Genomic DNA, 121,896 nt, shown 5'->3' with positions numbered 1-121,896 from the left:
TTTCACATTCAAATAAAAATGTGAAAAACAAACTGTGACCCTGCTACAGGGAATGTTGTATCTAATAAAAGCAACTCCCAAAGGCTTCATTTCCTTGCTCATTTTGGGTGAATTTTTAATCATTTAAGGTCAACTTTAACCAAATCACAGATGCCTATATAAGCCTATCATTTTCTGGCCCAAGCACTAGTGAAGACATTTCCTCCCACACAAATAAAAATTTGAACAAAATTTCAAAGGAAAAAAAAAACAAAACAATGAAAATAAAAGAATGTGAAAAGAAATACAAATCAAAGAAATTTATTGGTGTTGACAAAAATACATAATACAAAAAAACAAAACAAAACTAACACAACAGAAACAAAACCAGAAACTCCCCCCACCCTGGCGGGCCCACACGCCTGAGGTACTGACAGCGAGCAGCCCCAGGAGCCCCTTGGAGCATCGCACTCAATTCATGAGGACCTCCATCTGCACCAGCCTCGCGTTGGTGTCCCCAGATGTCCGGTAGGGTATCATCCCAGCAAAGGTAATCAGGGCTCGGGCTTGGCTGCGGAGTTGCTGAGAGAAAGGGGAAGAAGAGAAGAAATCCAGTTAACTTCCGGGTCAGGGCACTGTCCTGGGAACCACCACCCCGGCCTTCCATTTTCTACCCCTTGGGGTCAGGGCAGATTCCCGGTGGGTGGATGACAGTCTCACCCTCCACCATCATGTTCCTCCAGCATGGTGCAGAGTTAGCAAAGCTCGGTTGCCGGGGCCTCAGTTCCAAAGCCCTTCTGCTTAGCAAAAGATGGATGGGTGTGCCGGGCAAGCTGCCTCGCCTGACACGTCTGACCAGCTGCTGACACGGCCCTGTGCTTCAGACTGCCTGCTCTACTTCTCCGAGCCTCTCTCTCTCTCCTGGCTGGTTTCTGTCCAACTGTTACCATGGGGTCCTGAGTTTCTTTCTAGGACCCTCATGAAGCACCTGCACTACCAGAGGCAACAGTCGTGCCTAAGTGAGGCCCATTCCAGCTCTTTCCTCTCCTGCGTCTTCCCCTTTCCTTCCTTTCACTCCTTACATTCCTTCCTTCCTGACAAAAGTGCTTGGCCCTCTTTTCTTAGGCAACAATATTTATGAGATGCCTGGATTGCTCCAGGAAGGAAAAAGATTTAAACTCAGGTGTTTCCAACAACAAAAATAGGAACCTTCACTCCAATTTCCAACGGATAAATTATTGAATAAAGAATAAAGAAACGTAAGAGAACAGCTTCAGTTGCCCCACATTGAGGTGTGTTGGATGCTTATACCAGCAGGAAAGGAAACCATATCTGGAATAGAAAGGGAGGGTCTACACACATCTTTTGGACCAGTAATGAGATTTTTAAGAAAAATTCAAGGGTCACTTACTAGGCTTCTTAAGGACCATTCAAGAAGAAAACTGAAAGGTAAGTGCCTTTTACCTGATATGTGAAGTAAATTGGCAAGTAAAGGTCCTAATTAATGTCCAAACCAAAAGAAATTTACTTTATGATGAGAGTATCCATCAGATTTTCTTTAAAAGTGCAAAAATGTGCATGGGCTCTCCTGCCTAACTTGCAGCTACTTTACATAAGCTCTAGGGGTATGCAGGCCAAGGGACCCATCCACTCCCTGGCAGCACTGCACCTTAAACCATGAGGCCACTTCTTGGGCAGGCAGCTTTTACACATAAGTCTTTCCTCGACTCCACCCATCCCTTCCTTTCATTACAAAGGACAGCAGTGGGTAAGAGGAAGACAGGAGAATGGCTTTATCCATCATATGTAAAAACTAAGTGCCTAAAAAAGAGAGACTAAAACACACAGCGTGTGAGTCCAGCTGGTCTTCAATCAGTTCCCTTCAGATGTGGAAAATGGACCTGCCGGGCCACCAGCTCTGCTCTCTGTGAGCAAGCCCTGCTCTGACTTGTAAGCAGTACAGAGAGTATCAGAAACGCCCACCACTTCAGTAGTTGTATTCACAACAGCACTGCTGCCAAGGCCCCAGCACAGCGAGCCCACTGCTGGCACATCTCCTATGTAGGCTCTTGCCTGTCCAAGGGCAGATGGCAGACCTGCAGCTGCCTCTCGTGCACACATGGATGGGCCTACCACGTCGGAGGACCACTTCTGAGCACTGCTATGTATGCTGCTAAAGGTGAAAATTCCCACCATCACTCACGAGGCAGAGGTTCTGACAGTGACAATGCCTGTAGGGGTCACAGCGCAGAGAGCCCTCAGATATCCATGGAGGCGGGAGATAGATTTTCACGGCTCTAGTTTCTTCATTGCCAAAATCAGGTATGGCTGTTGTACACCATACTGAGAGACTCACCAAACATTAAGTGGAAATGTTAAGGGAAAGGTAATTCTAAAACACTGCCTGTTTTAATGGTTTAATTGGGTCAAACACCTTTCTTTCCCCTTTTGTCAAATCAACCGTACACCATATGCTGTTGGAATCCCAGGGTTCTATCTACCTGGACTCTACGTGACCCAAGCAATGCCGGAGGCCCCACAGGCAGTGGAAAGGGCACTGGCCCTGGTGTCAGACAGACCCGGCTTCCAGACGTGGCTCCTTCACCTACCACCTGAGGGGCCCACAAAAGCAAGACGCCTCCTGACCTAGGCCTCGGATCCCTCAACTGTAAAGTGGGGATAACGACTGTCCTAGGTACCTCTCTGGAGTCACTGTGAGATGACAGTAGAAACAAGGGTTTGCACCAAATTGTTGACCAAAAGTAAGTATGGTTTTCATGAAAGTACTGAACTGAGACTCATAAAATGACCTTCTATTTAAAAATGGGCAGGAATTCTTGTGGAATCAGTATAAATTAGCATTTTGATTTTTTTAAAGGTGATATTCACTGACTTGGCACATCTTTGTTTTTTAGCTTGAGAAGAGTAGCAACCCCATTAATGTTCGACTTCTTCTGGGAGCCCCCGACACAAACTTTACCCAGCTGCCAGGTAGTAAAGAAACGAGCAATTTAGGGTCATGAGCAGTGGTCTCATGAGGTGCAATGGACAGCAAACCAGAAAGGTGGTTCTCAGCGATGGTTCTGGCCAACCATCTGGCTGGGATCTTACAGAATCACGGTCCTCGATGACTCGCTGGGGCCTGGATGCCGACGATGGACTTGTCCCCTTGAGCCTCTTAAACTGTGTGAACAAGATGTTCATGGTGGCGAGAAGCACTTCTGAGAGGTTGTGCCTGACCTGCACAGAGGGACACACATGAAGTAAGGAGAAAGAACCAAGCCCTGGGGCCGACCACAGGTTGGGGGAGGGGGGAGCAGTGCTCCAGGAAGGCCTGGTCACATCACATCTCCACAGCTGCCAGGTGGAGCGCCACACAGCCACCAAAAAGGAGCCGATGGCATTGCAATGTCAAGCGTGAAAGCAAAGCTCAGGCGATGCTACTCAGAAGGTCAGGCAGGTCACTCTTCTGCTCCCTTCTTTATGCCAGTCCTCCTAGGCAGGGGCAGTGAGCAAAAAGCATGCCGAGTACGTGTGGCCAGCAAGAGTGATTAGCGAAAGCCTGCATTTGAATGTCAGTAGGCAGGGACGCACACGCTGGTTCTCCAGTCCCCACCGCTCCCCACTGTCTCAGATCCACCAGACTGTCTCCATGGGACCAGCACAGCCCGAGCAGAGTCCTTGGGAGTGTCTATGAGGACAGGCCCTGGTACAACACTTCAGTCCATGAAACACTGAATGATGTAACCAGGGGAGGGCAAGAAACAACAGAAGAAGGAGCGGCTAGGGGTAGAACTGCAGCAGGTGTGAAGGGAAGGCTGGCGAGAGGCAAGACCTCCTGAACTGTGTGTACCACAGCAGGCAGCCGCCTCACCACACATGCAGAAGCCGGCCTTCCTTCTTCCTCTAGAACAGAAACATGCTTTCATAAAAGGAATGTGCTTACTAATGGTTTTAAATTGAAACACTGTTAGAAACATCCCGGAACCAGGCAGCTGGCCCTCAGTGCCTGTGGTTCTAGAGAAGAGTCTTACCCTAGCTGCACATGGGAATAACCAGGGAAGTTCTGGGCTACAGCTCAGATCAGGGAAACCAGAATTTCTGGGCCTGGGCACAAAGATTTTTTTAAAGGTCTCCTAGCAATTCCAGTGCGCAGCCCAGTTGAGCACCCTTGGGCCAAGCAGTGGCAACATGCTAGAAACCCTGCAGAGAGACAGTAGCTCTGGGGCTCTTGGGCTGATAACTGAGTCCATGGTCACTGCACCTGCTTCTTGAAACAAAATGGTTCAGAGAAGGGAAAGAAGGACGTGAATCATGATGCATATTTCATGCACCCAATGGAACTACTTAGACAAGATCAGAGTTAAGCACTGACACACCCTCTAGAACAAGTGCATAATAAAGAATCAAACCAGATCCCACAGGATCAACAAGAAACCTATTTCTCCCAAGAACATGTCTCGTCTCTAAAGCGAGCGTATTTTCTGAGTCAGGAACTCAGACAATAATCTGATGGGGATATGTGTACTCACAGAAAAACCAGCCCAGGATACCTGAAATTGGACTCGTCTTAGAAAACTCAGTCTGGATGGTGACTGTAGTAGGACTGTTAAAGTTATTGGCACGTTAAAACAAAAGCTTTCAGTAGAAGTGGGGGAACAAAGAATTTTATAATTCAGGAAGAAAAGGACTCACCTCATCACTGAAATTTCTGAAGGCAGCCACTCTCTCTTCCACACTTTCCTGATTCAGGGGCACCAGCTTCAAGCGATCAATTATCTATTTAAAACAAAACCCATCGGTCCCATATGATACAACCATCACAGTCATTTCATCTCCTCAAACACATAGTCAGCATCTAACACGTTCATAGTGGGCTTCCTAATAGAAAATGCTAATCCCCTCATTCAAAGGCTTTGATTCTAACTTGCTGACTGACTCAAGTCCTGTCCTCGTTTTCTGAGGCAGTTCTACAATTCAGAGATTTCAAATTACTCTGAGAAACCTCCCTGTTTTTAGACTAAAGAAAAAAGGAAGAGAAAAAAGAAAAAGGAAAAAAAGAGCAACATAGAAATCCCTTTTAGATTCACAGGATCATACTTGTCCTTCTTCACTTAACAGGCATACTGGTGACATTTCCTTTCTTTTAAATGAATCTCACGAAGTGTTTTGATTTTTCAAGGGCATACATTAACCTGCACTTCAAACACCCCTCGTGAAACTTACATCAAAGGCTCTGTCAATATGCCCACTGTGATATTCATCAAAAAAGGTGATCAAGTCCAACAGAAGATAGAACGTGGAGTCCACAAATTTATTTGCACTGATTCCCTGAGCCCTATACCTGAAGGACAAAAAAGAAGGAAGGGGGGTATATTAGGAATTTCTGTGCAATCTATGACTTGAGGATAGCATCTAAAAAATGTCAAAACCTCTTAAACTCTCTAGATGAAGTGAACTAAGGAGTGGAAAACAGTGTTTCTTTTGAAATGGCCAAGCATTTGATGGCAGGTTTGACAGAAATCCACCTATAAATGTTCTGTGTGAAGCACAGTTCTCTTGCCTCAGCCCCATCTCAGCAAGCATCTCCAACCCAGTTTTCACTGGGTCACTTTATTAGGCTTATCTGCAGAGGGCACAAAAAGTGACAACTATTGCCCCAGCCTGGGAGTTACACTGGTTAAAGTATGATAACTCCTCGAACTCATGGGGAGGAAGGTAGCTTCTGAAACATTGGCCACTACACCTCTAAGAATTTCCCCATCCATCCATCACTAGCTTTGTTCCAAAATGCCTTTGAGATGGCTGCTAATGACATATAGATGAGTATAATGCCTAGAATTAAACCTCATGTACAGGATTAAAATGTTGAGATACCCTTTCATACCCTTCCTTTTGGCAAGAATGTTTACCAAGTGACAGTGCCAAGTGACAGTTGGTTATGACGTGGGGGAACAGGAACTCTCAAACTGTCAGTGCTGGTGGGAGGGTGAGTCAGTAGAGCCATGCTGGGGAACTCTCTGATGCTACGGTAAAGCTGAAGATGCATCTGGGCGGGCGCTGGGAGCCCCGGCACCCCCCGGAGCCAGCCCCGCCTTACCGCTCCGCGACGGAGAGCGCCATGTTCTTCAGCCTCTCCTTGTTGGACTGCGGGGCGCTGATCTGGGGGACGACGGGGCTCAGCAGTTTGTTCATCAGCTCCAGCACCTTGTCAGCGTTCTGTTCGGTTTTTTAAATTAAGAAAGGAATCAATTAAAAATAATCAGTAAGAGGAAAAAAACTAAATAACCGAAACCAAAGAGGGAACTTTTGTTCTGTATCTTGATCTGGGTGGTGATGACACAGATACATACCTGTGGGAAACCCATCAAGCTGTTCACTGAATATGTGTACATTTTTCTACTTTTTAATTAGACCTCAATCAAAACACTTTTAAATGAAAAGAAAAATGAATTATAACCCTCTTTTTGCCCACGTTGGTCAGTTGATAAAAGGAGAGAATGTACTCTTCTTCAGGCCCTAACAGTCACCGGTATTCCCCGCATGTTCTCACAAAGAGCTACTTCCTCCAGTTCTCTCAGAACCCCTCAGCTGTGGTCTTGTTCCCTGACACACACCGGTCACAGTGTGTGTGCGGCTGCCCGGAGGGTGAGCACCAGGCATCTTCACCAGCAGCTTCACCACCCAAGTGTGATGGGCGCTTCCTCTGCTGCCAAGGGAAACTTTGCTCAGTGCCCGCGGGACAGCCTTTCAATATGTCACTCTTGTTTGGCCAGAAAGATCTTATGGGCAGAAATAATTCTGTAAAATGGTAATTTCACCCTGACTGGACTATTAACTGCCTAAGCACTAGGAGAAAATGCCTCAGCAGGGAGAGGGGTACAACAATGGCACCATCGAAATGTTTGTGCATTTAATGCCAAAAGGCCGACGATAGATCTATTAAGTGCAGAACAAAGAAAAGAGCACATTTTACCTTGGCAAGGTCATAAAGCTTTGCTGCTTCTTCAAACAGTCCTTTATTTTCTGCCACGGAAGCAACTTTGTTGATAATAGGCTTTGTGTCACTAGTAAACTTATCTATGACTCCAGGCTGACAAGACAAATTATGGAGGGGAGGAAGAGAGAAATGGGGGGACAGAGCTGTTATTTTAAACACAGAGAAGCAACTGAGATCCGAAAACTACTTTAACTTAAAATACTTGCCCTGGGCAATGCACATATTTCATCAGCTAGACTCTTGCTTTCTCGAAGATACAAGGTCCTATTAAACATATGAAAAGGACCAAGGAAACTACCCATGAAGAGGCAGACTCAAAGGCAGCACAGAGGAGTCACCAGTAAGACTGTGCTTTCTAATTTTCCAAAATGACCTAGAGAATCGGTGAAATCATCAATGGTTTTAATTTTGCTGATGAGTAGGCACTAGGGGGAAAATACCAGGAGGCTCAGAGAAAGTATCTGAAAGATTCTGAATTTGTTTTCTAAGACAGATGGCAAAAGAAATCCAGTCCTGAAAAAATATATGGCAAGTGGTGTCAGGATACTAAAAAAAAAAAAAAAATCTGCATCATCACTCAACAGCAACCAAATGGTCAAGAAAGTATGAGAGAGGCTTGAGGTACCGCGAAGAGAGAGGGCAGACTGTGTGACGTCTGACTGGCCATCTGATTCTCCATCAGCCCTGGACCAAGTCGGGTGACCTGCTCCGCCACGCTGGCAGCACAGGAGATCAGTGAAGAGCACGGGCTCTGGGGTCAAGAAGGACTGGGCTCAAATCCCAGCTCACTTCCTTACTAGCTGTGTGATCTTGAGGAAGATAACCTCTCTTGTCTCCACTTCCAAGTCCCTTGAAAAACAGATGACGGTTCCCACTATGTTGGGTTCTTGTGATGATTAGGTGAGAAAATACATGTCAAGCATTCAGCACAGGGGCCTGGCAGTTGTCACTGCTCCATAAGCATGGCCACTGTCACCAGCACTGCCACTGGTCTTCTTCTGAATGAAGAATGCCATCGGTCTTCTTCTGGATGGTGTGAGCAGTGGGAGGTCATCTTGAGACTGCTGGCTCTAAACCACCCATTTTTACAAATGAGGAAAGTGAGTCCCTAAGAGAGGCATGTGGAGAGTGCCCGAGTGGGTCAGGAGGGGTCTGACACCAGGGCCTCTGCCCCTTCTACACTGCCCAAGAGCCATGATGGGTCTTAGGGAACTGCTAAGGCTCACAGGAGCAGCTGCATCTCTGGGGTCAGTGTAGAGTTCTGAGCCCTCAAAAACTATCTTTTGAGAGAGGTCAAGTACATTTGTAACTTTCCCCTCTGGGGAGAGTAGGTGCAGTAGGTAACCAATTTCTTTCTTGCATATTTTCTGAGCCAAGAATGGCAGAAATGTAGCCTTCTCAGCTGAAAATATGGCAGGTGTGAACAGAAGAGTATTCTGAACATAATAAAAAAACTATCTAACCACAAATTTACATATTTTAAGGAGAAATGTAAATGTATGTAAAATCAAGGTCATCATTTGGGGCCTGTAATTTTCATTCTTTGTTTTTAAAACTAAGCAACTTCATTCAGATTTGCATCTTCAGTACCTTGAATCCTAAAATCTAACTGTATTCTTTGGACAATTATAAATCCCCAACTGCAAACTAACATACCTCTAGGGGTGCACTTAACCCACCTTTCTACTTCCATCGTTCTCTAGTTTCCCAAGAATCATATCGAACTGCAGAGACAAAAAAAAGTTTACTCAGTTTATTGGACGAGGATATACACAAAATCCACAATTCTTTGAAGACAAGAGAGGAATAGGGGAGGTGGGAGAAGTCTTGCACAAACTAGAGAACAGTGAGACTGAATCAACATTTTCATTGTCAGAAACCAAAGAAAACTCTAACACTCCCCTGCCCCCAGCCACATCCACCAAACTCATATTGAGGTGACCATCCAGTATCACATCAGCATGAGAACTTGTACACTGGAAATCATGGGGGCGTGGAGAAAAGTTAACAGACATACCTCTCGACTTTCTATCACCAGCTCGCTCACACAACGCAGAAACATGTTTTCTCCTTGACTGTCTTTCTCGTCTCTAGAAGGGGACAAAATCAACCTGGTTTCTGGTGTGGCCCCAAGGTCTCTAATTGTCATTCTCACAGTGGCAGAAATCAAAACCAGCTGAAGTAAATGGTCAAAAGCCAGTCTAACCTGAGGAAGTAGAAGTACTGGAGGGCCTCTCTCGGGTCCGTGGATTCAAACTTCCGGGTGTAGAGAATGAGTAGCCGCACGAAGTTCAGCCTCCGCATGCAGGGAGGGTCGCCAGGCTCATGGCTGACTGCACCAACGGGGACAGAACTGGTCACAACCACACTGCCCTTCTGACCCACGCAACTGAGAGCTATGGGAACTGAGTCCAAAGACCCCGTGGCGGCACCTACTCCTGCAGCCCAGCCGATGTTCGCCAGTGTGGGCTTAGGCCAGTCCCCTTCACCACCCTGTCCTCAATTTCGTCCCAAGTACAGATTGGAGAAAGTGGCATTTTTTTAGTAAACCACTAGTATGCTGGTCTCTGAATGAAAAGATGGTGACAACTGACCATTACGGCATGTGCTCTGGAGTGAGTCTGCTGTGCTACTAAGGAAGCTGCAGCCATTCATGCACAGGTATCTTCTCTCCCTCCCCGGACTCCCACCCCATGCAGGGAGGCACACAAGATGGCTGGCTGGGCCTTCCAATGTCTCCAGTTAGAGCCCTAATGGGAACCAGTCTCATGACTCTAGGGACTGTTTCTCCTGCACCACCCTCCAGGCGACCTGACTCACTGGCCACAAAACTAGCACTTAGCACAGCATTTTATCTATTAAACACCTCAGGGAATACTAATGGAGGGGGGAAAGGCAAGAACCCTCATACTAATCATCCCAGAAGCCCAACCGTCTACAACACTCTAAAGTGATTGGCACCACTTGCCCAAATCCCTGCTGGCTGCAGCTATGTGTCCACTGCCACCCGATGGGGGGATGTGTTATGGATGTGCCACTGCCAACAAATACTCACGGAGCTGAGCGCTCTGTCCCGAGGATTTTAAAAGCAGCTTTAGCTCAAAGAGCACCAGCGCCACGTGGACAGCATGGCAGCGCAGCCGCTCCACGCGGAAGAGAAAGGCAATGGCAGCTTCGAACTGCGCGGTCAGGAACAGCACTTGGAAGTAGAGGAAGGGCTGATGGTTCACCGTGAAGTGGGACTCGCCTGCGCGGGGAGAGGAGGTCAAGCTGACTCAGAAGGAGCCGGCCTCTGCTGGCAGCCCCGAGCCCAGAAGAAGCCCTGTGTGCTCAAAGGACTTGCTGGGCGGGACAAAAGCACCAGCCTGAGCCTGAATGGATGCGGGGGCTGTGGACACAGTGGACACCACTCCAGCCGTGGCCTGTTTCCACGGCCTCTGGACCTCACAAAACAACTGGCGAGCGAGGGCTGTGTTGTAAAACCCAAACTGCTTGCATTAGTTGGGAGAGAAACAGAGCTCAGGACCTTAAAACGGAATACAAAAGGGGCTGTTTCTCTCCTTTATCCTGATAAAAGTCACTCAATAAGGACAGGAATGATTTCAAAGCTTCGGTTTACTCAGATTCACAGATATCTGCGTTCAACACCGCGGACCACTAGTTGGAAGCTCCTTTTCTTCCCCAAATTTTTAAACAGTGAGAGAAAGAAAAAAAGAAAAGCTATTTCTCCCTTGTTTGTGCTCAGATATAGTCACTGTGAGGTCTCTGAGGAAGCAGCAGCCAAGTCCTCTTATGTCTCTCCCTGAGCCAGCGTCTGCAGAACAGTTCAAAGAACTAGTGGAAAGAGTGTACTGTCAAAGACCATGTAAGTCACATACTCTGTTTACGGCCACGTGCGTGGCCTCTACCCAAATTTGAACTCATTGTTTTGTTGTGTTGTGTTTTGAAGATCCAGAGAGTTCTGAAGGAGAGAGAGTTCAGAGATGAAGGATTTTCCCAGAAAAAAGCTAAGCAGTGACCTTAGGTGGACAAGAGAGGGAAGGTAGTTATGTTCAGGGTATCTTACCGTAGTCTTCCAACAACTGTTTCTGGAACTGAGAGAGAGTAAGCCTGTCTTGTGGGGAGCTGGTGCCGTCGTCATCGAAACACACCTGGTTCAACTAAACCCCCAAGAGAAATACAGGCATTGGTACAAGCTACTTCCTGAGCCGGGTGGGGACTTGTAGCCGGTTAGCAGCCATGCTCGAGGCTATGCTAATGGCTGTGTTACTGGTTGCGAATATTACACAATAAAAAATGGGCCAGGAGACAGGAAATCCGCTAGTCCAGTCACCTTATTGGCATTATACATTATGCAGTAACATCTGTGTGCAGTGTGTGAGCAGGGGGAAGGGGAGAATGCCCTACTGGGCAAGGGAAGCAGCGCCTGCCTTCAGCCACAGGTAGTCCTCAGTTTTGTCGGCCACCTCGCTCTGGTTGTCGGTGACGTCACATCTGCCAATGATACAGTACACAGCCCGTTTGTAGGGGTCCGTGTTGTTCCTGAGGGCCCTGCGGTAATGCAGTCGGAGCTTGTTCTCCGTAGCTGGGGACAATCTAGAGACACAAGGGAACACACAGACACATATGCTAAAGATCCTCACGGGCATCTGAAAGCACCCAGGTCCCAACCACACAGCAGAGTCACGAAGCCTTCCTTCACGGAGGGTAACACTGTCCCACCCATACCCACGGGCACCATCACTTTAACCAGACTTGCAGCTACCAGCACCTGCGTCTCCACCCACTGGCTTCCTCAAGCAGTGGCTGTCAGAGGCACATGGGAAGATCTGGGGAACTAATCCTCCACCCACCTCCCCAGCAGCCCTCAAGCAGTGATGGGCAAGAGTGAGTCAGTCCCTTAAGTGCCTTAGCCCCGCTCTGGCTTCTCCACTCCCTTATCCCTGTGAGATCACCTCCCAAATAAACTCCGTGCACTCAAACCCTTGCCTCAGGGTCTGCATCTGGGGGAACCCTAAAACACTGTCCCTACTTTACACTAACATGAGCCAGACAGGGCTTATGGTTTAAGACAATCTCTGGACATGGCATTATTGACACTGCCAAAAAAGTAACCCTGGTTTTCCACATGTATAACTGGGGTAACCACCCTTATTTCTTCTACATACATGTATGTATATTTAAACTGGGTTCGAATATGAACTTAAGTCCTATTACATTAACAAAAACCAGAGAAAAACGAATGCTTAGCAGTTCCTTAATGCAAGAGAACTAAAAAAAAACAAAACAAAAAACTTACTGAATTAATTCAATGATTATATCTCAAGTTTGCTAACTTCTAACTCTGGCCTTTGAGTATGAAGTGTATATTGTCATTTGGGTCAACCAGAAAAGCACTAAGTGTGAACAAGTGAAGTGTAATACAACAAAGTTTCATTTAATAAAGCATCCTTGATGTGCCTGGGACTTTGTAAGTGTACACATGGTGTCAGAATGGGGCTCTTTTAATGTTTTCAACTGTTATTCTACACAGTTCTACTTGCTTTCTAAACTTCATTTTTCTCCCAAGCAGAAACTTATTTGGAGCCATGCACAAGGAAAAGAGAGCAACGCCACAGGGGCCACCCTGCTGATTCCACGTGGCTTCTTCTGGATGCACCATCTCATTCACCGTACCTTCTGTCCTTGCTGTTCATGTACTCCTGGAACCAAGTTTTAAACTCTCCCAGCTGGTGCTGGGCTCGGTTGACCACCTGTGAAGCGGCAAGCAGGTCTCCACAGCGCAGGCAGTAATAAATTAACGCCCACACAGGATGGCCTTCCACCTCTCCATCCTAAAAGAGGAAAGGTTTAACTGACGACTTTCGATGTGCTGGCCCTCAGCTAAGCCCTCTTCTTGTATTAAGTCACTTAATCTCACAACTCCACTAGGCAGGGACCATGAATGGCCTCCTCCTCTCTGTTTTACAAACCAGGAACCTGAGGCATGGGGATGTTAAATAATTTTTCCAAGGTACGCTGGTAAGCGGCAGTCTGGCTCGAGAGCCTTTCCTCTACAGCACTGTGTGCACAGGATTCAAAGACAGCCAGTGGGTTCTCCGTGGAACCCCAGTACCCACAGCAATCAGGTGACATGTTCTTCTGTGATCATTTACAGACGTGCACTCAGGCTAAGGACGTTCACTGACCAATAAGAGACTATCATCATATTTGCATTTATAAAGTGTTAACCATTAATGATTAGCTAAATGGATTCTGGCACTTCCATTCACCTGTTAGTTGTTCATTCACTTAGTATCTTTGTTTTGGACACCGTGCTACGTTATGCACTGGGGAATCTAAGCAAGCAGCTCTGTTCCCACTCTCCCAGCACTAGAGCTTCTCTCTCCTAAAAGTGGCTTTCTCATCACCTGTGCAGCAGCCCTGTGGTTACTCCTCTCTCTGCTTCTCCCCAACTCCTCCAGAAAAGTGGACCTCAGACTTCCTTTCTTGGCCCCTCCACCCTTCCCTCGGCAGGACTCTTTCTTAAGCCCAGATCTGATCGTGTCACTTCCTCGCTTAAACCCCTTTGAGCAATTTACATCCTAAGTGCTTAGCCTGGTGCTCAAGGCCGTCACCAGCTGGCCCCAAGCTGGTCCAGCCCTACCACACACCCGATACGCCAGATACTCTTTCTTGCCTCCACGCATTTGTTCATGCTCCTCCCTCCTCCTGGAATACCCTTTTCCCAGACCCCTGGCTGGCAAGCCCCTACTCTTCAAGCACAAGTGTGGGTCTCACCTCCTGTATGAAGCCAGCAGCCTGCATCCCACCACCCCTGGTACACAGTTTCGGTTCAGCACTTTGCACAGAGTCTGTATCTGGCTGTAACTAGACTGTGAGCTGAGAAGAAAGGCACGTTCTAGGACCCATATCTAACTCTGTTCTTCCAGCTGTTTGAGCCAACAATCTCAGAAGTCAGCCCTGACTCTGCCACATCCAAGTTCTTCCACAGTCCTATTGGGTCTACTTTCAAAACATGTCCAGAACCCAATGACATCATCCCCCTGCACCCTCCTCCACCCTAAGCTGAGCGACCACGATTATCACCTGGACTCCTGCACCACCAGTCTCCCAAGGTCTCCTAGCTTCTCTCCCCGCCCCCTCTGGTCTCTTCTCCATATAGTAGTTCCCACACATAACCTCATTTAAACTGAAAACGCCTATCTGAGAGAGACTGCTCTGGGAAAGTAACTGACCATATACAGAAAGATGCCAATACCTGAAGTCCAGGCAAGGGAGCCGGAAGTTTAATGTTCAGGAAACTTCGAACCAACTGGTAAGTCCCAGGCACCCCGCCCAGCTGGGCCTGATGCAAGTTGCCAAAGACAGTCACAAGGGTGTAATTCTTATAACTGGAAAAAATTTAAAGGCAAAAAAAGGGAGGTTGAAAACACATATTACACGTATCTATGTCCATACCCACAACATTAGACTGTGAACTCCACAGGGAAGGGCCTGGATTTCAACCTAACATAGAAGAGTAAACAGTGCATGCTTAATGAAGCAAACTACATTATTTATTCATTGGGCAGTGGACCACTGTGAAGATTTCTCATCACTGCGGATACTCAAAAGAATCCCTGGAGCAACATAATAGTGGACTTCAAATGCATTAAGGGCTAACGTGCAGAATAATAATTGCTCCAGCTCACAGCCTAATGCTCTAGTGGGATCTTTTCAAATTTTTCATTTTGAAAATTTTTAAACCTACAAAAAATGAATAGTCCAAAGAATGCTCATATACCCTTTACTTAGATTCACCAATTGTTAATATTTGTATGCATGTTTTTTTCTCTCTCTATATATGTAGATATACACACATACACAAACACACATACTTTTTTTCTGAACCATTTGAAAATGTTATAGAAATATAGAAATCAGGGGCTACCTCATCTGTAAATACTTCACCATGTATCTCCTAGTTAGGACATTCTCCTACCCAACCTCAATACTATCATGACACTACGAAATTTAACATTAATGTACTGTTATTATCTAAAATATAACACATATTCAAATTTCTTAATAACATCCTTTATAGTTTGTTTTTTTTTTTTTAAATCCAGGATCCAGTCAAGGGAATGCATGAAATTTAGCTGTCATACCACTTCCATTTCCCTTAATCTAGGGTAATTCTAACACCTTTTATATAAAGACACTGACCTTTTAAAAAGAATCCAGGCTACTAGCTACCTGGTAAAATGTCCCATAAGCTGAATAGTTTCTCATGACTTGATTCAGGTTCAACTTTTTTGCCAAGAACCCTACCTACACAGCTGATGCTGGTATTGCCACAATGAGGCAGGTAATAATACCATTTTGCCCTTCTTGGTAACATTTAATTTGATCACTTGGTTAAAGGTGTTGTCCACGAGATTTCACTGCTGTAAAAGCACCTCCTTTCCCCTTTGTAATTAATAAGTACTCTATGGGGTAATACTTGGACGTCATGTGAATAATCTGTTCACCAATAATCTTTCACCCAATAGTTTCCACTGGTGGTCCTTGCTGAACCCATTGTCACATTGGTGGTTGCAAATGATTTTCTATCATTTCCTGTTTATTTATTTGCTAGCAGGCTTCTTAAAATCCTTTACAGTGTTTTAAAATTGCTTTTGTATTAAGATTAAATGGTTCAAGTTATAGATACCCAAACATGGGGTTAATACATTGAAGAACTTTCTAAATATGTTTCTTGTCCAAAACAAAACAGACTGCCTCAAAAAGTCAGGTGCTCCATATGTTCAACCATATAATAATATTAATATTATACCACATTAAGTATAATAACCAACTGAGAGAGACAGGGTGAGAGTGAGAGAGAGAGAGAAAGAGAGAGACACACACAGAGAAAAACACCTAACTGTCAATTACAGAAAACAGACTCAATGGAAATTGATGTAGTCATAAAAAATGATACTGACAAAAAATTTTAAAAGCAAACTATATAAAACCATATATTGTACACATTTGGATTATAAGCTGTGTAAAATATACATATCAAACAAAATATTCACATGTCCAAAAAGGTGGCGGGGGTGGTGTGGGTGTAAGGAAATACAGCAAGGTGCCAGGGGCCTCTGGGAGGGGAGAGGGGACCGCTCCCTTTTTCAGGTCCTCTTTTTGGCATCTTCCAAAATTTCTATAACAGTCATGTAGTATTTTCATAATGAAAAATGAACACAATTCAATTTAGCAAATGTAATGAGTTCGCCATCACTGGAAGTATTTAAAAGCAGAGGTTGGAAAAGAGATTACAGAAGAGTCCTGTAGCAACCAGGACAAACAGATGCCCACTATGGTCTCTTCAAACTTGAATGAAGACAACTCACATGCTGGAAAGGGCCTCAGAGCCTAAATTCCTTGAGAGCTAAGAAATGTGTACCTTGCTTCAAATTTGGAATGTGGCAGGAAACAGACCAACGCTATATTTCCTCAACGTTTTCAGCCTTATATCCCAAAAATAATTTGGGACCAGGTCTACTTTGCCACCTGGTGTATTACATCACTTGAAATACTGTATGTATGTTACACTGTCAGTGGATTAGCAACAGAAAAAATATTTTTTTTAGTGAGTACAATTATCTGAAATATTCCCTTTATCAAAAAGGACAACAAATCTTAAAAAGGATGCCATCAGGGCTTCCCTGGTGGCGCAGTGGTTGAGAATCCGCCTGCCAATGCAGGGGACACGGGTTCGAGCCCTGGTCTGGGAAGATCCCACATGCCGCGGAGCAGCTGGGCCCGTGAGCCACAACTACTGAGCCTGTGCGTCTGGAGCCTGTGCTCCACAACAAGAGAGGCCGCGATAGTGAGAGGCCCGCGCACCGTGATGAAGAGTGGCCCCCGCTTGCCGCAACTAGAGAAAGCCCTAGCACAGAAACGAAGACCCAACATAGCAATCAATCAATCAATCAATCAAATAAGTAAATCTTTAAAAAAAAAAAAAAAAAAGGATGCCATCAGAGAGTGATGCTACTAGAGTGAAAAAGAAAATAAGCATACAATAGTTGTGCACAGGAAACTCCCAAATAGCTCCAAGTGCTGCTAAAGGAATTAATGGAACAACATAATTCCAAAAACACTAAACGAAAAGAATAATAAAAGAAATGGGATAGCTTACATATATAAAACCAAAAACTGCAGCCTGGTACCACTGGTGAAGTCAAGCGCCAACGTTAAGGATGAGGTTTATTGAAGAAAAGCAGTCATGAGCAGTCATACACGTACACACATTAAAAAATAAAATCCTAATGTTTTTTATATGCTGTAAGAACTTCTGACTCATATTTTGCTGATTTGTAGCAAATAAATACCACTATATACATTAGGTTCTTTATGGCTGAAGACTTAGAAACTTACATTACAAAAATTTAGTGAAAGCCTGATATAATACGTCATGAACTCTTTGTGCCCTGTGCCAGAAGCAATAAAAAACCAATAATAAATCTGGAGTTCCAGATTTTTCTTAACAAAAGAATGGAGGATAGTGAGTTTAATATGTCTGATGGTGTTCATCTCATGTAGCTATTATATAATTAATTTAGTATTTGGTATAAAAACCTGTTCCCTCTCTGCTGTACCAGGTCTGAATTACCTTGACTTCCTAATGAAGTACTATTTTGTTGACAGAGGGTGACCACACTACAAGGCCATTGGCAGCTACATGGGCTCAGCAGCAAAGAACTGCAATTGAGCAAGTGTATTCAGCTTGGCTTTCTCTTCTCGAGCCAACAGAGAGAGGCCCAGCACCCTGTCTCTGAAATAAAGAGGGTCTGTTGCACGCTCATGACAACCCCTGCTGGCCAATTCAGAACAAGGAGTGTCCACAGGGAGTGGATGGATGGCACGGGCCCTACCAACGAGGGGGACAACAGTTAGGGCACAAGGGCACAGCCACAAACCCCTTGGTGACCAACTCCAATTAGTGAGGAGATGGCAAAAAAAACCCAGGCACAAATCAGAGGCATTAGCAGCCGGGAAGGACCTGGACTCACAAGGATTAACCAAGTAGAGCCAGAAGGAAAACAAAGGATCAAGGGGTCTTCCTAAGGTTTGAAGGTGGTAACGCTGGGTGGGAAAATTAAAATGCCTAGAGAAAACCAAAAAACCTAAGCAGTAATGGCTGAACCACAGGAGGGACAAGGATCCTGACCCAAGGCATCGTGCCCTAATAACCATGACTCTGTGCTGAGGGACAGAGAGTGGACAAAGAGAAAAAGAAAAGCCTAACAGTGCTCAGTGCTCCCACTCAAAATGATTTTACACCGGTGCATAAATAGTGCTGGTAGAGAAGTGTTTCGGAAAACAGCATTAACACCTCTCAGACTTGCTCAACCTTGTTTAAATGATACCAGCTACAGAGCACTTAGCTTGAGGACTACTTGAAACCCAAGAATGGCTGCCTTCGGGGGATTTTAAAGCCAGTCTCTGTGCTGCCGTTGCCTTACCTCTGCTCGAGGTATCCCAATGCCTGCCTGACGAACTCCATGCGCACTTCCACGCTGTTGCGGCTCTTCAGGGCATCAGTCGCCGGTGTCAACAACACGTCTGTCATTTGTTTTACCATGGTCCACATGTCAGAGATGTTCTGCACATAAATGAGACTGCATGTGACAATGCTGTGGGGCCAGGGAAATTGCCTGGTTCTTGCCGGCAATCTGACTCAAAGGCAGGCGGGACATGGAGGGGGAAGAGGTTAACGTCCTGTCTGAGGCCCTCAGGCTCAAGCCCAGTACAGAAGACGCACCTCTTCCCGGCCAGCTGCCAGGCTCCCATCTTCCCTGCGAGCAGCCCCCGTCCCGAGCTGGTTTTCAGATCAATTACTATTCCAGGTCTGACATAACCACCTACATAATTAAGACCACATAAAACGAACAAGAACACTGAATCTCAGTGGGTTATCCCTTAAGAGAGAGTGAATACATTTATAATCATCCAAAGCTCTAGGAGTTTAAACTCAAGTAGCTGCATTTCAGTCCTTACAAGGTCATTGGAATTTAAGGCTTAAAATAAGAGTTTAACCTAAATAATACAGGTTTTGTCCTCCCAGAGGCTCTCCAGGGGCCACTGCTCTTACCCCACCGTGTGAGTGGCACAGCCTCCTTTTCTCTTGCCTATTCACTCCCTTCAAAAGACGCCTTCCTGTGGCCTCCTAGGAAAGGCACCGGTGATCTCTCCTGTGTGTTACCACCACACAGCTGGACTCCCTCTTCCCAGAATCCTCCTGGCTGTAAACCTCTCCTAAAAATGTGTTCCCTGAACCTTTGCAAAACATAAAGTTAAGAATCCTTGGAAGACAGTAGCGATTAGAGAAAAAGCAGGTTTACACCTTTTCCAAAGGAAAAGAGAAAATCCTGTTTTTACTGTTTCTCTCAAAAATTAAAAACTGTAGAAAATTCACCCTAAATGTGACCCTTTTTAGGTGGTCAGATGGTAGATAAATTCTTATTTTCTTTAGATTGGTTTGTATTGCCTTATATTTACCATTTAAAAAAAAATAAAGCATTTTTGAAGGAAAAAAAAGTGTGTACAAGTGCTTGCTTCCGTTATAGCCTTTCCTCCTTTCTCCCTTCCTCCTGGCCACCTACCAATCTATCCATCCCCTTTTAAATTTTTTTCCCCCAGCGGGAGAAAACTGGCCAAGGATGAGAACTGAGGGACAGGAATAAAGATGGGGAGTCAGAGAGGAACAGAACCAGTGGCTTTTAAAGACCCCACCTGAGTCAAGTTCAAGGGGCTCACTGGTGTGAAAACTGCATCACCTTTACAATTCACATCTCGTGAAAGAGCCCGTTAGTCTGTCTAAGGAGGGAAACTGGCAGGGAGGAGCTGGAGCCTGACAGGACTTCAAAGCAAACACAGCTTTGCTGGGCCTTTTGGAGATGCATAAAGATACATATATTTATATATATAGGATCATCATCAAAAAACCATCCCAAAATTATTTAAAGTAAAACTCTGAAGAACAGTTAACATCTTCTTCCATGGCATAGAGTTTCTCTTCAGCACATTTCTGCCAAGTCAGCAAGCTGCTAATCCCATTGGAACACCAGACCCCACATGTCTCCTCAGGTCAGCTCTGAGCGCTACCTTATCATCCAGCTCTGTGACGGAAGCACAGAGGTCCACAAGGTTAGGCTGCAGGTGTCCGTTGACAATCTTCTCGTTATAGATATAAATCTGAAAGGAAAAGCCAAGTAAATAGCACAAATTCTATTTTCACCTTTTCTTTTTAGAACCCCTTGAAGCAGTTCTGAAACCAGCTTCTGCCCAATGGTCAGAAGCTTTCCTTCCTCAGAGTGGCTGAGCTATCCACACTGCCTGGAGGGCAAGGCCCCCGGCCAGCTTCCCAGTTCTGTGCCTGAGCTTCAGACAGCAGCAGCAACACCCACCAAAGCTAGTCGCTAGCCCAGCCTTCCTAACATCTGAGGAGTGGGAGCAGGGTGGTCCCGGGGGTTGGGGGGGAGTCCCACGGGCAGTTCTGCGTTGCTCTGCCCAGCAGACCATCAGTCCCAGAGAGCAAGGACCAAAGTGGAAGATGGGACAGTGGAAGGTCTCCTGCTGCTGCTCCTAGGAACCCAGGGAAACATTTGGTAATCTTTCTGGCAAAAGGACTGAATGGCCCCAGGCCCAGGGCTTGTGGACTTAGTAAGGACTGTCAGGTCGCAGCCCTCCACGTGTTTTAGAAGAGCAGTTGCTGCCCATCTGCAGTACCCGTTTCTCCGGGAAAGAATCCCAGCTCCTTAGTAAAATTTTCTCAAGAAAAAGGAACTATGTGACGTTCAACAAATGGAAAAGCCAATATTACTTTGGATTTTATTTTAAAAAACCCAACATAACGATGGTAAAAACTAGTAAGTTCTACTCTTTGCATCTGAAGTCCTTGCTCTACCGAGGACTGAACAAGGTAGTGATGTTAGACAAGTCAGGACCCTGTCGAACCTTACCTCCCTCTACTCTAAATGGGGGAGAGTATCGTGCAGCCTCCAGGAGTGTTATAAAGATTAAATGAAATGGGGAGCCATTTATGAGGAGCCTTCCCTGGGGTACTGTGTTCAACATGGGATATAAAGATTTGCTCTCCACTGGAGGGGATAGCCATGTAAACAGATACATGACACTCCAGTGTCCTGAGTGCTAGTAAACCTTAGTTTTATGAAGTTTTAGTCTTTGCAGACACAGAAGATACATGGTTTCTCTCCTCAAAAGCTTGTAATTTCATTAGGCCTGAATTCTGACGGTGCCTGTGGCAATGGAAGTCAGTCACATAATGAAAGTGAAATTTTAAAAAATGCAGATGTAGTGTGGGAGAAAGAGAGAGATCTAAAAACTGGAGAAAAAAATAAATGAAGGCCCAGTAGTAAAACATGAGGGAGTTGGAAGGAGGGGGACTTATGTGAGGGAAGCTGATGTGGCTGGTTTGAGATGCCTAGAGTTAGAACTGGCAGTGGTACACTGAAGGAGTGAGGCTTAAAAAGAGCATTTAGAACATTTTTCTCAACAAGGGGTACAAGAAGGATCTCCGATAATACCATCAGCTCACCAAATAATTCAGTTAAGGCACCCCTCTGTTAAAGGCACAGGGTCTAGCAGTTTCTCCCCTCCCCCTGTTCACCTCTAGAGCCACCATGTGTTTTTGACTCCACCTACCCCACCCCACCCCACCCCACCCCAGCCCAGGTTGGACAGAAGAAAGGAATTGGGTGATGCTGAGGGCCACAGTGGCACCAATCGTGGCAGGGCTTTCCTGGTGGTGCAGTGGTTAAGAATCCACCTGCCAATGCAGGGGACATGGGTTTGATCCCTGGCCCGGGAAGATCCCACATGCCGTGGAGCAACTAAGCCCATGCGCCACAACTACTGAGCCTGCGCTCTAGAGCCTGTGCTCTGCAACAACAGAAGCCACAACAAGAAGCCCGTGCACTGCAAGAAGAGTAGCCCCTGCTTGCCTCAACTAGAGAAAGCCATGTGCAGCAATGAAGACCCAACACAGCCAAAATAAAAAAATAAAAAACAAATGAATAAATAAATTTATAAAGAAAAAAAAGAATCGCGGGAGTTGGTCACGACAGAACAGATGTTCCTTGGTCACTGCTGGTGCAGGACAATTTAAAGGGGATGGAAGCCCACCACCCTCAATTCAAGAAACAAGACTGTTTTCCCTTCTTGATACTTTGTGCAGCAAAGCGGCAAATTAGAATAAAATACACAGGTGGCCAGCACTGCTTTATTCAAAAAGTCAATTCCAGGTATGTACTGTCCTAAGCACAGTTTCAGTCAACAGAGTCCCTGAGCTTTACCACAAAGTGTCTCAATCCATACTCAAACTATTGCATGGTCATGATATACCACAAGAATCACAACCCCCCAAATATCATAAGGTTCTCCACGACAGTAATATCAGGTAATGGTGAGTATGCTATGCTTACCAAGGCAGAAAAGCATTTAGAAAATTTCTCTCTACAACAGAGTGAAGAAGCATTTCTGATAATACCATTCACCGACCAGGTGATCAGTTAATACAGAACTCCATTTGCTCAGCAGTGCAGTTACTGAAAGCTTTACCGTACATGGGCTGTTGCCAAATGCAAAATGAGATGCCTTGGTCAGTGTGTGAGGCAGATTTCAATTTCCCTAAATCAAACCTGAGTCATTCTATTACCCAATTTGATAGACTTCTCCAGGGACCCAGATGGTAAAATATTAACATGTCCTCTGAACGAAAACCCAACCTGTCTTCAGGGTTGGACTTTCACATGAAGTCTGTGTTCTCCTTTGCTTCCCAGCGGGCTCACAGGGATTTTCCTGGATTCGATCTTCCTTGGGAACACACTCACCTGCCGGGCATAGGCCATCTCGATGCTGTCCAGAGAGCTTCGACCAGGGGGTCCCGCATCACTGATGTAACTTGGCTGTAGATAAATACACATTCAGAATTGGTTCAGAACAGCATTCAGTCATGTAAAGAAAAAAAAAAACCATAAACATATGTTTGTCTTTAACAAAGCTGTTTGTTTCCTACTCAGACTTCCTCAAAATGATGATTTTAGGGGCTTCAATAGAAGGCAACTCTCTTACCATGATCACATGAGAAGGGAGCAGGCATGGGACTCAACTCAAAAATAACAGGAGGTTGGAGAAGCTGTAAGGATATCTCAGTAACGGTTTCTGGAAAGGCACCTCTTTGTAACATTCGGTTTCAATTCCCCAGTCCACCTCATATTCCCCCTCCATGTCTTTACACCAGTGAGGCTGTGGTGTATGTGGGTCTCCTGTTTCCATCACTCATATCAGACAGCTGAGGAAATGGAGTTTATAGGGTCGCAACACCAGGATTCAGACATTTCCTATCTAGAGTCCACACTAAGACAACAGCTACTGATGAACTTTATGCATCTGAAAATATGAAGCCAGTCTAAGTTGGGCATTCATTTATTCAGCAAACATCTGCTAAGTGCCTGCCTGCCACATGCACAGTGTGTACACTTCCATCCCCACAGGGATGACAAGACAGCCCACAGAGGCTGTTCCCAAAGAGCTTACCATCTGATGGGGAGAGTTAGACACCAACATATGGAAAAAATTATTAGTCTTTTTTAAGAAAGACTAAAGTTTAATTTTTAGCTAAGTTTATTCCCTACTGTAAAAAAATATGGATCAAAATCAGGTATGTTCCAATTAGGTATATTAGGCATATTCTTAAATTTCCAATATTAGTTTGTACTGTACTGTAGCAAAGATCGAATTCTTCAAGCTTCTCTCATTTAAAAAAAAAAAAAAAAAAATCAATGCTCTATTCTCTAAAATCTAAAACAAAGCAGTTTAAAGTAGGTTCCCTGGGAGACACATGGCAGATAGCAGCAAAACTTCCTAGCACCACCAAAGCTGGTAAAAGGGATACCAGCATGAGCATGCACTGGGGCAGGACAGGGAATAGGAAGAAGCAGGCAGCAGAAAGGTGGGTTGTAAACCCTCAGGTTCTGGAATGAACACTGGACTGTCAGGACACCTGGGTTCCAGGAGGACGGCTCCACTCCCTTGCTTTGGGGTCTGGGCAAAGCACATATCCTTGGAGCCTCAGGTTCCCCTTGGCTGATGAAGGGGCTGTCCTAGACAATCTCGAGAGGTCCTCCCCAGCTCTGATTTTCTGCAATCATTGGTATTAAAAGAGCTTTAAACAGTTTACTGTTCAAAATATCGAATTTGATCTCACTACAGTACAGTAAAAACCAATGTATTGGAAATTTAAGAATATAACTAATATACCTAGTAGAATACACCTAATTTTGATTCATACTTGTTTATAGTAGGGAATAAGCTTAGCTAAAGGTTAACTTTAGTCTTTCTAAAAAACGGACTAATAAACTTTTCCATATGTTGGCATCTAACTCTCTCCATCAAATGGTAAGCTTGGAAGATGCTGCTGCTTGGCTGACCCAATGACCATTTCACATCCCTACCTCTCACTTCTACTCGCTGCCACTTCCCACTCTGGCATATGGAGTTAAATATATCCAATGGTGTGCTGGTAAATGTTTAACAACTGGCTTGGGAAAGGGGACTTTATTTGTAGCGTTTGCTGGTTTCTGTTGTAAATATTCCCACCATGGCAGAAATCAAGCTATTCCAAGTAGTATCAACTAGACGGCAAATTTCCTGAAACTCTAACAATAGGTCCTCATGAGCTGACCCCTACACACTACCCTTTCCCAGCCTCTACTGCAGCTAGGAGTGGCCATGCACCCTGGTTCTAGCCAACCGGATGAAAGCACAAGCCTGGTAGTACATTCTGGCTTAGTGCAGCTTCTGCTTTTCCTGATAAAGGGAGAAAAAAGAGCCTGGCATGGCCTTTCAGCTTTCTCCCCTGAATGCAAACAGGCTGTCTAGAGCTGCAGCAATCAGCTTGTGAGCCCGAAGTAAGTGGCCGTGCTAAAAATGGTGGCATACAGAGACAAGGAGGTGTCTCTGATGGCACTGCAGAGCTACTGAATTAATAAGGCCCACACTCTCCACACCTGCAGACTTGTTAGGTGAGAAAAATAAATCGCTATTCAACCTACAGAAACTCAAGTTTTCTGTTACTCACAGCTGAAAGCATTCCTATTTGAAATGATTGAAAACCATCAGGTTATAGTAACAATAGCCACACTTACTGAGCAACTACTATATGCCAAGCACTATCTTAATTTCTGTGTTTAACTCCACAACCCTATGAGATACATACTTTTATTATAACAATTTTACAGATGAAGACACAAAAGCGCACAGAAAGCACCTTGCCAGAGGTCACTCCAATAGGAAGTAGTGGAGCCGTGGCTTGTGCCCACAGCCTGGGGCCACACTGCCAGCCGGGGCAGCCCGGGGAAACTGTCCAAGGATGGCCATTGAAGAACAAGAGAGAGTAGCAGTTAGAAATCCTGGCTCCGCTACTCACTAGCTACATGACCTTGATTGAGTATATTGCTTCTTTTGAGCCCGGGTTTCTTTAGCTGTAACACAGGGGCAGCAATGGTATTTACCTCATAGATTTGCAAAATAATCTTAAATGGGAAGAAAACAGTACTTACTTCACAAGGAGTAAGTAGGAATAAGTAGAAAGAGCTCACTGTCCAACATTTGACCAGTAAATGCTAGCTGTTATCACTTTTTAAATAAAAAATAAACCATAATGAACACAGGACTAAATCAGATGTTGAACAGTGGATAGATATGGACACTACAGAAACATAACCTAAGATATTTTCTTTGTGCTGGCTGGAAATTCTCATCTCACTCCTCTACAATGAAAACACATTCCTTGTAGGAAAAGAATCCCCCACCAGCTCATTTTCTATTTCTGGACTAATTCTGAGTGTTCCCAGTAACACTGCATTTGAGGACTGTTCTATAATGTGGCCATCTTTCTGGAACAGAACTCTCTGAAAGTTGATGATTCCCGAGTCTTTTGAAAGAACAGAGCACTAAGCCTGTTAATTCCAGTAACCTAACTGGGAGGGATAAACGGGGAGGAGAGGGGGAATGGCACTAAACACTTCTGCAAGGACACAGTTGTTTCAGCTAAATATACATAAACAGCCTTGAGAAATATTTTCCAGTACTACTAAAAACCTAATTTTAAAAAGTAGTTGGTTTTTTGGCCTTCAAATTTCCATTTAAATTAATTTTGCCTAATGCCCTTGTTTTCAAACGTACCTTTCCTTCATTTGCCCTTGGCTGAGCCTGTATTTCACCACACAAAGTCAGTTATCCATCAACAGGATGTGTACATGCACATTCCTGAGCAGAGGAACCAGCAAACATTCAATGGAATTTCAAAGCCAGGAGCTGCTAGAAGGCTGGGAAAGGAGACGCCGGTATGCTGTGTGGGAATAACGTTCCAAACTCTTCAGGTTTTCTCTGTACTGGGGCCTGATCGGAGCACAGTGGGGATAACAGGAGCACAGAATCAGAGACCAGAAAGGCAGGGAAGATGGGTGGGCAGGGCCAGAGAGAACAACAAGGGGCTCACCCAGGAGTCTGGAGATAATGTGGAGAAACAGCAGTCTCTGGGAGCACAGAGAGGAGAAGAGTCTTCTCAGTGTACCTGGTGTCCCCCAAACAGCCATTTTTAAGAGAACATTCCTGAACAGGCAGGATGTGGGTGGAGAGTGGCAGGAGGGAACTGCAAGCTTTTATTAAGCAACTACTTTTGTACATAACATCCAGGGATGAATAAATCTCTTTTCCCAAGGAGAGCACATTCTAGGTGGGGAAAAAGGAATGTAGCACTCACTTCTAGCAAAACAAGTACAGAGTAAAAAGAAAATGTGATGATACTACAGAAGGAAGAGAGTTTTTAATTTTCAAGTGGAATGTTTTGGCTTTATGTAAGCAAAACAGAACCAAAGTAATTAATGTACAATAGTTGGCTACAGTATCTGTACATAGAAGCCCAGTACTACCAGAAAAAACACCGAGGCACCAGAAGACCCAGGTTCTAAATGCAACCCAACTGTGTGACCTTGGGTAATGACATCTAACTTTTCTGGAGCATCATTCTCCATGGATAAAACGGGAAGAATACTTGGGTCATTTATACAATGAAATCTATTACAGACACTAAAAAATGACAGACACCTACATGTACTAACCTAGAAAAAGCTCCAAAATAAGTTAAAAAAAATCAAAACATAATGCTAAGTAGTAGCATTTATTATATAAAATGGTGCCATTTATGGAGTAAATTGATAATAAACTGATCAGATGGACATATATGTATAAATGTGCACATAAATACCTGAGACGGAATTGGAAGGACAGAATGTCAGAGGTTATGTTTGGGTTGGGGGTAGAGGAGAGCAGCTGAATTTTCACAATCTCTCTCTATCTCTACCATTAGAACACTGTGCAAGAAGAAGGTGTTCATGTGATATATCCTGATGTCAAAATGAAGGGCCCGTTGAGTTGGGTTCTTTAAACTTCTTTTTGAAAGAGCAGCTGAGCACTTTCTATATTTGAAATCCTACTCAAATTCCAACACGTGAAACAAATTAGGAAACTACCAGGGAGCCATAAAATACAGCTTGGAATCATCTAGTCTGGGGTTTTCAAACTCATACTGTCAGTCTATATTTTTACTGTATTCCATCAAATCTAATACACCATCAACTGTAAGGCATCATGTTATTTATGTACCATTAGGAAAGAAAAATGCTGACAAACTATGACACACCACTGAATTTAAGGCGTATCTTGATTTCAGAGATGTTAAAATATAGAAAAGATGTGTAACTGGGAATTGGTGAAATATGGTATTAAGTCAGTGATCAAAATTAGAGACTACATTCAACACACACTGTTCACACACCACATCATTATCTTTAATGATTAACCTACAACTTAGCTTCTCTACTGAGCCTATTGCTTGCTAGGCTGAGCCATTTTCCAGACAATACATTAAAGCACCATCCACTGACTATGTCTAATATCAATACAGCCACGACACACTGAGGCTAGATAAAAATTTACTTTTAAATGTTGCCTAAGATATATCAAGGATTCTCAACGATGCTCAAAGCCCGAAGTGTCATGCAAGGAGCGCAGACTGGGGGTGTTCTTCCCCACAGGCCAGACGCGAGGACTAGGGCATGGGAGTTCTTAGCCAGCGGTCTCTTTCTTGCTTCAAAGCACATCATTTTTTTAAAAATTAATTAATTAATTAATTAATAGCTGTGTTGGGTCTTCATTTCTGTGCAAGGGCTTTCTCTAGTTGTGGCAAGCGGGGGCCACTCTTCATCGCGGTGCGCGGGTCTCTCACTATCGCAGCCTCTCTTGTTGTGGAGCACAGGCTCCAGACACGCAGGCTCAGTAATTGTGGCGCACGGGCCCAGTTGCTCCGCGGCATGTGGGATCTTCCCAAACCAGGGCTTGAACCCGTGTCCCCTGCATTGGCAGGCAGATTCTCAACCACTGCGCCACCAGGGAAGCCCAAAGCACATCATTTTTATTCAGACTACAACCTGGAAAGTTAATAACAATCTTTCGATTCCTACCTTTCTTTAAAAATTATACCTTTTTCTTCAATGATATCCTAAGGAAATTAGCTTCCCAAATTGAATTTATGCTACTGAAGCATCATTTCCCTTATTAAAACTTGCCAGTAATAGACATTACTAATGTGTTGTTGCTCTTCTGTTATTGGAAGGCTTGGGGGAAAAATGTTTCAGGAACCACCATCTCCTAGTTTATTTTTGCTTAAAAATAAAAGCCTCAAGCCTCTCTTTATATTAAATTAGCTAAATTTGGACATTTTCCTTCAAATATAAGGTCAGCTCAAAATGACTGGAAGCCTCTTTCCTAGCTAATGACTCTCTGGATTCCAACAACCTTATTCTTGACAATAAAGTGCCCAGGAAAGAATGGTTTAGATGGCAAGTCATACTTTAATTATTTCTTCTACTTATGTCCTGAGATTTTTTTTCACTCCTAGTGACTCTGTAAGTCAAGGGACACTTAAAAAGGGAAAGATCCATATTAAAATGATAAAAATGAACTTAATAGTGTGTACCTTACCAAATACCAGCCACCACCATAAACAGTGCTGCGATATGTTGAGTGTGCACTCTATACCAGCTCTGGGCCAGGCGCCTTACACACGTTCTACGTTCCTTCCAACGGTTCTTCAAGAGAGGCCTTTTACAATGAGGATGAGAACAGGAGGCTCCCGGGAGAGGCCCGGGAACTTAGGCCTGCCGAATTCCAAAGCCTGTCTCAGGCCTTCACACTCTGTGGTTTCTTACAAAGAGGGTAGAGAAGGTGCCTGCCCAAATGGAGATAATACCACCTTTCCATCATTTTGAAGAACATTACATGGAAAAAACCTGTAAAAACACATGGTTCTTCCACATATCCACCAGAATGGTTGAACTGAAAGAGATAAAAAATACCAAGTGTGGCAAAGATATGGAACAAAGAGAATTCTCATAGTGCTGGTGGGAGGGTACACTAAGACACCGTTTTGGAACAGTGCTGAACATATGTGTACCTTCTGCCCCAGCAATTGCCTGCTTAGATGTGCCCAATGGATGTGCAAACGTATGTTCACCAAAAGACAGGTACAAGAATGCTCTCAATAGCACTCTTTATAAAAGCTAAGAATTGGTAACTATCCAAATGTCCATCAACATCAGAATGGATAAACAGACTGCAGTCATACTATTCGGCCATGAGAATGAATAGCCTTCAACTACATGTAACAATATACAGAATGTTAAGCAAAAGAAGCCAGAAACAAGAGTACATACCATATGACTCCATTTACACAGAGTTTAAAAACAGGCAAAATTAATCTATGACATCAGAAATTAGGACAGTGTTTCTCTTGGTGGTGGTGGTGAGGGGTGGTGAATGAAAAGGCACAGAACGGGGGATGCTGGGGTGCCGACAATGTTGTTTCTTCATCTGGGTGTGTTCCCTTTTGGTAATTCATTGAGCTGTATACTTAAAAAGTGCACACTTTTCTGTATATATGCTATACTTCAGGAAAAAAGTTCAAAACAGCAACAAACAACAAAACCTACAAGGTTCCAGAAATGGCAATTCCCTGGATTATCTGAAGAAACATCTGCATCATTTGCCAGCTTTTTCAGTAAAGCTATCCACTCTGCTAGGTGTCAAAACAGAGGACAGCAAAAGTATCAATAACTCCCTTCCAAGAGGGAGGACTCGAGGTCAAGAAAGCAGAGTCTACTAAATAGACTAGTCTATTTTTAAGACAAGAGCAATCAAGAAAGAATATCTCATTAGCAGCTTATAATTACTTCCAAATCCCAATACAGACTACAACCTATTAACACAATTTTAAAAACTGAAGTTTATAAAACCATGAGCTGTTCTACTTATCTGCCCAGACTCACAAGAAATTAAGAAACATTAGGCTGGCCAAGGATTTTATACATTAGCTCTTTTTTCCCAAAGACTCTACTCCTCTTTGAAATCTTTGAGTCTAAGAAATGTGTAACAGGGTCTTTAATGAGTAATTTCCTAAGATAAATGACTTTAGCATCTATTTATTTTGGGGGCTTATTTAATAGAAAAACTGGGTTTTAAATCAGGAGCCAATTTGTAGATACAGGATGTTTGAAGTTATCCTGCAGGCATGACACACTGCCAAGCTACCCACCTTTGACCCAGACTTCAACACAACGATGGTCTAGAAGCCAACAGTCCTGGATCTCACCAGCATATTACACATCTCTCTGAGCCTCAGTTGTCCTATCTCCCATGAGAAAAGAATGCTAGCTAGTTAAGAAACAACTTCTGGGGAAAAGATTTATCAGGAAGCACTGGCAATATTACTTGAAATGTCTAATGCTATAATTTTTGTGACATTATAATTTTTAACCTGCACCTCCAAATTATCTGAAACTACTTACTTTAAAACAATAGTAAGGGATGCCCATTTTGGGTCAGGTGCTTTATGTTATCACTAATCTTCCCAATAATCCCATTTCACCAATGAAGACATTAAATGTCTGCAGGGTTAAATAACTTGGATGAGGTCTCAGAACTAGTCAGTGCTGAAGCTAGGATCTGAACCCCAGGGCTGTTCTCTCCCCAACACCAGCGTGGTAAATGTGTGGTTAAGTCACAGCTCCCACTGGCACAAGGGCAGACATCACTAATCAAGCAAGACACTCTTTCCTGCTGATCCCAAGATGCAGCCTCAAATCCCTCTCAGGAAAGATCTCCAGGATAAATAAGTGAAAAAAGCATGATATAGAACAGAGCATATAGTAAAATAACTTTTGTGTAAGAAGGAGGGAAGATAATATATTGCCTTGTATTCATATAAAGAGACTCTAGAAATATTACACAAGAAAGTAATAATAGTGATTACTTCCAGGAGAGGCAAAGCGGGGAGGGAATGAGCTTCTGTGGACAGGGTACTTTAGTTCTTGAGTCATATGAATATATTACCTTTAAAAAAATTAGATTTTAAAGAGGAGAAACCCCTCAACTTAGCACCACCACCAATCAATGAACACTGGCAATTAAAATAAACCCTATTAAACATACCCACTCTAAAATCACACTGTTTCAACATATCCCTAATACTCCGGTTAGCACAAAGTTAGCTAAGGCCAAATGATTTATTCAACAAATATTTCTAGAGCATCTAATATGTTCCAGGGACTCTTCTAGACACTGGAGATATGAGTAAACATAACAAACAAAAATCCTTACCTTCATGGAGCTTACATTCTACTGTGAGAAACAGATAGTAAGCAATATAAAGACATATACATATACAATGGTTTAAAGTGAAGAAGTGCTAAAAAGAAAAATATAGCAAGAAAAGGGGATATAGAAAGTGCTGAATGGGGAAAGGTTGGTTTGGATTTCAGATATCAAGGCCCTGGAAGGCCTCACTGCGATGGCACTGGGTAATATTTGAAGAAAGTGAGGGAGACAGCCATGCAGTTACTTGGGGGAAGAGCCTTCTAGGCACAAGCAACAGGAAGCCCAGAGGACCTGAGGCAGGAGCAAGCCTACCCGGTTCGTTCCAGGAACCTGCAATGAGCTTGTCTGGCTGGCGCAACAAGAGCAACAGGGAGAGCAGAATAACTTGAGCTGGGAGAGGCAACAAGACCAGGTCAGGTAGGGACTTAGAGGTCATGGTAAAGACTCTGGCTTTCACTCCAAACGAGATGGGTGTCACTGGAGGATCCTGAACAGAGGAGTGACACGATCTAGCCTGTGTCTTAATAGCGTCACTCTGGCTGTTGTGTTGAAAAGACTGTACAAGGGCAAAAGCAGGGAGACCAGTGGGGTTGACAACCTCTAAGATGGCTCCCAACAATCCCCACTTCCTGGGATCCGAGCCCTCGTTTAATCCTCTCTCCTTGAGCATAGGCTGAATTTAGTGACTTACCTTGATCAAAGTAAAGCGACAGGATATTACTTTCAAGATTAAGTCACGGAAAGACCGTGGTTTCTGTCTTGGGGGCCCTTTAGCTCTTCTTTGGATCCCTCACTCTTGCTCCAGGGGAAGCAAACTACCATGCTGTGAGCAACACAAGAGAGACCCACATGACAAGGAACTGACGTCCCTAGCCAAGAGCCAGAGAGGACCTGAGGCTTGCCAAGAGGCACGTGAGTGAGCCTGGGAGTGGATCCTCCCCGAGTTTAGCCCTGCAATGAGTGTTGCCTCAGCCAACATCTTGACTGCAGCCTCAAGAGACCCTGAACTATTTCTGGTAAACGCAGCTAAGCTAAATGATTGTTTCCAGCCACTACGGTTTGGAGTGATTGGTTACATAGCAATAGATAACGGAACTAACCAGTTAGGAGGTTAGTCCAATAATGTGAACAAGAGATGATGGTGACTTGGTCCAGAGTGCTAACAGCAGAGGTGGTAAAAAGTGGTTGGATTCTGGGTATATTCTGAGAGTAGGGTTAAGTGGATTTGCCAACATGTGAGAGAGTCTAGGTGAGAGAAGGGGAGGACAAAAATGAATTTAAGGTGTTTGATCTGAGCAAGTGAAAAACTGCAACTGCCCTTTATAAAGATGATAAACTCTGTGAGAAAAGAAGGTTGATGCCAGGAGGGAGTTAAGGGCAGTGGCTACCATGACTCAATTCTAAACATGTTTCGCTTGATGGCTCTGAGATATCTGAGTACAGCCAAGAAGGCCACTAGAAAAATGAGTCTGGGGGTGTTTGGAGCTGTGATGTAAATTTAAGTCTTCAAGTACATAGATGGTATTTAATACCACAAGCCCAGATGAGATCAACGGGGCAGTGACTGAGGAAGAAACAAGAACAGGTCAAGGACTGAGCCCTGGGACACACAAACACCTAGGTGTCAAGGAATTTGAGGAAAATTCAGCAAAAGAGGCTGAGCAGAAGCAGCCAGACACGTTGGAGGAAATCCAGGCAAATGTGGGCGTCTGGAAGGTAATGAAGAGAGGGCTTCAAGGGGGAGACAGTGATCAACCGTGCCAGGACTGTCAGTAGTCAAGCAGACAAGCATTCTCTGACCTCCGAGTTTTCATCGTGGTTTACCTTCTGGACTCAACCTACCTCGCTTTCTTGAGTAAAGTCAAGGGCATCTTCTCCCGATGCCAGCAGGGTGTGGAGAATCCGCTGTTTCACTTGCTCCCACTCAACCAGCATTGACTCTCGATGGTACTCCTCAGCCATGCCAAAGGTCTGTTGGAGAGGAGCAGAGAGAGACGACCCAAATGAGAAGACAAAGAACACGGTCTCCCTTGAAGCGCATCAGAAATTCAAAGCCCTCCAGATCTGCCATCTTTCCATGAGTGGAGCAAAAGCAATCTATTTTAAATTATCCTTTAAGAATTTACTGACAACTGTTTGCAACATGCCCTATTTCATCAAGTCTAACACGTTAAATGTTTTTTTAATTGTGACAAAATTCACTTAACAATAAAACTTACCATGTTAACCCTTTTTAAGTGTACAGTTCAGTGGTATTAAGTTCATTCACACGGCTGTGCAAACGTCACCACCATACATCTCCAGAACTCTTTTCATCATGCAAAAATGAAATTCTGCACCCATTAAACAATAACTTCATTCCCTCCTTCCCCCAGTCACAGGTAACCACCATTCTACTTCTGTCTCTATGATTTTGACCACTTCTAGGTACCTCATGGAAGTGCAATCATACAGTATTTGTCTTCTTATGTCTGGCTTATTTCACTTAGCAAACTGTCCTCAAGATTCATCCATGTTATAGCATATGCAGGCTCGTTCCTTTTTAAGGCTGAATAATACTCCACTGTATGTACACACCACATTTTGTTTATCCATTCATCTATCCATGGACACTTGAGTTGCTTCCAATTTTTGGTAATTGTGAATCGTGCTACTGTGAACATGGGTGTACAAGTATCTTTTCAAATTCCTGCTTTCAATTCTTTGGGATACATACCCAGAAATGGAATTGCTGGATCAGATGGTCATCCTATGTTTAATTTTTTGAGCGATTGCATAATGTTTCCAAAGAGGCTGTACCATTTTTCATTCTCATCAACAGTGCACAAAGGTTCCAATTTCTCTACATCTTCTCCAATACTCACTATTTTCTGGGTTTTTTTGATTGTAGCCATGCTAATGGGTGTGAGGTAATAACTTATGGTTTTGATTTGCATTTCTCTAATGAGTAGTGATGTTGAACATCTTTTCATGTGCTTATTAAGATAAATATCATCTTAAAACCTCTGAAATTAGGCTACATATTACAATTCATAGCATGTCAAAAGCTTAAATTGAAGTACTTTTTCTTTGTAGTACATAAAATAAGGATGGATTATAAAGTCAATGGTATCTTAAGATTTAACGAGCCTCTAAGATAAGACAAAAAGTAAGATTCTCCCAGTGTCTATTTTTTTAAGAAACAGTAATATTTTCATAGGAGGAAGCAAATCAGTAAAAGAAAAAACAGAGCCTTTTGCAATTAGGTTTCCTATCAGTCTTCTCAAAGTCACTACTGAAATGTCTGGCAAACCTCACTTCTATCTGCTGGTGACACTGCAGCTTGCCAAAACAAAGGCACTCACAAGGAAAAGAAAAAAGAGAAAGAAGGAAAACAAAGAAAAGAGGAAGGGGGGCTTCCCTGGTGGCACAGTGGTTAGGAATCTGCCTGCCAATGCAGGGGATATGGGTTCAAGTGCTGATCCGGGACGATCTCCCATGCCTAGGAGCAACTAAGCCTGTGCACCACAACTACTGAGCCTGCACTCTAGAGCCCGCGAGCCACAACTACTGAGCCTGCATGCCACAACTACTGAAGCCCATGTGCCTAGAGCCCGTGCTCCACAACAAGAGAAGCCACTGCAGTGAGAAGCCCGTGCACCGCAACTAAGAGTAACCCCACTCACCACAACTAGAGAAAGCCCACACGCAGCAACGAAGACCCAATGCAGCCAAAAATAAATAAATAAACTAAAACTAAAAAAGAAAAAAAAATCTAGGAGAGTGGTTTAAAGAAAAAAAAAGAAAAGAGGAAGGGAAGAAGGGAGGAAGGGAGAAAACACACACACACACACACACACACACACAAAACAAAAAACAAGAAAAGAAAAAAAACACCAAAAAACAAAAGCAAAACCAAAACCCCTCTGAGGAGGAGATTAAAGCAACTTAAAGAGACATACTGAATCATAACCATTCTTAGCCTATTATTCTTCAATTGGCAGACCAGGTTTCCCATCAGCTTAAGCCCACTTCTCAAAAAGCCATTTCATTTACAATCAGATTGGCATCTAATTAGGCAGCACCAAGGGAATGAGTATTAGTAATGCCTGCTTTATTTTGGCAATGCAGATAATTTATACTGATAATATTCATATATATGAGCTCTGAGAAACTATCAGAAAAATCATATACTCTTTCTACAAATGGGATGTTTGAGTGTGGACCAATATTTATTAAAATGTGAAAAAGAAAGCCGACACCCACAAAAATGATTAGGAAGAGGGTTGGCACATCTTGCAAATTTGATTTGGTCCATCTATCAATGGATCTCTTTTCTAATATGTATTGTGAAGACAAAAAAAGAAATGACTATCAAAAACTTTAAAAACAGTCTTTCATCTGGTTTTCTTCTCACTGAAGGTCAGGCAGAACAGACCACTCCAAGTAGCCTGGATTGAAAAAAATACCCAGAGAAAAATCATTTTCTCTTGCTACATTAGTGACCTTAAACACGAAAGCTATGCATTTTGAATAGGGAAAAGTATGCTGGAACAGAGAGGTGGGGTAGAGGGGCGGGGAAGAGGTAGTTTCCCTAGAAGCTATCCAGAAATAGTGCACATGTTGAACCACATTTCTTCTAAAACTCTTCCATTTAGTGGGCATCCACCTCCTTAACCTTGAACCTGTCCCAGAAAGGGAAAATAAGAGGGCCATGGGGCAGGTGGACCAGGGAGGGTTGAAATAAGGAGGTGGAGGGCTGGCATACCATACAGCTTTCCAAACCTGCAGTAGGAAGTGAGGCACTGACTAAGCGCTGCCACTGGCCCAGGACACCACAGTGTCACAAGAATTTTTCTTAAGGGTAAGTCCTCTGGCTGACAAAGAATGGCAGAGCACTAAAGGCAATTGAAGAAAACACAATCTGTCTCAGAGACACTGTTGATGAGGATGGCAGGGGCAGACTTCCAGCATCACATAAGGGTCAGGGCGACAACAGTGGGAATTAACCATCCCCTGTTAATCAAGCTGCCCACCTGTGTGCCAAGAACTCCTGCTTCAAGAACACAGGAAATACTCTGAAAACTGGCAGCTTTCTGGGCTCAAATCCTCAGATGTATCTGAGAAATATGCCAGGCTACTCATTTAGAAACAGCTCCACAACCTGAACAAACAGCACTGTCGTTCCATTCATCATTAGTGTGATAAGGAGCTTCAAAATAAAAATAAATGGCCCAACATTAAAATTCTCTTCCCTTCACCATGCCACCCCCAGCTTATCTTAATTACATTAGAGATAATGGAACATCCAATTTGTGGGCTAATCAGGGATGATCAGCCACCCATCTGCCCTCTTCCAGCCTATTCCCTTTAGACCCACATCTGAACCACCAGATTAGGTGCAAAGAAGAACGTCAACTAGAGGAGCTAATGAGAGAGAATCAACAGAGCTACTCAAAAGAGCTAAGAACTAAGATAAAAGGAGGACAGTGAGGGTCTGAGACAAGGTGAGAGACAGGAATAGCAGGGATAAGGAAAGACAAACCACAGAAAATGACAAAGCAGTGAAGAAACTATTATAAATTAAATCTGGGGACTTCCCTGGTGGTGCAGTGGTTAAGACTCTGTGCTCCCAATTCAGGGGGCCCCGGTTCGATCCCTGGTCAGGGAACTAGATCCCACAGGCATGCTGCAACTAAGAGTTCGCATACCACAACTAAGACCCAGTGCAACCAAAAAAAAAAAAAAAAAAGATTGTCATTGCCAAGACAGGCAGACCTCAGATATATTAAAAAAAAAAAAAAATTAAATCCGATCTTTCAAGTTATGTGGGGAAATATCTCTTTGAACATAGTTAGGAAAGGAAGGCAGGGAAAGAACTGGGCAACTGAATTAAGAACAGGTGGGGAGCACTCGAACCCCATTTTCATAAAGGGAAGAGGGCAACCTGCTTTGACTTCACACCCACTTATTATTGAGCTGTTGCTGGCGTTTAGAAACTCTACATATGTTCTGATAATGTTGTTCTGTTTTTGCTGGGATGCACCAAATGGGAAAAGATAGGACACATTTGTGGTTTTGTAGCTTGTTTTCTTGGCATTTCAGCAGGATATTGGCAAGTTATTCAAACGTGAAATTACCACCAATAATGCCAAAAAGCTGCTCACCTTTTTGTTTGAAAATGATTCTTGTTCAGCAGCAGCCTCTGGTGTCCAGACAGGTGAAAGGTTTCCCCCCCCAGGGCCAGCTCCCAACACCGGAACATCTCCCTCACAAACACATATGCACACATTTTGCACTGTGGTATGTCACTTAAATGTTTTGGCTGGCTGCACATTTAGTCTCAGTATGGCACAACGTTCAGAGACTGCCAATTTCAGAAACACATTCCGCAGGGTAAATGGATTAATAAGGCTCGGTGGCATTCGACAATCCTAATTTAATTTCATCGGTCCTTTACAGCAGGAGAATCAATGTTGGTGAGTAACTCACTCCAAGTGTGAACCAAAAAAAACCTTAAAAAAAATATTTTCAAATCTGGATCAAGTGAATTTCTCTATTTCTAGGAATAAGTACTATTGCCAAAAATATAATTAATTAAATTTTAGGGAATTTTACTCTGATAATTAAACATATCAGTCATTTAAATAATGTCTCTGAAACATATTCTTATAAATTAGAGCTGGCAAGCCCCCCTGCTGCCCTATCTCACTCATATCAGCACTACTTAGACACTTCCACCTGTATGGAATATTTTAATAAAGCACACTGAGAAGCAGCATTTTTTTTTTTTTTTACTTTCTTATTTTTTGAACCACATAAATAATACACAAATACATTTCACTTGATCTAAGGCTTACATAAGTAAACAGCAAAACAGAGATTCCCTTCACCCCTACTCCCTTGCAGAGACAGCTACTGCTTCCAGACTAATGGGAACCCTCCAGCCTCCTTCCTGGGAAAAGCTGCATTTTTAGAACCAACTCCACATGATCGCTAACCTTCCTCCTCCCTTCCCAAAAGACCCCGGGGGCCTGAAAATCTTACTCCGTAATGGAATGTTTTGGAAAGGTTTTGATCTTTTAATCCTTGTCAAACAGATGAAGATAACTCACGTTAGTAAAGTAAATGATCTTTGACTATCTTGAGGGAATGCTTGTTGCGAAATATTGCTGCACATATAATGGCTGTTCTGGCTGACTTATTTACTATCCTCTCGAATATCAAGATGTTTTTTGTTTGTTTGTTTCAAAGAGCTTGGAGAAATTGTTAATTTAAAAGCTGGTGTAGAGGGGTTTCCCTGGTGGCGCAGTGGTTGAGAATCTGCCTGCCAATGCAGGGGACACAGGTTCGAGCCCTGGTCTGGGAAAATCCCACATGCCACGGAGCAACTGGGCCCGTGAGCCACAACTACTAAGCCTGTGCGTCTGGAGCCTGTGCTCCGCAACAAGAGAGGCCACGATAGTGAGAGGCCCGCGCACCGCGATGAAGAGTGGCCCCCGCTCGCTGCAACTAGAGAAAGCCCTCGCACAGAAACGAAGACCCAACACAGCCAAAAATAAATAAATAAATAAATAAATTTATTAAAAAAAAAAAAAAGGTGGTGTAGAAAGTCAAATTGTGTGATAAAAGGAAAAGAAATTGAGGAAAATTATCAATATCATAATTGCTTTTCTGAACTGCTGATTCAGTAGAAACCAAAATACCATTTATACTGTAACAGTGAAACTGAAGAATTGTCTGGCCCTTCCATTTTAAGATTAACTTAATAATTAACTGACCAGCCCAGTGTTTCAGATGCAGTCACTAAATACACGTAGAGTTACGACCATTGTATTTTCCTCAAAAATAGTTCCTGTAGAACTCCCTCTGGTGAACTATCAAGAGAGCTGGGCCTGGAACACAGAATCCAGCTTCTAGAACCTCCACGCCCCAGTATACACTGCTGCCCTCACAACAGTATACATATACATTTGGGTTCATTTCTCACCCTCTTCCGGGACTCTTCGATGGCAGACAGCAGGGCATTGTCCTTTTCATTCTTTAGGAAGCCCTAGGAAGGAGGAGAGAAATGACACAATTTAGGTTAAAATTAACAAAATTAACCTTCAAATAATCAAAAGCACACTGTAGGAAAAAGAAGAAAAACACCCATAAGGATACCTGCTACCCTGCCTACCTTCACCCTCACAAAACTCTCAACTTGAATATGGCCCATATTATAGATACAGCTTTGGCTATGCAGCCAGTCACAGTGCCTGTAACTGTTCCTTGGTCTATATTTCTCTGTTGTTTTCAGTTAATTCTTCAATTTCTTCCTAACATTGAGGAAGGTATCAGCCATCCCTTTGTTTGGGTGTTTTTCACTTGTTTGTCAATGGCTGGGATACCTGAAAAATCATTTATTTATGCTTTTCTTCTGGGGTTGTGCTACATGCACTCCCTATTTCAGGCCTGATGACACCTGCTGCTTATTTAATACTGGTGGGGTGAAGAGGAACTGGCCCACAAGGCTGGCTTAATACACACAGGGTTAAAAATGTCTGCAAAATGCAACTTCATGATAACACAACAGATCTAGTTTTACATCATGGTTCCCCCATTTACTACTTGCATGGGTGACGATTTTAGACAAGTCACCCAGATTCTCTAAACCTTAGTTTATTCATATGTAAAATGAATATTAAATGAGACAATGTAATCAAGTGCTTGGCCCAAGGCTCAATACATGTAGCTCTAGCATTAGGACTGATTAGATCTAGATCTGTTGGCGACATTAAAGAAAGATGCCCAGGGTGACTTCCTAGTTGCTATTCATTGTCCTCATTGCTCAACCTGAGATCCTGGGGAGGAGGGCAAGGGACAGATGCAGACAGAGTGGGCTTCCATGCCGATGCCTTGCCCTTCACACAGGGGTGAAGCTTTTTCCCCACAGCCTGGGATATGGGGGCCAAGCAGGAACAAGGAAGATGATCCATTAACTATTAAGTAGAGGTCAAACTCTTGGTTGTAATATGAAAGATTCTGAGTCACCCTATAGATTAGATCCACCTACACTATGGAATGCAAGGTACCTGCGTGTCAAGCACACTATGGGTGTATTTATACATGTCCCAAATCATCTGTTTTTTCAGAATCATGTTTTTGTTTTAGGAACTCTTTGGGGGAATATAATACAAAGTAGAATTAACCTCAAGTTTTTAAAGTGACATGCTAAATTTTAAAACATCTGACAGTTTTCTTGAAAATTTACTGTCATGGTTAATTGATTAATTTATTGATCACTTATTTATATTTCAACAATTGTAACATTTTAGTATATTTTGTTCAAACAGTTGCAGATATAAGGCTGTGATTCTTAAAACAAAACAAAACAAAACAGGGGTAGGGGGCTGGATAAGAGTGGGGACATATATTTAAATAAAATATCACTAATCTTCACAGGATTCTCCATATCTGTTGTCACATCCCAACCTGGGCAGTGCACTGGAATGGACAGAGACAATGGCCAGCAGCTCGGGGAACAGTTCCCTCATCGGCTCCTCCAGGGCAGTCCCTGAGTCAGCTCTCAGGCAGCTCTGAGGACACGACACAGAGGCTGCTCCCAACACCTCTACTGATATTCGGTGGTGGGGGGCGGGGGTGGAGGGGAGCATCGGCCACTTGCTTCTAATATAATGCCCTCAATAAACCAGAGCACATGAAGCTAGGACCCCACATAATCCATTCAGACGGGGGCAGCTTCTCATCACGTGTCCGTTTCTGGCCATTGCAAGGGAGCCAGACACAAAATGATGGGAAGGATTTTAATGGACCTTGTTCATACCCTTCACAGCAAATGATTACATCAAGTCAACAAATCTTTATTATGATTTCCCTTTTTCTGAGCGGGTCTTCAATGGCTAAAGCTAAAGGCTTTAGTGTCACAGTTTATAAACAAAGCTATAGAACTATTATCTTCGACTGCTGTTCCTGAACAAAGGGCATAGATTGTGCTTTGTTGCACCTTTTCATGGCTGCTGCTGATGGTCAGAGTGGTGGTGATAACCACTTCCTGACAAGGCCTGGTCTCATTTTTTTCTTTTTGGCTGGGGTGGCAGGGAGTGTGCCAAGTGCCCCACCCCCTCTCTGGGCTTCTCTGCTCGTCCCAGTAACCAGCCCATCCCATTCTTTTAACTGCATCCGTGTCTGCGTATAACCCATATACACATACACACAATTCAAACACAAATGCAAAGCAATAATCAGACACATTTGTTTAAAAGCAACATAATATTCTGTAAGAAACACAATTTCAAAATTTCTAAGAAATGAAATTTCAAATAGTGGTTAAGAAAGAAAAAGAAGAAAAAAAGGCATTGCTTTGGGGGCAGATTACTCTCTTCTTTATAAACCTACCTTCCAAAAATCTCACTTAATAAATTAAATGAAGCATTTGTGCATGAGAATAAAAGTACAGACATCACCTACATATGAACAAAGACCATGAGCCACTATGCACCTCTACAACTGGGCTTTCTCTATAGCACAAACCAAGCCCACAAAACATACAGATTTTGAATTTTAATTTTTCATCCTTTATTCCTTCTTTCATCATTTATTCCTTATGTAACCTATGTAAAAGAGTCCCCTCCTATCATATTTTATTTTTAAAAACAACGTATTAGTGACCTATCTTTTGAAAAGAATCTTAAATAATATTGTCAGAATAGTGCTGGGATTCGTGTGCCATCTAGTGGCAGTTAGTTTCTTGTAAAGAATATATACCTTAAGGAAGAATAACAAATTAAAGAACTAATAAGTTGGGCAAGAAAATACCTGCCTCAGCCCAAGTTTCCCATGGATCTCTTCTACTTCCCTTTTCATGTGTGTGTTTCTTTTCCTTCCAGCTCCTCCTGTGAGGCACCTCTCAGGCTCCTCATCTCAGAGATATATTTTTATAGTTTATCAGAAAATGGGTTTTCTATAGAGGTGAGCTGCGGTGTGAACAGTGTACTAGGAGGTGCCCTCACTCATTGGGTGGGGCTCCCTGCCACACTGAAGACTCCTGGTCAAAGCGAAGGCCCAACAGCTCACTTCCTACTTGGAGATGCCAGCCATCTAACAGACCCTCAGAGACCCTCATCATTAATATCTCCTCTTTTTGCCAACAAGTGCTCCCACCCAGCCCTTCTACTAATACCCCCTCTTTCTGCCAACACAGTCTCCCACCCAGCCCTTCTACTGCTGGCCCACTCAATAAAGAACATTCCATAAACATCTGCAGGCCTGCTAAGTAAGATAACTACTCCTGACTTACCATCTGTATACTGCTCCTCTCTGCCAGAGTCCTGGAAACAGACCCTCTTCTAACTGACTCCTTGAATGGGTTTTGGTTTCAAGCTTTCTGTAACATATAATAGCTCCCATTCAAGAAGCAATTAAGGGCCAGACATTGCTCCAAGCAATTCAAAGACATTATTGCTAATCTTTTAACAATATGAAAGAGTAGACATGATCACTCCATTCTCCTCCCTCCCCCGCCAATCCCATTTTACAGGTAAGAAACAGATTTCAGCATTCAACTAACATGACAAGGGTTTCCGACCAGGAAGAGGCAGAGGCAGAATTCAAACACAGCTCTAACTCTCAAAAGACCAACTGAAGAAAAAAAAAAGACCAATTGTTTCTGAAATACTTAGGGAATAGTAAACTTCTAAATTTAGAAAATAAAGATAAATTTCCTTTTATCTCTAAAGGGATGGGAGTCCAGGAGGGGAGCAAAATATCCTTAAATTTGTTTTCTTCATCAGTTATTAGTTCCCCTTTATAGATGATGAAGTTGAAGGCTCAGAGAATACTAATTCTTATATCAGTACTAGTAAGAGCTAACACTTATATGGATATGGTGATTACTTTGTGCTAAGTGTGTTACACATATTTGGTTCACTGGTTTACTTTTAACCCAATGCTAAACTGTCTCTCAATAGTACTTAACTGGATGATCCTTTAAAGTATGTTCTTAATATAGGTTTAAAAGTTGAAAGGGCTGTGTGAGATGGTTTCCAGAGCTTCTATCAACTCTAAAACACTGTGGTTTCATATTAAGATCACCTGGTTCGTAAGTAGCCAAGTTCAGACTTAGAATCCAAATTTTCTGACCCCTTTTCTACCTTTTTCCACTCTACCATGCAAGTCAAGATGAGCTAGACAGCTATTTTACGCTTGCATATTTATTCCTTTCCTCCCCTACTTCACATAGTTAGGTGAGGAATGAAACAAGTTTGGGGCATTTCTTTAGAATGGTGTTTTTCAAAACATGCGCCAGAACCCATAATTGGGTTATGAAATCAACCAGCATTTTTTAAATGAAATAAAATGTAATAGAGATATGTGGTATGGGTAAGTACTGTTTTGTGAAACTTTCTTTCAATTATATATTCTTATTTGTATGTATGAAGTGGGTCATGGTGTTAAATGTATTTCTTACTATGGATCACAGACAAAAAAGCTGGAGAAATCACTGTTCTAGCCTGCCAACTCTATAGTGTTCCAAAATATTATTATTATTTATTGCTGTGGAACAATAAACACTGTACACCTGCACAAGCAATATCTCCAGCCACACGTTCCATCTTTAACAGAGCAAGTGGGCTGCCTTGCAATGTATGCTGTCTGAGAACAACCCAGAATGTAACTGCAAGGTAAGCCAAGTCTCCTATCAAAACTGTAGTCACATCTCAGGGACCTGGCAGCCAAACTGGCTTTTAAGTGGCTCGGGTTGAGAAAGACAAGTATGAAAAACTGCCTTATTTTAATCACCACGAAGACTCTGGGTTTCAGAATATAAATGACTGTAGAAAAAGTGAGTGGGCAAAGGATGTTTGTTTTTGTCAAATGGCCAAATTCTCTTCACTTATTTGCTTTCCAAAAGTGAAAGCTGTAAGAAAGAAGGGTCTCTGTGAGAAAAATTTTAGTATCCACTTTAGCTAGGAAAGTACGATGGCAAAAAAGAGCCTGCATTGATTCTTTCACAGTTCTTTGCTTTCCACCAACAACAAATAAGTGATTTATTGAACAGTTATGTAAACGGTTTGAATTGAAGCACACACAGATTTCCTAACCATTAAAAAATAAAACAAAAAAGATAAAATAGTCTAAGTTGGCCCCACAAAACAAAAGCCATATTTTACATGGCCCTCAAAACACAAAAGACCATTCTAGGTCTCTTCCCCTTCAACAGACCAACTGGCGATCAACCCTGTCAAAATGTAAAGTGAGGCAGCCATAGCAGGCCTGACTTTCTATCAGAAGGTATCTGACGAGACAAAAACACATGGTGAGTGCTATAAAAAATCTTGTCTCTTCTCTCATTTAATACATAAAATATATACAAATTTATAGGAAGTCAATAACCAACATTCCAAATCCAAGTAACATTAACACAAGTAAGCAGTGACCGTAGTTAATGGTCACTGTGGTTGGAAAAAACATTGCCAAGACACAAGCAGGAGCTAGGAGGGCAATGAAAAAGGAAAGAAAAATAAGCAGGGCAAAAAGTAAACTTAAAAAACAGAATAATCAAGAGGGTCTGTTCCAAGATGAAACAAGAATTCCAATAAGCACTACAAGTATTTCTTAGAACTTTAGATAGTGAAATGGAGAAGTGTCCACTTTCTGTCAAGACAGGAATATGAGCTGTACCCATTATTTTGCTCGAGCTCATTCTGAATAAAATACCACTCCCTTAACCTCTCCCAAACCTTCTTCCCAATTTCTGAACGAATGACCTCTTCTGAAGTCTTCTCTCGGGTAAAATTTTTACAAAGGTAAAACTGCTACTAAAGGAGAAAGTGAGGAAGGACAAAGCAAGATACTGTTTTCAGATGAGCACAACAGAAATCCTGCCAGCACTCGAGCTGCTGGGCTTATCAGATGGTGTGGACATGCTTTTCATTAGCTCCCTTTGTGGTGCCTACAGAGAACCCTCAAGGAATTTTTCAGGTGCAAAGAGATATTCTTTACTGAAAGCCCAAAAGATGAACAGAGAAATTTAAAATTTGGGGCATTTTCAAAATTTGGGGAACATTCATATGGTTTTATAGCATGCGTGGTTATTTTGTTAGATCAATATTTAATGCATTAAAACAAGAGTATATAAAATGTCAGCTTAAAAGGCCCAAGAGAGACTGACTCTCCCTTTGTAAGAAATACAGACTAAATAGCAAATACAAGCTTTATTCTCCAACTCAGATATTCAGAATAAGTTCCACTGCTTGTTTTCTACCAAAATTTTAATATTTTAAATTGTTTGTTCATAGATTGCATTAAATAAAATATTTTTTCAGACTGCATTAAATTTAAAAGATATATATCTCTTTAAAATTTAATGATATCTATATCTATATCTATATATCTAATATCTATCTTCAAAAAATACCCCTGCAGAAAGCAGTGCTAAGCTGGCAGATTTGACATTGTCAATTGTAATACTTTTTTTTTTTTTGTAATACATTTTTAATGCTGTTGTATGATTTCTCACTGTGCATTTATGCAAAAGCCTAGCCACCTTCATTCAGCAGGTGGCAGCAGACCCTGCAAGAGTGGCTGAGGAGTTTGTCCCACCATTTGCCAGTTCAGCAGACCCATCGGCCTACAGGCAGCTCTGGAGTCACAGGTGGCAGACCTTGGTGCTGTGTGAACACCAGGCCATCTGTCACTGTTAGGCTGCAGGGTCCCATTTCATACATGGTTTCTGCTACTGGCCTAAACAAAGGGTCACACAATTACATGATGGATTTGGGCCCATTAAGGCAAAGCAAATCACTTGCTCCCATATAATCCAAATTGGTTTACAAGACGGTCTACAAATTCTCACAGGCTAAAGAGAACTCAACGTGTGCAGAGAGATTCTAAACCCAAGAATACAGAGCTCTGAGCAGTGCTTCCTCCTGGGCCCACCTAGGGCCTTACCGGCAGCATTCTGACTCAAGTGTACTGGCTTGCCTGATCTCTTGCAGCCATGCCAACACAACTGTGACAAAATTCCATCTCCCCTGTGCCTTCTGGAAAAGCCACAAGCCTTCGAGAGAGCCACTCATGTAAGTCCATCTAATAGCCTTTGTGGATCCCTCCCTATTATCCTCTCCATCCCACAAAAGAACAAAAAGAAGGGGGTGGGGGGAAGTGGAGAGGGAGAGAGAAGAGGAAGGGGAGTTGGGAGAGGAAAAGGAGCAAGGACCTCAGGCCTACAGCTTCAAGAATTAGCCTTCCCATCTTAGGAGAGGGAGAGGGGGAGATGGGGGAGGAGGGAAGATGGAGGAGGAGGAAGAGGAGGAAGGGGAGGAAGAGAAGGGGAGGTGGGGGAGGAAAGAAAGGGGAAAGGAAGGAGGAGGAGGGGGAGGGAGGGGGAGGAGGAAATAACTATCATATAACAAACACCCAAACTTCCAAGATTTTCATCACTGGGTAAAGAAAGAATATAAGAAGTAGGACTCACTATGATCCAGAAGGAGAAGGTCACCTTTGAAAATGGGGACATGTCATTCCTGCAGGGCACTGGTGAGGGGTGCAAGGATGTGTAGCACACCTCCCCTGCCAACACAATGTAGGCATATAACTACTAGATGCCTCTTCCTAGTTCTACACCAAGGCATCAAGCTGGGGCTGCTTAGCACATCTGGTTGCTGCACTTGGAGAATAAGGCCAAGGTTAAGGTCTGCAATCCTGTGAGGGCCATTTAAGTCTCTTGTGTGGCAAAGCCAGTTCTGTCCCTTTTAGAGGGCCCAGGGCATCCCTGCTATCTATCTCTGGCCATCGAGGAAAGGAAAGCATCTGTCCAGCTCAGTTATTGGGAGATTCCATGGAGAAGGGGAGCAAGTAGTAAGGGCATAATACAAATGAGTAAAATAAAAAATGATGGTCATTTAGTCAACTAGGGAGGGAAAATGCTTTTCAGCAGAAATGCCCCCTCCTCCCAGATCCAGCAGAGCCCTGCAATAACCTTTTGGGGTTGTGTAAGCAGCTTTCCCCTGCTGGTCACAAGAGGTCTGGGGAGAGGATGTGACTTGCTCAGCACTGACACCTCACCACTTCCAGAAAACTAGCCAGAGCCTGCACCCTAGTGATGCAGCAGGATGTGCCATGCTGCAGTCGCTGGACCTCTGCTGGCCATCCTCTCTCTCCACTCCTGGGGAGGGGCGCAGAGGAGCAAGAAAATTAGAAACCAAGAGAGGGAGGGAGAGCAGCCAGCCAACCGCTCTCAGAATGCTGAGGTGGCCTCACAGGAGAAAGCAAGGACAGCAACTCTGAGCATTTTATCTCCTCTCCCTGCCCCCAAAACCCGTACCCCTGCCCCACCCTGCCCCAAACTAGCATACTTGCTAGAGCCACCCTTTGGGGACACAAGAAGAGGGAGGACTCTAAAGAGAAAACTTTTCAATCTAGCTTTGCAAATGGAATAAACAGTGTGCCAAAGTATGTGTGGCTTCAAAAATCAGCTGAAGAACCCTCTCCTTACCCAAAGGTATGAACAGATCTAAAAAATATTAATCCCATAGCCACTCTTAGGTGATGGAAATATAAGATAAGGAGGATACACTAAGGGATGATAAAAATGTTTTAATATGTCTTTGGGAAACTGATTTCCATCTTGGAGATGGATTAGTCCACGTTCAAAGAACTTTGAGTACTAAAACCGCACTGCAATATAAAATGGGAATGCATCAATCACGGCCTCTATCATGGCCAAAGTCCCCTCCCACTGCCCCCCAAAACCACTCTAAAAGAACTTATTAAAAGAACCCCGTATTATTTTAAAAAAATACAGGTTTCCTGCTTTGTCAGATCTAGTGTCTTTTCCCTTTGGCAACAGGAGACAAAAGCAAGATTTGGGGGCTATGAGAAAGACAGACAGCAGAGGGTGTGTCTCTGAGGCAGTCAGGTGGGAGCTGAGTGGTTTTTGCCAGGCGGGTTTCCACAGCACTCAGGATTAAGCCTGAGTTCTACTTAGCAAGCATAAGGAACGCCGTTAGTCAAGACAATGTTTGGGAACCACGTGTCATGTTAATTCCCTGCTGGTACACGGTGTCAGTCATTTACACTGCAGTCGAAAATCACAGCTCCTCCCGCTCTGCAGCACTGTTTATGCTGATGGGATTGGAGCACTGATCATCATGGCTGTCACAGAAAACGGAGCTTTGGTTTTGTTGCAGTTTCTTCTTATTCAGAAATTCTTTTTCAAAAATTCATTTGTCCGGAGACCACTAAAACAACAGACTTTCTCTTTTATAACTTCCCATTGCCTTAAATGGAATCTGTCATGGTACCCCTTTGCTAACAGTACTTGGGATTTCACACTCTCTTAATTAAGTTTGGAAGCATTTTGACTTTGCCTTGTCAGAGCTGAGGGAATACTGCAGGATGCACTACCACTGTCACCACGGGCACAGAAAACATAAAACACTGCTTAGCTAAAATGGCAAATACAAGCAACAGGAAAGGAGAGGGCAAGACCACTTTTCAAACACAAATTGCCCCAAACTTACAGGGAGCTAAAACCTTTCACCCAGCTCATGCACACTAGGAGGAGAAGGGGCAACCCTGCACTGTGGGACCTAGAGATAAAGGAGTGATGTGCTGGGAGGACATGTCAGAATGCCTGTGCCCATCCCGGAAGACAAGCACTTCGCCCTTCATGTGGAGCAACACAGTGAACCTAAAAAGCTTGACTTGCAGGATATATCTTGTTTTAATTGTTTGGTTATAAATGCATATCATCTACAACAAAGGACCAGGAGGACTCCAAGCACAGCTCAATAAGCCATTTCCGGTAAGACTGAGAAGGAACATCTCTGTGAGTAGGTTGCTAAAGCAAAGACAGACTTTGCTGTAAGCTCAATCCATTAGATCCATCACCAACTAGTAAGCCCACAAAGAGAAAGAGTCAAATGCAAGCAGAGGCACAGCACAGATTACGAGTCTGATGGCGTAGATTTAGGCAAAATTGACTGCTTTCCAGATGTACGACCTTGAGAAGCTGTTTAATGATAGTAAACCTTGCTTTACTTGACTGTAAGATGAGCTGACTGCACTACATCAACTCTAAGGCCAGCTCCAGAAATTCCAACTCCATGAGAGGTGGGAACAGGTAAGAAATTAGCATTGTCATGACTATAGTTCACTTCTAAAATAATCCATACCTTAAAACCACCCAAGAAATACAATAAACTTTGTTTTTGAAGGCAGCCAACATATATTTAATATTTAAAATAACCAAAGCCCACAGAGAGCTAGAACAAAAATCAGAATCAAAGTATTTTCATAGGAATGCTAGTTTCATCTTGCCATAAAGGAGAAGCATACTGTCCTGTTTTTTCAAAATTCATCCTATATTGAAAGGAGTACATTTTCACAATTAAAAAAAGAAGAAAGCACAAAGCAAGGAAATTCAGAAGTATTAATAGAAAATAGCTATTTAAAATTTTATTTTATCCATATTTTTCACCAATTTCTTGAAAGCAACAATCAGAAGCTATCTAGATATAAGTGCTAATTAAGTCTTTAGTTCAGGAAAATCTCAAAATTTCTATCTTCTAACAGAATAAAAAGTAATTGTAAATTGGCAGGGCAGTGCTGCTAGAGGTATCTTCAAATTTGATTGAAGGAAAATGACCCATGCGGTCCACCTCTTATCACAGTGTTCCTGGTGACGCCATTTTACTCCTTCCTCACTGCCATCTTAGTGCCACGAACGTCTCATAGCGGGCTGGCCAACAGGCTTGCTTATCTACATTATGGCACTGCCAGAGCATTCAAAGGTTTGGTATGAATATATTTTTTGCAGCAAAAAGAACCAACCCCTGACTCTTTACTACCAGCCAGGCTAAAATTTCCAGATTGAAGAGGTTTAGGAATCCCCTACAAGTACCAGAAAGGAGAGCCTCTTCCGAGTAGCCAAACTTGAGTAGACCATGATGGGGGCAAAGAATATGGGGCAACTGGGTCTCTGCTATGTCCTCAGAGTACCTGGTACACAGCTTACAGAAAGCCAGAGAAAGAAAATAAGACCAGAATCTTCAACCAAGTTTTACTTTAAAAATTTCAAAGGAAGGCTCTGTGATAACCCTTTATGTCATCCAACCATTTATGCAAGCAAAGATGCAGTTAAAATGGGAGTTCTAATTTGCTGCCCTGAAAGTCTTATTTCAAAGTGCAAGCCTTGTAAAAACCAAAGGAAAAGAATCCCTTTGCATTCCATTATATAGTAAACAATTAATATATTAAATGTCCTTCTCAGGATTAACAAAATTATATGGAGATCTAGGCTCTTATGCTACAAGCATAAGATTAATGCAAGATTTATGGAATCTTTGTGGGATTCTAAACAGGGCTTAGGAAAACTGAGCCTTCTTATTTCAATGAAAAGACTTATGTGAAAATCCTCCTCTCCCCTAGTTTCAAAGACATCTCCTAATTAGAGAAAACAGCATTCAGTGAGCAGGATGAACAACAGCTAGTGCAACAAGACTTGGAAGAACAGCTGGCTTTACCAATTTGATATCAAGTTAAAAGGTATCTAGTTCTGTGAAGATTCAACTCCTGAAACAGCTACTAAAGCATTTTGAGCAAATTCTTCATGGTACAGTTTACTGTAAAATACACTTACTATAAATTCCTCAGGGTTAAGTGCCTTTAAAAAGATAAACACACAAATCAAAGTTAAAATTCACTTGTTTCCTCTTAGTAACAGCATAAAGGAACAAAGGAATAAGCTGAGTCAAATCCAATTAATTTTAAGAATCAAGATTTCTAAGCTTACAATCACAAACAAGAGTTTTCCACAAGTAGCTTTTAAGTCACAACTATTAATTAAACAGAAGGCACTAAAAATTATACCCATTAATGAGAGTGAAAGCCCTCAATCTACTGATCTTTTAAGATAAAATCTTCTTTTGTCAAAACATTTTTCTTATATATTTTAATCAGCTATTATAAATCATTAACATGGAAGCATTTTCTTAAAAAAAACCAAAAACAATAAAAACCCTAAAATCCAGCAATTTTCTTCATAAATGGAAAATAGACTATAAAAGACAGTGAAAAGAAGCCTGGACTCTCTTAAATATACCATATTTAGATTTCTTTTTTCTCTCAAGTGTCATTTTCATCTTTGACTACTGATAAATTCATACCTCTCATTAACTTAAATTACCAATGAATATTTAATTAAAAGCATGTATTAAAACCACTCACAAAACCTATATTTCAAGTATATATACATATATATATATACACACCAATATATATCACACCTGGTTTCTAGCACATACATTAAAAAATACATCTAACAATCTCTGTATTATACCTTTAATATTTGCAGTGTTCATTTTAAAGTCTATTTTTCCCATTCAACCAAAGACAAATTTTCAACCTCCCACCACTTTATGAGTATGAGAAATACTTACTGTAGACAAAAGGATTCCATTTTCTTTCTGGGAATGCACTCCACCCTCCTACAGAACTCTTTTATGCAGTGTGCAATTTCATTTTCTGAGTTTTACAGTAACAAAGCTCTCGTGCCACAGAACCTAATGTAAATGAAATGGCCCTGCAGCTGCCTTCAAAACCCAGCTCACCTCAACCATGATACAGCTAATTGTTAAAAATGGTGGCTGAGACATTTTCCATACATTAAATTAAGGAGCTCTGATGAAGGCACTGGCATCCTCCCACTTCAGACAAAGGAAAATAATTTGCGACTGTACCAAGGCACGGATAACTGAGTCATCTCCCATACAGGGTCAGTGTTAGAGGTTTCCTCCATCTTTACAAAATGCAAACCACAGCTCATTGTCTCATCCCAGAAATCAATTCTCTGTAATGCTGCACTGGGTCAGAGTTTTAAAGGAATCTTAGTCATGGGTAAATCCAGACCTCCAACGCTGAGACAAGTGAAATTCTCACAGTTCCTCTCCCTTCCCTGAGCAGCTCTCTTCTATTCCCCACTTGACAGCTCCTCAAGTCTTCCTATTGTTAAGAGTACAGAAAGTCCCACACCTCTGAAGGGAGCTAAATCTCTCAACTAGGTGAGCAGTTTCCAAGTCCATGCTTCGGAAAGAAGTCCAGACCCTACAGGTCCCATGATACAAATACATTCCTTGGGGTAAAAGCTATACATCATTGTCTTTTTTTTGGGGGGGGGGGCTTGTTTTTAAGGGAAGACAACAATCAAGCTGCTTTTAAATGCTGAATTAAAAGTATTTTATCTCTGATATTAATCAAGGTATTAAAAGTGGTATAGGCAACATTTATAATTTTACCACCCTCCAGATAATGCTTACGTGACTTGGGAAGTTTTTCATTTCACTTACACAAATCACATTCTCTGCACCAAAAATTGGAAGTATACTTAAAGCATTCATATCACACTCTTTTGAGGATGAATTTAGGATAGGAAAAGTAACTATCTTAATTCAAATCACCTACATTTGATAATACTTAAGAATCCACATTTTAAAGCCTTATGCTAAAGCATTTCTTGTGAGGAATAATTCCAGATATATCAAATAGTACTTTTTCCCTATAACAAAACATAAATGACTGAATTCCTTGGTAAAGCATTCTACGCACACACACACACACTCACCTACAATCCCAAAGAAGGATCTGATTTTAGAAAAGAAAAATTCTATTTTAATATTTTACCTCTTGTAAGAATTCTGTACTTCGTATGCATCTTTTCAAAAAAATCCTAAAGAAAGACCACACTACTTACTACTTAAAGATGAAGCCTGCAAAAATCCTAAATAACCAACTATTTAAATCTTTAAGCAAATGTTTCTCTGCCCCACCCAACAGATTTTTTTTAAAGAAAAATGTAGAATGACAGGGCACAAATCTGAATAATTCTCAGAAGAATCAAGTACTTTTTCTATTGAATGAGTTAAATGCTTCTGAATTCATCTCAAAATTTTAAGCAAACCGAGACTTTGTCTTTCAGAGGTACTGCAACTACATGCTATCAATGTATTTACTAGGGCGCAATAATCTGAATTTCTTTACGAAACATAGGCAATCCTACCTGCAGCTCTCAAATTTAAGGAGTTACAGACCGGTCGACGCTGTTGGTCACGCAGTTCTTCCATACCTTCTGTGTGGGATGAGCTCTGCTGGAACCAGTGCTCAAGTTTTTCCCACTTCGAACAGCCAGAATTGAGAGGGGGAAGGAGGGGAGAGGAGAGAGAGGAAAGAGAGAGAGAAGAGAGAGAAAGAAGAAAAAGGAAAAGAGAACACCCTGCAAATGCTGATATGACTGAAGCACTAAAGAGTCTAATTAGACAATGAGATTGCAGGGACCCCTTAAAAAGGGTGCACACAGCCCCTGGGCGCAGCATCATCATTTGTGCTGCTCCACACAAATTCAGAGAAGTCAGCCATCAGTTTGAAAGCACAAACTGATGGGAGTAACAGTTTATAGGTTACAGAAGGGTATTTTATTGTTAACGGACTGTACCAAGTTAAGATTTAAGAGGGGGAGAGACAACATGTAGGCAAGGAATGCTATGATACTTTTTTTTTTTTGACCCAAGCCACTGCAATTACTCTGATGTGAATTTTTGATGACTTCCGACATCTTGCATGCTTAATAATCGCTTCAGCTGTCATGTTTGGTTACTGTGGAAAATGCATTTGCTGCATTGTGATGCAGTGCTGTGGCCACAGATTGTAACACCAGTTGTGAAGCTGGTCCCTTAACTGAGCAGCAGGAATTTGCACATGCCATGATGCTAAAATAAATGGTGGTTAAAAGATTTTATACAGCAGCAGGCAGATTCTGCCATTTTAGCCTACGGAATTTGTAGGATCCAACATCCATAAGCATCTCAGATCACTGTACCCTCATCAAGTGCACTGTCCTTCAAACAGAACAGTAAATTCACCATCTTATATGTTTGGCCTCTCAGTAGTTAAAATATTTCGATACTGTTTAAATAACTATTCAGATTAATTACAGCTTTGAACAGAACCGAGGTTATTTGCATTTCAGGAATATACAGCCAATGAAACTGTCAGTGACACAGGAAAATGCAGACCTTTTATTAACATATGCTCAGCTCAACTGTCACTTCTCTGTATAACATTTAGGGAAAAATATATGATGTGTAAATAATGAATATTCCCATACTACCGTAATGGTTTTTTAAAATGTTCCTCAGAAAGGGATTTTTTTTTCCTCCGAGTTTTAATATATAACCTGAAAATTAAAGACTGCATCAAAATACTAACATGTGTTTTTTATTGTCACTAAAAGAAATTCAATGCAGCAAACAACTGTGCAATTACAGGAAAGCTTGTGCAAAAGCAGAGATGAAACCACACTGAGAACCAGGCACCAGATGATTAAAGTCAGGCCAGTAAGGTAGTGGACAGTCATTATGGTGCAGATTGCAAAAGAAAAATCGAGAAAAAGACCCTTCCATCTTCAAAAACAAAACCCACAAACCGTACAATGCAATGTGTTGGCTGCAAAACCAATACCTATACTGCGGAACCGGAAGGACACATGATTTGCCAATTTCAAAACACATTTTTATACAAATATTAACTTGGCTACTTAGTATCTAGAATTTGGCTACTTAAGGTTCTTATTCATCTATAATAATCATTCTGGTATTTAAAGAAGCAGAACCAGGTTACAGACTTTGCTGCTTTAAAAGATAAATAACTAATATAATCAACTTGTATTCCTTACATCAGAACTTTTGCCAATTAAATGTTCATAGTTGAGATGTTTCAGACATTTCTGCCCTGAAAAAAATAAAACTAAAGGGAAAAAGAATGAACATAAGAACACACTGGTGTCTGAACAGTGAATAACAATGAAAGAACTTATGTTACTAACATAAAAATCAACCCATGATTTCCTTTGTTTTATTCATTGTGATAGCACCAAATGCATAATTTGGAGGTGCATGTGTTAACAAGAGCTGTAAAGCTGAAGAGCTTTCTAGTTTTGTTTCTTCTCCTAACTTAAAATTAACTGCACCAACAGTGCTATTTGGTGCCACAGCAGATGTCACAGTAGTTGTAGCTAACACTCAACAATTCAAGCTTTTTTGTTCCAGACCCAATACAAGATAGAACTAGCAGCTCAAAACCGCACAAGGAGGGAGAGAGGGATCGTGTTGGGGGTAGCTTTGAAATTAACCAGGCTCAGCTTATGCTCCAATTACTGAACAAAAGACAATCCTGGGGGACCTCTCTCTGAACCAGTGCAAGAAGCAAACTCTTTTGTTTCTGATCAAATAAATACAGCATTGGAACACAGCGGATATGCAGCAATAGGAGTCTCTGCCTGGGGATGGAAGGGGCAAGAAAAAAAAGAACTCAAAGACCCCAGTGTGGTTACAGTCAAACCACTTCACTGACGGTTAAAACCTATTCCTGAGGGAGACATCTGAAGTTCACTACACGGGACTGAGAAAACCCCCTTCAATTACTTAAAAAACCCACATCATGGAGCCACATTTTTCCATGCCACTATAGCCAAAGAAATACATTCAGAGGATATATCTTTATGCTAGAATAAACCATAAACCAGCTCAGCCTCAGTCTTCCCCAATCTATGAATATCCCAAGGAGACCAGATGAGCTGCAGAATATTCTGACTGCAAAGGACCTCGGAGCAGAGACTACTGAGAAGTGTTAACTAACCTGCCTCAGACTCCAAGCCCGAATAAGTATGTGGAGGTCATTAAAACGCTGGACAGAAGCCACCTTACAAAGGAGGTACTTTTCCAATTGATTTATCACTAGATGAATTAACCCATTCCTAAATGCCTATTTGGTAGTCCACTGTTTAATTCTGTGTTTTGGCTTTATACAGCCCTAAGCAAAAACTAAAACAAAGAGAAAAGGACAGACAAGTAGTGGACTCAGCACTTATTAATATAAGGGACATAAATGCGCCTGCTTATACAAATGCAAAGATGATGTCTGATTCTTTCTACCAAAGGGGATCGATACGATCTTTTCAAAATCCTCTGTACACTGCACCATTCTGAACTACAACAGCAGCTAATTTGTACATCAGATACACACACACTCTATGTAAAAAATGTAGACACCCAAGTGTAAAGACAGATGGATCTTACTACCACAATGACCAAAGTGTATTAGGTCTTTGTGTATTTGAAAGATCTCCAAATTTCAGGTGAGGGCTTGAATTTTTAAACAGTATTCCATATAAAATTCTAACAAAGTATGCCTTTAGATAGTTCCTTAGAATTCACTGTAATGAGAATCTTTAATAGAAGTTTCAAGTTTGTTGTTTTTATTTCCATCTCTCTACAGATTCTCCCAATTAGTCCATTAAAGAACTTCTTAGCAAAGTACAGGTGTAGGACCAAGAAAGAAAGAAAAAATTTTCCGAAAATAGTAGGAACACTTCCTCCAACTTAAGATATCCAGGTTCCAAAGACTCTCAGACTTTCTCCCTCATGTAGCTAACTGGTTTGAAAGATCTGAGAAGGGAAAAAAAAAAGGAGGGGGGGAAACAGTTCCAATTTCCTTAGGCCCATGCTTGAAACACACCAAGGATGAGGAGACATTTTTTAAGGGGTGGCATTAGTACTCCTTTTAAAAAAACCCAAAAACCTGTTACCATTAACAAATAAGATTATAGAATAGAAAAAGGAAGCCACTGAAATTCTATGGTTCAAGTAGAATTATAATAATCACTAGGTGGGGACTTCCCTGGCGGTCCAATGGTTAAGAATCCATGCTTCCACTGCAGGGAGCATGGGGTCAATCCCTGGTCGGGAAACTTAAGATCCCGCATGCTGCGCGGTGCAGCCAAAACTAACTAACTAACTAAAATAAAATAAAATAAATAAAAAATCACTAGGTGAAGTTCAAGTGCACAACTGTAAAGCTCTAAAGTACATTAACAATATGCAGGGCTCTACCCAGAAATCAAACTTTTACAGAACGCTGGTTAGCTGTGTTCTGCCTTCTGCCAGGGTCACTGGGCTGCTGGGAAGATCAAGTAATATCACTGGTGGGTAAGTGCTTTTAAGAGTTAAAAATGAGAGGCCACGTGAGGTCGGGCAGTCACTGTCCCCTACTTGCGAGTCTTCTGAGGCACAGCGGGCTCCCAGTTCCCTTCCCAGCCTCCATCACCAACCTCCTCCTGACTCCTCTCTCCTTACTGAGACCTTGGTCCCTTGCCCCATGCTATACGCTTCCCGTCCTGTACAGTCATTTGCACTGCCACAACTCTTACCTCTAGACCAGTGGCTCTGGAAAATTCTGTCTGGAGCTATTTTCTGAGTAGTGATTCTTATCCTACCTTTAAGTGTTTCAGGGGCATTTCCATGGTGATGTCTTGTCAGAACATCAAAAACTGAAACAAAATCTCAACTCTCAATCTAGTTAACCTTGGTAATTCCTCAGCTTCACCAACAGCACCAATCCTTCTCTTGCCACAAACCTTGAGTTATTTCTGAACATCCTTCTTAAGCCCAACAGGCACCAAGTGCAGCAGATGTTTTATTCCAAATGTCTCTCACATATCTTTTCCTCTCCGCTTTCTCGGCCACCAACCTGGTCCTGGCCATCATCACTGTGCCTGGATTACTGCAATTGCCTCTGAACAACACCGCAGCAGGTATCCTTCCACTGGCCATGCTAACTTCCTTAAGTGTTTCCACACCCTCCCTCCTTCCGTGTTGACATTTACCTGCTCCAAAACTTTTAACAGCTACTGCCTACACTCCACTGCTTGGCAGTCACTCCTTCCATGTTTGATCCCCCCCTCACTGACAGACTTTATTTCTTAGCACATAACTTCTATTCTCACCTCCCTGACCTTGTTCAGGTTATTACTCTCATATCTTCTTTCACTTCCTGCAGGCTAAGCCCATTTAATCTTTCAAGGCCTATTGGGATCCTGACTATCCCAGGGGATCATCCCCAATCACCCTTGAAGTCATTCGTCATTACCCCCTTCCTCTCCTCTGAACTCCGTATGGCATGTAGAATCTCATGTCATTCCCATTCAGTTTTGCCAGTCACTTTACACTGTCTTGGACAGTTTGACCCTATTATAGGAATGTTAGTCTGGGCTCTCCAGGTAGAAAACAAGGAGCTTCTAGGGGGCAGTATCCAGAATTTATGTTTATTCTAATTGTCATCAGTGCCTACCATCGTGCTGTCCTTAATGGGCATGCAACAAACCACTTCACTGATTTTCATTAGTGTTCACCAGGCCCCACCCAGGGAGATGGAAGCATCTACTTAAAGGGGAGCTAAATATTACTTTGGCTTATTGTTTGTTCTTTCAAATCTCTTCAGCTCCTTGAGATAACTGCAGCCTTAGGTATTAAGACAGATGCTGAGGTGGTTCTTGGCCAATGTGCAGAGGCACCAAATTCTTCTTTGTGACTAAGCAATATTACCAACAGTATTCAATTCCCAAAGTCGGCTTCCTTCTCAGTTGCATCTAGAGCCAAGGAGATTCCGGGAAAATGAGATGGTCCTAGCCAAAGTCAGTGGTGTGGTATTCACAGCTGATCTGTCCTGACAAATCAGCTGAGAATGAAAAAGCAACCTGCTAATTTTATCAATGACATTTCGCCTTGAGTATTAAGTGAGGACCACTAGATTTACGCAGTCACTAAAGAGTCAGAGGATGTCTGCACATCTTTTTTAGCAGTAAAACAAATTAATGTCCACTCTCTGTTGCTCATATGCAAACTTGTCTGCTCAGGGGTCAAGAAACAACAGGGAGAAGAAAGCTCTCTGCCTGAGAAGCTGATGAGTTCCTGCTGCCCCAGAGCAGGGTTCTGCTTTGGTAAGCCTATAAGCCAAAAGGGGTGGGAACACGGTTTAGAAGTGGGCCAGAAACTTTAAGGCAGGTAGGTGAAGGTAATTTCAGAAGTAAGATTTCCACTTTAAACATGTTTTTGGGAAGTAGTTCCTCAGTTAAGTGCAGTTACTAATGGGAATGGGCTAAAGTGGGAGGAGGAAGCAGCTCTCCTCAAATATTCCTCCAGGGCAATTCACTGCAGTCCAAAGTTTCAGAAATTCAGAATGAGAGCTCTCTGTCAGTCTGGGTCTGGGTCTGGGTCTGTCTGTCTGTCTCTCTCTCTCTCTCTCACACACACACACACACACACAGACACACACACACTCACAGCATCTAATCAAGCCTTAGTATTTAGATAAAGGGAACAAGAGATTTTGGCAAGAACTTGTCGACTATATGAAGCACTTCTACCTCAATAATAATAAATGAAATAATACAGTAAATACAGACTCATTTTTCTTGTAGCCATAAAATTTCAGGGGTGACTCATTTCCCTAATGGCATAGATTAAGAAAATAAAGCACAGAGAAACTCAGATTCTCACAGGTCCAGGTCCTGGGTTCAGGGCCTGAGTTCTCTGCATAGCACTACGGGACACTGTACCAACAAAACCTGGCTGGGTGTGTGCTTGATGGACTCTATTTCATGGAATCTGAAGTTCTTACATGGAGGATGATGGTGGATAGAAAAGAACAGCTTCTGGGTTGCTAGTTTCGTTACCAATGTACTTTACACAACAGATGTATTTCTTACCAGGTTGATTGTAAATAGAACTCTTTTAAACAACGTCTATTTTAAATTCAGTAGGGAAGCTGTTATTTGAAGGAATACTAAAGCTAAATATCGCCCCACGATTTCTTTAATAAATGCAGATATTCAGAGTTTGGATTTGCTTCCTAAAGCAATGTCTATCATATTATTACTATTATTTTAGATAAAAGACACTAAAACCTCAATTTTCATGCAATTTTTTTGCTGCATATTATTTACTATTTCTGTTATTAACTAGAAAACCCTGATGAGGCCAGAAATTGATTAAGAAAAAAAAAAGACTCCTCAGTAGAAAAGGATTACTAAAATTACTCAATCCTCAATGTAATTTAAACAAGGGAAAACCTGTATATATTTCATTATCTGGTCAGAATTTCAAATTCAATGAGGTACTGCACCCTCCACATCTCTACAACAGGAACACGAGGATCTGCAATTCTAAAACAGTTTTTTGAAAACTAGGCTGATTTTAAAATCTGCTCTTGGGGCTTCCCTGGTGGCGCAGTGGTTGAGAATCTGCCTGCCGATGCAGGGGACATGGGTTCGAGCCCTGGTCTGGGAAGATCCCACATGCCACGGAGTGACTAGGCCCGTGAGCCACAACTACTGAGCCTGCGCGTCTGGAGTCTGTGTTCAGCAACAAGAGAGGCCACGATAGTGAGAGGCCCGCACACCGCGATGAAGAGTGGCCCTCGCTTGCCGCAACTGGAGAAAGCCCTTGCACAGAAACGAAGACCCAACACAGCCAAAAATAAATAAATAAATAAATAAATAATTTTTAAATAAATAAAATAAAATAAAATCTGCTCTTCCCACACCATTCTCTCCACCATCCTTCCAGCAGTGACACAGGTGAAAATCATTTAAAAAAACAATGGTCCAGTTTTATTAACATGCTTCTTACATACTAAGTCCTCCAGCAAACTACTGAGGTGATTAAAACATTTCCAGTTCTACTATTTTGCCATCTCACATCCTTAAGTCAATACTGGGACATTTCAAGTAGCTGAATCCCCTTCGGTAGACCTAAAACACTGAAGATCTAATAAAGATGGGGACTATATTATATCCACTTATGGTGCTTAACAAAGCATCATGCACAGGGTTAAGTGCTCAAATATATTTATTGATTAACCTATAAGTTGTTGAAGGTTATTATTCAGATGCTCGAGAAATGTCTACAGAACTGCAGCTTGTCGTCAGCCTTCTCCAACTGTGGTGCTTCTGGGCAACTCACATTCAGAATTTAACCTGAAGTGTTCCTGTGAAGCTACCTATATATTAGTCACACTTAATCTAATTAAGTTCTATTTAAGCCTTATCGGTGAAAAACCATGTAAAGCTACCTACATATGATTTCTAAAGGCAAGAGGTAATTAAACCTAGTGGAAAGCATGCTGAAGTTGGGAGTCAAAGAACTGGGTTCTAGGTAACCCTACACAAGTTATTCACACCATGCCTCAGTTTCCTCATCTGTAAAATGGGAAAATGCTACCACACCTATATGAAGAACACTATGTATATCTTCAACTGCCTATACAACAGAATTACTCTTCAAAGCAAAGAGAAGCCATTTCAAATGATTTCTAAGACCCACAGGCTGCACATTTTAATACATTTTTAAAATATTCAGACTGATTTAGACATTTCCAAGGAAATACTTATTCTGCCTCTCTGCTTTCTCTCATGGCATCTGTTGTTACTAGTAGGTAAGGAAAAGTAAAATCTAATGTCATTAACAGTAGACCCAAGATCTTTAGCGCTCACTCAATGCAGGAGGGGGTTACAGAGAGAAGCAAATGAAAAGGTAAACAAAATGAGGATGAGAGGAGCTGAGGAGAAAGGCAGAGAAAATCAGGTTAATGAATAAAAACAACAAGTCCATCTTTCATCTCTCCTGGCTCCTAATGATGGCAGACGGTGTATTTAATCTGCTGAGAGACCAGATTTAAGGCCTTCTTTTGGCACAGTCCATCCATGAATTATTAACATTTGCAGAAGCAATAGCACATCCGCTCACAGTGATCAGAGAGGAAAGTGATGATTAACTAAGATGGGATTATTAATCCCTCCACTTCCCTTTCCTCCATCCCCCTCTCTTCTTCATTCCCCACTGGGCTCTGACTGCTTTTTAGGCAGTGTATTTTAAGCTACAGCCTCGGTATCAGAGTCAATACCTCCATGGTAAAAAAATAATCAATGACCAATTATAAGTCATAGGTTTTTAATATATATAAGTTTTTAACATATTTTATTGACCACTGTGTCCTTCATGAGTGGTTACAAATTCTTTATGGACTCAAACACTTAGAAGATAAATATACTGCTTTGCAGGCTGAAAGTTCAGGGTTAGTCCACAGGTGGACTAAGTATAAAAGTTGGCAGAGATGGCTAGAAAAGAAGGGTTTACTTATACTAACTAGACTTCTGTAATAACTTAACCCAGTGGACCTCATGCTGGAGGGCTTGTTCAAACGAACATTCTGGGCCCCACCTCCAGAGATTTGGATTCTGTAGCTTTGAGGTGGGGCCTGAGAATTTGCATTTCTAACAAGCTCCCAGGTGATACTGATGCTGCTGATCTGTGCACCACACTTTAGAATCACTGATAAAGAGCTTCTTTCCTGTTGTCAAATGCATTCATGAGAGGAATGGAGAAGGAAATTAAAACCAACCTGAAGTAGAAAGTTAATACAAAGACAAAGGTGAGATTTGCAGCTCCTTTCCCCTCTTAATCCCCAAAGAAAAACCTGGAGGCCTGAAGGGCTCTGCAATGTTTGCTGCTCCAAAACAAACCCTATTCCATAACACTCCCCCTTTCCCCAAAATATGAGCTAGTAGGATGAATAGTTAACAAACGGTGAAGAACATAGATGAAGTTGAGAGCTAGATTAATTTATAACTTCATTCCTAAAACATAAAAAACAAAATCAAATGTGCCCTTTTCCTTGGTCATTTTCTTCCCCATCATCTTCTCTACTTAGGATCTGGCTTTAATGTATGATCAATCCTCAAAAAACAAGTAAGTTGAAACAGCCTCACCCAAAACAGCTATGTACTATAACAGAAAAGTCTTATACACCCTCAATATCAAGCTGAGTCAGGCACCAAAAAAGTAGAATATTAGCAGAGGCTTTAGGCAAGGGCCAAAAATAAGGAAATGCACTTCAGGGTACCCATTAAAAGAGCAAAGCATGAGCAGGTTAGCCAGATGAATAAACTAAATTCCACCTCTTTGGGGTTTGCAAAAGCAGAAAACACAAGTAACAAGAGCATGTGAGGAAGAGGCCCACCTCTGGCAGCCAACAAGGCCAGGCTCCTGTAGATCCAGCCTCTCCACCAGGCCCAGCCCAACCCCACACCTAGACTCACTCTACAGAGCAAGACAGCGCTGGTGGCTGCACGCTGCCTGGCTGCAGAAGCCATTCTAACAGCCATGATTTCACAGCTGCCACTTGATTGCAAAAAAGGAGGTATACTCCCATTAGCAATGGCTGCTCCGGATGCCAGCCAGCCTAAAAGGCTGGGGGGGGACCAGCGGGGGGGAAAGAAAGAGGGATGCAAAAGACAGAAGGAAAGCAAGAATGAATGGAAAAAAGGAGAAAAGACAAAAAGAACAGACGAAAAAAATTAAAGAAGGGAGGATAGTCCAAAGGAAGGAAGAATCAGGGAGGGTGAAACAGAAAGCAAAAAACTGGCAAAAACAAAAACAAAAAATCTCCCTCCTAACCTGCTCTGAACCCTGACAGTCTAGTCCACCTAAAGTTTCAAATATGGTATTTGTTCTGGTTTGCCACTTTGCATTTGCTTGGCACCAGTGACCTACTCAGCACAAACAAGGCTGATAGGCTCTAGTGTGACAAATCTCAAGAAACCCTGGGCCCCTTCACATAAAGTACATCTGTAAAACATATCAGCAGCAGCAACACTTTTGTTCAGTATCACTTTTTGTTCCAAAGTATATCTCAGATGGAAAAAGTGAGGTTTGTCCCCACTCAGTCTGTAATATTACCCTTCTAAGTAGCATTTTCATACCTATGACTGATTTAGTTAACCAGCAAATCTTTCACATGGAAAGGAATAAATGGAAATGTCACTTCAAAGAAAACAAGTAAGAAAAGGTCTAAGGGGAAAGAACCAAAACATCAAGAAATTTGACCAGTGGCAAAAGAACTAGCTTAGCATCTTTGTGGTGGTGGTGACAATGGTGATGGTGATAATGATGATGATGATGATGATGATGATGAGGAGGAGGAGGAGGAGGAGGAGGAGGAGGAGGAATTTATCCAACCAGTCCACCCCTTGATGCCTTCCTCAGCAAGGCATGATAATAAGGATACAGGGCAAGGTATTAAGAAGCATCTGGGTTCAAGTTCCACCTTTGATAATAACTAATCTATCTTGATCTCGGTTTCTTCTGCTTCTAAATAAAGATAAAGATGATGCTAACACCCATTCACCTCACCTCAAACACTGCAGTAAGGAACAAGACGGTGATGGACAAAGCCCACTGCAAAGTATTATACGAATGGAAAGATTATTATGGTGTGTCCCTCAAAGTTCACATAAAATTACTAACCTGTTACTTCCCCCCTAAAACTTCTAAATTAGGGCAAAGTCATAGAACTTCTCAATAACTATTTTTCCCAACAGGTTTTTTTTTTTAATAATTTTTTAAAATTTTATTTATTTATTTTTTTTTGACTGCGTTGGGTCTTTGTTGCTGCGCGCATGCTTTCTCCAGTTGTGGTGAGCAGGGACTACTTTTCATTGCGGTGCGAGGGCTTCTCATTGCGGTGGCTTTTCTTGTTGCAGAGCACGGGCTCTAGGCGCGTCGGCTTCAGTAGCTGAGGCGCGCGGGCTCAGCAGTTGTGGCTCATGGGCTCTAGAGCACAGACTCAGTAGTTGTGGCACACGGGCTTAGTTGCTCTGTGGCATGTGGCATCTTCCCGGACCAGGGATCAAACCGGTGTTCCCTGCATTGGCAGGCGAATTCTTAACCACTGCGCCACCAGGGAAGTCCTTTCCCAACGGTTTGAGGGGGAGAGTGAAATGACATAATGGTTGCTCATGAAATCTGCACATCTCAGATCCCTTTTCACACATTAGGAAGTTTTTTCCATTACAGAATAAAGGAAAAGACTGTATATTACTTCATAGGAATTGACCAGTTCTGAACTATGAGGGCCATTCTTATAGTCTATCTCTAACACATGCTTCATGGACTAATTCCTCACTCCCCTGTTAAAATAAATCAATTTTCCTTGTCATTTCAAAGATGTTCTACAGCTTCAAGTACCTGGTCCAAACAATTCAACACTCCCAAAATGGTGACAGTCAAGAAAGTACACTATGGAGCCATTTTCCAAGTTCTGTGAACTAAGGACATCTTGTTTTTGTAATTAGAGGGAAAAGTGAATTTTCCCTTCTAACGCCATTCAGTTCTCATTCACACCCTTAAAATCCCAAATTTAATATTTTCTTGTCATCTAACCCCCTCAGCCTTCACTCACCCTCAATTCCAGTCAAGAGGTGTCCAGGTTGTGAAAAGGAGGGTAAAAGTCTTTCATAGGCAATGACTGCTTCTCTTCCAATCACTCTGAGCCCAGCTCCCTCCATAAGCAGGACACTGTACCTGCCCCTCAGCTAGATTCTAATTTCAACTTCACACTGTGAGAGTGGCACCAGGCACACGCTGAGGACCACTTACATGGGAGTGCTTGCTTAGCTGGGACCTACTCTTTGCACACCACCACCCCTGCCCAGTTAGTTCCCTGCTGGTCTTCTCTTCAAGATTCTGTTATGTTAGTTTGCATTTATTTCTAAGAGCCAGTTAGTCCAAAGAGTAACAATTTGCATGACTTCAGGTATTAATGTTCTGCTGAATGTCAACTCCTCACTTTTGTGCTGTCTCCTAGAAGTGAGTAATTTTGCTGTGCAGAAATTCTTTCCTGTACTCTGGAGCACACACCAAGTTGAGGGCTTTGCCTGTGTCTTTAAAAGCCAAACACACATAATACCCATAGGCAGCCAAATCATATTATAAGATGCAAGATTTCAACATTCCGGCATACTGCCAGAGCTTAATGGCCAGTCAGACGCTAAGTAAGGAAATGGGTCTGCATTAAACCTACAAATAAGTCAACAATCAATAGTTCAGGATTACAGTAAAAATTTGATGTGCCCTTTAAATTGCTTCTAGCATCATCCTTCTAACTCCAGCTCAGCTTCAGAAGCAAAACAAAACAAAGATGATCAAGCAAGAAGCTGAACCCAACCTATTTTTACAAGCACAAAGCCTTGGCATTTCAAAACTAAAAGCTGCTCCAGGATTTCACAGAAATCCTTTACAGTGTACCTGTAGGGCAGCAAAACTGAGAAATAATAGGCTGGGCTTTAGACAGTAAATTAAACTGACAGCTCAGCAAGCAGAAAACTATGGCAAAAAAAACCAGCACCTGGAAATAAACGGAGGAAGCAGGTTTGGCCTTCCTGCAAAACTCATCTTCCCCCCAAACCAGCAGTGTTTGTATTAAGGTTTAGAAAGCACATTCCAGCTTCTCCCTCAATCAACATTATTTTACTACTAAGCTTATATAAATAAGAGCGATGCCCACCACATCCATTCTCTGTGGGCTTTATACTCTTTATTTTGCTCTAAATGAGTGATCAACTATACTTCTATTTCCTATTTCTACCATCTTTCTCCTTCAAATATAACCTGAAAATTAGTCTACAATGAAATTTAAAACCTAGGGGAATAAGGGCACAGTACTGAACTCAAACCCACAGAAGGGACTTCAAGTCTGGCATAATAGCCTTTTAGGCCTTAGGCTCCTCCTTGGTGAAATGGAGTTAACAATAGTAACTGCCTCAGAGGGTTACTGGAAGGACTGAATGAGGAAACCCAGAAAGTGCTCAGTACAGTGTCTGGACACAATAAATGTTCAGTAAGCCTTAGCTTTGCCTTCCCTATTTTAGCTGGGGTAAAACAGAAAACCGGAATTCAAAATTGTCTTTGGTGCCATGTTTCACTGTACCAACAAGTAAACTAAACAAAAGAAAGGAAGGGAGACAGGAAAGGAAGGGGAAAGAGATGAGGAGGGAAAGTGGCGGGGAGGAGGGGAGGGAGGAAGTGGGGGGGAAAGGAGAAAGGAAGAAAACACAGCTACTGAAACTAGTACTACCCAAAGTACAGCTGAAGAAGCACCCGTCCACAAGTAGTTTGTTCCCAGTCTGCAGCAGGTAAGTACAAAATCTGAGAATCAGCATTTAGAAACTTTTATAGCAATCTGACAGAGTAATTTTACGTCCACTGAATTTAATTTAAAAAACTAAGGCTTACAGGAATTCCCTGGCCCTGGCAGTCGTTAGGATCCATGCTTTCACCGCTGGGGCCCAGGATCAATCCCTGGTTGGTGAACTAAGATCCCACAAGCCTCATGGCATGGCCAAAAACAAACAAACAAAAAACAAACAAAACCTAAGGCTTATATTCTGCATGTCTTTTATTTCATTTTTTCTAGTAATTCATTTTTGCTGTATTTTATAAAAGTATCTCTCAGTCTGAGATAAATTGGGAAAAAAGAAACTTGAGAAGCACGGATTATGTAAGCACCTTCTGAATACAACACCCATCACCATATTCCTTCAACATGAAGACATGTGGGGCAGTGTGGGGCCTCATCACAGAGCCAAGTGCTACTGTGAATGCCTTAAACCTTCAAGGATTCACCAGGCCCTGCTCATTTAGAGACTGCTTCTGCTGAGACAGACTCATATGCACTGTGGATAACAGAGAACCGAGTAAGAAATGAGAAAGCACTCCCAGATAATATCATACAAGTATATTTTGGTACCTTGAGCAAATCAAGCATATTATAACCTTCCATGGCTGTGTCTACCTGTCCCTAAGATAGTAACAGCTTTTTTTAATTAGACAATTTTTTTTAAATAGATAAAGGAGGAATGGAGAAAACTCTGCCCCATATCCTTGTGCTCGTGTCATTCAAAGAAATAAATCAAATCAGGTAGTAATAAAAATCAGCCAGTGAATCCACACTCCCACTTACGTTCTGCTGACCTAATCCTCCCGTTTGTGTTATGAACTAAACGAATAGCCTGGCTCTAGTTGTAAATGTGTTTTATAAGACAAAGGTTCTTTTTGTACAGTTTCTTGGAAGCTGTGTCACGCCCAGCCCTGCTCAGCAGATTCTGCTGCAGTGCTTCAAGTGCTGTGGTTTACTGAAAAGCACAGGCGGGATTCTGCTGATGGCATCTCGGCCTCACAGCCACTCCATGGTGAGAAGTGGGGACTAGCCCTTCCGCCCTCCAGGATAACTGAAGCAGCGCGTGCACCGCTGCTCATTGTTAGTGTTGCAGACCAGGAGCTGCCTTCACTCTGAGCGTGGGACTCACTCAACCTCTCCATATCTGAAGTGCAAGATGGAAGCCAACCATTTGCGAGACAGGAAAATGCTCAAAAAGGAAACAATACACACTGGTTCTGGGAGCTCTGCAGCAAAAGAAATTATAGTACTGGTCTTGTCAGTAGAGAATGTTGCCCATCCTACCTCCCAGCTTCTTTTCCTGGTCCCTGCCAAACAACAAACAGAAAAAAGCAAAACCAAGAGTCTCCCCTGTCTGAGCCCCTCTCTCAGTTCCTTCACAGAATGTGGATTTTTAATGGAGACAAGGAGAACCTGGGCCCCAAAGTTTTATAACTAGGGAGCCACACTTTGTAACCACCACCAATGGAAGGAGCTGCATCAGGCTGCTGGCCCGGAAAGCCTTGGACTGAACACTCCGAAACAGAAATAAGAGATCACAGGGCGCTGTGGCAAGCAGATCAAAGTGGCGCACAGGGTCAAGGGCTGCCATCTGAGAATGACAGACTGGTCTACAGTAGTGCATTCAATATTTGACAAGGTTTTAACCCCCATTTAAATCAAACAGTTTAGCCCATTTCTGATTCCTGAAACCAAGCAATTTAAAGATACCAGACTGAAGATAACAATATACGTTCCGCATCTCCGGAGTACCGAGGCATCAATAGATATCGGCAGGTTAAGAGAAGCTGGTAAAGAGGGAGGGGATGACTCAACTCCAGTTCAAAGGCACCAGGGCCTGGCCAATACTTGAAGTGCTCTATTAAATTGTTAGATAAATATTTTAGCCGTGGGCTTCTTCCAAAATACTCTTACAGAACCATTCCAACTTCTTTCTTAAGTTGGTAATTGATATTCCCCTGCTCACTACAGGATATAAGAAACCTCTGAGAAGACAAAAAAGCCTGTCATTTCCTGCCTGCACAGAATGCATTCAGCATCCATTTACTTGCTTGTTCTGAAAGCCCTGCATTCAGGAGTAAGTGTGAATGGTTAAGTAAAAAAGCTGAAATCTTATATACTTGGCTCACATAAAAGCAGTTTTTCACATTTTCCACAGACGATGCCTTTAACCACCATTTTTATTCCAAAGTTACCATTTTTAATTCCATTCAGAGGACACTTTAATACAACTGCGTACTTTGCCACCAGACCGTAATGTCTACCTTTCCCCTTATCACAAACAGGCCGAAAAATTAAATCATTTCAGTACTTACCACAGCAATCAGCATTAGACTACCTAATTATAAACACAAAATAGGATGGCACATTAACCTGCCTCTGTGAAGACACTATTTTTTCCTTTTTACATGTTTACTGGTTTTTACCAGCTCAGATTTACTCTGGGTCAGGGTTTAATGACAAGGAACAGCAAATGTACTCATTAAGTGGGGGTGATGTGGGCACCGCAGTGTTTACTCAAGAGACGAAGCCTAGCACAGCTACTGCCCTGAACAAGAACACAGGACACAGTGTGATGTGTGTCTTTTCCACACGCACCTCAGCCACTACAACTGAATTCTGGCCTAAAACGTACCTGGTATTTGTTCTAGGAAAGGGTTCCTCTCTAACTAACGGGCTTTGGATCCAGTGGGAACCGGATTCATTTGCTAGTGAACCCAAGAGCATTACCTATAGGTTGTTTCAAGTCTAGGATAGGCAGCTGTTATAAGCTGGGAAAGGGCAAGATTCAAATATCCATTAAAGTCCTCTAAAAATTCATAAGAAAGGTTACCATGAACTTCCCACTGACTCTCTTAGGAGCAAGAGGAATATAACAAAGGAGGTCAATAAATCAAATGCTTAACTAAAAATCTTCACACTGTTAGATTCCATGCAACAGTCTCTTACATTTTCATATTATGTGAAAACATTTGAAGAGCAAAGTTTTTTTCCTTCAGAGTCCATCAATTCAAAATTTCTAATCATCCAATTTGGGCTAGATCACTATTATTTGCAAAAAAGACTGCTCAAGCATATTAAGAGCAGAAACAATAAGGAAGATAAGTATGTTTTGCCTACTTAAACCATTTCTCAGAATTGCTATACAAATTATCAGTATGCAAATAGATGCAACTCTTATGAATGAACCTCATCTCTTCCTTAATTTACTAAAGCAGCTTTGGTAAGACCTCTCCTTGGTACACACACTTAGCAGTTTCAGTTTCTAGGAATAGATGAAAATGGCAACTACATTTCTTTAAAAATAATTCCAGAATTAAGATATTGTTCACCCATTCAGAATGCACCTTCCCTCAACTAATTTGAGCTAGGGAAAGCTTGGTGCACCTTTCCCTCAATATTAATACTTTGCTAGTACTAATCCTGAAGAACTGCTATTAGCATACTAATCATTCTAAGAAAGTCTGAACTTTTCAACAAACTGCCACAGGATTTCTGGAACCAATTCCTTACCAACAACTTGCCAGTACTACAAACACACAATTAGCACTCAAGACAACTACTTTTTCCTCTTAGCTGTAATACACAGCTGCATTTAATCAGCAGTACCTTAATTCTGAAGGTATAAAATTAAAAGATAAACCATGAAAATAACAATTTAGGTGATATGGGATTATACCACCAGTGATTCATTTTTATGCTTACCAAAGCCATTTAGCTTCTTCTGATTATTTAAAAGATAAGCTAAGAGTGGTTTGAGTATACTCTACATTTCCAAGGACAGAAAAAGGAAGGAAATAATGAATATTTTATTATAGATATAGTGTGGTAAGTAGAACGAGTTTTTAACAAGTCAATTATTATTGCACCATTTTCTTATAGTTATTTTATCCTCTTTTTAAGACTTCTTTTTCTCTTTATTCATACAGGACAGATTTCCATCTGGAAATTTAGCATATTATGAAGACGTTTAGTTCCATATAGGGTTTTTTTGTGTGTAGAAGGGGCTACATTTTCATTTATCAAGATTTAAATTGGTTGCTAAGTCAATTCCAACAACATAATCTAAAGTTGTTTACTTTGTGCGGGAACATTCAGAAAGTTTTGTTTTTTCCTAAGCAGTAAAGCCGACATGCTATATTTGGAGGCCATGAGAAGAGAGATCTGAGACTATGAAAGAGGTGGCATCTAGGAAAGCCTTAAGAGGGTCAGACTGACATAATGGCTCAGACATTTTCAGAGGCGCTACTCCACGCTAAAGGAAGGGGGTGAGCAAAGGCCTAAAGTATAAAAGGAAAATGAAAGAGTTTGGTAACCTGGTTAGCTGAAGTAGAAATCTCTTTCTCACACGCCCCCCCCGCCCCAATTTAATCCTACCTATACTTAACTTACCCTGTAAACTAGAGTACTAAAAACTACTTTAAAAAAAAATCAGACTGTTTCTAGTTGGAAAATGTCTCTTGAGAAATCTCTTAAACACATTCTAGAACATTAACCTGTTTGGAGAGAATGACTATGACTAAACTCTGGAATCAGACAAGGGTTGTCAGCCTCACTTTCCAAAGGCCTGAAAGAGAGTGCTGAGGATGAGATCAGATACTTGGTTGAGGTTTGCAGTCCCTGGAACTAGAAATAGATGTCTTATCCTGAAACTCCTCCATGAAACAGAGTTAGATTTGAAGATGTTTCATTTATTACAGTTAAGTTACAGTTTTAAATGTTCTGGCACTGTAAGTATAGTGGGTTGAAGTGGGTACTGCCAAAAAGATATGTCTAAGTCCTAACTCCTGGTACCAGTGAATGTGATCTTATTTGGAAATGGGGTCTCTGCAAATGTAATTAAGGTAAGCATCTCAAGATGAGACCACCTTGGAGTTAGGGTGGGCCCTAAATTCAATGGCTGGTGTCCTTATAAGAGAAGGGAGAAGTGGATTTGACACACCTGACAAAAAACCTATGAAGATGGAGGCAAACTGGACTTATGCTGCCACAGATCAAGGAATGTCAGGAGCCACCAGAAGCTAAAAGAGGACGGAGTCTCCTCTCGTGCCTTCGGAGGGCGCTGCCAACACCGATTTCAAAGTTCTGAGCTCCAGACTGTGAGAGAATGCATTTCTAATGTTTTAGGCCACTAAGTTTGTGGTAATTTGCTGTGGCAGCCATAGGAATCTAATACAGTTAGTTCAGCAATAATATTATTATATTTTGGTTTAATGCCATTTGGAAATATTACAGCCTAACGCCGAGAAACTGCAGCTCCCATTTTTTTCGGCCAACCCAGGCTATTTCTGCAGAGCCCTTTTGAAAAATACATGTAATCTAGTGAAAAAGCCCAGAATATAACTGAACTGTGTAACTGTGCACTTTATTACTATATAATACACATCATCCATGGTACATTAGGTCTGTTCAGACCACAGTAAAAATGTGTAGTCTGCCCTCTATATTTTTTTCCAAAGACGGAAGTGAGCAAGTGGATCTCTGTGAGAGGAACCATACTTGCAAGCGCCACAAAGTCACTCAGAATAGAGCAGTACAGTTGTTTTAGTACCATGTCCTCTTAACAGTTATGGCTCTTCAGCTCTATTACAAAAATGTGTAGGCCTTCTTTATGACCATTTCCAAAAATTAAATCAATAAACATTAAAAAAAAATTCCACTAGCATCAGCCATACATATATTTAAGTGGGTTTATTTAAATATGTTACCTTTGCTGGCCACAGCAGTCTTTTAAAAATGCATTATCAATGCATGCCAACATCACTGTTTATGACAAACAACAAAAAACCTGTATTAATTTCAAGCTCCATTAGAAAAAGAAGGAAATACAATCAATGTTTACCAAAGAGAAAAGGATAACCTATTCATGGGAAAATGCCTTTCCAAGCTTATAAGTAATGCAAACAATGGATGGTACAAAGTCTTGGACAGCACCTGTCAAAGGATCCTTCAGCATTTCCTTTTATGAATTTATAAGCTGACATAATAAATTCACTCTGACTGATACTCAGTACGTGGGATTAGGGTGCGTTCTCATCTCAAAAACTGCACTGGTTGGAAAACAAAAGCTCATACACAAAAATCGATCAGATTTATGGTATGTGAATTATATTTCAGTAAAGCTGGTAAAAATAAATGAGAAAAAAATGTCCATCAAAAAGTATATCTGGCCTTTTTAAAAACAAAAAATTGAAAATGTCCAAATTAACTCTTCTTGGACAAACAACACATTAAGAGAAGAATTAAAAGGAGGACCACTCCATGCTAAGGGTGAAAGCTGGCTTGGCTCCTATATTTGACTACTACGCAGGAAGTCAGGGAAGGACATGATACTACTATGTGTACAGGAAGTTTAGGCATAGATCAGCTGAGCCACACAATACAACTTAAAACTCCAATCTCTATCAATCACTAGAGCTATCTCAGATTAGGCCAAAGACTCAGCCCTTTAGAAGTTAAATTTTCTCCTTTAAGCCTTTGCTGGCAAGAAGATGAAGTCAATAGAGGATTTTATTTTGAAACTAGTTAGTCTTAAATCTTTACTTCAGGTCTAGATTATCAATTCCCAATTAATCAAAACTTACCTTGGAGTGACCATTTCACTATTTCACTATGAATAAGCTATTCCAGAAAAGCTCAACTGAGAGGTAAAATTTTGAAATGGAGGCATCCTTCCTCTCAAAGTTCAAAGACTTCCCAGTGGTGCAGGACCAAAACTCTTAGCCGTGCTCATTCCAAATTACGAAACTCTCTTTGATGTGACCAAGCATGCATTGCTAGGAAGCCACCTAATGGGGCTATTGAAGGACAGTGTTCATGCATAAAGTAGAAGGTTAGAATAAATGATCATTATGACTCAATACATTTATAAACCTGTCATTAATATCTCAAAGCAAAAAATGCTGTACCACATCAGTTGGAATTCATGAAGTGCATTGCTAAATGTTGCTGGGTATTCCAAATATGTATTACAAATATGCCAAAGAAAATCTAAAAAGCAGTTTTTAAAATAAACAACTTATTTGGCATTTTAAACATTAAAAACAACTCAAACAAACAAACAAATAACCTTTCAGCAAGTGCCATTTCTTTCCACACTATTAGGAATACTTCCCCAAATATATGGTGATTATTCAAATTATTTGAGCTATATCTCATTCACTCACCTGTTATGGGAGTAAGTATTTGTTTCTAGGGCATCAAGCAGTTGAAATAGAAGGTGGGGAGAGCAACAGCTAAAACTTAAAAAAAAAAAAAAAAGAGGCAAGTATACATGCCATTTTTTTTTTTTTTTTTCATGCCATTTTAAGATTACACGGAAAGGGCTTCCCTGGTGGCACAGTGGTTAAAAATCATCCGCTTGCCAATGCAGGGGACACAGGTTCGAGCCCTGGTCTGGGAAGATCCCACGTGCTGCGGAGCAACTAAGCCCATGCACCACAACTACTGAGCCTGCGCTCCAGAGCCCGTGAACCACAACTACTGAGCCTGTGTGCTGCAACTACTGAAGCCAGCGTGCCTAGATTCCGTGCTCCGCAACAAGAGAACCCACCACAGTGAGAAGCCCGCGCACCACAACGACAAGTAGCTCCCGCTCGCAGCAACTAGAGAAAGCCCACGCACAGAAATGAAGACCCAATGCAGCTAAAAATAAATATATTAATTAAAAAAAAAAAAGATTACACGGAAATAAGAAGGCATCTATAAGGTGATAGGCAAATATAATTTAGTATATAAAACTGGAAAAAAACTGGATTTTCATACTCTGGGAACATATCAATAACAGGGAAAATAATGAATATCTATAGTTACTGAACTCTCAACTCAAAGTTGAGGGTTTTAGGTTTCTCAAGTGGAATAAATGCAGTAGAATTATGGCCATTACTTTAGATGGATTAAAACAGTTCTCGGAAGGGTAGTGGGGTAAAGAGTATTAATTCAAATAGAGCCCAAATAATAAATAACAGATCCATTTGTACTAGGATTTGCCTTTGTAGGACCTGCATCCTTTCATCTCAAAGGTAAATCAATGATAAAAATGGTATCCCACTATCCCTTCACTCTAACACAAGTCAGTGTTCCAATTCCTCAAAACTAAATGGATCACGGGACTTCCCTGGTGGTCCAGCGGGTAAGACTCTGTGCTCCCAATGCAGGGGGACTGGGTTCAATCCCTGGTTGGGGAACTAGATCCCACATGCATGCCGCAACTAAGAGTCCGTGTGCCACAACTAAAGAATCCGCATGCCATAACTAAGACCTGGCGCAGCCTGAAGGAATGAATGAATGAATAAATGAATAAACAAATATAAAAAAAAAACCAAACAACTAAATGGATCACAAGATTTTTCCTTAACAATTTTGAACACACACACACACACACACACATACCAAAAAAAAACAGTTTCTGACTAGATTAAAATAGCAATCAATTGTGCCAGTGGCATGCTAGGTTAAATGAGACAGGAGTGCTCTATTAGACCATTTCCTGGTGCCACTAATGGAGCCAAATACTTCCTAGAAATCGATGAGTAGGTTTCAGTAAATAGTACTCTGTTTTCCCCAGCTCTTTGCCAAGCCACACAAGCAAGATGTAGAAAAGAAATGTGGAAGACGAATAGTAAAATTATTTGAGATCTAGCAAAGAAAGCAAGAGAAACTTACAACTAATGTCTCCGTGCCTTTGATTAAGCCCAAAGAAGGAAGAGAAATCTGTGCTCATAATTATAATAATTTAAAAAGTGCAGGTCGGAAATGCTTTCCTAAATTCAGTCTTACAGAGCACTCTGAAAATAATCCAATGTTCCTCTAAAGCTGAGCCTCCCATTTTCTTAATATCTGAGGAAGAAGAGAATTAACAAAGAAATGTGGTATTCCTAAACCAGCTGGTGAACAAAAGGCCAGGGCCTTCAGCCTGGGTTGCATGCTCAGGGTTGCACCTGCACCAGTCCTGGTACCTAGCAGCTCTTACCTGAATGTCTGTGTCCTTCACAGGCTCAAGAGGCTCAAAGGTGGTGGCTGCACTCAGACTCTCCAATCGCTGGGAGATGTGGGATATGTCAAGTCCCCGAGACCCGAGGAGAACTGACCTATATGTGGATATAGGGCAGGGAGAAAAAAGTAGAATTAGAACATCTAATATGCTTCCTAAAATACTAGAGAATATTTTTAGTATGAAACTAAAACTTCTTATATACTGCCCGAACACTTTTGTATGGTTGTTTTATACCTTTCCAAAAACATCTACCACCTGGGATAACAGACACAACGTTGCATTTGGTAGTAAGAGAGAGTTCTGATCACGCCTAAATTAGAGTGAGGGACCTGTCTAGGATAAATTGCTAGCATATCAATAAAATTATAGGCTAGACTGCTCCAAACATTTTATAGTAAAGAAAATCGTGAGGTACATATTATTCTCAATCCCCGTTTTACAGATGGGGGAAACAATGTGCAAAGAGGTTAACCAACTTATCAAAAGTCACAGAGCCAGGAAACAGCAGAGCCGGGTCACCAAGCTCCACAGCACAAACTCTTAACCACCATCCTATATTTACAGCCTCTATAAAGATAGATGTAGTAAACCACAAAATTTTAGAAGCTTCAGGAGAACCTAGTCTAAACTTCATTCATTCATTAAGGAAACTGAAAGTCCAGGGCAATCAATAACTTGCAAAGGGCAGGGAAACCAGAATCCAAGGCCAGTTCTCCAAAGCTTCTCTTCAAAAGCCAAACACCATGTGCAGTACATCTTCAAATTCCCTCTCTGCTGCCCAGTCCAACAGTAGAGGAAGCTGTCACCTGACTAATAAATGCTTTTGAAGAGAGATGGGAACACTACAGCTGGCTTTATGTCTACTCATCTGGAGCAATGTAACAATGGGAGAGCAAAAAAAAAATTATAGATTCTCACTAATATCTAGAACACTCTCTGGAAGAAAGAAACTCAGGGAAATTAATTGTTTAGACTGTTGCTTTTGGTTTATGATTTAGTACCCCCAAAGCCCATCGACAAAGTCTGTGCTCATTCTGAGTAACTTAGAAGAAGCTAGACCACCTGGCGGCACAAATAACCCTAACACCTATGGGTGTTACACTGAAGATGACCAATTCTGAACTAACAGACTTATTGGAAAAAAGAAAAGACTTCTCATACTTATTTCCATTCTACTTAGTACCACAGGAATAGATAATGTGCACCCAGAGGGCTCCGCACTGTAGATTTTTGCCTCTTCCGTGCAGACTGGTCAGCTATGATGCCATCCCTGAGGCTTCCCCTCAAGGCTATCATTTCAAATAGATAATCTTGCCCCTCTCTTCTAACAATCCTTGATGGCTAACTTTCTAATACAGTGGTTCCCAGTCCTGGTTGCACATTAGAATCATCTAGACAACTTTCCTCCCAGTGATTCTGATTAGTGTTGGGTGAAGCCTGGAGCACGGGTATCAGTATTAGGCTCTCCTTCCCTTTTTTATAACAGCTTTACTGAGATATTATTCACATATCATACAATTCACCCATTTAAAGTGTAGAATTCCATGGGTTTTAGTATATTCACAGAGTTGTACAACCATCGCCACAATCTATTTTAGAACATTTTCATCACCCCTCCCTGCCAAAATTTCCCCCACTCCATCAGCAGTCATGGGAATGTATCAATAAAATGCTCATATCTCCACAAATCTCCCCCTAACCACTAATTTATTTTCTGTCTCTATAAATTTGCCTATTCTGGACATTTTCTATAAATGGAATCATAACAATATGTAGTCTTTCATGACTGGTTTCTTTCACTGAGCATAATGTTTTCAAGGTTCATCCATGTTGTAGCATGTATCAGTACTTCATTTCTTCTTCTGAGTGAATAGTACTCCATCATATGGATATGCTATATTTTATATTAATGAACATATCATCATTTGAAGGACATTTGGGTTGTTTCCACTTTTTGGTTATTATAAAAAATGCTGCCATGAACATTCATGTGCAAGTTTTTGTGTGAACGTATGTTTTCATTTCTCTTGGGTGTATACCTAGGAGTGGAACTGCTAGGTTATATATTGACTCCCTGTTTAACCTTCTGAAGAACTGCCAGACTATTTTCCAAAGCAGCTACACTATTTTACATTCCCATGAGCAATGTACAAGGGTTCTAATTTCTTCCACACTCTTGACAATACCTGTTACTACCTTTTTGATTATAGCCATTTTAGCCAACTCCTTTTTAAACTATTATAGAAAAAATCTTAATATGAAATTAAAATAATAAACCCTGTACCTATCACCCAGCTTCAAAATCTAGCATGTTGTAGCAAACTCTATTTTCATCTACATCCCTACCTACTTTCCTCTCTCTACCACCCAGATTATTTCGAAGTAAATCCAAAATATTCTCTTAATTATTTCATAACTTTAAAATGTGTTTGTTTGAATGGAATACAAGTAGGTTCTCTACCTGCAAATAATTGATATGCCTCCAAATGTCTTTTAATCTTTGAGTTGCCCCTCCATCTCATTTTTTTTTTCTTACAATTTCTTTGTTGGAGACTCTAGATTATTTGTTCCATAGAACAGTGCTACTCCAACTTGAAATGTGCATGTGAATCACCTGGGAAGCTTGTTAATATGCATATTCTGTTTCAGTAGGTCTGGGATAGGGCCTGAGGGTCTCCATTTCTAAAAAGCTCACAGCTGATGCTTACGCTGTTGATCTATGGACCAGACTCAAAGTAGCAAGGATGCAGTTTCCCACATAACAGGTTTTACTGATTGCATCCCCACGATGTAATTTAACATGTTCCTCCCACCTCTCCTATCCAATTTCCTGTAAATTGAAAGTAAGTGCTAATGGTTTGATCAGATTCAGGTGGCATTATTTTTTTTTTTTTGGTTCAATTACTTCAGACTTTTATCAAGAGGTATGTAATGTCTGATTACCTCTTTTTGGAATGTTACCAGACACTGATGATCATTGCTTAGATGCATTAATTCCTTAGAGGTTGCAAAATGGTGGTATTCTGTCTCTATTAGCTGGAATATTTCCCCTCAGAGCCACTCTTCATCAACTATGTGGTTACTCTGAATAATGAGTTGATTCTCTAGCATTCTCCAAAGGTGACTGATGAGTTTTGCTTTAGTATCATTATGAACTCATGAATTTAAACATATTTGATGTATTTCAATCCACTGCAGTTATTATCCTTATCATGCTCAAAATCATCTCATCTTTGGCCAGTAGAAGCCTTTTCAAGTTGGTTTCTGAGTTCTTTTGACATGACTCAAGTTGACCTACATAACTTCCTTGCCATCTGGTATGACAAGACAAGTTCATCTTACACTGACTTGCTCCAGACCTGGAATCGGTCAACTCTCCAAAGAGCCCCAGTTACTTTTTATTAAGAAATGGATTTTTAGAGACCACTATCTGGGCACTAGGATTGCTCATTGCTACACTGTTTCTAAGCCTTTCAGTAGGCAGAGCTAGAAATAGAGTTTTTACTTTTGTTTCAGTTTCCTTAAGATAAATTACATCAGGAGTTCATACTGACACTTCCAATTCAAAATTAAAAACATCAAGTTTGGGGTTAACCTCATAGATTTTCTATCTGTATCTCCTTTCTCTCATACCCAAAGTCCTAGTTCTCAGCATCACCACCTTAACTACTTATTTGCTTTATCCTACACTATACACACAATAGTCTCAAAACAGCAGTATCAATCCCTCTACCAACAATATCATTATTGAAGACCGATTAAGATATTACTTGGAAATGTTCCTCTCTGAATGATTATGTCACCAACTGAATGAGCATTTATTTTCCTTCTTTAGGAATTCCCTTCTTGAAATTTAATTTTGTTTTATAATTACGCAAAATATTTATACAATTCCAAAGTCAAATCTATAAAAAAGTCCGTCTTCACCTTATTTTTTCCCTTTTTCTATAGGTAACCCTTTGTTTGTTTACACCATTTATATTAATCACACCTTTTTATTTCCTGTATTTGTTGCTTTGACATCTGGGGCCTTGCGGGCACTAGAGCGATTGCCTCTCCCAGAGTTAGCTAATTCCTAGAGGCCTGTAAGTGCATATAATAACATATGCACACTAATCAATCCAGAGCCCATACCTCAACCACCTCCTTCATGGGTTCACTATCCCCTGCCCTAATCATCTCAGGGTGAGGTACCAGACAACTAGAGACAGCGCCTTTACCCTAGAGACCACTGAGGCTATTCAAACTAGCCAATCCTAAGCCTGCTCACCCTGCCCTCCCAGAGAAACCACAGTAAAGGCTCTTGCCCACGTTTTCCCCTTGCTACCTCTGCCCTCCCAGAGAAACCACAGTAAAGGCTCTTGCCCACGTTTTCCCCTTGCTACCTCTGCCCTCCCAGAGAAACCACAGTAAAGGCTCTTGCCCACGTTTTCCCCTTGCTACCTCTGCCCTCCCAGAGAAACCACAGTAAAGGCTCTTGCCCACGTTTTCCCCTTGCTACCTCTGCCCTCCCAGAGAAACCACAGTAAAGGCTCTTGCCCACGTTTTCCCCTTGCTTCCTCCGCCCTCCCAGAGAAACCACAGTAAAGGCTCTTGCCCACGTTTTCCCCTTGCTACCTCCGCCCTCCCAGAGAAACCACAGTAAAGGCTCTTGCCCACGTTTTCCCCTTGCTACCTCTGCCCTCCCAGAGAAACCACAGTAAAGGCTCTTGCCCACGTTTTCCCCTTGCTACCTCTGCCCTCCCAGAGAAACCACAGTAAAGGCTCTTGCCCACGTTTTCCCCTTGCTTCCTCCGCCCCCTGACTGACCTCAGTGCTCCCTCAGTGGCCCTGCATGGCATGCCCTGCCTCCTGTTTCCAGAGAAATGTGAGCAGAGGGGCTTCCCTGGTGGCGCAGTGGTTGAGAATCCGCCTGCCAATGCAGGAGACGCGGGTTCGAGCCCTGGTCTGGGAAGATCCCACATGCCACGGAGCAACTAAGCCCGTGAGCCACAACTACTGAGCCTGCGCTCTAGAGCCCGTGAGCCACAACTACTGAGCCCACACGCCACAACTACTGAAGTCCGCATTCCCTAGAGCCCGCACGCCACAACTACTGAAGCCCGTGTGCCTAGAGCCCGTGCTCAGCAATAAGGGAAGCCACCGAAATTAGAAGCCCATGCACCACAACGAAGAGTAGCCCCCACTCACAACAGGTAGAGAAAGCCCGTGCAGCAACGAAGACCCAATGCAGCCAAAAACAAAAAACAAACAAAAAAGAATGAAAATCTGCCATTTGCAGCAACGTGGATGGGCTGAGAGAACATTACGCTTAATGAAATAAGTCAGACAGAGAAAAACAAATACTGTATGATATCACTTACATGTGGAATCTAAAAAATAATGCAAACCAACATATACGCAAAACAGAAACAGACTCACAGATATAGAAAACAAACTAATGGTTACCAAAGGGGAGAGGGAAAGGGGGAGGGGCAAATTAGGGGTATGGGATTAAGAGATACAAACTACTATATATAAAATAGATAAGCAACAAGGATATATTGTATAGCACAGGGAATTATTATAGCCATTATCTTGTGACAACTTTTAACGGACTATAATCTGTAAAAATACTGAATCACAATGCTGTACACCTGAAACTAATATAATATTGCAAATCAACTATACTTCAAAATAAATTGGGTTGTCTTTTTATTATTGAGTTGTAAGAGTTTTTAATATGTTCTGGATATAAGCCTCTTATTTGACATACATTGTAATATGCAAATATTTTCTCCCCATTCTGTGGGTTGTTTTCTCTCCTGATAGTGTCCTTTAAAGCACAAAAGGTTTTTAATTTTCATGAAGTTCAGTTTATCTATTTTTGAATCTGTCACTTATGCTTTTGGTTTCACATCCAAGAAGGTCAGGAAGATTTAAACCTATAGTTTCTTTTAAGAGTTTTAAAGTTTTAAAGCTTTAAAGACAAATACCATATGATTTCACTTATATGTAGAATCTAAAAACCAAATCAAATGAACAAACATAACAAAACAGACTCATAGATTCAAAGAACAAACAGGTGGTTGCCAGAGGGGAGGGAGGTGGGGGGAATGAGTGAAATAGGTGAGGGAGGTTAAGAGGTACAAACTTCTAACTACGAAATAAATGCGCCACTGGAATGAAGTGCACAGCATGGGGAATACAGTCAATAATATTGTAATAACTTTGTACGGTGACAGATGGTAACTAGACTTATTGTGGTGATCATTTTGTAATGTACAGAAATATCGAATCACTATGCTGTACACCTGGAACTAACATAGTGTTGAAGGTCAATTATACTCAATTAAAAAAAAAAAAAAAGAATTGTTTCGGTCATTCTAGGTTCCTTGAATTTCCATATGAATTTTAGGATCAATTTACAAATTGCTGCAAAAAAGCCAGCTGGGATTTTGATACGAATTGCATGTAATCTATAGATCAATTTGGGGAGTGTTACCATCTTAATAATATAAAGTCTTCCAATCCATGAATATGGACTTTCTTTCACCTGCTTTCTTAAATAAATGATAAAGTACTATACCCTTTCCTCCACCTTGCATGTTTATTTTACTTAACGATATGGCCTGGAGTCGCTCCATCCACAGCAGTGTATATTCTCATTCCTTTGTGCTACTGAAAAGCTATGCTCATGTACCAATATTCAACCAGTCCCATATTGATGGATGTCAGAGTTGTTTCCAACTTTTGCTATTACAAATAATGCTGCAAAGAATAACCTTGTGCACACATCTTTTCGTACTTTTGCCAGTGTATCTTTGGGAGAGATTCCCTGGAAGTGGGATTGCTGGGTCAAGAGTAAACGCACTAGCTATTGCCAAATTCTGTGCCTCAGGCACTCTATCTCCACCAGAGATACATGAGAACGTATCCAGTGCCCAGTGATTTTAAGGCATACCAGGGCTGGGAACCTTGGCATTTAAAAATTAGCTATTAGAATTATGAGAAGAGAAAGGTCATCCAAGTGGCTGGTGCCTGGAGGAACTGTGCAGTATGTGGGCCTGTGCAGCGCATATGCAGAAGTCCTGATGGGGGAGGTGGAAGGAGGAATGATGAAGGAGGCAGGGAATCTAGGGTAGGGATGGTTTTACAAATAAAGGCTGTACCAGAAACTTTCAGCTTCTAAGGGTGGAAAAATCCAAAGGTTCCCTGCCCCCAACCTGCCCCAATTTTTGTAAGCCAGGCAGCTTCTCTTGAGCACAGAGCCAGAGAGGCTGGAGTCAAACAGTCCAGTCCCAGGAGAACAGGAGGACAAAAGCTGTTCTCAGTCAGTACACATGGGGAGCAGAAAAAAAGTCAAGAGGTTTGAGTTAGTCCCACCAGTCACTTACTGACTGAAAATCCTGGGTGCATCACTTTTCCAAGCTTCCTTTTTCTCCTGCTAACATATGAAGGAAAACCCTGCCTCTCTCACCTCTCAGGCTTGTGAAGACCAGTCAAGACAGCACCTATGATAAGCCTATGGGAACTGAAAGTGCCTTACAAACGTGAGGGATTCTCACTGCCCAAGCTGGATTTGAGTTCTGGTGTGACCACCTGCTATCTGACTCTCCTCAATTATAAAACAGAGACAGTAACACTTATTTCACAGGGTTATTTTAAGAGGAAAGTATATAATGCATGTAAAGTACTTGGCACAATGTCTGACAAACAGTAAGTGCTTTAAAAGGTAGGTTAGTACAAGCATAGTAAAGTTATAATCTGCTGTTTAACTTTGGGCAAATAAATGTTTATACATGCTTTGCTTGAACATGAAGAAAAGTGTGAAAAAATAAGCAAATTAATAACACTGATTACCTTGGAGGATAAAGTTAGGGAGAGAGAATGATTGCTGCCTTTTTCTTTGTATACCTCTAGGTTGTTTGGCTTCTGAGCTGAATGGAAAAATCCAATGAGGCATCTCCAATGAGAAAAAGGGGGGATGCAACTGACGATGTGTACCCAGGGAGGGCTTCACAGCTAGTGATAATATTCCATGTCTTAACTGTGCCATGTGCACAGGAGTATTCATTCATTTTCCTATTATTTACACCAGGAGTCAGCAAACTTATTCTGTAAAAGGCAGACAGTAAGTGCTTCAGGCTTTGCCGGCCATACAGTCTCTGTCATCACTACTCAACTCTGCTACTGTAGCACAAAAGCAGCATAGACAATACATAAACAAGTAAGTGTGCCTGTGTTCCAATAAAACTTTAACAGGCAGCAGGTTGGATTTGGCTCCTGGGTCTTAGTCAGCCAACCCCTGATTTATACCTTTATATATGTTATGCATATTCTTCTTTATGTGTGAAGATATTTTACAATTTAAAAATATCACACACATGCAAAAAAGCCAGCAAATCTGTTCCCTAAAATGAAAAATCCAACAAAGTCTATTTAAACAAATGAATTCAACACAGAACAATTCACTCTTAGGTCTACAAGCTAATCTTAACTAAAATCTTGAAGACAGAAATTTTTTTCAAAATTTATTTCGTGTAAGAAAATTTTCTCTATTCACTTCTCTCCTCTGCCCTCATCCTGTACTGAAATATTCACATCACACTTTATGTCTCTGCCTATCAAGGAGATGGAAAAATACAGTCATCAGCCCTTTGGTTTCTTTTTGAGCACCTGCCCCACCCTATACCCATTCTTTCAATGTTCCAACTTCCTCCTCCCTAAAATGATGAATTTAAGGTAGAAAGAGATGAGGAAGAATGGAAATTTACAAGAAAGAGAGCATGACTGATCATTGTTCCCAAGAAAACATTTTCCCTTTTTGCTCTTAATAGGCTGTAAAGCTAATGCAATTAAATTATAACTATAGCAACTCAGCTGGCATCACAGTCCTTTCGCTCCAGCAGCATCCTTTCCACACAAGCAAAAGCCTGCACGCTAAAGACCCGGGGTAACTGCAGGCAACCAGCAGCAGCAGCAGTAGGAGCCTGCAGGGAGGGCAAGTTAGCAGAAATGTCTAAAGGCTGGATGGGGTGCTGGGGAAAAGTGTAGTGGAGCAGTTGGCTGCATTTAGCTACAAGGCTGGATAGTGAAAAATCCCTGCCAGGGTTCCCCTGATTTGCCTTTACCAATACCAACAGAACAAAAACTAACTAGTATTTTAATAAATAAAATTCTGGGGAGGCCTACATAAGAATTTCTACAACATCCTTACTGACTCAGCAGAGCAGCCAAAACATTCAGCTTTCAAGATTAGTTGGAAAAAAAAAAATGTAGCCGTTATACTCAACCCCTGTGACATTTACTATGTATCCAAAACAATGTCCCCACCTTAACACCAGCACTTACGGCTTATCAAGTTTAAGGAATGAAGACTGAGCAGATGACTGACGATTTCCCATACAGTATTTCCCACAGAGAATCTCAGCCACTTTCCAGACCCAGAAAGGTCACCAGTAACATCACCTCTGCATCCTCCCATGACCCTTCCATCAGGGCTAAAGGAGCATACACTCTGGAGTAAACCTCACTGGGTTTGAATCCTGACTCACTACTCACCAGCTGTGTGATCTGAGAGAGTTACTTGCCCTTTCTGAGCCTTAGCTGCTCATCTGTAATACAGGGACCACAGTCCTACCATTTGTTGTGAGGATTAAGCAAAATCTTACTGATGCATAGTAAGTAATCAGTAAATCACATTTCTTATGGAAAGAGGCGAGATTTTTTCCTGCCTCACCAAATAATAAGCTTCTTGAGGGCAAGGACCATGTCTAATTCATGGTTGTAGTCCCAGAGACAGCCCAGGCCTGGCACAGTGGGGATCCCAAACACATGTCTGTGGAATCAACAACCCAAAGCGTGTTGTGTGGCAGCAGCAGCCACTGGCCAGACAGTCAACCTGCACTCTTCTCCCGCTGCACTCTCTTGGGGCTCACCCACTTTCCTCTTCTACAATCAACTGGCAGGCACTGCATTTCCAAGGCCTTTTAGAAGCAGCCTCTGGGGTCGCTGACAGTAAGCAGACAGGATCACTCCTCACTTGGATGGCTTCTCGTCACTAACTGCTCATCAGTTTCTTCCAAGTACTCTTAAAAACTCTGCTCATCACTGGGCCCTCTCTGGCTTGGAGGGTAACACTTATCTGTGTGACCCACATTTACCAATATACTACGTGAGCCATTTATGACCAACAGTCAGTGAACCCAAGCAGGAATGACTGGGACGGTTTCTGTATGACAAAGCTCTTCGCCCTTTCTCACCCTGATCATCTCTGCCTGTGATAGGGGCTCGCAGCTTGGTCAGGCAGACAGGCTGGAAAACCCAGGAAGCAGGGAGACAAAGCAAGGCTGCTGACCTGTTTATAAAACCTCTCTTGAATCCCTGAGACTCTGGCTTGTCTCTGTCTTTTACAGACTACATCCAAATTCAAGGCAGGAAAGAAGAAGCAGATCCTGCCTCCGAGCCACCCAGCACCAGTGCTGCCTCCCCACCAGTACTCACGCCTTGACATCTGCTGTCTCCTGGGATGTGCGTGTGAGGGTACGGGAACGCAGGCGCTCGCCTGCCTGCTGGATCTCCTGTAGGTTCCGTTCCACATGGGGAAGCTCTGAGATGCCCTCGGTCTCAGCGGCAAGCTGTTCAGCTTGCTGAAGTAGCTCACCAAACCCCTCAGTATCCATTGGAGATGCAGATCCTAGGTGGGGGAGAAAAAGGAAGAGATCCAAATCAAGAGGAAAGATAGGCTTCAAACACTGCCTGAACCTGTCATAAGCTTAACGAAACACTAGGACTTTTTGTAAACAGACAAGGAGAGAGCTCATCAACAAGCAGGATTTGTTCCTGAACATAGCCCAAGAACAACAGGCCTGACAGAGAAAATGAGTCAGACTGGGAAGAAATAGATCATTTCTGTCCATACTGACAGCCCCAAGATTGATTTCTGCCACCAGAACAAATGCAAAGATATTAAGGCACAGATCAGAATTCCTGCCTCACTTCAGACTCAAAGCCGACAAGGCAACAGAACCCATGATGGCAACCTCTGGGAGGCGTAAAGAACCCTCACTCAAACTTCCTCTCCCTCCACCTGTCTTAGACAGAAAAACACCTCCACCCCCAGACGGCTGGCAATTTATAAGGCCATCTCATCTCATATGATTCCCAAACAACTCCATGAGGATCCTGAAAAGACAGAGAAGCAACTCCAGTCCACAGAGCTCAGTTCTGTGCCTAGAATACTCTCTGCTGCAATGAGGCTGAACTGAAACCAGAAGAACACAGGTCTTCTGACTAATCCCGTTAGTCTCCTTCGCTAACACAAAAGACAGTCTTTTTAAATTCATGTCCAAGTCTCCATTCACTCATTCTTCAGCTTTATCTCTGAGAGCAGAGATCCATGTCTGCTTGTTATATATGACATTCAGAATATGACTTGTTAATATACCTACTACTTTTAGAGATACTGTTGCAACTAATAATTATACTAATTTAAGTAGCAGCTGGCTTCTAGACCATGAATATTATTAGCAAGATCACCTGTTTCTCCAACAACTGAGAAAAGTTCTGTGAACAATGTTGATATTTAATGCATATTACACATTTATGAATCTTCTATATACTGTACCATCCTTGTATAAGGTTCATAACTAAGAGGAGTTTTTACCTCCTACCACTATTTAAATCAACAGAAGATAAATAGCATCAACATCATTTAAAAAAATTACATTGCTAAAAGGTTAACAAAATTATTATTTATTAAAAAAAGAACAATATTCTTTAAATAGTAGCTCTTGTTGATTATATATTTCCTCTTTGTTTTAAACCCATGGCTTCTATTGTACTTTAGAAATCCCTGTGGTCTAGAATTGTAGTTACAATGTTAATGTAATATATAATTATATCTCAGCTATGAAGCTCAGGTTAATGTTAAAAGGGCATGGTTTCCACCATAAATCCACAGCAGCAGAATAAGGACTTTTAAAAATGAACATTAAAGGACATTAACTTTAAAGGCAAGGGCACAAGGTTAAAACAAAAATAGCTCAGCTGGAGTAAACATGAAGACATTTTGGTATTCTTTATGAAGTGCCAAGCTGACTTTAATCTTTAGACAAAAAGTCATATACCCTATAACTCTTTACCTAAAGTTTCTAGATAATCATTGTCATTTTTTTTTTTTACCTAATAGAATCAAGCTGTAACTGGCCACCTCTACCTGTGAGAAAATGTGGATCACAGAATGAGAAGGGTATTCTCGGGGACAGAAGAACAAAGAAGCAGAGCGTATAATTAAACGACGGCTCCTGCTTGATGGAGAAATGTTTTTCCTCAGAAACCTATAGGGCCAATGATGTTCTATGAACTACCAGAAACATGGTCACTCACCAGAAAGAGGAAAAAAAAGAAATATGCTGCCTCTTACCCCACACTTTTTTTTAACTCTAAGATAAAAGTAATTTGTCTAACAGAGCCAAGGAGAAGGAAATACTTTTTTTCCTTCATAAGGAAAATTCTGGAACTCCCTGAATAAAACAAAACTTTTTAATGTTTATAAAAAGAAAAAAAAAGGAAAAAAATATATCTAACATTTCATGTAACATTTCCACGCCAGGCAAATTCAGACAAAGGAAATGCTCAACTTCTCAAATGACTTGCCCATACAAAGATTTAAAGTGATGGATTTGAGGGTAAGTAATGAATGGAAAATAAAAGTCATGATTTACTTTAATCCAATAAATATGATTTTTTAAAGTTAACTAAATAGAATTATTTTGACCATAGTAAAATAAAGGCTGAATCTCTAAACATCCTAAACTTAATATGCCCCAAACTGAGCTTTAACCTTTCACCTACAAAACCTGCTCCTTGGCCTGCTCCAGTCAGTCGCTTGGGCCAAAATCCTTAAGGGCCTCCCTGACTCACATCCCACATCCAAATAAGCCAACAAAGTTTTTCAAATCTACCGTCAAAATGCACCCAGAATCCACCTCTTCTCACCACGTTCCCCCATCCAAGTCATTCTCACCTCTTCCTGGCTTCCCGGCTTCAGCCCTTGTCTCCTACAGTGTCTTCTCAATCCAGCAACCAGTGATCCTTAGAAAGTCTGATCACATCCATCCTCTGTTTAAACTTCTTGTACAGAGTGAAGCCCTACAGAAGCAAGCCATCTCTTCTTACCTCCTAGACTCATCTCCAGTCCTGTCCCCCTTCCTTTCCTGGGCTCCAGCCACCCTGGGGCCTCCTTGCTGGTCCCCCAGTGGGTCAAGCACATTCCTGCCCTAGAGGCTTTCTTTGTACTCCTTATTTCCTCTACCTGGAACGCACCTCTCCCAGATATGCTCATGGCTGATTCCCTATCTCTCTCAGCTAAACTGTCAGCTTGCCTCTGATGCCAACCTAGAACAAAATATTTAAGAGCGCAACCTGCAACCACCCTCAGCGCTCTCCCCCACCCCCAGCTAGAATGTAAACTGTACAAGGATAGGGATTTTTGCCTGTTTTGTTCACTGAGGTACCCCAGGTTCTTAGAACAGTGCCTGGTACATAGTAGGTTCTCATCTGTTGAATGAATGGGAGTTTTATTCTTCCGTTTGTGGAGACTCTGTTCTTCTTGAAGGCTTCCTACACACTCTTGCCAAAGCAGCACCCACTGGCAAGCAGAGACCAAAGCAAAAACATTCCCTTCCGACTACCAACTGATACTTAACATTTCTGAGGCTGCACAGCATAAGGCAGAGACAGTATAAATGGCATGAATTCAGATCACACTTGGTCCAGACTAGTGCTTTCCCTCTAAATACCCAGACAAAAACCCAGTGATATTTTAGAAGAAACAGCCCAGTTTTCAGGTGAACAAATTCCAAACTAAAAGAACAAATATACATACAGGAAGAACTGTGCTATATAAGTTTAGAGTAGAAAATAAGCTTGTTCCATGTCTGTCTGAGAGAAGAGAGAAATGTATATGATACCATATTTGGGAAAAACTGGATCTGTCCTGCATTATAACTCAACCAGTGGAAACTGATTTACAAAAAAGTTATTAAAGTTGCCAAATGTATACTTTGATGTAGTCATCATCTCATTAAAATTTTTAAACGTATGGTTAATTTTACAAATTTAAAGACAATTTTTAACCCTTCTGCAAAATAAATATCAACTTAGCCACAAAATATAGGGGTTAAACCAACCGAATATCAATTTTGACTCGATACTGAAAACTGATCATGAAAATAACCTCACTATCTTTGTCCAATAGTGAGAACCAGAATGATTAGCGGGAGGGGAGGTGTGAGAGTGAAGTCCAAGCTCTGTGTTGGGAAAAAAATCTGGCCAAGACACACACAGAGACTGGATGCCAGCTGCACCCCTGGGGAGCTGTGGAGGAGGGAGCCAGGAAGAAGCCACACTGAGAACCCACAGAAGTGGGATGTGGAACAGTCAATGCAGCAAAACTGGGGCTGGATGCGAAAAGGCCAGCAAGGACAGACAGCACTAAGGCTCCTCTCTGTCAGCATGACTCTGAGCCTGATTGTTGAGGCCTCTGGAAACACCGAAAGGTGCTTCAGAGAGCATGGCAGGGCACCAGGGCCCTGAGCAACAAACTGCTCTCCGTGCCTCTTGGCAGAAGTCCTACTGAGCCTCCACAGACCTCCTCAAACACCAGGGTAAGCCTTAAAATGAAGGGCAAACTTATCACTGCTGTTAGAAGGCAAGACTGGTTATCCTTTGGTGGCGGGGTGGGGGGGACAGGAGGAGGCAGAAAGGAGGCTTCTGGGTGGCTGGTAACTTTTTTTATTCTGGGTGCTGCTTAATAGTGTGTTCATTTTGAGAACATTCATTGAGCTAGACTTGTGATTTATGTACTTTTCTGATTGTGTATTGCACTTCAATAAAAAGTTCCCCATCAAAATGAAGGACAATGACCCACTGCTTTTTCAGAGGTTGCAGACACCCTGCTATATTAGAAATGGTGGGACCTCCCTGGCGGTCCAGTGGTTAAGACTCTGTGCTTCCAATGCAGGGGGTGCGGATTTGATCCCTGGTCTGGGAACTAAGATCCCACATGCCCCGCGGTATAGCCAAAAAATTTTTTTAAATTAAAAATAAATAATAAATAAATATAAATGGTGAATGCTCTTAGTGGGAAGTTCCCAAGATCCAGACCTCTTCACCACACCTAGAGGATGCTGAGAAAATTAACCAGGGGAAAAAATTAAAGCCCACGGCTTTAGAGAGACAGCTCCCACCTAGAGCTAAAACCAAGGACTGGGCAGACTTCCATTTCCTTAAATTAGTCAGCACTCACCTGTCATTCAGTGTCCAAAAAAATGTCCCTTCCAGGCACATAAACATTCTTAACAAAGAGAAAAAAAAAATCTCCAAATGGCATATAGGATGAAATGAACTTAAAAAAAGGGCAGAGCAAAAATGCATCAAATAATTTCGGTTCACTTGCTATTAACATGTGTCTTAATTATGAAAAATATGGTCATTTCCACATTCCCAATATAACCATGTTAAATATTTAATCAAGCCAAAAAAGAGTAGTGTAGTATAATAAGAAATATATTTGGTCTTTGTCCCCAAGTTCCTGGCACACAGCTTCTAAAACCCTCGGAATGTCCTGAAGTTCTGAGTCTTTTGTAACTCATAAGGAACCCCTTTTAAGCACACCTGGATTTATGCAAATGAGGTAACTTGGAGAGGCTAAGCTAGGTGGCCTCAGGATGGGACTGGTCACCAGAAAGACCAAGTGATTAGACAGTTGGAACTTTCAGCCTCACCCACCAACCTCTTGGAAGGGGAAGCAAGGGCTGCAGATTAAGCTCTATAAAAACTCTTGAACAATGAGATTTGTTGAGTTTCTGAGCTGGTGAATGCATCCACACGCTGGGAGAATGGTGCACCCCGGTTCCACAAAGACAGAAGCTCCTGTGCTAAGGACTCTTCCGGACCCCGCCCTATGTACCTCTTTATCTGGCCATTCATCCTTCATAATAAATCAGCTGATTTACCCCTGGGATAAAACCCAAATCTCCCCTCATAATTTCCTCATCTCTAAAGAGGAGATGATAATGCTTATCTCCTTCAAGGGGTTGATGATACACAGAAAGTATTTTATTAACTCTCCTGATTTATGTCACTGTAAAATGCTATTTTAGCTTTTTCCCAAAGTTGCCAATTTGGCAACATATTGTCAATTATAAACGTCTCTGCTTCAAAAAAATCTTCTAGCAAATATATGATACTAAATTGACTAATTTAATCACAGCTTCGTATCATTCAGTAAGAACTTCTGGGAGACACCTGCAATTTTTAAATGTACAATTTTTACATTTCCCACATCAAATATGGTTTTAATTATAAATCCAAATTTCCACAATGAAGGTGTGATTCAAAAGAAATTTAGCATTGAATTTCAAGTGGAAATCTTGCCCTCAAACTTATTATTAATTAGACTGTAACAGGATTAAAACACAAGAACAGTGTTCAATGTCCAACACCAAGATTAATGAGGAAAGCCTCACAGGAGGTGTCAAAAGCTGAAGACTGGTTCTGTTCTCCTCTCTTCTTCTGAATACATAAACTACGGTTAAATGACAGCATCATTCTACTTTGTACTATATTTGTCAGCTGTCAATTACAACAACCAAAAGAAAATTACATCCTAACAGATACTACTGTTTCAGATGCCTCTAGAAGAGGAAAACGATGATTAACCAAAAAAAAAAAAAAAAGTGCTGTGGGATAACTCTTTATAGTCCTGTGAAACTAAGTAAAAGAGTTAGACCTAATCATTATTCAGAAGGTAGACTTCTGGAGAAAACAAAGAACTACTTTTGCAAATATGTTCCTATAAAAAGGTTTCATCTTCAAGGAATTCATGGAAGACTCTGACAAGTACAGGTTTCTGGCAACTGACTATACTGCTGAACTGAATGAATAAGCATTTTCAGAACTCTAATGGAAAACTGATGAATTCATAAAAGTGCTAACAAAAGATCAAGATGAAAAAAAAAATTAATTACATGGGACTGAGTGAACTGATGAGGATGATTATAATTTTTGTGACTTTCTGTTTGAATAAAAAAAAAATATCCCACAAGGACTCAGAGGCAAAAAATATACAAATCAATTTTCACTGCAAAGTAAAGGAGCTGTTACAGTGGAGGATTACTGGACTGAATGTCAATATTATGACATAGTATGAGTGTGTTTCGTGTTTGGTAAATGCAATCATTGCTGCTTTTGTTGTGGTCATCCATTTACAATGCTTGGTGTCAGTTTATTTATCTCTTGTAAAAATAAAATACAGTGTGTGTGTGAAAAAAAAATTTTCTTAATAGCTGTTCTCTATATTTGTTTGTAAACATGTTGTAAATAAATGCTATTGGTTGGAAAAAAATTTTTTAAAAATAAATAAAATAAAATAAATGTAAAAAAACAAAAAAACAGAAAAACAAAGAACTAAAATAAATTACCCTAGACAGAAGAGAAATTAAAAGACCTGGGTGATTCAGTACAAGTATGGGCCTGGATGACTCAGTGTTTGCAGTAAGGAGTGTGTAGTATCAGCTTTCTTGATACATAAAATAACACTTGTATTATTTCATCTTCAATGAGCAAAGAGAAGCAATCTGGCATCACACAGAAACATAAAGTACCCACACAGCCTACCTTCTGACAAATTCTTGGAGTAGAAGGCCTGGGATAGAACTGTGGACCCCATCCTGGCTTTGCCCCACATTAGCTCTCTGGTCCTGGGACCGGCCCTTCCTCATCTCTGGATCCCAGTTTCACCACCGGTGAGAGGAAGGGGTTGGCTCAGGTGATTTCTAAGGTCCTGCCCGCCGTGAAGAATCTACAGATGTGGGATATTTTAATTCAGTCTTTAAACTCACTTAATGAATGTGTCCTTGGAAGGAGCAGCCCCATTTTAGTGGTGATGAAAAGTATCTGTACAAAGAACCTGAGGAATGATACAGGCCCCATATTACAGCTGGCATAAACAGTGGCAGATCACCAAGTCTACCTCCAAAAGGCTTTGGCTCTGGCTCATCTCTCGAAACCAACGGTTCTCAGTTGGGGGCAGCTTTGCTCCCCAGGGAGCACTGGCAATATATAGAGGCATTTTTGGTTGTCACAACTGAGAGAGAGAGGCGACGTGCTACTGACATCTAGATGGCAGAGGCCAGGGATGCTGTTAAACATCCTATGATGCACAGCACAACCTCCACAGCAAAGAATTATTCAGCCTAAAACATCAATTGTGTCAAGGTTGAGAAACCCTTCTGTAAACTAAGGAAGGCTTCTTGTCCTGAGAGCCATGACACCAGCATCACAGGCACCAGGAACCCTGGGAAATATATGCATACATTTTTTAAAAAATATAAGAGAAACACTATAGCTGTTATCAGATTCTAAAGTCTGAGTCCCCTGCCCGCCCCCCCGACCCCAAATAATCTTACAACACTGTATATACAGAATTATACCATTTGAGTTTTTAATGGTGGTAGTCATTCCCCGGTATACCACACAGCAATGGAAAAGATCAAACTAAAGCTACATGGAACAATAGGGATAAATTTCACAGACACAAAAATGAACTAAAGCAGCCAGACACCAAAAAAAGACACTGCATGATTCCATTTATATGGATTTTAAGGAGAAAAAACTAATCTGTGGTGCTAGAAACCAGAACACTGGTTATCTGGGGGGTTGGTGAGGGTGGGGATGGGGAATGACTGGGAGGAAGCACAACAGAACTTTTCTGGTACTACAGGCTGAAACGTGTCCCTCCAAAATTCGTATGTTGAAGTCCTAACCCCCACTGTGAAGGCATTTGGAGAAGGGACCTTTGGGAGGTAATGAGGTTTAGATGAGGTCCTGAAGAGGGGGCCCTCATGATGGGATCAGTACCCTCCTAAGAAGAGACACCAGAAAGCTGCTTCCTCTATCTCCCACCCCAACTCCACACACACATTCACCCAGGAAAGTACGTGAGCACACTCGAGATGGTGACCACCTTCGAGCCAGAAAGACAGAGGGTCTTCACCAGAACCCAACCATGTGGCACCCTGGTCTCGGACTTCCTCCAGAACTGTGGAAAAACAAACTTCTGTTGTTTAAGCCACTCAGGCCATGGTGGTTTATATGGCAGCCTAAGGTAAGACACCAGGGTATTGGAAATATTCTATATCTCAATATGGGTGATGGTCATATGATTGAATAAATATATAAAAATTCATCAAGCTATACACTCAACATATATTAAGTGTATATGTTAATACATATAATACATATATTAAGGTTTGTTCACAGATAGAATTTAGAAGAAATAGCAAGAAACATAACATTAGCATAGCAAGAAACTTAGCATTATCTCCAGAGAGAGAGCAAAGCTAAGATTTGGGAGATTTCTACTTTTCGTTGTATAACCCTCTGTCAACCTGAATCCTTTCCGTAAGTGTATGTGACCTTTTCTAATTTTTAATAACTTGTTCATTTTAAAACTGCTCTAAACTCCCTGCCTCAGAGTGTTTGCCTCACCACTGCCCCTGACTCCTCGATGGCAATGAATGTCAAATCCACACTCCCATCCTGCTTCTTGAACTCACGCTCCAAACCAGGAGGTTCCAGGCACTGCCTGTGCGTTTCCACTCAAACCCACAACTGCCACACCCAGTGCACCTCAAAATGCAGTTATCCACCCACCACCACCGCCGCCACCAGACGCCCGCCCAAACCCCTTCACCTGTACCTGGGCTGCACTCTCTTAGGTTCTAACTCACCCTTCTCCTTGCATCTGTGCATGACCTCGGACTGTTTATTTATAGCTATTCTCCACTCTCCAGACTCAGAAACCAAAACAGATGCAGACACATTTTTGAGAGAAAGCAGGTAGGTATTCCTCATTATCCAAACTATTGCTCTCCCTGACAAAATCTCAGGAAACCAAATACTAAAGATTCAGAAAACATGACATCCCTCACTCTCCAAATCTCTCATTACCTAAACAGATTTAGAGAGCAAGGGATACTTTATTTTTGCAGCATCTTCTGTTGCTTATTTTCCTTTTCCAGCTTTATTGAGATATAACTGACACACAATATTGTGTAATTTTAAGGCACACAACGTGGTTTGATAGACATCAATACTGTGAAATGATTACCACAATAAGGTTGGTCTAACTGTTGCTTCCATCTTCATCACCGTCACTCAAGGCCAGACATCCCCCCCTTTAGGCCCAAGTTCTTGCTAGATGCAAGTTCCAGTGCCTCCCACTGCAAATCACTCTGCTCACCGCGACCACGTTCCTCTTTCCACCATCACTTTCCCTATGTTGCTCCTGAACAAAAGCCTTCAATACCTTCCACTCACGGGATCCAGAGGAGGCACTGTTTTTGGAGAAACCCTGTGTACCAGTAATGTGATTCACTCTATCCCTGACTGTCCTTGTGCATACCCTGCTCTGTGCTCATGCCATTTTTCACAGCCAGGAACATCTACTCACCTTCCACCACACCCCTGAGATCCAGCCAGGAACTGTACCCTCTAGCTGGGTGACCTTGGGCAAGTTAATTACTCCCTCTGGGCCTCACCTGTGAAGTGGAAAAATAGATGTACCTTCCTCGCCTGCCACACAGTAACCACTCAAACATCAGCTATCGTTTTACCACGAATTCAAGTCCTACTTACCAAAATGGTTTTCCTCAATACCCATCCCACAGTAATCTCCCCGCATCTAGATTCCTCTCTACTCCATTTATTTATTTGCCTTACACGTTTCTATGTGGCCAGCCATCTGTTTTTGTGCTCCACAGGGTTTCTTTTTTCTTTTTTATATTTTTATTTATTTATTTATTTATTTTTGGCTGCGTTGGGTATTCATTGCTGTGCACAGGCTTTCTCTAGTTGTGGCGAGCGGGGGCTACTCTTTGTTGCAGTGCACGGGCTTCTCATTGCAGTGGCTTCTCTTGCTGCGGAGCATGGGCTCCAGGTGCGCGGGCTTCAGTAGTTGTGGCTCGCGGGCTCTAGAGCGCAGGCTCAGTAGTTGTGGTGCATGGGTTTAGTTGCTTTGCGGCATGTGGGATCTTCCCGGACCAGGGCTCGAACCCGTGTCCCCTAGCATTGGCCGGCGGATTCTTAACCACTGCGCCACCGGGGAAGTTCCTCCACAGGGTTTCTGCAGCCTCCTTATTTCACTCTGGAGCTCTCACAGAGCTATTTTCATCAATATACAGTTGTTTATTTGCTGTTTTTGTTGTTTTTATGGGGGGACAAAGCGTTAGGACCTGTTAGTCCACCACCCTGCTGACAGTCTTCTCATTTGCCTTATGTTATCGTCTATTAATACCTAGATTCCTTCTTCCCCCAAACAGCTTAAAATTTAAAGTATTTTGTAGCGTTACCTTTTTTTTTTTAATGTATAACTCCAACAGTGCCCTTAAACAGTAGCTAGATCCTCAATACAGTCACTAACTGCCAGAATAACCTTCAGCAAACCTTTCCCAAAATGCCTAATGACTCATTTTCTAAATTCCTGTGTTCGCCTTGTAAAGTTCACCAAAGTTAGAGCCCCACGTCCATGTGAGCACACTCGAGATGGTGGCTACCAACAAGCCCAAAAGAGAGAGGGTCCTCACCAGAACCCAGCCATGCGGCACCATGGTCTCGGACTTCCAGCCTCCAGAACTGTAGAAAAACAAATTTCTGTTGTTTAAGCCACTCAGGCCATGGTGATTTATATGGCAGCTTTCCTTCATTCATTTAACAAATACTTATTGAGCATCTACCACATGCTAGGTACTGTTTGTTCAAAGCAATGGGGATGGAGCTATGGAAAAACCAGACAAAGGTCCCAGCCTCAGGGAGCTTATGTCTGTTAGGAGACAGACAATAAAAATGCATAAACATATAGACACATGATGCCAAGTATTGATAAGTGCTATGAGGGAGGTAAAACAGGGAAATGCGGCAGAGTGGATGGTGGGACTGCTTTAGCTGGGGTGTTCTGAGAAGCTTCTTTTAAAAGGAAACCTTTGAGCAGAGACCTAATTGAAGTAAGGGGGTGAGCTATGTAGATATTTGGGGGAAGAATGTTCTTGCCAAGGAAGCAAGGCAGAAGTGCAGTTTGCATAGCTGAAGAGCAGAAGGCCACGTGGCTGAAGCACATAATCATGGGGAAGGGTGGTGGGAGAAGGGGTTGGGACAGGGTCAGATCATGTCGGCTTCCCACCACCAAGGACTTTGGATTTCAGCCTACTTATGACGGGAGCCAGTGAAGGGTTGAGCCTTCTCTAAGGCTCATTCCCACTGCTGTGTGGAGAACAGACAGGGGGCGTGAGGGGACAAAGTAAGAACAGGAAGACCAGTCAGGAGGCTACTCTATCACCCAGATGTGATACCTGAGACCCGCGTGGACCAGGGTGATAGTGGTGGAAGAGACAAAAAGTGGGTCTGATTCATGGATACTATATTTTAAGAACAGATTTAGTGTAGACATGAATTGCTGATGTAGAGTGTGAGAGGAGAAAAGAAGTCAAGGACAATGCCAAGGCTTTAAGCCTGAGTAACTCAGACCATGAAGGTGCCATTTACTGAAATGAGGGAGACAGGGAAGGGAGTAAGCCTGACATCACAGGGCTGCCGTGAGGATGGCATTAGATTATAGAAGTAAAGCCCATGGCAGAGACCTGCGCACAGCCAGAGCTCAGGAAGTGATGGTTGTCCTTTTTTTCCACTGTCATTGGTTCCTTCTCCTAGGATTTAGGTCTCTCCTTCCCTAAAATAATTCCTCATCAGTAGGGGAAACTGGGTAAGGGGTACAGAGAACTCCGTACTACCCTGCATGTGTTCTATAAATCTAAAACAAATCTAAAATAAGTTTATTTTTAAAAAATTCCTCGACCCCATGTCCTCCTCTGGCTCCCACTCCCTTCATAAAGAGACGGCCATCCCCTGTCACGCGTCATTCATTCATCACCACTGCCATCTAACTTTTGCTTGCCTGCCTCCCATTTCCTGAATTCCCCGGCAGTCACCACTGACCCAACTGCCAAATCCAATGGACTCTTCAATCCTTCCTTTCTCACAGCCTTTGACACCCTGACCATTCCTTCCTTCCTGAAACTCTCTCTTCCCAAGACGTGGAGACTCCACCTTCTCCTGGTTCTCCTCCTCCTCCTCCCTCTCTCAGCCTCCTCTGCTGTGCCTTCTTCACCTACCCACCCCTCAAATGCCGAGCTTCTATCCTTGGATCTCCTCTTCTCACACTATATATTTCTCTGGATAACATCCACTTGAACTTCAACTACAATTCCTACCATGGCCATTAATCTCCCAGATGGCTACAGACCTCTCTGAATCCGTTCACATACACATGTGCATCCAAGAGAACCACACACACACTCTTGAGCAGGCAGTGCCAGGAGGCTCAATGCTGCCCTTCCCCAGAAAGTCCATCCATGGACCTCGGAGGTCCATCTGGGCCCAGGCAAGGACACTGACCTATCAAAACAAAGGTGACTTCCGTATCTTTATGTCCAGCCCAGCTCTCTCCCAGGGCCAATATTTCCAACTGTTCATCTGACATCTACAGCTGGCTGACCAGTGGATGCCTCAAACTACACATTATCCCAAACGCTTCACTTCTCTCCCCTCTTAGCTGCCACCGCCACCACCACCAGCACCACTTCCTCCTCCTGCATTTCCAGTCTCTCTTGATAAAACGATTAGCACCCAGTCAATTCAGCCAGAAACCACCTCAGGCTCCCTTTCCTCTCCGAACATCCAATCTCCAGGTCTATCTCCCAAACCTTTCGGAAAGTCGAACCCTCATCTCTTTTGCCCCCACTCTAACCTCACGCTTTTCTCCTGATTACCTCAACAGTCTAAGCCTTCTTGTTCCTCTAACCTACACTCCCCTTGGCTAGAGAGGTCTTTCTGAAACGTTCCCCTGCCTTTATACCCTCAGGAACACCTTCCATCTCCTATAGAAGGAAGTGCTCATGCTTTGACACGGCCAATAGGGGCACCCTCCAAAGAATGGGCACTGCCATCCTTACCATCCTCATCTCTTACTGCCTCCCCGCAAAGATACCCTAGCAATTCTCTACTCCTTGGGATGCCTCATGCTGTTTCCTCCCTTCACACCCTGGCACATACAGGTGCACCCTCTGCTAGAACACAAACATACCCTGGCACATGGGAACTCCTGTGTACCTTGCAAAGTCAGCTGGGACAGTCCTGCCTACCTCAAACCCCTCCCACACTATTCCCAACCATCTATTACTGTTCTTCCCCAGCCAGGTGGAAGAGTTGTGATGATTTTATTCCCAAGTCTGTTTCTCTCTCTACATGGAGAATTCCTGTAGGGTGAGGTCCACAGACTGCTCAGCTTTGAATCCTCAGCTGCTAAGTTTGGTACAAAAAAGTTACTGAATAAATGTCTGCTGAATTAAAGTGACCTGTTCCCTGAACATACCTCAGGTCCTCACCTCCAGGTCTTTGCTCTGACCCCTCCTTTTCCTTGGCACATCTACCTTTCTCTCTACCTTATTTTCTACTTCAGCCTATCAGGAAGCAGGTTTAGACACTCAAGTTCACCACATCTCCAATGTTCCCACCTCAGGGTATTTGCACTTGCTGTTCCCCTTCCAGGAATGCTCTTGCCCGAGATACTCCCCTCTCTGATTTCAAACAGGTCTCTGTTCAGATATCCTTGTCCTCTTTTTAAAAAGGCCCTGCCACTACATGCTATCCCTCCGGGCTTATTGCTGGTGATGTGCTCCACAGAAACTGCAGCTCAGTGAGCGCAGGCCTATCTCAGTCACCGCTGGATCCCCAAGCCTCTAACAGTGTCAGGAACATGGATTTATTTTCTATTTGTTGAGCACCTACTGTGTGCCAGGTCTAGGTGCTGGGGATACATCAGGGAACAAAACAGATAACATTCTAGAGGGGGAAAACAAACAATACACAGATAAATTTGTAAAATATAAGAACAACTAAAGCAATAAAGGAAGATAGGAAGTGGGGAATGTCTCACTAGGTGACCCTTGAATAAAAACCTGAAAGAAGTGAGGGAGCGAACCATATGAATATTGAATCGCAAGCACAAAGGTCCTGAGGTCGAAGCATGTCTGCCATGTGGAAGGAGAGGGTAGCAGAAAACGAAAGTGGGAAAGTAACAGTGGGTCAGATTATGTAAAGCCATATAACTCACTGTAAGGAGTTCATCTTTAAATGAGATGGGGACCCACTGGAGGGTCCTTCTATCTGCTGTACTGAAAATAGGTGCCAGGGCAGAAGCCAGGAGACCAGATGGGAGACTATTTCAATAATCCAGGAGAGAGGTGATAGTGACCTGGCCCAGGATGCCAAGCATTGGACGTGAAGAAAGAAAGAAAGAGAGCAGTTAAGGATGACTTAAAGGTTATCGGTCAGAGCCTTTTACATTACTGAGAAAAAAAAAAACAGCAAGAAAAGCAGTCTGGGAAGAGAGGTGGAGGGAACCTTGCTAGCCCTATCTTGAAATGTTCAGGTTGAGCTCCCTACAAATCATCACAGTGGAGATATTAAAGTAGGCAGCTGGATATAGGTCAAGGGAGAGGCCCAGGCTGGAGATATTCACGTGGGATCTGTTAACCTAATAAACAGGTATTAAGAACGATGAGCCTCGAGTGAGATCACCACGAGTAAAAAATGAAAATGTCCCAAACACAAATTCACAAAGAAGAATAATCGAAAGAAAGAAAAAAAGATACGATGCCCAAGGGCACCCTCTCACAGCCCCCAAACAGAACAGAAAGGTGACCCTTGCTGAAAGACATTTTGGTCCAAACAAATCATAACCTCTTCTCACACCCGACAGAGGGGCAAACCTGGACCAGCAGCTCTGTCAATGGGTCGTCCAAACTTGGAACAAAGACCCCTGCGGTCGGCCCCGTAATTTTTAAAAAAGAGACCCAGTAAATGCAGGCATTGCCTTTGCAGAGGATGGGGTGCTGTGGGCCCAGAGAAAGTGCGGGCCACCTCCAGGTTCTAATCACTAGCATCTCCCTGCACGGGAAGGAGCATTCCGCTGGATGCAGACAGAGGAGATAGGCCAAGGCTCACAGGGTAGTCCCTTTCCCGGGAGGGAAACGCCTCCCGATAGAGTATCCCCGAGGAGCAAGCGAGGGAGCTGACAGGGCGCGGTCAGGAAGATATCAAGCGGAGTGTGGTGGCGGGGAGGGGCACCGATCCAGCCAAGGGTGGGCTCGCAGGGCAGGGGTGGGCGTGGGGGCGTGGCGTGGCGCGCCGGCAGAGCGCTGTAGTGGGACAGGAGGGTCGCCAGGGGGCCGAGGCTCCGCATTCAGAAGGAGGGCAGATAGAAAGCACTCCCGGAGCGCAGCCCGACGCTATAATGGGGGGCGGTTCGACAGGGCGGTGTGTAGCTGGCGTCAGGCGTGCCGGCTGCCATGAGACGAACGGGAAGTGTGAGCAGCACGGCTCCGAGCACGTGGACCGGGCTCCGCCCAGCCTCTGGGCCTTGGGTTCAAGGACCTGCCCCGTGTCGGAAGGACGGGGCCACAAACACCCTTACCTGGCGCTGCAGCCGCGTCAGCCGCTCAGGTCCGGGAGAGAAAACGCGGCGGCCGCGTCTCGCGCCGCTCGCCCGCGCTTCCTGATTGGCCGAGACCGGCCCTCCCAGAAGCCCCCGCGCGACGCGCCGCCAAATGAACTTTATGGAGACCCGAGGAGGAGGACACGGACATGGGCGGGGTTTGGGCGGGGCCTTCGACTGAGCTGTCACTCCCCACACGCACCCAGCCACCGCCCTCACCCCTCCCACGTGGTTAGAGTCGGCTCCTGCCGGAGAAAGCGATCCCACAATTGTCTGCGCGGATTTATTACCGTTCATTGAACACCTTCCGAGTGCCGGGCGCTATTCTAGGTACTGCGGGGCACAGTGGCAGCCACGGCAGACAAGATCCCTGCTCTAATGGAGGTCTCAAGCTGGTGGGGGAAACAAAATATAATAAATCACCTCCAGTTTGTAAGGAGGGCAATGACGAAAAAAGCAGTGTGATGGGAGAGAGAATGTGGTCAGGGAGGGCCTCTCTGAGGAGGTGCTGGCTGAGCTGAAACATGAATAATGAGAAAGGGTCAGACTTGCAGAGTCTTGGCTGCAGAACATTCTAAGTAGAGGGAACAAATCTGAAGGCTCCACAGGGAAACAAGCCTGGTGTTTGAAGAACAGAAAGAAGGGGAGTATGACTGCTAGAGGATGATCCAGCTCAGGTGGGATAAGACTCACAGTTGATGCTGGGGCCAGACTTTGCAGGTCCTTCAGGCCACAGCAAGAAAGTTGAAGTTATTCCTCATGCAAATGGAAGCCACCGGAGGATTTGAAGCCGAACTGTGACATGAGCTGACTTACCTTTATAGACGATCTCTCTAGCCCTCTGGGTAGAGAAGAGGAAAGCAGAGAGGAGCTGGGAGGCTATTTCTGTGTCCAAAACATAAGGAGAGTGGACCTTGGATTGTCACAGTGCCCACTCATGCAACATACATTAGTGCTCACAGTATGCCCAAAATGAATGAGACCCAGTCCTTATGATCTGGTGAGGAAGCAGAGTGTATTTCAATGTAATGTGCTAAGTGCATGACAGAGCTATATAAGGATGCTAAGGGTGTTTAACCCGGTCTCGTGGGTTCAAAGTCAAGGAGGCCTTCCCAGGGGAAGTGACACCTTAACTGAGCCGTAAGGATGAATAGGGCTTAGAATGGCAGAGAGAGAGGAGGTTTTTCCTGGCCTAGGGAATGGTGTAAGCAAAGGTAGAGGGGAGAGAAATAGTGCTATTCCCACCCTCACCACACCTTTCCTCTCACTTCTGACACATTCTCTCCTTGGCAGAACTCTAGCCAGGCTCCTCTGAGCCCTGTTCTCTTCTAGGGCCTCAACCTCAGCCTGTAACAACTTGAGCAAAACACCAACATAGTTTCTAACAGCTCAGGGCCACATCCTTAGGTGACCCTAGCCCCTCTTAAAGTACCTGCCAGAGAAAACTCAAGGCTGCCAAAAGAATTTACCATTTTTTCCAGCCAACACCTGAAGATAGGGTCCCTGTCTCCCAGCCTCTGTGGGAGGGCAGGAGCCTAACTTCAGTGAGCACCAGTTAGCAAATCCAGATGAGTTTCACATGGACTGACACCTCCTTCCCACTTTTGGTAATTTTTCCCTAACTCAGCAGAGCTCAACCCCCTCCCTATTCTGATTCTCCCTTTGAAATGCCCAGTCACCTCTGTACAAATCAAAGTTGAGTTCCATTCATACTGGACTCTGTTCCCTACTGCAATAGTATATTGCTGATTAAAATATGTCCTTACCACTTTAACTAGTGTCCAGCTTTGTTTGTCTTTAACAGTTCACACCAGCATATTGTGGGTTCTGTATAAATGATTGATGCTGATTGACAATATATATGGGTGTGGCCTTTGTCTTAAAGCTATTAAATATAACCAGATCCTGCTGTGGTCAGACAATATCCACAAATATAACAGCACCTTGCATCTGAATAATGTTTCATCCTTTTACCTTGCTTTTTTCTGTTATGTAAAGAAGAATTTTTAATACCATAGACAAATACTCATGAAACATTGCCAAACGGAAAATCAGGACATTTACCTTTTGGAGCTGAATACTTCCATATTGTAAAACCCAGCAATTCCACTCCTTGATACATGCCCAAGAAAAACTCTTACACATGTGCACCAGGAGATATTTGCAAGAATCTTCACAGCAGCACAGTTCATAACAGGAAAAAAAAAAAAGCCAAATGTCCATTAACAAAATAAATAAATAAATAAATTGTAGGTATTATAACAATGGAATATTATTCAGCAGTGAAAATGAGTGTGTTATAGCCTCAAACACAACACGGACGGATCTTGGAAACATAATGTTAAGTGTGAAAAACAAGTAGCAGAAGACTATTAGTATAGTATGAGCTCTACCCTGGCTAGAGTGGCTGGTTCAGGGATGGGCCTATGACTCAACAGAGTCAAGAAAATTCATTCTCAAGATGTTCTGCTCACACAGTTGCTCTCTTTACCACTGGAATTGGAACTGTGAAGGAGTTTTCATAGGAGTCCTCACTCCCTGAAATTAAGCTTTTATAACTTTAGTTATTTAGTTATGAGGGAAGAACCTACCTGGGAATGAAGCCATTACAAAAGAGAACAATGTAGTGATGGAGAGAGAGGCAGAATCCAGTGACATTATGTGAGCTTCTAGATCAAACTAAAGCTAACCCTATCCCTGGAATGTTCTGTTGCATGAGAAAAAAAAAAATCCACTTTTTGCTCACTTTCAGTTGGGTTTTCTGTCACTTACAATCAAAATAATCCTGAAGGATGCAAGATTACTTGAACCCTTGCAGCAGCTCATCTAACATGCTTGTTACAAGGTCAGCAGGCCAGAATTCAGTAAGCTTTTCCCAAATGAATGTGGTTGTCCCTCAGGACATGCTATATAAGGAGGTGCTTTCAACAATGTTAAGAAGAATGTTTTCACCATCATGTTACATTTTGTTCTATACATTTAAAAAATAACATTAAACAAAAAAAAACATTAAACAGTTCCATTTCCAAAGAAAGAAACTGAAGAAGTCTTATTTTTATGTTCATTACATTTTGTTTCAAAATGACATCATAAGTTGGCAGAGACTACAGAATTATATAGCAGATTTTTGTTTCTGTATTAAATCTGATGGAGACCCTAGGCGATATTTATTGTTAAAAAGGTAAGACTTGATGATGAACATCTTCATCCTTGCTCTTGTCTTCTGATGATTTTGTGGGGAAAGGATCTCTATCTGGCTTCCTTTTATTCATTTAGTCACTTGAAAAATATTTGTTGGGCAACTGCTATGTTCTGAGTGCTAAAGATTCAGAGGGGAACGAGATTGACAAGGTTCCTGCCCCACAGAGCTCAAAATCTAACAGGAGAGAAAAACAGTAAATAAACAATTTTTTGGAAAGGTTAATTTTAGGGAACACAAGTCTACAAAAAAATGGAAATGGTAGCTGAAAGGAGTGGGTGCTACTTCAGCTGGGGCAGTCATGGAGAGCATCTCTGAGGAGGTGGCATTTAAATTTTTTTTTTTTTTTTAGTTTATTTATCTATTTAATTTTGGCTGTGTTGGGTCTTCGTTTCTGTGCGAGAGCTTTCTCTAGTTGGGGCAAGCGGGGGCCACTCTTCATCGCGGTGCGCGGGCCTCTCATTGTCGCAGGCTCTCGTTGCGGAGCACAAGCTCCAGACGCGCAGGCTCAGTAGTTGTGGCTCACGGGCCTAGTTGCTCCGCGGCATGTGGGATCTTCCCAGACCAGGGCTTGAACCCGTGTCCCCTGCATTAGCAGGCAGATTCTCAACCACTGCGCCACCAGGGAAGCCCAGGAGGTGGCATTTGAGCAAAGAACTGAATCGCTGAAGGAGCAGCCATGTGGAGACATGAAGGACCAGCAAGTGTCATGGTCTCTGGGACAGATAGGATTTCAAGACATACCCTCTACTTCCACTGAAATAAAACAAACACACCCAAAACAAAAATTCCAAGTCCAGATGACTTCACTGGTGAATTGTTTCAAATATTTAAGGATGAACTAACACTAATCTTACACAAACTCTTCCAGAGAATAGAAAAAAATAAGAACACTTTCCAATCTGTTAAATGAGACCTTTATAACCTTGAATTCAAAACCTGGCAGAAACCTTACAAGAAAAAAAAAATAGGACAACAGCCTGAGTAAACATAAGGCAAAAAATTCAAAATAAAATATTAGAAAACCAAATACAGCAATACAACAAAAGATAATACACCATAATTAAAAGGGATTTTTTTTTGCCAAAAATGCAAGGTTAATTTAGCATTAGAAAATAATGTAATTCTCCACACTAACAGCATAAATAAGAAAAAAATAAATGTGTATCTTAATAAACACATAAAAAAGCATTTTATGGGCTTCCCTGGTGGCGCAGTGGTTGAGAGTCTGCCTGCCAATGCAGGGGACACGGGTTCGAACCCAGGTCCGGGAAGATCCCACATGCCGCAGAGCAACTGGGCCCGTGAGCCACAATTACTGAGCCTGCGCGTCTGGAGCTTGTGCTCCACAACAAGAGAGGCCGCGATAGTGAGAGGCCCGCGCACCGCGATGAAGAGTGGCCCCCGCTTGCCACAACTAGAGACAGCCCTCGCACAGAAATGAAGACCCAACACAGCCATTTAAAATAAACAATTTATAAAAATTTAAAAAAAAAGCATTTTATACAACACTCATTTATGATAAAAATTTTTTTTTAGCAAACTAGGAATAGATGGGAACTTAATTTGGATTTAAAAAGCTTTCCTCAAATATCACACTTAATGATGAAATATAAATATTTCCCCTGAGAAAAAGATGTCAGTTGTTACCATTTATATTCGACATTATACAGGAAGGCTTAACCAGTGCAGTATGACAGGAAAGAGAAATACTAGTTATAAAAATTGGAAAGGAAAAAATAAAACTGTCATCACAGACAGATGATATGATTACGTAAGCAAAAAATCCAAAATAAAATGCAGATAAGGGCTTCCCTGGTGGCGCAGTGGTTGAGAATCTGCCTGCCAATGCAGGGGACACGGGTTCGAGCCCTGGTCTGGGAAGATCCCACATGCCGCGGAGCAGCTAGGCCCATGAGCCACAATTACTGAGCCTGCGTGACTGGAGCCTGTGCTCCGCAAGAGAGGCCGCGATAAGGAGAGGCCCGCGCACCGCGATGAAGAGTGGCCCCCACTTGCCGCAACTAGAGAAAGCCCTCGCACAGAAACGAAGACCCAACACAGCCATAAATAAATAAATAAATAAATAAATTTAAAAATAAAAAAAAATAAAATAAAATAAAATGCAGATAAAATATTAAAATTAATCACAATATTAAAATTAGTCAATGATTTAGCAAGGTTTTAAAATACCATGCTGATATATAAAAAACTAATTGTATTTCTATATATTAGCAAAAATAAATAGAAAATTAAAAATTTTAATGATATAAATTACATTAGCATAAAAATAATACAATGAGGAGTAAACTTTGCAAAAAAAATGTGCAAGATCTTGATACTAAAAACTACGCGGCATTGCTGAGAGCAACAAAAGAAGACCTAAATAAACACAGGGATATACCATGTTTTTGGATTGAAGACAATATTATAAAGATGTCAGTTCTCCCCAAAGTGATTTAGGTTCAAATACCTCGTCATAATCCCAGAAAAAATTTTAAAGGAAATTAACAAGCTGATTGTAAATTTTATCTGAAAATGCAAAAGGCCAAGAATGTTCCTTCTAGACATTCTTTTTTTTTTAAATTAATTAATTAATTTATTTTTGGCTGTGTTGGGTCCTCGAGCCTGCGCATGGACTTTCCCTAGTTGTGGCCAGTGGGGGCTTCTCTTGTTGCAGAGCACAGGCTCTAGGTGCGTGGGCTTTAGTAGTTGTGGCACGTGGGCTCAGTAGTTGTGGCTCACAGGCTCTAGGGCGCAGGCTCAGTAGTTGTGATGCACAGGCTTAGTTGCTCCTCGGCATGTGGGATCTTCCTGGACCAGGGATCAAACCCGTGTCCCCTGCATTGGCAGGCGGATTCTTAACCACTGTGCCACCAGAGAAGTCCCTAGACATTCTAAAAGAAGATAAACAAAGTGGGAGGGGAACTTATACTTTCAATTATCAAGACTTATTTAAAGCTATAATAATTTTAAAAGAAGTGGCGCAAGAATAGATAAATAAACCAATGAAACAGAGAGTCCAGAAGTGGACCTGATATGGTTACCTGATTTATGGCAAAAGTGACTCAGAGGGGGAAAGATGGTGCTTTCAGTTAGTAGTATGAGCCTATTAGCTATGGGGGAAAAAAATGTATCCCTACATTACACCGTATACCCAAAATAAATTTCACATGGATTATAGACCTGAATGTGAAAAGAAAGCACAATAAATCTTCTAAAAGATAAGATAGTAGAATTCATGACCTGGGGTTGGCAAGCATTTCTTAAATAACACACAACAATCATTAACTACAAGGAAAAGACTGATAAATTTGACACCACTGAGAGAGTGAAGAAACTGGAAGAAATTTGCAATACATTTCTCTAACTATGACTTATATCCAGAATATATAAAGAACTCCTATAAATCAATAAGGAAAAGACAGATAACCCAATTAGAAATGGGCAAAAGACTTGAATAAGTATTTTACAAAAGAGGATATTTATAATGGTTAATTTTATGTATCAACTTGAATGGGCCACAGGATGCCCAGATATTTGGTCAACTATTATTCTGGGTGTGTCTGCGAGGGTGTTTTTGGAGAAACTAACATTTGAATCAGTAGACTGAGTAAAGAAGATTGCCCTCCCCAATGTGGGTGGGCCCCATCCAATCAGTTGAAGGCTTAAATAGTACAAAAATGCTGAGTAAGAGAGAATTCCTTCTGCGTGACTGCTTTCAAGCTGGGATACCAGTTTTTTTCTTGCCTTCAGACATGAACTGAAACATTGACTTTTCCTGGGCCTTGAGCCTGTTGGACTGGACTGGAACTACTGCAGACTCTCCTGGGTCTCTAGTTTGCCTTCTGTGGAGAAAGCTGACTAGTAAAATATCAAAATAGCAGTAAGTATATGGAAGGTACTCAACATAATTAGTCATAGGGTAATGCAAATTAAATCTGCAATGAATAACCGTTAAACAACCACCAGGCCAGAATGATTACATTTTTCATGAAGTACAGTCTCCTTCCAAAAAATGAACCTGTTTTAAAAGTATACTTAGGTGTATTTAATAAATGTATGACCACCACTACAATCAAGGTATAGAAGATTTCCATCATTCTAAAAAGTTTCTTTCTCTCCCTTTACAGTCAACCTCCTCTCTACCCCCCAACACACATCCCAGGAAACCACTGATCTGCTTTCTGTCATTATAACTTATTTTTGCCTGTTCTAGAACTGTGTGTAAATAGAATCATGCCATATCTTTTGTGTCTGGCTTCTTTAGCTCAGCATAATGTTTTTTATATTCATCCATGTTGATACCTGTATCAGTAGTTCATTCATTTTAATTGATAAGTATTCACTGCATAGATATACTCCATTTTATTTATCCATTCATTCTGATAAATGTTTGGATATTTTTCCAGTTTTTGGCTAGGAACATTCCTGTACATGTTTTTGTGTGAACATATGCTTTCATTTCTCTTCTGTAAATACCTAAAAATGGAATTTCTGGGTTGTATGGTATTTATATGTTTAACTTTATAAGAAACTGCCAAAATGATTTCCAAGATGGTTGTACCAAATTACATTCCCACTAGCAATGTATAAGAGTTCCTGTTGCTCCAAACTTGACTAACACTTGGTATTATCAAATATTTTTCTTTATTTGAGCCCCTTTAATAGATGTATAGAATATATGATTATAGTTTCAATTTTTATTTCTCTGACTACTGATAATGTTGAGAAAATGGCTAAATTAAAAAATTGACAAAACCAAGTGTTCAAAAGGTTGAAAAGTGAGGATTCTAGGAAGCATCAGGAATCTGTCCACACCTGGACAACAATTGCACTGGCAGAATCTGTTTGATGTAACTATTTTGGAACTATGGATCTATTGAAGCTTGCAACTTCCAGGGGAAGGCTTGGGTGGTAAATTGAAGTTAATTTCAGTTTATTTAAGCTCAGATACCCATCCCCCATCCCCAGCCATGTGACAGACAGCTGTGCACATATTCCTGGAGCAGCTTGCACACAGTTGCAGGAGCCGGCGTGGGTAAAAACGGCCCTGTACTCCAAGATCCTCCAAATCTTGGGGGTCTGTGCTCTGATCACTGATTGTTGCTTCTGATCTCAGAGGTGCAGACAAAGAGAAGGACAGTCATTGTTGTTACACCTTCTCCCATTGTTGCAAGTCCCTTCCCCTCCACTCCAGTAGAGGTCATTCCCAGCCTATTTGAAGGGCCAGTGCCCTATTTCCCCCCTACATTTTTCTCTTTTTCCTCAGACGTTAAAGACTATTCAAAAACAACTACATACGTGGGTAAAATTAGAAAGTGACCACCTGCACCCAAGGAAAAGCATAGGCTCAGAAAAGACCTGAGAAGACCTTAAGTTCACACCTCAGGCTGACCCTTGGCACAGAGATAGTCTACAACAATCATAAAAACAAAAAAAATAACAAAAACCCAGCAAACCTTTGGGAAGGGAGAGAATCTGATTTCCGGAGTTACTACCTTACTAGATTCAAGTGTCCAGTTTTCATAAGAAAAATCATAAAGCATACAAACAAAAGAAACAGAAAAGTAGGGCCCATTCAAAGGAACAAATAGGCCAACAGAAAATGCCCCTGAAAAAAACTTAATGGCAGATCTACTAGACAAAGACTTTAAAACAAAAGTCTTAAAGATACTCAAAGAACTAAAGGAAGATGTGGGAAAAGTCAAAAAAATGATGTATGAACAAAATGGAAATATCGGTAAAGACACAGAAAACCTATAAGAAACCAAAAAGAAATCCTGGTGCTTTCTCTGAAGCTCTGAATCCAGAAATTCTGAAAAGTACAATAACTGAAATGAAAAATTCACTAGAGGGATTCAAAGGCAGATTTGAGGAGGCAGAAGAAAGAATCAGTGAGGTTGAACCTAGGACAATGGAAATTATGGAGTCTGAAGAATAGAAAAAAAAAAAGATTGAAGAAAAGTGAGCAGAGCCTAAGGTACCTGTGGGACATGAGTAAGCGAAACAACATACGCATTGTAGGAATTCGAGAAGGAGAAGAGAAAGAAAGAAAGGGGTAAAATAATATTTGAAGAAATAAGGACTGAAAACTTTTCAAATTTGATGAAGGTATGAAAAACATCCAAGAAGTTAAATGAACTCCAAGTAAGATGAAGTTAGAGACACACAACAAGGTACATTATAATCAAACTTTCAAAAGACAAAGAGAGAATCTTGAGAGCAGCAAGAGACAAGCAACTTGTCACATACAAAGGATCCTCAATAAAATTATCAGCAGATTTCTCATTAGAAGCTTTGGAGGCCAGAAAGCAGTAGGCCAATATATTCAAAATGCTAAAAGGAAAAAAAAAACCATCGACCAAGAATACTATGTCTGGCAAACTGTCCTTCAAGAATGAGGGAGAAATTAAGACATTTCCAGGTTAAAAGCCGAGGAAATTTGTTACCACTAGACATGCCCTGCAAGAAAAGCTCAAGGGAGCCCTGCAGGGTGAAACAAAAGGACAATAGACAGTAACTTGAAGTTGTATAAAGAAATAAAGATCACAAGAGGTAAATACATGTGCACTTATAAAAACAAATATTATTGTAACAATGTAACTCCACTTTTTGTCTTCTACATGATTTAAGAGACTAATATATATTTTTAAATTATTAGTCTAAAATTTACCATTATGGTAGCTTTGATTTATAACTCCACATGTTGTTTTCTACACAATTTAAGAGACTAATGCATTTAAAAGAATTATTAGTTTTTGGGGCCCACAGTACATAAAGATGTAATTCTGTGACATCAACAACAGAAATGGGTGGGGATGGAGCTCTAAAGGAGCAGAGTTTTTGTATGCTATTGAAATTAAGCTGGTGTAAATTTAAATTAGAGTATTATAACTGTAGGATGTTAAATGCAATCCTCATGGTAACCACAAAGAAGATTGCCATAGAATATACACAAAAGGAAATGAGAAAGGAATTTTAATATTTGACTACAGAAATTCAACTAAACACAAAAGAAGACAGTAATGTAAGAAATGAGGGACAAAAAAAAAGTGTAAGGCATACAGAAAACAGATAGTAAAATGACAGAAGTCTCTCCTTACCAGCAATTACTTTAAACAGAAATGGATTAAATTCTCCAATCAAAAGACAGAGATTTGCAGAATGGATCCAAGTATATACCGTCTAAAAGAGATTCACTTTAGATCCAAAAGCAGAAATAGATTGAAAGTGAAAAGATGGAAAAAAAATTCCATGTAAATAGTAACCAAAAAAGAGTGGGAATGGCTATACTATTATCAGACAAAATTGACTTCAAATCAAGAAAGATGACAAGAGACAAAGAAGGACACTAATATATTAATAAAGGTTTCAATATAGCAAGAATATATAACAATTACAAACATTTGCATACATAATAACAAAGCAGCAAAATATATGAAACAAAAACTGACAGAATGAAGGGAGAAATAAATAGCTCTACAATAATAGTTGAAGACTTCGATGTCCCACTCTCAATAAAGGATAGTACAACAAGACAGAAGATAAGTAAGGAAACAGAGGACTTAACACAATAGATCAACTAGATATAACAGACGTGTACAGAACAACAACAGAATTCTTCTCAAGTGTCCATGGGACATTTCCTGGGATAGACTACATGTTAGGCCACAGATTAAGATTTTAAGGGATAGATATTATACAAAGTGTCTTCTCTAAACACAGTAGGATGAAATTAGAAATCAACAACAGAAAAATTAAAAAAATTTTTTTAGTTTGTGGAAATTAAACAACACACTATTGAACAACTAATGGATCAAAGAAGAAATTACAAGGAAAATTTAGAAATACTTGAATTTTCTAGAGATGAATGAAAATGAAAACACAACACACCAAAACTTATGGGATGTAGTGAAAGCAGTAAAGGGGAAATTTATACCTATAAATACTATATTAAAAAAACCAAGTGATATCTCAAATCAACAACTTAACTGTACATGTTAAGGAACTAGAAAAAGAAGAATCAAAAATTAGCAGAAGGAAAGAAATGGTAAATATTAGAGCAGAGAGTAAATAAAATAGAGAATAGAAAAAAATAGAGAAAAATCTATGAAACCAGAAACTGATTCATTGAAAAGATCAACAAAATTGACAAAACTTTAGCTATATATGCTAAGAAAAAAGAGAGCAATATCAAATTACTAAAGTCAGATATGAAAGTGGAGACACTACTACTGATCTACAGAAATAAGGATAAGAGTACTATGAACAATTATACCCCCAAAAATGATGGATGAAATGGACAAATTCTTAGAAATATAAAACCTACAAAGACTAAATCAAGAAAAAGTAGAAAATCTGAGTAGACCTGTAATTACTAATGAGATCGAGTCAGTAATAGAAAATCTCTCAACAAATAAAAGCTTTGGATCCAATGGCTTCACTGGTAAATTCCACCGAACATTTAAAGAACTACTACCAATCCTTCTCAAACTTGTCCAAAAAATTGAAGGAGAGGGAATACTTTCCAAGTCATTCTACGAGGCCAGTATTACCCTGATACCAAAGCCAGCCAAAGATACCACAAGTAAAAGTTCTCAACAAAATACTAGCAAACCAGCTGAAGCAGCATATTTAAAAGATTATACACCATGACCAAATGGATTTATTTCTGGAATGCAAGGATGGTTCAACATATGAAAATTGATCAAGGTAATACACCACATTAACAGAATGAAGGAGAAAAATCACATGGTCATCTCAATTGATGCATAAATACATTTGACAAAATTCAACACCCTGTCATTATAAAAACACTTTACAAACTAGGAACAGAAGGAAAGTACTTCAACATAATACAAGCCATATATGAAAACCCCACAGCAAACATCATACTCAATGGCAAAGAGCTGAAAGCTTTTCCTCTAAGATTAGGAACAAGGCAGGGATGCCTGCTTTTGCTACCTCTTTTCAACATAGTACTGGAAGAGCAATTAGTCAGGAAAGAGAAATAAAAGGCATTCAAATAAAAAAGAAAGAAGTAAATTATCTCTGTTCACAGATGATAGGATCTTATATGTAGAAAATCCTAAAGATTCCACTCAAAAAAACCTGTTAGAATGAACAAATGTATTCAACAAAGTAGCAGGATACAAAGTCAACACACAAAAATCAGTCACGTTTCTATACACTAAAAATGAAAAATCTGAAAAGAAAATACAAAAACAACTCCATTTACAATAGCATGAAAAAATAATTTAGAAATTAACTTAACCAAGGAGGTGAAAAACTTGCACAATGAAGACTACAAAACATAGCTGAAACAATATAAGAAGACATAAATAAAAGGAAACACATCCCATGTTAATGGATTAGAAGACAATATTGTTAAGATGTCAACATTACACACATAGATCTACAGATTCAATGCAATCCTTATAAAAATCCTTATGACATTTTTTCAGAAGTAGAAAAACCCATCCTTTATGGAGGAGCCTCAAAAACTAAAAATAGAATTTCCGTATGATCCAGCAATTCCACTTCCGGGTACACACTCCAAAGAATTGAAAGCAGGGTCACAAAGTGACATTTGTACACCCATGTACATAGCATTATTTACAATGTCCAAACCATGGAAGCAATCCAAGTGTCCATTGATAGATGAATGGATAAGCAAATCTGGTATATACAGACAATGGAATACTATTCAGCCTTAAAAAGGAAGGAAATTATGATGTCAAGAAAGCCATGCCTGGTTCTCTTTCTCTGAGGACTACCCCTACCCTATCTGCTTACAAAATCAATCAGCAGCTACAGATACAAGAAGATACATCAAGCTCCTATCAAGGAGAAATAAGAGTGGTTAGAGGGTAAAAGTTAAGAATAAGAGGACAATCCTGCAGCCCGTGGAACAAAAACCACATTCACAGAAAGATAGACAAGATGAAAAGGCAGAGGGCTATGTACCAGATGAAGGAACAAGATAAAACCCCAGAAAAACAGCTAAATGAAATGGAGATAGGCAATCTTCCAGAAAAAGAATTCAGAATAATGATAGTGAAGATGATCCAGGACCTCAGAAAAAGAATGGAGGCAAAGATCAAGAAGATGCAAGGAATGTTTAACAAAGATCTAGAAGAATTAAAGAACAAACAAACAGAGATGAACAATACAATAACTGAAATGAAAACTACACTAGAAGGAATCAATAGCAGAATCACTGAGGAAGAAGAACGGATAAGTGACCTGGAAGACAGAATGGTGGAATTCACTGCTGCGGAACAGAATAAAGAAAAAAGAATGAAAAGAAATGAAGACAGCTTAAGAGACCTCTGGGACAACATTAAACACAAAAACATTTGCATTATAGGGGTCCCAGAAGGAGAAGAGAGAGAGAAAGGACCAGAGAAAATATTTGAAGAGATTATAGTAAAAAACTTCCCTAACGTGGGAAAGGAAATAGCCACCCAAGTCCAGGAAGCGCAGAGAGTCCCATACAGGATAAACCCAAGGAGAAACACGCCGAGACACATAGTAATCAAACTGGCAAAAATTAAAGACAAAGAAAAATTATTGAAAGCAGCAAGGGAAAAATGACAAATAACATACAAGGGAACTCCCATAAGGTTAAGAGCTGATTTCTCAGCAGAAACTCTACAAGCCAGAAAGGAGTGGCATGATACACTTAAAGTGATGAAAGGGAAGAACCGACAACCAAGATTACTCTACCCAGCAAGGATCTCATTCAGATTCGATGGAGAAATCAAAAGCTTTAGAGACAAGCAAAAGCTACGAGAATTCAGCACCACCAAACCAGCTCTACAACAAATGCTAAAGGAACTTCTGTAAGTGGGAAACACAAGAGAAGCAAAGGACCTACAAAAACAAACCCAAAACAATTAAGCAAATGGTCATAGGAACATACATATCGATAATTACCTTAAACGTGAATGGATTAAATGCTCCAACCAAAAGACACAGGCTTGCTGAATGGATACAAAAACAAGACCCATATATATGCTGTCTACAAGAGACCCACTTCAGACCTAGGGACACATACAGACTGAAAGTGAGGGGATGGAAAAAGATATTCCATGCAAATGGAAATCAAAAGAAAGCTGGAGTAGCAATACTCATATCAGATAAAATAGACTTTTAAATAAAGAATGTTACAAGAGACAAGGAAGGACACTATGTAATGATCAAAGGATCAATCCAAGAAGAAGATATAACAATTATAAATATATATGCACCCAACATAGGAGCACCTCAACACATAAGGCAACTGCTAACAGCTATAAAAGAGGAAATTAACAGTAACACATTAAAAATGGGGGACTTTAACACCTCACTTACACCAATGGACAGATCATCCAAACAGAAAATTAATAAGGAAACACAAGCTTTAAATGACACAACAGATCAGATAGATTTAATTGATATTTATAGGACATTCCATCTAAAAACAGCAGATTACACTTTCTTCTCAAGTGCGCATGGAACATTCTCCAGGATAGATCACATCTTTGGTCACAAATCAAGCCTCAGTAAATTTAAGAAAATTGAAATCATATCAACCATCTTTTCTGACCACAACGCTATGAGATTAGAAATCAGTTACAGGGAAAAAAACATAAAAAACACAAGCACATGGAGGCTAAACAATACGTTACTAAATAACCAAGAGATCACTGAAGAAATCAAAGAGGACTTAAAAAAATACCTAAAGACAAATGACAATGAAAACACAATGATTCAAAACCTATGGGATGCAGCAAAAGCAGTTCTAAGAGGGAAGTTTATAGCTATACAAGCCTACCTCAAGAAACAAGAAAAATCTCAAATAAACAATCTAACGTTACACCTAAAGGAACTAGAGAAAGAAGAACTAACAAAACCCAAAGTTAGCAGAAGGAAAGAAATCATAAAGATCAGAGCAGAAATAAATGAAATAGAAACAAAGAAAACAATAGCAAAGATCAACAAAACTAAAAGCTGGTTCTTTAAGAAGATAAACAAAATTGATAAACCATTAGCCAGACTCATCAAGAAAAAGAGGGAGAGGACTCAAATCAATAAAATTTGAAATGAAAAAGGAGAAGTTACAACAGACACCGCAGAAATACAAAGTATCCTAAGAGACTACTACAAGCAACTCTATGCCAATAAAATGGACAACCTGGAAGAAATGGACAAATTCTTAGAAAGGTATAACCTTCCAAGACTGAACCAGGAAGAAACAGAAAATATGAACAGACCAATCACAAGTCATGAAATTGAAACTGTGATTAAAAATCTTCCAACAAACAAAAGTCCGGGACCAGATGGCTTCACAGGTGAATTCTATCAAACATTTAGAGAAGAGCTAACACCCATCCTTCTCAAACTCTTCCAAAAAATTTTAGAGGAAGGAACACTCCCAAACTCATTCTATGAGGCCACCATCACCCTGATACCAAAACCAGACAAAGATACTACAAAAAAAGAAAATTACAGACCAATATCACTCATGAATATAGATGCAAAAATCCTCAACAAAATACTAGCAAACAGAATCCAACAACACATTAAAAGGATCATACACCATGATCAAGTGGGATTTATCCCAGAGATGTAAGGATTCTTCAGTATACGTAAATCAATCAATGTGATACACCATATTAACAAATTGAAGAATAAAAACCATATGATCATCTCAATAGATGCAGAAAAAGCTTTTGACAAAATTGCACACCCACTTATGATAAAAACTCTCCAGAAAGTGGGCGTAGAGGGAACCTACCTCAACATAATAAAGGCCATATACAACAAACCCACAGCAAACATCATTCTCAATGGTGAAAAACTGAAAGCATTTCCTCTAAGATCAGGAACGAGACAAGGATGTCCACTCTCACCAATATTATTCAACATAGTATTGGAAGTCCTAGCCACGGTAAGCAGAGAAGAAAAAGAAATAAAAGGAATACAGATGGTAAAAGAAGAAGTAAAACTGTCACTGTTTGCAGATGACATGATACTATACACAGAGAATCCTAAAGATGCCACCAGAAAAATACTAGAGCTAATCAATGAATTTGGTAAACTTGCAGGATACAAAATTAATGCACAGAAATCTCTTGCATTCCTATACACTAATGATGAAAAACCTGAAAGAGAAATTAAGAAAACACTCCCATTTCCCACTGCAACCAAAAGAATAAAATACCTAGGAATAAACCCACCTAGGGAACCAAAAGACCTGTATGCAGAAAACTATAAGACACTGATGAAAGAAATTAAAGATGATACCAACAGATGGAGAGATATACCATGTTCTTGGATTGGAAGAATCAATATTGTGAAAATGACTATACTACCCAAAGCAATCTACAGAGTCAATGCAATCCCTATCAAATTACCAATGGCATTTTTTACAGAAGTAGAACAACTCTTAACATTTGTATGGAGACACAAAAGACCCCGAATAGCCAAAGCAGTCTTGAGGGAAAAAAACGGAGCTCGAGGAATCAGACTCCCTGACTTCAGACTATACTACAAAGCTCCAGTAATCAAGACAATATGGTACTGGCACAAAAACAGAAATTTAGATCAATGGAACAAGATAGAAAGCCCAGAGATAAACCCACGCACCTATGGTCAACTAATCTATGACAAAGGAGGCAAGGATATACAATGGAGAAAAGACAGTCTCTTCAATAAGTGGTGCTGGGAAAACTGGACAGCTACATGTAAAAGAATGAAATTAGAACACTCCCTAACACCATACACAAAAATAAACTCAAAATGGATTAGAGACCTAAATGTAAGACTAGACACTATAAAACTCTTAGAGGAAAACATAGGAAGAACACTCGTTGACATAAATCACAGCAAGATCTCTTTTGATCCACCTCCTAGAGTAATGGAAATAAAAACAAAAATAAACAAATGGGACCTAATGAAACGTAAAACTTTTGCACAGCAAAGGAAACCATAAACAAGACGAAAAGACAACCCTCAGAATGGGAGAAGATATTTGCAAATGAATCATCAGACAAAGGATTAATCTTCAAAATATATAAACAGCTCAGGCAGCTCAATATTATAAAAACAAACAACCCAATCCAAAAATGAGCAGAAGACGTAAATAGACATTTCTCCAAAGAAGACATACAGATGGCCAAGAAGCACATGAAAAGCTGCTCAACATCACTAATTATTAGAGAAATGCAAATCAAAACTAGAATGAGGTATCACCTCACACCAGTTAGAATGGGCATCATCAGAAAATCTACAAACAACAAATGCTGGAGAGGGTGTGGAGAAAAGGGAACCCTCTTGCACTGTTGGTGGGAATGTAAAGTGATACAGCTACTATGGAGAACAGTATGGAAGTTCCTTAAAGCACTAAAAATAGAATTACCCTATGACCCAGCAATCCCACTACTGGGCATATAGCCAGAGAAAACCATAATTCAAAAAGACACATGCACCCGAATGTTCATTGCAGCACTATTTACAATAGTCAGGTCATGGAAGCAACCTAAATGCCCATCGACAGAGGAATGGATAAAGAAGATGTGGTACATATATACAATGGAATATTACTCAGCCATAAAAAGGAACGAAACTGGGTCATTTGTAGAGACGTGGGTGCATCTAGAGACTGTCATACAGAGTGAAGTAAGTCAGAAAGAGAAAAACAAATATCGGATATTAACGCATATATGTGGAACCTAGAAAATGGTAGAGATGAACCAGTTTGCAGCGCAGAAATTGAGACACAGATGTAGAGAACAAACGTATGGACAACAAGGGGGGAAAGCAGCGGGGTGGGGGGTTGGTGGTGGTGGGATGAATTGGGAGATTGGGATTGACATGTATACACTGATGTGTATAAAGTGGATGACTAATAAGAAAAATAAATAAAAAATAAAAAATTTTTAAAAATTTTAAAAAGGAAGGAAATTATGACATATACTACAACATGGATGAACCTTGAGGACATTTACTAAATGAAATAAGCCAGTAACAAAAAGACAAATACTGTATGATTTCACTTAGAGTAGCCAAAATCATAGAGACATAAAGTAGAATGGTAGTTGCCAGGAGCTGGGGAGTGGGGGTGGGAATGGAGTTATTTTTTAATGGGTACAGAATTTCAGTTTCACAAGGTGAAAAGAGTTATGGAGATGGATGGTAATGATGATTGCACATTATGATAGTATTTAGCACCACTGAACTATACACTTGAAAATTAAGATGGTTAATTTTACGTTATGTCTATATTACCCAAATTTAAAAAAAAAGTTTTTAAGGTTGTGGAGCAACTGAGACCATCATATACTGCAGAGGAATTGTAAATAGGAACACACACTTTGGAAAACTGGCAAAATATATTAAAGCTAAATATACACATACTCTGTGATTCAACAGTTCTATGTATGTATATATGTATGTATGTACGTTTTATCTATCTCTTGCATAAA

At 41.5% G+C, this 121,896-nt stretch overlaps 1 protein-coding gene across 8 annotated transcripts; it reads right to left on the bottom strand.

The window, feature by feature from the left end:
* Positions 1-284: 284 nt before the first annotated feature.
* On the bottom strand, positions 285-103,289 carry NUP93 (nucleoporin 93). 8 transcript variants are annotated; one of them, XM_059903898.1, is made up of 22 exons: positions 94,293-94,312; positions 87,114-87,306; positions 76,605-76,722; positions 39,717-39,779; positions 33,590-33,718; positions 22,864-22,938; positions 20,117-20,206; positions 18,475-18,614; positions 14,241-14,373; positions 12,656-12,813; positions 11,410-11,575; positions 11,046-11,139; positions 10,035-10,226; positions 9,186-9,312; positions 8,997-9,069; positions 8,659-8,703; positions 6,956-7,072; positions 6,080-6,198; positions 5,206-5,323; positions 4,675-4,758; positions 3,091-3,219; positions 285-561 (listed from the first exon to the last, which is right to left on the bottom strand). In XM_059903898.1, the coding sequence occupies exons 2-22, from the start codon at positions 87,290-87,292 to the stop codon at positions 451-453; spliced, it is 2,460 nt and encodes an 819-aa protein (XP_059759881.1). In that variant the 5' UTR covers positions 87,293-87,306; positions 94,293-94,312; the 3' UTR covers positions 285-450. The 8 variants fall into 8 exon arrangements, with proteins under 8 accessions (XP_059759881.1, XP_059759887.1, XP_059759886.1 ...); XM_059903899.1 differs by lacking the exons at positions 285-561; positions 94,293-94,312 and adding an exon at positions 103,204-103,289 and having other exon boundaries at positions 648-3,219; XM_059903900.1 differs by lacking the exons at positions 285-561; positions 94,293-94,312 and adding an exon at positions 97,129-97,150 and having other exon boundaries at positions 648-3,219.
* Between the last annotated feature and the right edge of the window lie 18,607 nt (positions 103,290-121,896).

The sequence above is a fragment of the Balaenoptera ricei genome, chromosome 19, assembly GCF_028023285.1.
Source record: "Balaenoptera ricei isolate mBalRic1 chromosome 19, mBalRic1.hap2, whole genome shotgun sequence".
In the NCBI taxonomy this organism is placed as follows: domain Eukaryota; kingdom Metazoa; phylum Chordata; class Mammalia; order Artiodactyla; family Balaenopteridae; genus Balaenoptera; species Balaenoptera ricei.
This window is presented reverse-complemented; position numbering and strand designations above follow the sequence as displayed.

Bases quoted from the DNA above. Each gene is read 5' to 3' on its own strand.
- NUP93 (XM_059903899.1), bottom strand. From the start codon at position 87,292: ATGGATACTGAGGGGTTTGGTGAGCTACTTCAGCAAGCTGAACAGCTT. The intron at 9,070-9,185 runs GTTAGACTGGCT...GTCCCCTTCTAG, and splicing joins CAGTACTTCTACTTCCTCAG to AGACGAGAAAGACAGTCAAG. The intron at 7,073-8,658 runs GTGGGTTAAGTG...TTGTCTTGTCAG, and splicing joins AGAACGATGGAAGTAGAAAG to CCTGGAGTCATAGATAAGTT.